This window comes from Oncorhynchus nerka, linkage group LG9a (genome assembly GCF_034236695.1).
Source record: "Oncorhynchus nerka isolate Pitt River linkage group LG9a, Oner_Uvic_2.0, whole genome shotgun sequence".
Lineage (NCBI taxonomy): Eukaryota > Metazoa > Chordata > Actinopteri > Salmoniformes > Salmonidae > Oncorhynchus > Oncorhynchus nerka.
Window position 1 is genome coordinate 13,946,828 of NC_088404.1, and position 119,506 is coordinate 14,066,333.

The 119,506-nt window shown below is 43.9% G+C and overlaps 3 protein-coding genes and 22 non-coding genes across 26 annotated transcripts in view; 2 read left to right on the top strand and 23 right to left on the bottom strand.

Moving 5' to 3' along the window:
• Positions 1-4,220: 4,220 nt before the first annotated feature.
• Positions 4,221-7,364, top strand: LOC115134683 (cytochrome c oxidase subunit 8B, mitochondrial-like). Its single transcript, XM_029668875.2, has 2 exons — positions 4,221-4,636; positions 7,131-7,364. Exons 1-2 carry the CDS (start codon positions 4,526-4,528, stop codon positions 7,224-7,226), a joined length of 207 nt encoding a protein of 68 aa, XP_029524735.1. The 5' UTR covers positions 4,221-4,525; the 3' UTR covers positions 7,227-7,364.
• A 5,328-nt stretch (positions 7,365-12,692) lies between these two features.
• ric8a (RIC8 guanine nucleotide exchange factor A) lies at positions 12,693-31,204 on the bottom strand. 2 transcript variants are annotated; one of them, XM_029667388.2, is made up of 12 exons: positions 30,981-31,204; positions 27,828-27,875; positions 27,003-27,020; positions 23,152-23,439; positions 22,381-22,770; positions 22,094-22,188; positions 21,624-21,774; positions 20,614-20,709; positions 20,363-20,507; positions 19,977-20,121; positions 19,624-19,743; positions 12,693-13,347 (listed from the first exon to the last, which is right to left on the bottom strand). In XM_029667388.2, exons 1-12 carry the CDS (start codon positions 31,062-31,064, stop codon positions 13,113-13,115), a joined length of 1,815 nt encoding a protein of 604 aa, XP_029523248.1. In that variant the 5' UTR covers positions 31,065-31,204; the 3' UTR covers positions 12,693-13,112. The 2 variants fall into 2 exon arrangements, with proteins under 2 accessions (XP_029523248.1, XP_029523249.1); XM_029667389.2 differs by lacking the exon at positions 27,003-27,020.
• A 1,450-nt stretch (positions 31,205-32,654) lies between these two features.
• Positions 32,655-32,726, bottom strand: trnap-agg (transfer RNA proline (anticodon AGG)). The gene has a single exon. It is a non-coding gene; the product is annotated as a tRNA-Pro (tRNA).
• Positions 32,727-35,663: 2,937 nt separating this feature from the next.
• Positions 35,664-35,735, bottom strand: trnap-ugg (transfer RNA proline (anticodon UGG)). Its single transcript has one exon. It is a non-coding gene; the product is annotated as a tRNA-Pro (tRNA).
• A 4,118-nt stretch (positions 35,736-39,853) lies between these two features.
• Positions 39,854-39,925, bottom strand: trnap-agg (transfer RNA proline (anticodon AGG)). The gene has a single exon. It is a non-coding gene; the product is annotated as a tRNA-Pro (tRNA).
• Positions 39,926-43,335: 3,410 nt separating this feature from the next.
• Positions 43,336-43,407, bottom strand: trnap-ugg (transfer RNA proline (anticodon UGG)). The gene has a single exon. It is a non-coding gene; the product is annotated as a tRNA-Pro (tRNA).
• A 7,673-nt stretch (positions 43,408-51,080) lies between these two features.
• On the bottom strand, positions 51,081-51,152 carry trnap-ugg (transfer RNA proline (anticodon UGG)). Its single transcript has one exon. It is a non-coding gene; the product is annotated as a tRNA-Pro (tRNA).
• Positions 51,153-53,584: 2,432 nt separating this feature from the next.
• On the bottom strand, positions 53,585-53,656 carry trnap-agg (transfer RNA proline (anticodon AGG)). The gene has a single exon. It is a non-coding gene; the product is annotated as a tRNA-Pro (tRNA).
• A 2,854-nt stretch (positions 53,657-56,510) lies between these two features.
• Positions 56,511-56,582, bottom strand: trnap-ugg (transfer RNA proline (anticodon UGG)). The gene has a single exon. It is a non-coding gene; the product is annotated as a tRNA-Pro (tRNA).
• A 5,195-nt stretch (positions 56,583-61,777) lies between these two features.
• trnap-ugg (transfer RNA proline (anticodon UGG)) lies at positions 61,778-61,849 on the bottom strand. The gene has a single exon. It is a non-coding gene; the product is annotated as a tRNA-Pro (tRNA).
• Positions 61,850-65,910: 4,061 nt separating this feature from the next.
• trnap-agg (transfer RNA proline (anticodon AGG)) lies at positions 65,911-65,982 on the bottom strand. The gene has a single exon. It is a non-coding gene; the product is annotated as a tRNA-Pro (tRNA).
• Positions 65,983-68,918: 2,936 nt separating this feature from the next.
• trnap-ugg (transfer RNA proline (anticodon UGG)) lies at positions 68,919-68,990 on the bottom strand. Its single transcript has one exon. It is a non-coding gene; the product is annotated as a tRNA-Pro (tRNA).
• A 4,110-nt stretch (positions 68,991-73,100) lies between these two features.
• trnap-agg (transfer RNA proline (anticodon AGG)) lies at positions 73,101-73,172 on the bottom strand. The gene has a single exon. It is a non-coding gene; the product is annotated as a tRNA-Pro (tRNA).
• Positions 73,173-76,583: 3,411 nt separating this feature from the next.
• trnap-ugg (transfer RNA proline (anticodon UGG)) lies at positions 76,584-76,655 on the bottom strand. The gene has a single exon. It is a non-coding gene; the product is annotated as a tRNA-Pro (tRNA).
• A 3,717-nt stretch (positions 76,656-80,372) lies between these two features.
• trnap-ugg (transfer RNA proline (anticodon UGG)) lies at positions 80,373-80,444 on the bottom strand. Its single transcript has one exon. It is a non-coding gene; the product is annotated as a tRNA-Pro (tRNA).
• A 2,663-nt stretch (positions 80,445-83,107) lies between these two features.
• On the bottom strand, positions 83,108-83,179 carry trnap-agg (transfer RNA proline (anticodon AGG)). Its single transcript has one exon. It is a non-coding gene; the product is annotated as a tRNA-Pro (tRNA).
• A 4,795-nt stretch (positions 83,180-87,974) lies between these two features.
• On the bottom strand, positions 87,975-88,046 carry trnap-ugg (transfer RNA proline (anticodon UGG)). Its single transcript has one exon. It is a non-coding gene; the product is annotated as a tRNA-Pro (tRNA).
• Positions 88,047-90,480: 2,434 nt separating this feature from the next.
• trnap-agg (transfer RNA proline (anticodon AGG)) lies at positions 90,481-90,552 on the bottom strand. Its single transcript has one exon. It is a non-coding gene; the product is annotated as a tRNA-Pro (tRNA).
• Positions 90,553-93,544: 2,992 nt separating this feature from the next.
• Positions 93,545-93,616, bottom strand: trnap-ugg (transfer RNA proline (anticodon UGG)). The gene has a single exon. It is a non-coding gene; the product is annotated as a tRNA-Pro (tRNA).
• Positions 93,617-97,763: 4,147 nt separating this feature from the next.
• On the bottom strand, positions 97,764-97,835 carry trnap-agg (transfer RNA proline (anticodon AGG)). Its single transcript has one exon. It is a non-coding gene; the product is annotated as a tRNA-Pro (tRNA).
• A 9,814-nt stretch (positions 97,836-107,649) lies between these two features.
• trnap-ugg (transfer RNA proline (anticodon UGG)) lies at positions 107,650-107,721 on the bottom strand. Its single transcript has one exon. It is a non-coding gene; the product is annotated as a tRNA-Pro (tRNA).
• A 3,721-nt stretch (positions 107,722-111,442) lies between these two features.
• trnap-ugg (transfer RNA proline (anticodon UGG)) lies at positions 111,443-111,514 on the bottom strand. The gene has a single exon. It is a non-coding gene; the product is annotated as a tRNA-Pro (tRNA).
• Positions 111,515-116,567: 5,053 nt separating this feature from the next.
• Positions 116,568-116,639, bottom strand: trnap-ugg (transfer RNA proline (anticodon UGG)). The gene has a single exon. It is a non-coding gene; the product is annotated as a tRNA-Pro (tRNA).
• Positions 116,640-118,262: 1,623 nt separating this feature from the next.
• The window catches only part of LOC135573283 (two pore channel protein 2-like), a 6,816-nt gene continuing 5,572 nt past the window's right edge, over positions 118,263-119,506 (top strand). The window contains exons 1-3 of the mRNA XM_065022131.1: positions 118,263-118,268; positions 118,423-118,509; positions 118,690-118,791. Coding sequence (XP_064878203.1) covers positions 118,263-118,268; positions 118,423-118,509; positions 118,690-118,791 — 195 coding nt within the window. The remainder of the gene's footprint in view (positions 118,269-118,422; positions 118,510-118,689; positions 118,792-119,506) is intronic.
• On the bottom strand, positions 119,070-119,141 carry trnap-agg (transfer RNA proline (anticodon AGG)). Its single transcript has one exon. It is a non-coding gene; the product is annotated as a tRNA-Pro (tRNA).

Sequence of the window (119,506 nt, forward strand, 5' to 3'; positions counted from 1 at the left end):
GCTGTCTCGTCGTTGGCGGTGATCAGGCCAACCACTGTTGTGTCGTCTGTAAACTTAATGATGGTGTTGGAGTTGTGCCTGGCCATGCAGTCGTGGGTGAACAGGGAGTACAGGAGGGGACTGAGCACGCACCCCTGGGGAGCTCCAGTGTCGAGGATCAGCGTGGCAGATGTGTTGCTCCTACCCTCACCACCTGGGGGTGGCCCGTCCGGAAGTACAGGATCCAGTTGCAGAGGGAGGTGTTTAGTCCCAGGTTCCTTAGCTTAGTGATGAGCTTTGAGGGTACTTTGGTGTTGAACGCTGAGCTGTAGTCAATGAATAGCATTCTCACATAGGTGTTCCTTTTGTCCAAGTGGGAAAGGGCTGTGTGGAGTGCAATAGAGATTGCATCATCTGTGGATCTGTTTGGGCGGTTTGCAAATTGGAGTGGGTCTAGGGTTTCTGGGATAATGGTGTTGATGTGCCTTTCAAAGCATTTCATGGCTACGGACGTGAGTGCTACGGGTCTGTAGTCATTTAGGCAGGTTGCCTTTGTGTTCTTGGTCACAGGGACTATGGTGGTCTGCTTGAAACATGTTGGTATTACAGACTCAATCAGGGACATGTTGAAAATGTCAGTGAAGACACCTGCCAGTTGGTCAGCACATGCCCGGTCCTGGTAATCCATCTGGCCCCACAGCCTTGTGTATGTTGACCTGTTTGCAGGTCTTACTCATGTCGGCTATGGATAGCGTGATCACACAGTCGTCAGGAACATCTGATGCTCTCATGCATGCCTCAGTGTTGCTTGCCTCGAAGCGAGCATAGAAGTAATTTAGCTTGTCTGGTAGGCTCGTGTCACTGGGCAGCTTGCGGCTGTGCTTCCCTTTGTAGTCTGTAATAACTTGCAAGCCCTGCCACCTCCATCCGTCCCGTCTCGGAGTGTGCGGAGTGTGCTGTGACTGGTGTGAGTAATGAAGGGCAGGCTGGCGCCCTTGACCGCCAGAGAGGGAGAGCAGCACACTCCGTGGATGGGGGCATGCTCGCCCCTCCGTTTCCTGTAGTCCTCGATCAGCTCCTTGGTCTGACATTGAAGAAGAGGTTGCTGTTCTGGCACCACCCAGCCAGGTCTCTGGCCTCCTCCGTATAGGCTGTCTCATCGTTACCGGTGGTCAGGCCTACCACCGTCGTGTTTTCAGCAAAGTTGACGATAGTTTTGGAGTCGTGCTTGGTCTCCAGGAGGGGGCTAAGCACACACCCCTGTGAGGCCCCGTGTTGAGGGTCAGCGTGGTGGAGGTGAGGTTGCCTACCCTCCCCACCTAGGGTCAGGAAGTCCAGGATCCAGTTGCAGAGAGAGGTGTTTTAGTCCCAGGGTCCTAAGCTTGGTGAACAGCATTCTCACATAGATATTCCTATAGGGCAGTGTAGAGTGCAATTGAGACTGTGTTGTCTAAAGACCACTGAGTAAAAAACAGATCAGAATTAGGCTGCCTGTGTAAACACAGCCATAGACAGACACATCAGCTGTTAAATCCAAGCCTGTGTGTGTGTTTTGTCAGAGTGAAATAAACATGCTTTTTAATTAACTTCACCCTCCGTGTGAGATAAACATGGATGTTTCCTTAGAAAGATTTTCAAAGAAGGATGTTATCCACTTAATATTTGGCATCTCTCCTCCAGTTTTCTGCTCCTAGATGAATGCTTGTTTACATGTACCGAGCACAGCAGCCTAACTCCTGAAGGCCCCGTTCTATTGTGTTTATCAACACACAGCCCAGTGATTTGTGGGCACTGACAGATATTTCTTCCATTTTTATGATAACAAGCCAGCTTTAGATAAGGTCATGGGGATTTCTTATCTTTTGTTAACTACCAAAGCAAATGTGACAACAAGCACAACAGCATCAACTGTTGGATAGGATGGTGAAAGAGAATAATCTTTAAAGCATTAATAAGTATTTTGTATTTTATGTCATCACTGTATGTCTAATAAATCAATATGTGTGTTTATTTAATTAAAATGTTGATTGATTTTAATAATTTATTTCCCTGAGCATCTTTTGGCCATTGACAAGCTCGGTCTGATTGTGTAGGCCTTAGGAAACTAATTTTAAGATATTGGCCGTGTTCGAGAAGATCAAACCCATAAATGTATCATGGATCAATTGTGACTGACTGATCTACAAATAATAATGAGTAGTTATTTATGACACAAGGCTCTTTGTAGATCAGTCAGTCGGCAGTCGCCTGCACTGTTGGCTGCAATGTCGAACAACTCATTTACATATGCAGCCCTGATTGGCTGATAGGATGGTCTAGAGCCTACCCCCTTACCCAGATGAACGGTCATTAGTGTATTTATTATAATCAATTCCGATGGGGACGTCATGATCTGGGCCAAAAACTCCATCCCTGTAAGGGTGGACACTGGTCGCGACGAGAAGCAGGTACAGGGAGTGAACATTTAATGTCAAAGGACATGGAACAGGACAAAACAGCCTCTGGACATGAATACATAACGACATTAATGCAGACACAGGAAACAAACGGAGGAGCAGTTATAGAGGGGGTCCAGGTGAGTCCAATGAGCGCTGCTGCGTGTAATGATGGTGACTGGTGTGAGTAATGAAGGGCAGGCTGGGGCCCTTGACCGCCAGAGAGGGAGAGCAGACGTGACAATTCCATCTGAACAGTCTGAAATTCTAGGCATTTCATTCAAACAGCTCTTACACAAAAAGGGTATAATCGTCATATTCACAAATTCACAGTGTTATTTCAACCTCATAGTGTGGAAATATATATATTTTTAACAGGAAACCCTTAAACTAAGGACAGGTATCACCTGACATTATACGCAGTATAGAATAACTATGTGGCCTTATGTGATTTGTTTTGAAATCAGGACATTGCACAATGCACTGTAACGCTCGTCTGAAGAAGAGGACCAAAGCACAGCATGGTACGTGTTCATGATTATTTATTCAAACTAAACACTGAAACAAAATAACAAAGTGGAACAAAACGAAACAGTCCTGTTTGGTGCAAACACAAAACAGAAAACATAGAAATAAAGAAACTAGACTGCCCACCCTAGTCACACCCTGGCCTAACCAAAATAGAAAATAAAAACCTCTCTATGGCCAGGTCGTGACATGCACATAGACATTTATACATTTAATGTATATTTTATTCATACAGGTAGCCTGGATCCTATTCAGATAAAAGTTATATTGTAGCGGCCTTAATAACACAAGACCTAGTGACTTCATTAAACAGTTTGGACCCCTGGGCTTAGCGGTTAAGGCGTTGGCTTGCCAGTCACTGGTTGGGGATTCCCCCAGAATTTGCAACAATTGATTTAAGGCCTGAGTGGGTGTGGTATATTGGCTAAGAGCTGCTAGACCAGATCCTGGATATAGCTTTGGAATGTTGGCCATATTATAAACTGGGTAGTCTGAGCCCTGAATGCTGATTGGCTGATAGCTGTGGTATGACAAAACAGTTGTTTTTTACTGCGCATATGTCATTGCTAAACAGTTTATAATAGCAATAAGGCACCTCGGGGGGTTGTGATGTATGGACAATATACAGTAGCAAGGCTAAGGGCTGTATCCAGGAACTCCGAGTTGCCTTTGAGATGCCTTATTGCTATTATAAACTGGTTACCAACATTTACGTCATCATAGTACACCAATTATGCATTTTCACCTACAAATACTCATACCTCCAAGACAGTTTACTTAAACCTTTCAATGGATTCTTCCAGGTTAACTCTGAAATCCATCCATCTATCTAACAACAGACACTGTGATAACCTTCACCCTACCCAGTGCTGCACCTCACATAGTTCCATTCTCTATCAGATACAGAGGTACCATACTCTGGAATTCTTATCTTCACATTGCCAAAACATCATCATACCTAAATAACTTCAAGCGAAGACTGGGTGTCAGCTTGATGAACCAAACTACTAAGTAATCTCCTCCATATAGCCCGACTCACACACACACACATCCAAACACACATTTAAACAAAACATATACTGTTTATTTTTTGTGATTGCTGATTGGTTCATTTGTACACCACACACTCATACACATAAACAAATTTACTTTCAAACAGTTTACCTGAATATAGCCTGAACCGTTCACGTTTGTTTCAAAAATACGCACACATTAGTTTCATTTTTATTTAGGGGCGCGTTTAGGCTACAGCTGTTTTTGTTCCTTTGACTCACTCTGCAGTGTAACATGAAGACAGACAGACAACCCACCAACTGGAACAGCTCTTGATATAAACCTCCCCTGTCTGGAGCAGAGCCTCCAACGCAGTTGATTTGACCAATTGAATGCCAGAAGAGTGTTCCAACGGGAGTGAACTTCGATACTCTTTTATTTGCTAAACCCTTTATTACACTTGGCAGATAGACAACAAAAAACAACTGCTACCTCTGAAGGACATTGTTGACTTTTTCCTGGGCACACTAGAGTTAAAGTCTCACCACGATTAGGCTGATTGGATTGAAATCAGCCACTAAAGAGTCAACATGTCTGGGATCAAAAGTTCAGTGAATTTGCTGAGGGTCGCAGTCAGGTCGCAGATCGTCTCCAAAGCCGCCCTGTCACACAAGCCTGCGAAGCACCACATATCCGCGGGCGTAAGTACATGCAGCAGGTTGCTGAGCACTTTCTCTATCCTAGAATGCTCTGCGGGGAGCAGAGCGTAAAAGCTCGTCCTTCACAAATCCATTTGATTTCTGTCTATTTGAAGCATGATTTTGCATTATAAGACTATGTCAAAGTCATATGGGGTTAATGTAAACATGGTGATATTAATAACGAACTATTACAGCTTTATGACTTCTCACACGGTTAGGCTATAGGGTCCATGGCTAGAAAAGATACAGCTTTTGTCAAATTAAGGTCAAACGTTTATTTTTCTTGCATTGTAGCTAACCCTACCCCTCACCCTGTTTCCTAACCTTAGCCTAATTATCCTAACCTGCTACGAAAAGGGAAATCTGACAAAAGCTGTATCCCGTCTAGTGAACACCAGTCTGGTCTATAGGGGAAGTGCGCATAACGCCATTATCACTGTAAATTCCTTCACGTAGGCTCGTCGGTTGCATGCATGGATAATTCAAGTCCTTTATTTTAAAGTGTGTTTGACATTTGTTTTATGTGTTTGGTATCGGATAACTAAGCTACGCACATTTCCTGCCTTGTGGTCTAGTTCATGTGCATGGAGCCTACTTGAAATTGTGCCAAATAATTTGACCTTGTAGGACTTTGCCAAATATAGTCAAACTGTGCCCAGTTTGATTTAAATCTACAGCTGGGACGTTGGGAACGATACTGACAGAAATATCTCACTGTTTAAAGTCCACATTCTCGTCTGGGGTGAATTCAGAACAAGTATGGACACTTTTTACATTTATGTCTTCTGTAACTTCTTCAGACATTTGTCCAACATATTAGCCAAACACATGATGCATTTTTTGCCTAAAGCCTATAGGACTGTCCCACTTTAGCTACTCCATACTGTTCTACTTCCATACTGTCCTACTTTAGCTACTCCATACTGTCCTACTTTAGCTACTCCATACTGTCCTACTTTAGCTACTCCATACTGTCCCACTTTAGCTACTCCATACTGTCCTACTTTAGCTACTCCATACTGTCCCACTTTAGCTACTCCATACTGTCCTACTTTAGCTACTCCATACTGTCCCACTTTAGCTACTCCATACTGTCCTACTTTAGCTAGCCATGGTTGGTAAAGTGGGACAACAACAAAAATGATTGAATTACAATTGAAACATAATATTGAAACATCCCATACGGAAAAGTAATACATGGCAATATATATATACAGTATCAGTCAAAAGAATGAAATAACACATGGAATCATGTAGTAATCTCAAATATATGTTGATATATCTCAAATATATGTTGATTTGTTTAACACTTTTTTGGTTACTGCATGATTCCATATGTGTTATTTAATAGTTTTGATGTCTTCACTATTATTCTACAATGTAGAAAATAGTCCAAATGAAGAAGAACCCTGGAATGAGTAGGTGTGTTTTGACTGGTACTGTGTATGTTATGGGAGCATTATTTCAGTCATGGTAATAAAATAGAACAAATGAAGAAGAACCCTGGAATGAGTAGGTGTGTTTTGACTGGTACTGTGTATGTTCTGGGAGCATTATTTCAGTCATGGTAATAAAATAGAACAAATGAAGAAGAACCCTGGAATGAGTAGGTGTGTTTTGACTGGTACTGTGTATGTTCTGGGAGCATTATTTCAGTCATGGTAATAAAATAGAACAAATGAAGAAGAACCCTGGAATGAGTAGGTGTGTTTTGACTGGTACTGTGTATGTTCTGGGAGCATTATTTCAGTCATGGTAATAAAATAGAACAAATTACACAAAAAAAACATTACCATTAATGCCCTATTTGCAATTTTTATTTATTTTACCTTTATTTAACTAGGCAAGTCAGTTAAGAAAAAATTCTTATTTTCAATGACAGCCTAGGAACAGTGGGTTAACTGCCTGTTCAGGGGCAGAACGACCGAGTTGTACCTCGTCAGCTCGGGGGTTTGAACTTGCAACCTTCCGATTACTAGTCCAACGCTTTAACCACTAGGCTACCCTGCCGCGCAATGATTAATTTGTAAATGAATTAAAGGCATAATTGTCTTTTTTTTACCCCTTATTTTCAGTCAGATTCTCCTGTCCAAGGGCCAGGAGAAACTGTAATCCACGATTTAGAGGTGTTTAAATAGGCACTAATAACATGACGGGGATTTGGCCATGAACATTTAACTTTGACTAATTGCCCCCATCAACCCCATAGTTGTTTTGTTAGCCATCTGACTATAATGTGTAAAAAAAGTCAACTATACCTTTAACATCCCTCAATTGATTCATAAAACAACAACAACAGTGTTATGGTGTATACGTTTTAAATGGGATCCTGTGAGATCTCCAGATGTACATCATTTGTCTACTTACCCAGAGTCAGATGAATTGATGAATAGATTTTTATGTCTCTATTGAAACGTAATATTGAAAGAAAATATTTTCAAGATCAAATAATTATAGGCCTAAACATGATGTAAATGTTTTTGTTTTCATCCAGGAGCAAGCCATTGCATTGACAGTCTTTTTCATCACCATCCTGGGGCCGTCTGGTTATGTCCTGGCCCATCTGGAGGACTACAAGCACCACTCCTAAGTGGACCTGTCCGGACTGACCCCCGATCCACTTCACCGGTGAATTACTCCAGATGGCTTCTCCTGAAGTCTCCTAAACCCTTTATATGACGGATGATTATATTAATGAATGTACCAATAAATTAATGTCCCAATACTACGACTGTCTCATCTTCTGATCTAAACCATCACACACATGCACATGTAAAGCATATACAAAACTATGTTGACACCCCTTCAAATTAATGGATTTGACTATTTCAGCCACACCCGTTGCTGACAAGTGTATAAAATTCTGCACACAGCCATGCAATCTCCATAGACAAACATTGGCAGGAGATTGGCCTTACTGAAGAGATCAGTGACTTTCAACGTGGCACCGTCATAAGATGCCAGCTTTCCAACAAGTCAGTTCATCAAATGTCTGCCCTGCTAGAGCTGCCCTGGTCAACTGTAAGTGTTGTTATTGTGAAGTGGAAACATCTAGGAGAAATAACGGCTCAGACGCGAAGTAGTGGGCCACACAAGATCACAGAACAGCACCGCCGAGTGCTGAAGTGCATAGCGTGTAACGTGTAAAAATAGGCTGTCCTCAGTTGCAACACTCACTACCAAGTTCCAAACTGCCTCTGGAAGCAGCTTCAGCACAACAGCTGCTAGTCGGGTGCTTCATGAAATGGGTTTCCATGGCCGAGCAGCCGCACACAAGCCTATGATCACCATGTGCAATGCCAAGCGTCGGCTGGAGTGGTGTAAAGCTCTCCGCCATTGGAAATGCGTTCTCTGGAGTGATGAATCACGCTTCACCATCTGGCAGTCTTGACGGACGAATCTGGGTTTGTCAAGTGCCAGGAGAATGCTACCTGCCCCAATGCATAGTGCCAAGGTTTGGTGGCGGAGAAACAATGGTCTGGGGCCGTTTTGCATGGTTCGGGCTAGACCCTTTAGTTCCAGTGAAGGGAAATATTAACACCACAGCATAAAATATTCTAAACAATTTTGTGCTTCCAACTTTGTGGCAACAGTTTGGGGAAGGCCCTTTCCTGTTTAAGCATTACAATGCCCCCATGAACAAAACGAGGTCCATACAGAAAGCGTTTGTCGAGATTGGTGTGGAAGAACTCGATTGGCCTGTACAGAGCCCTGACCTCAACCACATCGAACACCTTTGAGATGAATTGGAACGCCGACTGCGAGCCAGGCCTAATTACCCAACATCAGTGCCCTACCTCACTAATGCACTTGTGGCTGGATGGATGCAAGTCTCCACAGCACAGATCCAACATCTAGTGGAAAGCCTTCAATACTTTTGGTCATGTAGTGTATATGTTCTAGTAGATCAGTAGGCAGAAGAGACATTTCTGTTCCTCACAAAAATGGACAACGTATCTATTCTATTATGAATGCTATTATTATATTCTGATAGCTAAAGGTCTCATGGTGCATTTACAATAACCACAACACATTTTTCTTTCATTTAACCTTTATTGCTGAGGAGTATTTCTGTCTCTAATAAAGCCTATGAGAAAAAAATCATTCTGATTGGCTGGGCCTGGCTCCCCAGTGGCTGGGCCTGGCTCCCCAGTGGGTGGGCATGACTGCCAAGTGGATGGGCCTATGCCCTCCAAGGCCCACCCATGGCTGCACCCCTGCCCAGTCATGTCATATCCATAGATTAGTGCCCAATGAATATTTTTCAATTTCCTTAGATGAACTGTAACTCAGTAAACATGTAGAAATTGTTGCATGTTGCGTTTATATTTTTGTTCAGTATAGAGTTGATTTGATTCTAAAAATTGTTTTTGTGACATGTGTTGTATACGTTTAGATTTTGAAAATATGTAAACAACATTGCCTAACTTTTTTTAATGAAAGGTTTTGATATTCCTGAAGTCACTGAAAAGAACTTTGATTCCACCCAAAAAACGCTTTCCAGTACATTGCATCAGCCACCAGAGGGCAGCTTTTACTGTCAACGAGACAGGCTATGTATCCATATCATTTAAGTCATTTAGCAGACGCTCTTATCCAGAGCGACTTACAAATTGGTGCATTCACCTTATGACATCCAGTGGAACAGTAGTGCATCTAAATCTTTTAAGGGGGGGTGAGAGGGATTACTTTATCCTATCCTAGGTATTCCTTAAAGAGGTGGGGTTTCAGGTGTCTCCGGAAGGTGGTGATTGACTCAGCTGTCCTGGCGTCGTGAGGGAGTTTGTTCCACCATTGTGGGGCCAGAGCAGCGAACAGTTTTGACTGGGCTGAGCGGGAACTGTACTTCCTCAGTGGTAGGGAGGCGAGCAGGCCAGAGGTGGATGAACGCAGTGCCCTTGTTTGGGTGTAGGGCCTGATCAGAGCCTGACAGGGCTGCCCCCACCACTCTTCCTGGAGATCTACCGTTCTGTAGGTTTTCAATCCAACCCTAACCTAACCTACATGATTCAGCTAGTTAAAGTCTTGGTGAACAGCTAATAAGAGAAATTAGAGTTGGGACTGAAAACCTACACGACGTAGAACTCCAGGAAGAAGGTTGGGCAGTCCTGACATAGTAGTCTGATTCTCCTCTTCCTCTATTTACATAATGTCAGAAGACACAAGAAGCTCATCTCATCTCTGCAGTATAGCTGTGTTCACCTAAAATGACACCTCTAATTCTGAGCCGGGACGCTAGTGTTTGTTATGCGTTAGTGGCCTGTAAAGCAAACGCTTGATAAGACCTGGGTCGTGTTCATTAGGCACCAAAAGGAAGAAAATGGACTGAAACTGGGAGGGACTACCTGGAGTTGTCCAATAAGAATCCTTCAGTTGTAAGTTCCATGGCAAACATTTTTTACAGTGTTTCCTGTTGGGTGTGCCCTAATGAACACAACCGAGGCCTTGAACCAAGTGCCTTACCTGTTCTCTTCCTGTAGCCATGGAAATCCCCATTTCCCTCTCTATTGTATTAGTGGCCAATTAATAATTATAGGTGGTGGTTAAATCTAATATAGCACACTGTTTACTGCAACAAATCTTTTTTGTAATATAAGATATTAATTAATAATTCATCTTTATTACTGTTTAATTACCATTCTGCCATGGACTTTCTCGGTAGATACCTGATAATTACTGTAAAAGTCAAATAAAATGCCAAGAATATTTATTTCTAAAAGATGCCAATTCAAGAGAATGTTTTTGAAACATTTTTACTGAACCTCACATTAGAGTTGGTATACAATATAAATGAGGGTAAATATATAAGTGGATTATTTTCATCAAACCTTTAAATTGCTCCCAGGCAGACTAAATAACTTTTTTGCCCGCTTTGAGGACAATACAGTGCCACTGACACGGCCTGCAACGAAAACATGCGGTCTCTCCTTCACTGCAGCCGAGGTGAGTAAGACATTTAAACGTGTTAACCCTCGCAAGGCTGCAGGCCCAGACGGCATCCCCAGCCGCGCCCTCAGAGCATGCGCAGACCAGCTGGCCGGTGTGTTTACGGACATATTCAATCAATCCCTATACCAGTCTGCTGTTCCCACATGCTTCAAGAGGGCCACCATTGTTCCTGTTCCCAAGAAAGCTAAGGTAACTGAGCTAAACGACTACTGCCCCGTAGCACTCACTTCCGTCATCATGAAGTGCTTTGAGAGACTAGTCAAGGACCATATCACCTCCACCCTACCTGACACCCTAGACCCACTCCAATTTGCTTACCGCCCAAATAGGTCCACAGACGATGCAATCTCAACACACTGCACACTGCCCTAACCCATCTGGACAAGAGGAATACCTATGTGAGAATGCTGTTCATCGACTACAGCTCGGCATTCAACACCATAGTACCCTCCAAGCTCGTCATCAAGCTCGAGACCCTGGGTCTCGACCCCGCCCTGTGCAACTGGGTACTGGACTTCCTGACGGGCCGCCCCCAGGTGGTGAGGGTAGGCAACAACATCTCCTCCCCGCTGATCCTCAACACGGGGGCCCCACAAGGGTGCGTTCTGAGCCCTCTCCTGTACTCCCTGTTCACCCACGACTGCGTGGCCACGCACGCCTCCAACTCAATCATCAAGTTTGCGGACGACACAACAGTGGTAGGCTTGATTACCAACAACGACGAGACGGCCTACAGGGAGGAGGTGAGGGCCCTCGGAGTGTGGTGTCAGGAAAATAACCTCACACTAAACGTCAACAAAACTAAGGATATGATTGTGGACTTCAGGAAACAGCAGAGGGAACACCCCCCTATCCACATCGATGGAACAGTAGTGGAGAGAGTAGCAAGTTTTAAGTTCCTCGGCATACACATCACAGACAAACTGAATTGGTCCACTCACACAGACAGCGTCGTGAAGAAGGCGCAGCAGCGCCTCTTCAACCTCAGGAGGCTGAAGAAATTCGGCTTGTCACCAAAAGCACTCACAAACTTCTACAGATGCACAATCGAGAGCATCCTGGCGGGCTGTATCACCGCCTGGTACGGCAACTGCTCCGACCTCAACCGTAAGGCTCTCCAGAGGGTAGTGAGGTCTGCACAACGCATCACCGGGGGCAAACTACCTGCCCTCCAGGACACCTACACCACCCGATGTTACAGGAAGGCCATAAAGATCATCAAGGACATCAACCACCCGAGCCACTGCCTGTTCACCCCGCTATCATCCAGAAGGCGAGGTCAGTACAGGTGCATCAAAGCTGGGACCGAGAGACTGAAAAACAGCTTCTATCTCAAGGCCATCAGACTGTTAAACAGCCACCACTAACATTGAGTGGCTGCTGCCAACACACTGACATTGACGCTGACCCAACTCCAGCCACTTTAATAATGGGAATTGATGGGAAATTATGTAAATATATCACTAGCCAGCCACTTTAAACAATGCTACCTTATATAATGTTACTTACCCTACATTATTCATCTCATATGCATACGTATATACTGTACTCTATATCATCGACTGCATCCTTATGTAATACATGTATCACTAGCCACTTTAACTATGCCACTTTGTTTTCTTTGTCTACATACTCATCTCATATGTATATACTGTACTCGATACCATCTACTGTATGCTGCCCTGTACCATCACTCATTCATATATCCTTATGTACATATTCTTTATCCCCTTACACTGTGTATAAGACAGTAGTTTTGGAATTGTTAGTTAGATTACTTGTTGGTTATTACTGCATTGTCGGAACTAGAAGCACAAGCATTTCGCTACACTCGCACTAACATCTGCTAACCATGTGTATGTGACAAATAACATTTGATTTGATTTGAACCACCTAAAATCAACAGATTGTTTTCTCATTCCCATTCTGAACTGAAATGTGCACATAACTGAGATAGCATAGTGGCACACCATATCAAGATCACCCATCCCCCAAAACGTCAGGTATCACATAACATGAAAAACACCTCATAATATAATCAAATATTATACTTCATTTTGAGGCTCTCTGATCACTAGTTTAGAAGAATGCAACTACTGAAACAGTATTAATGGATTCATAATTTAATTCTATAAATAACTTTAATATAATTTGCTCAGTATAAGAACAACGCAAACAAAACCAGGGACAAATAAAGGGAAACTCATCACACAGTTTCATTCTGTCTTTTGAGAACGTAAAGAAGATTAAAGTCTTCAAACAACATTTAATGTGAAAGGAGTCCGATATGTAAAGTATTTCACCTACAAAAGGCAGAAAACATACCTAAACACACTGATGGAAGTTAATCACAACCCAGAACATTACTATATACTTAAGAAAGATAGTTAACATTTCACATGCTACTCAAACACTGTAGCTATTTTAGTACACAGTCATTGTCTTACATCAGATGATGATTCCGCCTGCACTGATAAGCTTCAGAGCCTGTGACAGAGGTTACCCAACAGGTGACAGTCCATTATATTCATTCTACCTCCCCCTCGTCCTCGCTGCCTGAGCCTTGCTGTTGTTGTTGATCTTGTTGTTCTTTTTTATGTTCTTGTTGTTGTTCTTGTTGTTGTGGTTCTAGACGTAGTTGTGTTTGTAGGTGTAGTTGTTGTCCCTGTGGTATCTGGTCTCTCATTCGTCGCAGGTCGCCAGAATTCATCTGTGTCATCGAACCATCAATCCCCAGCATCATTGGCTGGATAATATTGGACCTGAAAGATAGAAAAGTCTCAACTGAAAAGACATGTATGATGATTCATCATTCCAATAGTGCAGTGCTGTGATCATTACTGTGTATTATTGATAATATTACATGTTTACCTTGTATTGAACATCACTATTGTTAGGAAAGGAGGTAGTGGATTAAGCAACAGGTAGACAGTCTATTTCCACATTTCCAAAGTCATTTTCCACATGTCTACAGTCCATTTCCACATGTCAACAGTCCACATGTCAACAGTCCATTTCCACATGTCTACAGTCCATTTCCACATGTCTACAGTCCATTTCCACATGTCTACAGTCCATTTCCACATGTCTACAGTCCATTTCCACATGTCTACAGTCCATTTCCACATGTCAACAGTCCATTTCCACAAATGTGGAAATAGACTGTCTACCTGTTGGTTTGGAGCGAGCCGGTCGCATCCGCGCTTCGGTCTCCTTCGGTCTGCAGGTTGTATAACTTTTTCATTACATTTCATTATAGTACAACGGTCTGATTTGTCTAATCTTAGCAATTTCTTCTTAGCTAGCTACATAGCCGTCGTTGTATCAAAGATAATTGCGTAATTATCGTATTTCGTCGTCCTCCTATCTGCCCAACACGTTCACCGTCTACCGTAGCACTGTAGTAACTATCACACTCAACTGAACGACTTGATTAGTGTAGTGTTAGCTAACTACATAGTTGTCTTTGCTGTCTTCGTATCCAAGATAATTGTGTAGTTTAGAGTGTGGAGTCTTAGAGTGATAATTGCGTTATTATCGTATTTCGTCGTCCTCCTATCTGCCTAGCAGCTAGCCAGCTAGCATACGTTCACCGGCTACCGTAGCACTGTAGTAACTATCACACTCAACTGAACGACTTGATTAGTGTAGTATTAGCTAGCTACATAGTTGTCTTTGCTGTCTTCGTATCCAAGATAATTGTGTAGTTTAGAGTGTGTAGTCTTAGAGTGATTATCTTAATTTACCGAGGTTAGCTAGCCAGCTATTTTGTCGTCCTTAACGTAGGAGACACTCCTAGCTAGCCAACAGCCAGCCAACGTCTACTGAATAGAACTTTCGCATTCCGGTCGCATTCCGCTTCGCTCCACAGGTAGTATCACATTTTCATTTCATTTCATTACAGTCCCAACGGTGTGATTTGTTTGATCGTAGCTAGCTACATAGCTAGCTACATAGCCGTCTTTGTTTCAAAGATAATTGTGTAGTCTAGAGCGATTTTCTAGGTTAGCTAGCCAGCTATTGTCGTTCTCCTAACGCAACGTAACGTAACCAACACTGCTAGCTAGCCAGCTAGCCCCCGAATAGCAGCATTGTAGAAACTTCACACTCAACGGAACGACTTGATTAGGGTAGTGTCAACAACGCAGCTAGCCTACCTCAGCAGTACTGTATCATTTTAATCATTTTAGTCAATTAGATTCTTGCTACGTAAGCTTAACTTTCTGAACATTCGAGACGTGTAGTCCACTTGTCATTCCAATCTCCTCTGCATTAGCGTAGCCTCTTCTCTAGTCTGTCAACTATGTGTCTGTCTATCCCTGTTCTCTCCTCTCTGCACAGACCATACAAACGCTCCACACTGCATGGCCGCGGCCACCCTAATCTGGTGGTCCCAGCGCGCACGACCCACATGGAGTTCCAGGTCTCCGGTAGCCTCTGGAACTGCCGATCTGCGGCCAACAAGGCAGAGTTCATCTCAGCCTATGCCTCCCTCCAGTCCCTCGACTTCTTGGCACTGACGGAAACATGGATCACCACAGACAACACCGCTACTCCTACTGCTCTCTCTTCGTCCGCCCACGTGCTCTCGCACACCCCGAGAGCTTCTGGTCAGCGGGGTGGTGGCACCGGGATCCTCATCTCTCCCAAGTGGTCATTCTCTCTTTCTCCCCTTACCCATCTGTCTATCGCCTCCTTTGAATTCCATGCTGTCACAGTTACCAGCCCTTTCAAGCTTAACATCCTTATCATTTATCGCCCTCCAGGTTCCCTCGGAGAGTTCATCAATGAGCTTGATGCCTTGATAAGCTCCTTTCCTGAGGACGGCTCACCTCTCACAGTTCTGGGCGACTTTAACCTCCCCACGTCTACCTTTGACTCATTCCTCTCTGCCTCCTTCTTTCCACTCCTCTCCTCTTTTGACCTCACCCTCTCACCTTCCCCCTACTCACAAGGCAGGCAATACGCTCGACCTCATCTTTACTAGATGCTGTTCTTCCACTAACCTCATTGCAACTCCCCTCCAAGTCTCCGACCACTACCTTGTATCCTTTTCCCTCTCGCTCTCATCCAACACTTCCCACACTGCCCCTACTCGGATGGTATCGCGCCGTCCCAACCTTCGCTCTCTCTCCCCCGCTACTCTCTCCTCTTCCATCCTATCATCTCTTCCCTCTGCTCAAACCTTCTCCAACCTATCTCCTGATTCTGCCTCCTCAACCCTCCTCTCCTCCCTTTCTGCATCCTTTGACTCTCTATGTCCCCTATCCTCCAGGCCGGCTCGGTCCTCCCCTCCCGCTCCATGGCTCGACGACTCATTGCGAGCTCACAGAACAGGGCTCCGGGCAGCCGAGCGGAAATGGAGGAAAACTCGCCTCCCTGCGGACCTGGCATCCTTTCACTCCCTCCTCTCTACATTTTCCTCCTCTGTCTCTGCTGCTAAAGCCACTTTCTACCACTCTAAATTCCAAGCATCTGCCTCTAACCCTAGGAAGCTCTTTGCCACCTTCTCCTCCCTCTTGAATCCCCCCTCCCTCTCTGCAGATGACTTCGTCAACCATTTTGAAAAGAAGGTCGACGACATCCGATCCTCGTTTGCTAAGTCAAACGACACCGCTGGTTCTGCTCACACTGCCCTACCCTGTGCTCTGACCTCTTTCTCCCCTCTCTCTCCAGATGACATCTCGCGTCTTGTGACGGCCGGCCGCCCAACAACCTGCCCGCTTGACCCTATCCCCTCCTCTCTTCTCCAGACCATCTCCGGTGACCTTCTCCCTTACCTCACCTCGCTCATCAACTCATCCCTGACCGCTGGCTACGTCCCTCCCGTCTTCAAGAGAGCGAGAGTTGCACCCCTTCTGAAAAAACCTACACTCGATCCCTCCGATGTCAACAACTACAGACCAGTATCCCTTCTTTCTTTTCTCTCCAAAACTCTTGAACGTGCCGTCCTTGGCCAGCTCTCCCGCTATCTCTCTCAGAATGACCTTCTTGATCCAAATCAGTCAGGTTTCAAGACTAGTCATTCAACTGAGACTGCTCTTCTCTGTATCACGGAGGCACTCCGCACTGCTAAAGCTAACTCTCTCTCCTCTGCTCTCATCCTTCTAGACCTATCGGCTGCCTTCGATACTGTGAACCATCAGATCCTCCTCTCCACCCTCTCCGAGTTGGGCATCTCCGGCGCGGCCCATGCTTGGATTGCGTCCTACCTGACAGGTCGTTCCTACCAGGTGGTGTGGCGAGAATCTGTCTCCTCACCATGCGCTCTCACCACTGGTGTCCCCCAGGGCTCTGTTCTAGGCCCTCTCCTATTCTCGCTATACACCAAGTCACTTGGCTCTGTCATAACCTCACATGGTCTCTCCTATCATTGCTATGCAGACGACACACAATTAATCTTCTCCTTTCCCCCCTCTGATGACCAGGTGGCGAATCGCATCTCTGCATGTCTGGCAGACATATCAGTGTGGATGACGGATCACCACCTCAAGCTGAACCTCTGCAAGACGGAGCTGCTCTTCCTCCCGGGAAGGACTGCCCGTTCCATGATCTCGCCATCACGGTTGACAACTCCATCGTGTCCTCCTCCCAGAGCGCTAAGAACCTTGGCGTGATCCTGGACAACACCCTGTCGTTCTCAACTAACATCAAGGCGGTGGCCCGTTCCTGTAGGTTCATGCTCTACAACATCCGCAGAGTACGACCCTGCCTCACACAGGAAGCGGCGCAGGTCCTAATCCAGGCACTTGTCATCTCCCGTCTGGATTACTGCAACTCGCTGTTGGCTGGGCTCCCTGCCTGTGCCATTAAACCCTACAACTCATCCAGAACGCCGCAGCCCGTCTGGTGTTCAACCTTCCCAAGTTCTCTCACGTCACCCCGCTCCTCCGCTCTCTCCACTGGCTTCCAGTTGAAGCTCGCATCCGCTACAAGACCATGGTGCTTGCCTACGGAGCTGTGAGGGGAACGGCACCTCAGTACCTCCAGGCTCTGATCAGGCCCTACACCTAAACAAGGGCACTGCGTTCATCCACCTCTGGCCTGCTCGCCTCCCTACCACTGAGGAAGTACAGTTCCCGCTCAGCCCAGTCAAAATTGTTCGCTGCTCTGGCCCCCCAATGGTGGAACAAACTCCCTCACGACGCCAGGACAGCGGAGTCAATCACCACCTTCCGGAGACACCTGAAACCCCACCTCTTTAAGGAATACCTAGGATAGGATAAAGTAATCCTTCTCACCCCCCTTAAAAGACCTAGATGCACTATTGTAAAGTGGCTGTTCCACTGGATGTCATAAGGTGAAAGCACCAATTTGTAAGTCGCTCTGGATAAGAGCGTCTGCTAAATGACTTAAATGTAAATGTAATGTAATGTCTACAGTCCATTTCCACATGTCTACAGTCCATTTCCACATGTCTACAGTCCATTTCCACATGTCTACAGTCCATTTCCACATGTCTACAGTCCATTTCCACATGTCTACAGTCCATTTCCACATGTCTACAGTCCATTTCCACATGTCTACAGTCCATTTCCACATGTCAACAGTCCATTTCCACATGTCTACAGTCCATTTCCACATGTCTATAGTCCATTTCCACATGTCTACAGTCCATTTCCACATGTCTACAGTCCATTTCCACATGTCAACAGTCCATTTCCACATGTCTACAGTCCATTTCCACATGTCTACAGTCCATTTCCACATGTCAACAGTCCATTTCCACATGTCTACAGTCCATTTCCACATGTCTACAGTCCATTTCCACATGTCAACAGTCCATTTCCACATGTCTACAGTCCATTTCCACATGTCTACAGTCCATTTCCACATGTCAACAGTCCATTTCCACATGTCTACAGTCCATTTCCACATGTCTATAGTCCATTTCCACATGTCTACAGTCCATTTCCACATGTCAACAGTCCATTTCCACATGTCTACAGTCCATTTCCACATGTCTATAGTCCATTTCCACATGTCTACAGTCCATTTCCACATGTCAACAGTCCATTTCCACATGTCAACAGTCCATTTCCACATGTCTACAGTCCATTTCCACATGTCTACAGTCCATTTCCACATGTCAACAGTCCATTTCCACATGTCTACAGTCCATTTCCACATGTCTACAGTCCATTTCCACATGTCAACAGTCCATTTCCACATGTCTACAGTCCATTTCCACATGTCTATAGTCCATTTCCACATGTCTACAGTCCATTTCCACATGTCAACAGTCCATTTCCACATGTCTACAGTCCATTTCCACATGTCTATAGTCCATTTCCACATGTCTACAGTCCATTTCCACATGTCAACAGTCCATTTCCACATGTCAACAGTCCATTTCCACATGTCAACAGTCCATTTCCACATGTCTACAGTCCATTTCCACATGTCTACAGTCCATTTCCACATGTCAACAGTCCATTTCCACATGTCTACAGTCCATTTCCACATGTCAACAGTCCATTTCCACATGTCTACAGTCCATTTCCACATGTCTACAGTCCATTTCCACATGTCTACAGTCCATTTCCACATGTCTACAGTCCATTTCCAGATTATAGTCTGCTAACCAGTTTTATGACACTATGTTGCACAATCGTACATGTTAGCTGTTCTTTTAGGGGGTAGATCAACTTTAATATTGCAGATAGATTGTAGCTTCCATCAATGTAATTATCTGCATTATTTCCAATCCCCCATATATATCTAAAAGAAATATCTATATATATATACACTCTGTTAGCTGTTGGTAACAGCTCCTGCCTCAGCACATTAATGATGCATGAACCACAGTGGGAAGGGAAGCGATGAGGACACCTGCTGGGAGCCTGTGGCACTGCTGTAGTGAGCTATCTGTGTCTGTGGCCCAGTTCCAATAAGTGCATCCTTCCTTACGTTGTTCTTTAGAGTAATCCCTGATCTCACACGACTGGGTTGCTGTAGGATATCTAGCGGAGTCCTGGGTTTCACCTATCCAACCATTTTAGCTCAGCGATCAGGCTACTTTGAAAATGCATCTTTACCTGGAGAGCTTATCAAACATGTTGACCAGCTTCATGGCCTCCAGCTCCTTCTGTTCCTCTGTCATTCCCTCCATGGGGTTGGGCTGCTCATCCTCCACTCTGCCTGTCACAGGGTTAATTCTGGCCAGGACAGAGAACACAATGCTACTCATTCTGAATAAAGCCAAGGTGGCCGAAACTAAATATCAATGATTTTTAACTACTCTAAATAGGGCAGGTATGCATTAATTTCAAGCGCGAAACTGTGTCTGTTTCCCCCAAGGACAGAGAACAGAGCAGGGCTCCATTATTAATAAACTTCAATTCAATTCACTGAGATTTGTCCATTATTAATAAAGTTAAATTCAACTCACTGAGATTTGGCCTCACGGTACTCTTCTGTGTCACTGTCCTCATCCTCAGAGTAGACGCCTGGGTTGCCCCCCCCTCGCAGAAGCCCCCGGGCGGCCAGGAGACCCGCTGCATTGCCATAGCCTGTGTACTTAATGAACCTGGACACTGCACAGGATGCAAATAGGGTGGATGGGGGAGAATAATTATATTACAAATCCTATAGTTTCCTTATTATGGTAGTTACCATACTTCCAAATCTGGTTCATCACTCGGCTATTGAGAAAGCCAGACATCAAGGTTCCTACTATGATGGACAACAGTGAACAACACAGCAATAGAGGGTACACACTTCAGGGCTTTATGAATTGTAGAAAATTAGAAAGCAGAGGAAAACACCACCACTCACCACTTTCTTTGCACAGGACGAATAGGAACTCTGCTGCACAGTTCTTGACATCAGTGTCAATGTTGGTCATCAGGCGAACAAGCTTGTTGCGAAGGGCGTTCCCCACTTCTGGTAGATTCTTCACGTCCCGCAGAGGAGGGAGTACCTACACATACACACGCACACACACAAATGAAGAACCAACTCAATGGGACATTCAGTAATTGACATGCAATTGGATGAATGATGAGATGAAACGTCCAATCACCTACCTTCATCCTGAGGAACTTCCTGGTCTCCCTGTGGATGCGGGCGCTCTCAGTCAGCAGGTTAAGAGAGGGGAGCATGGTCTCCTTCAGTTTCTTGCCCTGGAAACCCACACACAACTGTTATTAGACAGATAATACAACAACCTCTTCAGCTAGCAGCTAGACCCACACACATAACTGTTATTAGACAGATAATACAACAACTTCTTCAGCTAGCAGCTAGACCCACACACATAACTGTTATTAGACAGATAATACAACAACCTCTTCAGATAGCAGCTAGACCCACACACATAACTTATTAGACAGATAATACAACAACATCTTCAGCTAGCAGCTAGACCCACACACATAACTTATTAGACAGATAATACAACAACATCTTCAGCTAGCAGCTAGACCCACACCGACCGATATGGTGGGTATTACTTGACAGATATTATCAAAGTCTCTCACAAGATTTGGTTCTGCGTGCCGAGATGAATTATTGCCATGTCTCTTATGGATGAGACTAGACTGTTTCATTACTGAGGCCCCTTCCAGCTGTGTCCTGGTTGTTTACCCATATCCCCAAAGACACTGGTGTGCCTTCCGGAACACCCTTGTGACAACCTCCTTCAAGAACAACATCCCATTTGGAGAGGTAATCATATCCCATCCACACAGCCAGACGCCCTCTGCAGGGACATTATTACATCACCTTTAATACCTGGATGGCACACAGAGCAGCTCCAGGAGCAAAGACTCTACAAGAGATGGCAATAAACTGATACACACTAATGCACGTCCAAACAATGTGTGTATGCAACTGTCTATGCCACCTTTATGAAAACACGTTGTCTATGTAATGCCGGTTAGAGTTTTCCTTCATTCCATTTTAGGGCACCGTAAACTACGCCCACTGACCGTTGAGCTTTCATCCATTAGTTCTGCCATCAGAACAAGATTGAAATCTCCACTGAGCATTTCTAACGGCATCTCAACCGGCTGTTGAGGGTTAAAACCCAGCTCACCCTGTCTAGCCTCTTCTCCATGTACTCCAGGAGCATGTTGACGGCGTCCATGTTGACCCCCATGTATTCTATTGAGCCCTGCTGAACCTTGGGCATCAGCAGCACATCCAGACAGGACAGAGGGAGGTTCCCCAGTAGGTTCAGTGAATGACTGCAGCCCAGGAGAAACACAAAGGGTTATCACAGGAATGCAGCCCAGGAGAAACACAAAGGGTTTTCACAGGACACAGTTTAGCTCAGGTCGAACTCAATTCCCGGAGGGCAAAGTGTCATCAGGGATTCGCTGCTCCTTTACTTGATTGAATAATTAAGGTCAACCCGGTCATCACCTGGCTGTCTAGGCCTTAATTGGACACAAATTGAAAGGAAATAACAAAACCAGCAGAGACATGGGACAGCCCTCCAGGAAGTGAGTTTGACACCCCTGATTTAGGTTCAGAAGCCTTTACTAATATAATAAGACCTGTTACCTGTGAAACTCCTCTGTGTCGTCCTGTGCGTCAGCGCTGCTCATCAGACAGTGTCTAAGGATGGCTCCCAGGTGTCTGAACGCCGCTGCCTCCTCCTATAGGTTCAGCAGAGGAACTGTGATTATCATTATATTGATGTATGTAAACAACACTATGCAAAGTTTACAGTATACAGTAATATGCTATGGTGGACAGAGTTAGAGCCAATTCCATTTCAATTCAGTTTACTTCTTGCATTGATGAAATTGACCCAAACCCTGATGGCGGATCCACTCTTCAGTGCTCACCTCGTCCACCTCCCGGCGGTTGGCATCGTAGGTGATATTGAAGAGGATCTTGAGGATCTCCATGGCTCTCTCGATCTTCTCCCGGCTGAGTGGGGGCAGTTCGGCCGGTTCCTCAGAGTCCGGATCGACCTCCACCCCGGCCCGCCCCACCTCGAAGGTATCAGGCCAACACAGCCCCAATGTAGCATCCAGGTGGTTGGACAGCAGACTGACCCCCCGCAACTCCCTCAACAGCTGGGTTCGCATCGCCACACGCTGGGCGGTGAGAAGGAACATGAGGCGCAGGTCGAAGAACCTTACGTAGTGGTTCCACTGGTCCTCGCCACACTGCTTGAGACGCTCCGCGATGCCAACAATCAGCTGCAAGTCCTGGCCCACCTGCACAGCCACCTTGGTTAAAGAAATATATATATTATTAGGAATGCATCCTAAATCACACTCTATTCATATTACAGTGCACTACTTTTGAATCTGGCCCCATATAAGTTATGTCCCAAATAACCCCCTATTCCCTACATAGTGCACTACTTTTGACCAAAGCCCTTTAGACTCTGGTCAAAGTGCACTTTAAAGGGAACATGATGCCACTTGGAACACAGACTATATCATTATGGTGCAGGAATAAAAAGCTCTGGGGAGTAGTTACATACAGCATTCTCTATATTCGCACCTCTTATTTCTTTATCTAAATATTATTTTTGCCCAGCACCGTCCGGTATTCCCCAGTGTGGTTAAGCCTATATCATCACATCACCCTGTTTTTTAATCCACCTTGTTGTGCAAGCAGATGTTGCAGATGCTCTTCAGCGCCTCTACAATAATCTCCAGGTCCGGGTTCTCAGCGAAAGGGACGAGGACCACGCCGCCCTCGCAGTCCACGTTGCCGTGGGAGATTGCGATGCCAGCGTACCGGCTGAGGGTCTGCATGGCGGTGTGCGTGATGAAGGGTGCCACGTTGTTCTTGTCACGTGACAGGATGCGGATGGTCTCCAGACAGGCAAGCTGGCAGGACGGTTGGAGGTCTCGCTCCAGGAAGCCCAGCACTAGCTCTCCTAACCTCTGAGGACACAGGTGGACCAAAGAGACAGCATCACTAGACCTAACTACTCAGTATGCAAGTATGACGACACTGCCAAACGTTTCTATACCAACGAGGTGCTTGTCTGTGTAACTAAAGTACATGCATGTCAGTACAGTCCCAAACAGACCTTTCCCCATCTCCAGAGGAGAGGATGGGATGGGAAATTGCTTATTTTCATGAGATTCAACATCAATGGGGAATAGGTGTTTAGGAGGTTCTTCCACTAGTTCTGCATAAGGTATAGGTTTTAAGTTCGAGAAAGTCCTCTGTTTGGGCTTAAAACTGTGTAAAAATAGACCAAGTCAGAATCAAAGCCACCAAGCTACCCTGCGATCTGTGAGTAACAACAATCATTTAATCATCAGAGACTCTCTCTTCCTTTCTAGAGATATCGCAGTAACACCCTATAAAAGCCTTTTAATAATACACACACGATGCCTCTGATAAAGAACTGTCTCGTTTGACTGATATGATGACGGGAAACAGTCTAAATCAAATCTCTGCATGTCTGTGGGCCGTGATAGTGACTGGCAGCTGTCTGCACAAAAGCTGCCACACTGGGACGAGCTTGGACATATTATTCACTGGGGTCTCAGATGCTTCCAATATACATAAATAAAGTACAAATGCCAAGTAATCAATAGCCAGTATATTTGAATGCCATCATTGTGAATTTGAATCAATCTAAATCAAATTAAGAGTTGAAAATAGACTACAGTCCAGCCTTTGCTTTGTCATTATGAAGGTAGACTACAGTCCAGCATCGCTTTGTCATTATGAAGGTAGACTACAGTCCAGCATCGCTTTGTCATTATGAAGGTATCCTACAGTCCAGCATTGCTTTGTCATTATGAAGGTAGACTACAGTCCAGCATCGCTTTGTCATTATGAAGGTAGACTACAGTCCAGCCTTTGCTTTGTCATTATGAAGGTAGACTACAGTCCAGCATCGCTTTGTCATTATGAAGGTAGACTACAGTCCAGCATCGCTTTGTCATTATGAAGGTAGACTACAGTCCAGCATCGCTTTGTCATTATGAAGGTATCCTACAGTCCAGTTGTCATTATGAAGGTAGACTACAGTCCAGCATCGCTTTGTCATTATGAAGGTAGACTACAGTCCAGCCTTTGCTTTGTCAGCATCCAGCATCGCTTTGTCATTATGAAGGTAGACTACAGTCCAGCATCGCTTTGTCATTATGAAGGTAGACTACAGTCCAGCATCGCTTTGTCATTATGAAGGTAGACTACAGTCCAGCATCGCTTTGTCATTATGAAGGTAGACTACAGTCCAGCATCGCTTTGTCATTATGAAGGTAGACTACAGTCCAGCATCGCTTTGTCATTATGAAGGTAGACTACAGTCCAGCATCGCTATGTTATCGTCAGAAAGACACAGCATAACCCATCCATAACCAAGTAAAGTTCAGGATCATGAGTCTGTGCACGTCAGATGTTTTCCTGTCCCGATATAACACAGTGCACCCAGTGGGCCCTGAATGTCCTGAGGCAGTAAGTTAAAAGCTTCAGAAACAGAATTATAGCTGCCTAAGTCAGGAGTCTAGGCCATTTAGAATACCTCCCAAATAGTACCCCATTCCCTCTGGTGTGCACTACTTTTGACCAGGGCTCTTGCCGAAAGTAGTGCACTATGTAGGGAAGAGGGTCCCATTTGAACCCAGCAGATGTAGGGCTCACAGCATAATGTCTTTCCCTCCCCTTTGGGAGACAGAGTGAGGACAAGTCAGTTGTTGAATGCTGAGAATGATTGATGGTTGCTGCTCACTCAGCTTGCCTGTGCTCTGCTCTATACTTGGGGAAATAATGATAATGAGAATCGACAATGCCCTCATCAATTAATAGCCTAAATAGCTTGCGTTGTGTGAGGTCTCCAGAGATAGCATGTGGCTACCCGAAATAAATAGCTTTGAGGGATAGGACACAGCAAATGTAGGACATCAGATAAGAATGACATAATAGCTTGTAACTGGATGTAACCAATTAGACTGAAGCAAGTCACAGATACAAGTCACAGATAAAAGTCACAGATTCAAGTCACAGATCCCTATTTCTCCAAAACATAGTACATGAATGCACACTTCCGGTCGGTCAGGACTTCTCCAAGTAGCTCCAAACCGAAATAAATTCACCACGGAATAGTGGCTTTGTCCCAAATGGCCCCCTATTTCCTATATAGTGCACTGCTTTAGACTGGAGCCCAATGGACCCTGATCAAAAGTAGTGCACTACATAGGGAATAGGGGGCCATTTGGGATACAACCCAGTATCTGCTAAGTTCTCTCATAATGCTTTCTTTCAGATAGGGTGCTGTCAACAGTGGACTAACCGCATCCCACATTTAACTTGACCATGGCATTGACAAAACTTGACCATGGCATTGGGAACTTGACCATGGCATTGGGAACTTGACCATGGCATTGAGAATACTTGACCATGGCATTGAGAAAACTTGACCATGGCATTGGGAACTTGACCATGGCATTGACAAAACTTGACCATGGCATTGGGAACTTGACCATGGCATTGGGAACTTGACCATGGCATTGAGAAAACTTGACCATGGCATTGAGAAAACTTGACCATGGCATTGAGAAAACTTGACCATGGCATTGGGAACTTGACCATGGCATTGGGAACTTGACCATGGCATTGGGAACTTGACCATGGCATTGGGAACTTGACCATGGCATTGAGAAAACTTGACCATGGCATTGGGAACTTGACCATGGCATTGGGAACTTGACCATGGCATTGGGAACTTGACCATGGCATTCAGAAAACTCGACCATGGCATTGAGAAAACTTGACCATGGCATTGAGAAAACTTGACCATGGCATTGAGAAAATCTGACCATGGCATTGAGAAAACTTGACCATGGCATTGAGAAAACTTGACCATGGCATTGAGAAAACTTGACCAAATCATCCAGTCCCGGATATAATGGAATGCTGCTGTTGATGATGGCCTATACTCCAGCAGTTGTAAGCCCTAAGTAAGTATTTGGCAATAACATTTGTGGAGAGGGACTATAACGTTACATACAGCTATGGACAGCATCTCCAAGGATCATCAAATGATATGGACTCTCAAATAAGTATGGGCTATATTTCAACACACCACGAGGAGCGATGGGCCTAAGTACCTTTCAACATGTCAGTGATAAGACTGATGAGCCTAATTGTGATGGATATCAGACAACATGCTGTCAATAGTGGCAGAAGTGCAGCAGAACATGGGTGAGTCATCATCAACTAGCTGTGAAAACATCCAGGAAGAGGGTCTGATGCCCCTGTAGATGTAAAGACAATGTCTTGGTCACTTGCTGCAGGTTGTCTCTCATGAAAATAATGGTATGTCTACTTCTACGAACCCAAAGTGTATTTCTTGATATAATGTAACAACAATTAATAATTACTTACATTATGCCAAATGTCTAAATACATCATTAAGAATTGAAATAGTTGTAGAGATAAACTTTGGGTTGAAATATACTGAAACACTATCATTACACATGTATACCTCTTGTAACTTCCCATCCTAGTGTACAGGCACGCAAGAAGAAAGAGATGAAAGATGAAAAAGAGAGTTAGGGTGGAGGGGATTTGGTGAGACTGACCAGCATGGGTTATACTATACTCTATACAGTTTGGTTGATACCAACAATCAACTTTGGTGTTTGGGCTGTATCTCACTGTGATTCTACATAATCCAGATTACAAACAAACAGTATAGTTAAAAAGCTGATAATTCCAATGCCTCAATGACCAACAACCGTACAAGGGAGATAGGGTGCCTTTTCAGATGTAGCCTATTCCCTAGATAGTGCACTACTTTTGACTAGGCCCCATAGGGCTCCGGTCAAAAGAAGTGCACTACATAGGGTTGTCACGCCTTGGTCATTGTATTTTGTGTTTTTTGTTAATTGTTTGGGTAGGCCAGGGTGTGACATGGGTTTATATGTTGTTGTCGTATTGGGGTTTGTATTATTTGGGATCGCGGCTGATTAGGGGTGTGGTATAGGATTGGCTGCCTGAGGCGATTCCCAATCAGTCAGGTGATTCTTGTTGTCTTGGATTGGGAACCGTATTTAGGCAGCCTTAGTTTCGCTTTGTATTTCGTGGGTGATTGTCCCTGTCTTTGTGTATTCACCAGATAGGCTGTAATAGTGTCACGTTCCGTTTGTTGTTTTGTATTGTATAGTTATTTCATGTATCACGTTTTTCTTCATTAAAGTAACATGAGTAACCTACACGCTGCATTTCGGTCCGACTCTCCTTCACCATTAGAAAACCGTTACAAGGGTGCTGTTTCCGACACATCCATAGTAAAAAATAAACTCGGTACCTCTCTCTGCTCCTCTTCATCTGTGGTAAATGTGAAGCACTGGGTCATCTAGGAGGATACAAGAAAGTAAAGAGAAAACATTATAAAACATTTCACACAATTCATTGTGAATTAGCATACAGTACAGTAAAGTAGAGTGCTCGTGTTCCAGTGGTGAGAGCTTTTGCCTATCTCTCTCTCTCTCTCTTCCACTTCAGGGTGGAAGATTATTACAGTTTACCTACAGTACGCCTGTTACCAGACCAACCCTTTGTAAAGTTACAGTACGCCTGTTACCAGACCAACCCTTTGTAAAGTTACAGTACGCCTGTTACCAGACCAGCCCTTTGTAAAGTTACAGTACGCCTGTTACCAGACCAACCCTTTGTTAGACTACAGTACGCCTGTTACCAGACCAACCCTTTGTTAGACTACAGTACGCCTGTTACCAGACCAACCCTTTGTAATGCTACAGTAAGCCTGTTACCAGACCAACCCTTTGTTATGCTACAGTAAGCCTGTTACCAGACCAACCCTTTGTAATGTTACAGTAAGCCTGGTACCAGACCAACCCTTTGTAATGTTACAGTAAGCCTTTTACTAGACCAACCTTTTGTTACACTACAGTACGCCTGTTACCAGACCAACCCTTTGTAATGTTACAGTAAGCCTGTTACCAGACCAACCCTTTGTAATGTTACAGTAAGCCTGTTACCAGACCAACCCTTTGTAATGTTACAGTAAGCCTGTTACCAGACCAACCCTTTGTAATGTTACAGTAAGCCTGGTACCAGACCAACCCTTTGTAATGTTACAGTAAGCCTTTTACTAGACCAACCTTTTGTTACACTACAGTAAGCCTGTTACCAGACCAACCCTTTGTAATGTTACAGTAAGCCTGTTACCAGACCAACCCTTTGTAATGTTACAGTAAGCCTGTTACCAGACCAACCCTTTGTAATGTTACAGTAAGCCTGTTACCAGACCAACCCTTTGTAATGTTACAGTACGCCTGTTACCAGACCAACCCTTTGTAATGTTACAGTAAGCCTGGTACCAGACCAACCCTTTGTAATGTTACAGTAAGCCTGTTACCAGACCAACCCTTTGTAATGTTACAGTAAGCCTGTTACCAGACCAACCCTTTGTAATGTTACAGTAAGCCTGTTACCAGACCAACCCTTTGTTACACTACAGTACGCCTGTTACCAGACCAACCCTTTGTAATGTTACAGTAAGCCTGTTACCAGACCAACCCTTTGTAATGTTACAGTAAGCCTGTTACCAGACCAACCCTTTGTAATGTTACAGTAAGCCTGTTACCAGACCAACCCTTTGTAATGTTACAGTAAGCCTGTTACCAGACCAACCCTTTGTAATGTTACAGTAAGCCTGTTACCAGACCAACCCTTTGTAATGTTACAGTACGCCTGTTACCAGACCAACCCTTTGTAATGTTACAGTAAGCCTGTTACCAGACCAACCCTTTGTAATGTTACAGTAAGCCTGTTACCAGACCAACCCGTTGTTATGCTACAGTAAGCCTTTTACTAGACCAACCTTTTGTTACACTACAGTACGCCTGTTACCAGACCAACCCTTTGTAATGTTACAGTACGCCTGTTACCAGACCAACCCTTTGTAATGTTACAGTAAGCCTGGTACCAGACCAACCCTTTGTAATGTTACAGTAAGCCTGTTACCAGACCAACCCTTTGTAATGTTACAGTAAGCCTGGTACCAGACCAACCCTTTGTAATGTTACAGTAAGCCTGGTACCAGATCTGTTTGTGCTATCTTGCCAACTCCTTGTCACTCATTGGCACACCAAACAATGGTTGCCATGACAATACCATTTGTTAGTTGGAAAGAGAGCAGAAGCTGCCTGGGGGCCAGGCTAAAGCTACAGGATCAGATGAGAACCATTTAGATGGACAGGATTTGAAGGGCCTCAAAGCTTCAGGAATCTATTTGTGTTTCTCAGAAGACTTAATCCTGTTATGCCAATAGATACGAACCCACAGAAGTCTAGGTAGGGCTGACTACTGATGCTCGGTGGGTAGTCTCTGTGAGGTAACTCTGTCTAAGGAAAGACAAATCAAACAAGCATCACTCTAAACTATGACTCAATAACTATTGACTCATTGGGATGAATTTGTAAAGCTGAATTGTTTCTGCATTGCCTTCAATCCAATTTGGCTCAATTATGCCTGTTTCAAAGTCACATGTTAGTAATGGTCACATGGTCTACGTCTCTGCAGAGAAGTGTATGTTGTGAAAGGCACTTTGTGTGTGCAGGAACGGGATACTCATCCACTGCTGAGATATGGCCCTATCATTTTACTGATTCATTTGCAGTCAGACATCATCACATAAGGATGTCAGAATTGGGACTAATGTGTTCGTCCACAGACATATGTAGGCTGAATACCTACTATAAATAATAATACAGTGGACTACGATGGGAATAATACAGTAATATCACACACAAACACACACACACAGTGGGGATTGTTGACTAAAGAGGGTTACAGGGTATGAGGTCGGTTGCCCAGGCAATGGCCTCCACAGAGTAGACTGAGCAGACAGCAGGGTGGTAACATAGAGATCCGATTAAATGATACTTATGGGTGGTAGTCTGAGGGTTAGGAAGGCTGATATATACTCAAAGTGTGTCTGCATATTGCTAGGCTTCCTTTAGCTTTCTCCTGCTATGATATCGTACAGATATCCCACAAATCAATGCCTGTAATGATATCGAGAGATAGAGAAAGAGACTGTAGCCGTCCTATCCATGACAACAGCATGATGTGCACAAAATGCTACAATGACATGTTGATATATTTATGAATAGGCCTACAACAGAAGTATTATGGCTGCTGGTGCTCAACTGACAGTTAGTTGACTGTCACACTGTAGTACCTACCCTATGTAAGTGCGTGTGCGTTTATGCGTCGCTCCCCAAAATAACACTTATTATAAGAGCTCGGGACGTCTACGAGGTTGAACAGTCCGTTCGCATGTTTCTGTTGCAATTGATCATCAAAGTGTCATGACGTTACATTATCGTCAAAAGAGATGTTCAACCTTATTACTGTCAAATTGCATAGGAATTCAACTTAGAAGAAAACATATTTCATACGGTACTTAATAACGATAACGACAACAATTTACCTTTTTATTGTACGTCTGCAGTGCCATCAATGCGGCATCTTGATCACCCGTTTCCATGTTTTCTATTATGGCATTTAAATCCATGTTAATTTTTGTTGTGTTCCCTGTCCACCCGAATGTTTAGCGCCTCGCGGATATCATGTACAGGGCTCTACCGTACTGATAGCTATATGCACATATGACTCTGAGTGATAGTCACTCGGCTCTGATCCTGGAACTCAAAAACCAGCGATGATAAGATTAGCGGAGGATTGCAAATTTACCACACAGCACCCTGGGATTTGTAGTTCCATTTCGGTAATGGAGATATTATTTACACAGAAGATGATCTGGATTCAGAGAAAGTCATATAGAAATACGTATTTACAGCTAAACTGTTGACCAACACACCAGCACTCCTCCCAAACCCTATTTTGCGCTGCTGCTACTCTCTGTTTATCATGTATGCATAGTCACTATAACTATACATTACAATACATACTACCTCAAATGGCCTGACCAAAAAGTGCCCTCCGCACATTGGCTACCGGGCTATCTGCATTGTATTCCGCCACCCACCACCGCCAACCCCTCTTTTACTCTACTGCTACTCTCTGTTCATCATATATGCATAGTCACTTTAACCATATCTACATGTACATACTACCTCAATCAGCCCGACTAACCGGTGCCTGTATGTAGCCTCACTACTTTTACAGCCTCACTACTTTTATAGCCTCACTACTTTTATAGCCTCGCTACTGTTATTTTAATGTTGTTTTTATTTCTTTACTTACCTATTGTTCACATAATACCTTGTTTGCACCATTGGTTAGAGCCTGTAAGTAAGCATTTCACTGTAAGGTACATCTTCTATTCGGCGCAAGTGACAAATACACTTTGATTTGATTTAAGTTATATATGTACATGGCCACATCTCTGAATTGTGAACACTTTTGGTACGTCAAAATATTCTAAAAGTGTAATTTCCTCAGAAAGCGTCTCAGTCATCCAGTGGCTTCATCCCCAGGGAGGCCTTCCAGAGACTGTTTGATGAGCTGGACAAGGATCAAACAGGTATTTATATTTTATCTCTATGAAAATGTTCATTTCTTCAAAAGTATGCAGTTGGCAGACTGTCAGTCTAACTCCAAGCAGACTTTCATCATTTGCCTTTGTGCTTGCATTTGCAACGGAAGCAACAATTTGGACCCAAGCAAATCTGAAAAGTTATTGTGAAAGGAGATTGAACAGCAAATTGAAGTCATTGTTTCCCTCTGTAGCATCCTCCATTGCCTGAGTACTCGTCTAAGTTCCTGCACAAGGTTCAGTTTATCTTCGGTAAGCATTATGTCACTGTGGTGGGGAATGTGGCCCTGGCCAATGTTATCTGCATCTGTGTGAGTTCACTATGTCACAAGTTCAGAATGTTACAATATTTCATGAATTAACTAAGATATTTGTTTTTCTGCTTGATCCTAACAGCTCTTAGTTATGACACTAGCCTGGAATCCTAACTGACAAGCTTTGTTTCACCATAACAATATTGAAACCGAGCTTATGAGTTAAGATTCCAGGCTACTTATTCACAGTAATATTGTTGATAGAGATGCTTTAGTGAATGCACACTTCTATGCTTTGTACACTACTATGAAGGCCTGTTCAAACTGTAAGTTGCTTGACAACTTAAAAGGAGGGCTCGTCCGGGATTTGAACCCGGGACCTCTCGCACCCTAAGCGAGAATCATACCCCTAGACCAACGAGCCTCTCTTAGGTTCAACAACCAAGAGTTTAAATTCAACTGCATGCCACATGCATGAGGAATTCCTCTCAAGTTAATGTTGCATGCTCAGTAAAACTGTTCAGAGCCTGCCACCTAGTGGCTATTCTAGACTTAACACAAACACAGACATGTTGATCAAATGGAAACAGATGGAGGACTCATCATGGACATAACGCATTTTGGAAAGGACATTGCAATTGAGGGCTTCCACCATTTTAAAGTAGTCAACTGGGTGGGTTTTCCTATGAGTTGGGAGGAATCAGTCAATGAAGAAGAAGACAATTACTTTAAAATGGAGATAATATAAGTCCTCCATTTTTCTCTGTTCTTGATCATCATTAGAGTCAATTGGAAAGGCAGTAGATATAGTCCCTGGCCCATTTTGTTCACCTTCTCTGCATTTGATGTCTCTGGTCTAAAAATGAGTATTTCTTCAGAAATTAAGGGGCTGCATTGTATCCCATTTTATTTTTTAGAAAACGTGTAAGGTCAAAGGTCATGCATGGTATATGCATGTATTATGTCTACTGTATGTGCATCTAAGCATCATCAATGTTACTCCAGATTCTCCTGGTGATTGACTGTGAGAAGAATCTCTCTGAACCAGACAACTACTATTTAGAGGCTCAACATTTAAGGCCATTTGAACGTAAAATGTACTACAAGTAGTAGTTACAAGTAGACATTAGTTACTGTGCCTGCAGTGCACTGCCGACATGAATGACTCATGTAAAGCAGGTATGGGTCTTGCACAGTTTATGTCAATAGCTCCGTGCAATTCACAGACTTTATATGTATCTCTGTCACAGGAGGTTGGTGGCACCTTAATTGGGGAGGACCGGTCCGTGGTAATGACTGGAGGGGAATCGGTGGAATGGTATCAAATACATCAAACAGGTGGTTTGATGCCATTCCATTTGCTCCGTTCCAGCCATTATTATGAACCGTCCTCCCCTCAGCAGCCTCCACTGATCTGTTTTTTCAGACAATTAACTGTTTCTTCATCCTTTACTACCTGCTGGAGATGGCGCTGAAGGTGGTAGCATTTGGCTGGACAGGATATATGTCCTATGGGAGTAAAGTGTTTGATGGATCTCTCACAGTTCTTTCACTGGTATGTGCAGTTCAGTATTATATACTGTATGTAAGGATAATGCAGGATCCATTTTGAAGCATGGGCAACTTAGAGAATATTCTAGTTGATGTATCTATATTACCGTCTGTCACACAATTCAAAGTCACTCTTTGACATTACGACACTGTACATTATATTCCATACTGACTGGATATTGTTTTATATCTCTGTTTTACCAAAGTGCCTACAGATATGCATATTTGCTACTTACAGTCTACCATTTTCCTTTTGGTAAGATTTTTCTCCCCACTTTGTTTGTGATCTTTCAATATACTAACTCACTTAGGACAACCCTAAATACATCTATCACATATTATCTCAAAAGGTGGGCTCATCTGGGATTTAAACCCAGGACTACTCACACCCTAAGAGAGAAGCATACCCTTAAACCAACAAGCCTGCTTAGGGAAACCCACCCGATCGTTACACTTCTCCCATCCCCTTCTCCTCATCAGCCTGTGAGTTAACTTCCAGAATCTGTGATGTGGCAGGTTTTGGCTATTAGACTGCCCTCTAATGGTAACTGACACGTTTGGGTGAGTTTTACATACACCGAGTGCACAAAACATTAGGAACACCTACCCCTTCCATGACATAGACTTACCAAGTCTGTCATAGACTGTATGTTGTCTGTGATGTGGACTGTGTCTAGTCTGTAAGTCATTTGACTTCTTAAAAGGAGGTCTCGTCCGGGATTTGTATCACATCCGGCCGTGATTGGGAGTCGCATTGGGCGGTGCACAATTGGCCCAGCGTCGTCCGAGTTTGGCCAGGGTAGGTCGTCATTATAAATAAGATTTTGTTCTGAACTGACTTGCCTAGTTAAATAAAGGTTACATAAAAAATTTAAATAAATAGTCTGTGTGTACAAAACATTATGAACACCTGCTCTTTCCATGACATAGACTGATCAGGTGAATCCAGCTGAAGTCTATCATCCCGTATTGATGTCACCTGTTAAATTCAGTTCAATCAGTGTAGATGAAGGGGAGGAGACAGGTTAAAGGAGGATTTTTAAGCCTTGAGACGTATTCTGTATGTGTGCCATTCAGAGGGTGAATGGACAAGACAAAACATTGAAGTGCCTTTGAGCGGGGTATGATAGTAGGTGCCAGGCGCACCGGTCTGAGTGTGTCAAGAACTGCAATGCTGCTGTTTTGTTCACTCTCAACAGTTTCCCGTGTGTGTCAAGAATGGTCCGCCACCCAAAGGACATCCAACCAACTTGACACAACTGTGACCAACCATGTTAACATGATGGATGGGTACAGCACTCAACTCGACATCAGAAGGTTCCTAGAGAGACCAGCTCTCAGAGAATAGACACAACTGCATTGGAGTCAACATGGGACAACATCCCTGTGGAACACTTTCGACACCCTGTAAAGTCCATGCCCCTGACGAATTGAGGCTTTCCTGATGGCAAAAGAGATTGCAACTCAATATTAGGAAGGTGTTCTTATTGTTTAGTACACTCAGTGTACAGTACATTGTCAGATTTGCAAATGAAACCATTGTTGACATCTTTTTTAAGTGCTGTACGTTATCATTTGCATTATGAGGACTGAGGCCTATTCAGGACTTTAGTGTTACAGCTACAAATAAAACCATATGGAAGTTTCTCCGTGCAATCATAGACGAAATTGGTATCCTGTGAGCCTGCTATTTGTTATAGAAACCTATACATGACTGAATGTCACTGTTTCTGCACAATCATCTCCACTATCCCAAGTAAACAATCATTATCTTGGACTGTACAACGAGCCTGTAGTATTCAGAAAAGAAGGGCTCGTCCGGGATTTGAACCCGGGACCTCTCGCACCCAAAGCGAGAATCATACCCCTAGACCAACGAGCCTTGTTGAAAGAAAGGTAAACACAGACTATAAGTTCTGCTCCCATCTGCCCTGTCACTGATGTCAAGCGTGTGTGAAATCTGAGGCGTGTCCTTAGTGAAACTTTGTTACTTTACTCACCTCTACTGGTGATGATGTATACTGCATCATCACTATAGTAAAGTTCTGACCTGTAGAAAACATTACATTTGTCAGTTATACGAGGCCATAGATCGTATTATGTATGGTATATATTTCCTCTGATGTATAACTCAATAATATATTGTCCAAGGCATATTCAACTCAAATTAGCTGAAATATCCAGTAGAACTATAACCATACCTTAACATATTCCGGAACACTTTACTTGACCCCTTTGTCATAGGTCATAAGGGCTACATAACACTGTCAAAACCAGTACCTAACAGAAGTCATACCAGAGCTGTTAAACTGGTACGATTGTAAAGAAGTGCCGTCTTTGTTTGCAGGTGGATTATTATGTATTTGCTGTGCTTGGGGTCTGGTCGTTCAAAGGCACTATCATAGCACCTGCTAGTAACCTGAGGTATGAAGAAAATATGATATCTCAGAAATCACAGCTTTTAATCGAGCATCAACAATAAACTACCTATTTCCTATAAACAACCTATTTCCTGCCTACATGTATTATCTATTTCGTACAGCACTACCGCTGACCCCAGAATCATGACAATGATTGTAAACAAAACTCTACGATGTGGTTCTTATGAACAGCTTGGTTACTGGTCAAACAACTTTGATGACTTTAGTTCTGTTGTTATGTCTTTGTTTTAGTATGATCAGGGCGTGAGTTGGGTGGGTTGTCTATGTTCCTTTTTCTATGTTTTGGGATTTCTGTGTTTGGCCTGGTATGGTTCTAAATCAGCGGCAGCTGTCATTCGTTGTCCCTGATTGAGGACCATACTTTGGTAGCCTGGTTTCACTTTTGAGTTGTGGGTGATTGTTTCCTGTTGTAATGTTTGTTTCCCATTTCAGGACTGTTTTGGTTTTCGTTTGCATCATTCACTTCGTTATTTTGTATTCTTTAGTGTTCAGTTTAATAAACTAAAATGGACACTTACCACTCTGCACATTTGTCAGATCTCTCCTACTCCTCCTCGTCAGAAGAAGAGGAGAACCGTTACAGAATCCCCCACCACCAAAGGACCAAGCAGCATGTTAACGGGCAGCAGCAGCGATCTCCAGACTCCTGGAAAATGGGAGGAGATCCTGGATGGCAAGGGACACTGGATACAGCTGGGAGAGTATCGCCGCCCCAAGGCATAGCTATAGGCAGCGAAAGACGAGAGGCGGTGGTATGAGGAGGCAGCACGGCAGTGCGGTTGGAAGCCCGAGAGGCAGCCCCAAAAATTTCTTGAGGGTGCACACGGGAGTGTGGCTAAGTCAGGTTGGAGACCTGCGCCAACTCCCCGTGCTTACCATGGAAAGAGGGACCGGGCCGGCACCGTGTTATACCGTGAGGCGCACGGTGTCCCCGGTGCGCAGGCATAGCCCGGTGCAGTACATAGCAGCGCCTCGTATCGGCCGGGCTAGAGTGGGCATCGAGCCAGGTGCATGAAGCCGGCTCAGCGCATCTGGTCTCCAGTGCGTCCCCTCGGGCCGGGAAACATGGCACCAGCCCTACTAATGGTCTCTCCGGTTCGCCAGCACAGCCCAGTGCGGGCTATTCCACCTCACTGCACTGGCCTGGCTACGGGGAGCATCCAGCCAGGTAGGGTTGGGCAGGCTCGGTGCTCGAGACCTCCAGTGCGCCTTCACGGTCCGGTCTATCCGGTGCCACCTCCATGCACCAGCCCTCCGATGGCAGCCCCCCGCACCAGGCTGACTCTCTGTCTCCTCCCTATAGGTGCTCCCGCCTGTCCAGTGCTTCCAGAGTCTTCCTCCTGCAGAGCGCTGCCAGAGCCCATTTGTCCTGAGCTGCCAGAGTCTCCCGTCTGTCCTGAGCTGCCAGAGTCTCCCGTCTGTCCTGAGCTGCCAGAGTCTCCCGTCTGTCCTGAGCTGCCAGAGTCTCCCGTCTGTCCTGAGCTGCCAGAGTCTCCCGTCTGTCCTGAGCTGCCAGAGTCTCCCGTCTGTCCTGAGCTGCCAGAGTCTCCCGTCTGTCCTGAGCTGCCGGAGTCTCCCGTCCGTCCTGAGCTGCCGGAGTCTCCCGTCCGTCCGGTGCTGCCGGAATCTCCCGTCCGTCCGGTGCTGCCGGAATCTCCAGTCCGTCCGGTGCTGCCGGAATCTCCCGTCTATTCGGGACCCGTGGCTTGGGTCCCCAGTCCGAGGTCGGCGGCGAGGGTCACCGCTCTAAAGAGGACACGGAGGTGGTTAAAGAGGTGGAGAAAGACTATGGTGGAGTGGGGTCCACGTCCCGCACCAGAGCCGCCACCGCGGACAAACACCCACCCAGACCCTCCCCTATAGGTTCAGGTTTTGCGGCCAGAGTCCGCACCTTCGGCGGGGGGGTACTGTCACGTTCTGACATTAGTTCTGTTGTTATGTCTTTGTTTTAGTATGGTCAGGCGTGAGTTGGGTGGGTTGTCTATGTTCCTTTTTCTATGTTTTGGGATTTTTGTGTTTGGTCTGGTATGGTTCTCAATCAGAGGCAGCTGTCATTCATTGTCCCTGATTGAGAACCATACTTAGGTAGCCTGGTTTCACTTTTGAGTTGTGGGTGATTGTTTCCTGTTGTAATGTTTCCTTTGGTGGTGGTGGCACTCCTGCCACCATCATTACTCACACCTGCCTTCCCCCCGTCACACTCATCAGTGACTATTGGACTCAGCTGGACTCTATCACCTGTGTCATTACCTTCCCTATATATGTCTGGTTCCCGCTCTGTTCCCTGCTTTGATTGTCATATGTATTTTTTTACCCGCTGTGCCAACGTTGTGCCTCTCTTGTTACCTGTTTGTTCCTGTTTAAATGTTGACTCCCCGTACCTGCTTCTCATCTCAGGCGTTGGTCCTTACAAAGTTATGACAAAATCTAAATGAATAAACATAAGGTGTACAAAACATTAGGAACACATTCCTAATATTGAGTTGCACCTGCTTCTGTCCTCAGAACAGTTCAAGATGTTCAAGCGTTCATAGATGGCCAGCGTGGTCAAATAATCATCACTAGTCAGGGTTCCATAGCTGCCGTGACATTTGGGCGTCAGGGCAGCTTTTGAGCTGCTGCACTGTCAGAGCCAGGAACCTACCTTCTCTGAGGATGTTACCGTGTAAGACAGGACCCCTTTGTGGTGTTTATTTTATGAATATACAACAGGTTATTACAGAGATGCCATCATGAAGGTGAGATGGTTCCCTCCTTACCTGAAACAACATACTGTAATACATAGCGTTAAACAACGTTATGTTTTATGAAGTTATATATGTACATGGCCACATCTCTGAATTGTGAACACTTTTGGTACGTCAAAATATTCTAAAAGTGTAATTTCCTCAGAAAGCATCTCAGTCATCCAGTGGCTTCATCCCCAGGGAGGCCTTCCAGAGACTGTTTAATGAGCTGGACAAGGATCAAACAGGTATTTATATTTTATCTCTATGAAAATGTTCATTTCTTCAAAACTATGCAGTTGGCAGACTGTCAGTCTAACTCCAAGCAGACTTTCATCATTTGCCTTTGTGCTTGCATTTGCAACTGAAGCAAACATTTGGACCCAAGCAAATCTGAAAAGTTATTGTGAAAGGATATTGAACAGCAAATTGAAGTCATTGTTTCCCTCTGTAGCATCCTCCATTGCCTGAGTACTCGTCTAAGTTCCTGCGCAAGGTTCAGTTTATCTTCATTCAGCATTATGTCACTGTGGTGGGGAATGTTTTCTGCATCTGTGTAAGTTCACTATGTCACAAGTTCAGAATGTTACAATATTTCATGAATTAACTAAGATATTTGTTTTTCTGCTTGATCCTAACAGCTCTTAGTTATGATACTAGCCTGGAATCCTAACTGACAAGCTTTGTTTCACCATAACAATATTGAAACAGAGCTTATGAGTTAAGATTCCAGGCTACTTATTCACAGTAATATTGTTGATAGAGATGCTTTAGTGAATGTACACTCTATGAAGGCCTGTTCATACTGTAAGTTGCTTGACAACTTAAAAGTAGGGCTCGTCCGGGATTTGAACCCGGGACCTCTCGCACCCTAAGCGAGAATCATACCCCTAGACCAACGAGCCTCTCTTAGGTTCAACAACCAAGAGTTTAAATTCAACTGCATGCCACGTGCATGAGGAATTCCTCTCAAGTTAATGTTGCATGCTCAGTAAAACTGTTCAGAGACTACCACCTAGTGGCTATTCTAGACTCTACACAAACACAGACATGTTGATCAAATGGAAACAGATGGAGGACTCATCATGGACATAACGCATTTTGGAAAGGACATTGCAATTGAGGGCTTCCAACATTTTAAAGTAGTCAACTGGGTGGGTTTTCCTATGAGTTGGGAGGAATCAGTCAATGAAGAAGAAGACAATTACTTTCAAATGGAGATAATGTAAGTCCTCCATTTTTCTCTGTTCTTAATCATCATTAGAGTCAATTGGAAAGGCAGTAGATATAGTCCCTGGCCCATTTTGTACACCTTCTCTGCATTTGATGTCTCTGGTCTAAAAATGAGTATTTCTTCAGAATTTAAGGGGCTGCATTGTATCCCATTTTATTTTTTGGAAAACGTGTAAGGTCAAAGGTCATGCATAGTATATGCATGTATTACGTCTACTGTATGTGCATCTAAGCATCATCAATGTTACTCCAGATTCTCATGGTGATTGACTGTGAGTAGAATCTCTGAACGAGACAACTACTATTTAGAGGCTCAACATTTAAGGCCATTTGAACGTAAAATGTACTACAAGTAGTAGTTACAAGTAGACATTAGTTACTGTACCTGCAGTGCACTGCCGACATGAATGACTCATGTAAAGCAGGTATGGGTCTTGCACAGTTTATGGCAATAGCTCCGTGCAATTCACAGACTATATATGTATCTCTGTCACAGGAGGTTGGTGGCACCTTAATTGGGGAGGACCGGCCCGTGGTAATGACTGGAGGGGAATCGGTGGAATGGTATCAAATACATCAAGCAGGTGGTTTGATGCCATTCCATTTGCTCCGTTCCAGCCATTATTATGAACCGTCCTCCCCTCAGCAGCCTCCACTGATCTGTTTTTTCAGACAATCAACTGTTTCTTCATCCTTTACTACCTGCTGGAGATGGCGCTGAAGGTGGTAGCATTTGGCTGGACAGGATATATGTCCTATGGGAGTAAAGTGTTTGATGGATCTCTCACAGGTCTTTCACTGGTAGGTGCAGTTCAGTATTATATACTGTATGTAAGGATAATGCAGGATCCATTTTGAAGCATGGGCAACTTAGAGAAGATTCTAGTTTATGTATCTATATTACCGTCTGTCACACAATTCAAAGTCACTCATGGACATTACGACACTGTACATTATATTCCATACTGACTGGATATTGTTTTATATCTCTGTTTTACCAAAGTGCCTACAGATATACATATTTGCTACTTACAGTCTACCATTTTCCTATTGGTAAGATTTTTCTCCCCACTTTGTTTGTGATCTTTCAATATACTAACTCACTTAGGACAACCCTAAATACATCTATCACATATTATCTCAAAAGGGGGGCTCATCTGGGATTTAAACCCAGGACTACTCACACCCTAAGCGAGAAGCATACCCTTAAACCAACAAGCCTGCTTAGGAAACCCACCCGATCGTTACACTTTTCCCATCCCCTTCTCCTCATCAGCCTGTGAGTTAACTTCCAGAATCTGTGATGTGGCAGGTTTTGGCTATTAGACTGCCCTCTAATGGTAACTGACACGTTTAGGTGAGTTTTACATACACCGAGTGCACACATTTTTTTGAACACCTGCTCTTTCCATGACATAGACTGATCAGGTGAATCCAGCTGAAGTCTATCATCCCGTATTGACGTCACCTGTTAAATTCAGTTCAATCAGTGTAGATGAAGGGGAGGAGACAGGTTAAAGAAGGATTTTTAAGTCTTGAGATGTATTCTGTATGTGTGCCATTCAGAGGGTGAATGGACAAGACAAAATATTGAAGTGCCTTTGAATGGGGTATGATAGTAGGTGCCAGGCGCACCGGTCTGAGTGTGTCAAGAACTGCAATGCTGCTGTTTTGTTCACTCTCAACAGTTTCCCGTGTGTGTCAAGAATGGTCCGCCACCCAAAGGACATCCAACCAACTTGACACAACTGTGACCAATCATGGTAACATGATGGATGGGTACAGCACTCAACTCGACATCAGAAGGTTCCTAGAGAGACCAGCTCTCAGAGAAAACACACAACTGCATTGGAGTCAACATGGTGCAGCATCCCTGTGGAACACTTTCGACACTCTGTAAAGTTCATGCCCCTGACGAATTGAGGCTTTCCTGATGGCAAAAGGGAATGCAACTCAAAAAGAGGAAGGTGTTCCTATTGTTTAGTACACTCAGTGTACAGTACATTGTCAGATTTGCAAATGAAACCATTGTCTGTGGTTGACATCTTTCTTAAGTGCTGTAGGTTATCATTTGCGTTATGGGGACTGAGGCCTATCCAGGATTATGGTGTTACAGCTTCAAATAAAACCATATGGAAGTCTCTCCGTGGCTGACAGATAAGAGTATTTATCTAATTAGGCTTGTCAGTTATACGACCAGTCATTCAGCTAGTTCTCATAATACAATCATAGACAACATTGGTATCCTGTGAGCCTGCTATTTGTTATAGAAACCTATACATGACTAAATGTCACTGTTTCTGCTGAATATGCACAGTCATCTCCACTTCCCCAAGAAAACTATCATTATCTTACCCACTGGCTCCATGTCATCTACAAGACCCTGCTAGGTAAAGTCCCCCCTTATCTCAGCTCGCTGGTCACCATAGCATCACCCCGCTGTAGCACTCGCTCCAGCAGGTATATCTCTCTGGTCACCCCCAAAACCAATTCTTTCTTTGGCCACCTCTCCTTCCAGTTCTCTGCTGCCAATGACTGGAACGAACTACACAAATCTCTGAAACTGGAAACACTTATCTCCCTCACCAGCTTTAAGCACCAGCTGTCAGAGCAGCTCACAGATTACTGCACCTGTACATAGCCCACCTATAATTTAGCCCAAACAACTACCTCTTTCCCTGCTGAATTTATTTTATTTTATTTATTTATTTATTTTGCTCCTTTGCACCCCATTATTTTTATTTCTATTTTGCACATTCTTCCACTGCAAATCTACCATTCCAGTGATTAACTTGCTATATTGTATTTACTTTGCCACCATGGCCTTTTTTTTGTCTTCACCTCATTTGCTCACATCGTATATAGACTTGTTTGTACTGTATTATTGACTGTATGTTTGTTTTACTCCACGTGTAACTCTGTGTCGTTGTATGTGTCGAACTGCTTTGCTTTATCTTGGCCAGGTCACAATTGTAAATGAGAACTTGTTCTCAACTTGCCTACCTGGTTAAATAAAGGTGAAATAAAAAAATAAAAAAATAATCTTGGACAGTTCAACAACCCTGTAGTGTTCAGAAAAGAAGGGCTCGTCCGGGATTTGAACCCGGGACCTCTCGCACCCAAAGCGAGAATCATACCCCTAGACCAACGAGCCTTGTTGAAAGAAAGGTAAACAGACTATAAGTTCTGCTCCCATCTGCCCTGTCACTGATGTCAAGCGTGTGTGAAATCTGAGGCGTGTCCTTAGTGAAACTTTGATACTTTACTCACCTCTACTGGTGATGATGTATACTGCATCATCACTATAGTAAAGTTCTGACCTGAAGAAAACATTACATTTGTCAGTTATACGAGGCCATATATCGTATTATATATTGTATATATTTCCTCTGATGTATAACTCAACAATATATTGTCCAAGGCATATTCAACTCAAATTAGGTGAAATATCCAGTAGAACTATAACCATAACTTAACATATTCCGGAACACTTTACTTGACCCCTTTGTCATAGGTCATAAGGGCTACATAACACTGTCAAAACCAGTACCTAACAGAAGTCATACCAGAGCTGTTAAACTGGTAAGATTGTAAAGAAGTGCCGTCTTTGTTTGCAGGTGGATTATTATGTATTTGCTGTGCTTGGGGTCTGGTCGTTCAAAGGCACTATCATAGCACCTGCTAGTAACCTGAGGTATGAGGAAAATATGATATCTCAGAAATCACAGCTTTTAATCGAGCATCAACAATAAACTACCTATTTCCTATAAACAACCTATTTCCTGCTTACATGTATTATGTATTTCGTACAGCACTACCACTGACCCCAGAATCATGACAATGATTGTAAACAAAACTCTACGATGTGGTTCTTATGAACAGCTTGGTTACTGGTCAAAGAGCTTTGATGACTTTGCAGAGAGTATGTCACGTTCTGACATTAGTTCTGTTGTTATGTCTTTGTTTTAGTATGATCAGGGCGTGAGTTGGGTGGGTTGTCTATGTTCCTTTTTCTATGTTTTGGGATTTCTGTGTTTGGTCTGGTATGGTTCTCAATCAGAGGCAGCTGTCATTCATTGTCCCTGATTGAGAACCATACATAGGTAGCCTGGTTTCACTTTTGAGTTGTGGGTGATTGTTTCCTGTTGTAATGTTTCAGGACTGTTTCGGTTTTCGTTTGTATCATTCACTTCGTTATTTTGTATTCTTTAGTGTTCAGTTTAATAAACTAAAATGGACACTTACCACTCTGCACATTGGTCCGATCTCTCCGACTCCGCCTTATCAGAAGAAGAGAAGAACCGTTACAGAGTATCACTCAACTTAAGTTAGTCATGCCTGCTCCCGCTTTTCCCCCTGGCGTTCGAGGGCGCCAAGCTCCCCAGCATTGCGCACTCCTGCCACCATCATTACTAACACCTGCCTTCCCCTCGTCACACTCATCAGTGACTATTGGACTCAGCTGGACTCTATCATCTGTGTCATTACCTTCCCTATATATGTCTGGTTCCCCGCTCTGTTCCCTGCTTTGATTGTCATATGTATTTTTTTACCCGCTGTGCCAACGTTGTGCCTCTCTTGTTACCTGTTTGTTCCTGTTTAAATGTTGACTCCCCGTACCTGCTTCTCATCTCAGGCGTTGGTCCTTACAAAGTTATGACAAAATCTAAATGAATAAACATAAGGTGTACAAAACATTAGGAACACATTCCTAATATTGAGTTGCACCCCCTTTTGTCCTCAGAACAGTTGAAGATGTTCAAGCGTTCATAGATGGCCAGCGTGGTCAAATAATCATCACTAGTCAGGGTTCCATAGCTGCCGTGACATTTGGGCGTCAGGGCAGCTTTTGAGCTGCTGCACTGTCAGAGCCAGGAACCTACCGTCTCTGAGGATGTTACGTGTAAGACAGGACCCCTTTGTGGTGTTTATTTTATTATTATACAACAGGTTATTACAGAGATGCCATCATGAAGGTGAGATGGCTCCCTCCTTACCTGAAACAACATACAGTAATACATAGCGTTAAACAACGTTATGTTTTATGAAGTTATATATGTACATGGCCACATCTCTGAATTGTGAACACTTTTGGTACGTCAAAAGATTCTACAAGTGTAATTTCCTCAGAAAGCGTCTCAGTCATCCAGTGGCTTCATCCCCAGGGAGGCCTTCCAGAGACTGTTTGATGAGCTGGACAAGGATCAAACAGGTATTTATATTTTATCTCTATGAAAATGTTCATTTCTTCAAAAGTATGCAGTTGGCGGACTGTCAGTCTAACTCCAAGCAGACTTTCATCATTTGCCTTTGTGCTTGCATTTGCAACTGAAGCAAACATTTGGACCCAAGCAAATCTGAAAAGTTATTGTGAAAGGATATTGAACAGCAAATTGAAGTCATTGTTTCCCTCTGCAGCATCCTCCATTGCCTGAGTACTCGTCTAAGTTCCTGCACAGGGTTCAGTTTATCTTCATTCAGCATTATGTCACTGTGGTGGGGAATGTGGCCCTGGCCAATGTTATCTGCATCTGTGTGAGTTCACTATGTCACAAGTTCACAATGTCACAATATTTAATGAATTAACATAGATGTTTGTGTTTCTGCTTGATCCTAACAGCTCTTAGTTACTACACTATCCTGGAATCCTAACTGACATGCTTTGTTTCACCATAACAATATTGAAACCGAGCTTATGAGTTAAGATTCCAGGCTCCTTATTCACAGTAATATTGTTGATAGAGATGCTTTAGTGAATGCACACTTCTATGCTTTGTACACTCTATGAAGGCCTGTTCATACTGTAAGTTGCTTGACAACTTAAAAGGAAGGCTCGTCCGGGATTTGAACTCAGGACCTCTCGCACCCTAAGCGAGAATCATATCCCTAGACCAACGAGCCTGTCACCCGGTTAACAACCAAGAGTTTAAATTCTACTGCATGCCACGTGCATGAGGAATTCCTCTCAAGTTGATGCTGTTGCATGCTCAGTAAAACTGCTCAGACAGAGACTACCACCTAGTGGCTATTCTAGACTCTGCACAAACACAGACATGTTGATCAAATGGAAACAGATGGAGGACTCAGCATGGATTTAAAGCATTTTAGAATGGACATTGCAATTGAGGGCATCCACCATTTTTAAAGTAGTCAACTGGGTGGGTTTCCTATGAGTTGGGAGCAATCAGCCAATGAAGAAGAATACGATTGACTACTTTAAAATGGAGATAATATAAGTCCTCTATTTTTCTCTGTTATTGATCATCATTAGAGTCGATTAGAAAGGCAGTAGATATAGTCCCTGGCCCATTTTGTTCACCTTCTCTACATTTGATGTCTCTGGTCTAAAAATGAGTGTGCATGAGTGTGCATTGTATCCCATTTTATTTTTAGAAAATGTGTAAGGTCAAAGGTCATGTACGGTATATGCATGTATTATGTCTACTGTATGTATTATGTCTACTGCATATGCATGTATTAAGTCTACTGTATATGCATGTATTATGTCTCCTGTATATGCATGTATTATGTCTACTGTATATGCATGTATTATGTCTACTGTATATGCATGTATTATGTCTACTGTATATGCATGTATTAAGTCGTCTGTATATGCATCTAAGCTTCATCAATGTTCCTCTAGATTCTCCTGGTGATTGACTGTGAGAAGAATCTCTCTGAACCAGACAACTACTATTTAGAGCACATATGTCAGAGTCAAGGCCCGCGGGCCACATCCGGCCCGCAAGAAGGTTTTTTACGGCCCCTGGGATGATCTTCATTTATTATTAGAACCGGCCCGCAGCAAGCCGGCAGCCCGCAGATCTTTTACACGCACCAATACTACATTTCCCACAATGCAAAGGTGACGCACCGAGCAGTAGGCTGCTTCATTTCAATATTTATTGGCACAGCAGTCGTCAGCATCACAGTAAAATTAACTTTCAGATACCCATCAAAAATGGCAAAACGGAAGGTGGATACTGAGAACCGGGGGTTTCAAACAAGGTGGGAGTCGGAGTATATGTTCACGAAGGTAGCTGGAAAACCTGTGTGTCTTCTGTGTGGAGAAAGTGTGGCGGTACTGAAAGAGTATAATCTGAGACGACATTATGAAACGAAACACGCGGACAAAAACAAGAATATGGACATGGAACAAAGGCTACAAAAGGCAGAGGAATTAAAACGAGGCCTCAAATCTCGACAGGCTCTGTTCAAAAAAGCCAAATCACAAGGCCAGGCTGCTGTCAAGGCCAGTTTTATTTTGGCAGAAGAGATCGCTAAATCAGCCCGGCCATTTACGGAGGGGGATTTCATCAAAAACTGCATGATTAAAGTTTGTGACGAAGTTTGCCCAGAAAAAGGCAACTCTTTTTAAATGTGAGTCTGAGCAGAAACACCATTGCCGAGAGAGTAGACCAGTTGTCCATCAATCTAAAAGAGCAGCTTGTGAAAAAGGGAAAAGATTTTATTGCATATTCCTTGGCTGTGGATGAGAGCACCGACATTTCTGACATTGCCCAGTTGTCAATTTTCATCCGCGGAGTGGACTCCAACCTAAGCGTGACAGAGGAGTTTTTGGCTTTACGTCCTATGCATGGCACAACTACGGGGCATGATTTGTATGAAGAGGTGTCAAGATGTGTAAATGAGATGGAGCTGCCTTGGGAAAAACTCGTGGGTTTGACAACCGACGGAGCACCTGCGATGTGTGGACACAGGAGCGGACTGGTGGCGAAGATACGGGAAAAGATGCAAGAGGAAAACGCGACAGGTGAGCTGACAGCTTATCATTGTATCATACACCAGGAAGCGTTGTGCGGTAAAGCCTTGAAAATGGAGCATGTAATGAGCATCATCACGCGCACAGTTAACTTTATCAGAGCCAAAGGTTTGAATCACTGCCAGTTCAAGGCATTTCTGACGGAGTTAGAAACGGAGCATGGTGATTTGCCTTATCACACAGAGGTGCGATGGCTAAGCCAGGGAAAGGTGCTTCAAAGATGTTTCGAGCTTCGTGAGGAGATTTGTCTGTTCTTGGACAGCAAAGGGAAAGACACAACACAACTCCGAGACGAAATGTTTCTGTGTGAAATGGCTTTTCTGTGTGACATTACGAGTCATCTGAATGCAATAAACTTGCAGCTGCAGGGTCGGGATCGTGTCATCTCTGACATGTACAGTACAGTGAAGGCATTTAAAACCAAACTGACTCTGTGGGAGACGCAGATGCGGAAAGAAAATTTGAGCCACTTTCCCAGCTGCCAGACCATGAAAGAGAAGCTCTCTACCAGTGCGTTCCCGAGCACACAGTTGGCTGATAAAATAGGTATGCTTGCCGCTGACTTTCGACGCCGATTTGCTGACTTTGAAGCACAAAAAAGCAGGTTGGAACTGCTCGGTAACCCATTTGCTGTTGACGTGGAAAGCTCACCACCAAACCTCCAAATGGAGTTGATTGACCTCCAATGCAATGATGCACTGAGGGCAAAATATGCGGCAGTGGGTGCTGCGGAGTTCGCCCGTTTCCTCCCGGCACAATGCCCCAGCTGCGCATCCAGGCTGCTCAAACGTTGTCTATGTTTGGCAGCACATACCTGTGTGAACAACTGTTTTCTTTGATGAACCTGAACAAAACATCACACAGAAGTCGACTTACTGCTGAACACCTCCACTCAATTCTGAGGATTTCTTCAGCTCAGAGCCTTACCCCGAACATTGATGAACTTGTGGAAAAGATGGGACACCACCAAGTATCACCCTCAACCTCAAACAAGTGAACATTACTGTGCAATCACATATTTAGAGTTTTTACTCAGTTCAAGTTTAAAAGTTAAAATTTAATATTTGTTTTCACTGCATGTTACTTCTCCTTAAACAAAGTGTTGTTTTTGATTAATAGATTTTTGCACTTTATTTTTTTGTATTTCAATCCAATTATATTTTAAAAATATTTCAGTTGAGTGGATGATAGAAAATTGCTATTATTGTTTTTTCTTTGAAGTAAATTTAGCCCACTTTTGCTAAAATAGAAAATATAGTCTACTGATGGTGCCTTGAATACCGGTTTCTTTCATTTAATGTTCATGTTATGGGGATATTTATATAAAGGAAATTTGTCTTTTGTGTCTGTTGAAAATTAAAGATTACTGACAGAGCCATAAGAAAATATTGCTTTATTTATCTGATCATATTGTAATATATTTGTTAGGTTTTCAGTAGGTTCAATTAGGTTCACTAGACTATATGCGTCATTTAAAAATTTTTCAATGAACATTCGAACAGTCCGGCCCTCGTCTTGTAGCTGATTTTTTTATTTGGCCCTCCGTCCATTTGACTTTGACACCCCTGATTTAGAGGCTCAACATTTAAGGCCATTTGATCGTAAAATGTACTACAAGTAGTAGTTACAAGTAGACATTAGTTACTGTGCCTGCAATGCACTGCCGACATGAATGACTCATGTATAGCAGGCATGGGTCTTGCACAGTCTATGTCAATAGCTCCATGCAATTCACAGACTTTATATGTATCTCTGTCACAGGAGGTTGGTGGAAACTTTATTGGGGAGGACCGGCCCGTGGTAATGACTGGAGGGGAATCTATATTTCCGTCTGTCACACAGTTCAAAGTCACTCGTTGACAGTACGACACTGTACATTATATTCCATACTGACTGGATATTGTTTTATATCTCTGTTTTACCAAAGTGCCTACAGATATGCATATTTGCTACTTATAGTCTACCATTTTCCTATTGGTAAGATTTTTCTCCCCACTTTGTGATGTTTCAATATACTAACTCACTTAGGACAACCCTAAATGACATCTATCACATATTTTCTCAAAAGGTGGGCTCATCTGGGATTTAAACCCAGGACTACTCACACCCTAAGAGAGAAGCATACCCTTAAACCAACAAGCCTGCTTAGGGAAACCCACCCGATCGTTACACTTCTCCCATCCCCTTCTCCTCATCAGCCTGTGAGTTAACTTCCAGAATCTGTGATGTGGCAGGTTTTGGCTATTAGACTGCCCTCTAATGGTAACTGACACGTTTGAGTGAGTTTTACATACACCGAGTGCACAAAACATCAGGAACACCTGCTCTTTCCATGACATAGACTGATCAGGTGAATCCAGCTGAAGTCTATCATCCCGTATTGACATCACCTGTTAAATTCAGTTCAATCAGTGTAGATGAAGGGGAGGAGACAGGTTAAAGAAGGATTTTTAAGTCTTGAGACGTATTCTGTATGTGTGCCATTCAGAGGGTGAACGGACAAGACAAAATATTGAAGTGCCTTTGAATGGGGTATGATAGTAGGTGCCAGGCGCACCGGTCTGAGTGTGTCAAGAACTGCAATGCTGCTGTTTTGTTCACTCTCAACAGTTTCCCGTGTGTGTCAAGAATGGTCCGCCACCCAAAGGACATCCAACCAACTTGACACAACTGTGACCAACCATGGCAACATGATGGAGGGGAACAGCACTCAACTCGACATCAGTAGGTTCCTAGAGAGACCAGCTCTCAGAAAAAACACACAACTGCATTGGAGTCAACATGGTACAGCATCCCTGTGGAACACTTTCGACACCCTGTATTTATCTAATTAGGCTTGTCAGTTATATGACCAGTCGTTCGGCTAGTTCTCATAATACAAGCATCGACGACATTGGTATCCTGTGAGCCTGCTATTTGTTATAGAAACCTACACATGACTGAATGTCACTGTTTCTGCTGAATATGCACAGTCATCTCCACTTCCCCAAGTAGACAATCATTATCTTGGACTGTACAACGAGCCTGTAGTGTTCAGAAAAGAAGGGCTCGTCCGGGATTTGAACCCGGGACCTCTCGCACCCAAAGCGAGAATCATACCCCTAGACCAACGAGCCTTGTTGAAAGAAAGGTAAACACAGACTATAAGTTCTGCTCCCATCTGCCCTGTCACTGATGTCAAGCGTGTGTGAAATCTGAGGCGTGTCCTTTGTGAAGCTTTGTTACTTTACTCACCTCTACTGGTGATGATGTATACTGCATCATCACTATAGTAAAGTTCTGACCTATAGAAAACATTACATTTGTCAGTTATACGAGGCCATATATCATATTATGTATGGTATATAGTTCCTCTGATGTATAACTCAATAATATATTGTCCAAGGCATATTTAACACAAATGAGATGAAATATCCAGTAGAACTATAACCATACCTTAACATATTCCGGAACACTTTACTTGACCCCTTTGTCATAGGTCATAAGGGCTGTCCCGGCCATTTTATGTGCTGCTTATTGTAGTCTTCAGCGAATGAGTAACAAATAATTGCCCGAGTTTGTTTGGATTTTTTAAAATGTATTTTATTTAACCTTTATTTAACTAGGCAAGTCAGTTAAGAATGCATTTTTATTTACAGTGACGGCTTACCAAAAGGCAAAAGGCCTCCTGTGGGGACGGGGGACTGGGATTTAAAAAATAAATACAATATAAACATAGGATGACACACACATCACAACAAGAGTGACACAACACCACATGTAAAGCACTATCAGAACAACAAAAGGCACAGGAACCCTACATTTAAGTGAGCTGTGTGTAGATTATGAAAATGAACTCGCTGAGAACATTTAAGGATGGAGCAAAATGTAAGCGTTCCTTTCCTTTATTTTCTTAGTCTCCTGTTATTAACTTGTTGAGCAACATTGTGCTGATGATGGAGAGTTTCCCCTGCTACCTAGGGGGTTCATTCTGGAACAGACAATTACAGGGCTCCAAAACAAACACCTTTCTGTTGGGGGACACAGGGACATGGTAAGTTCTTCAAAATCGCTCGCTCTCTCTCTCTCTCTCTCACAAACATACACAGAGTAAGATCATTGAATTAAGCCCATGTTCTCCACATGTTTCCCTTTACACAGATGAGGAGCTGTACATTCAACAGGTTGTGGTCCTCAAAGAAGATGCTGTACATGTAGGAATAACTTGTTATTTTGCACCGTGAGCTGCCTTTGAAATACAGTTTCTGTACATTACTTTGTTTATAGACACTTTTATAGTACATTTGTTTACATTCCTTATGGGCACCGGCGCTGAAGAAGGCTCCAAACATGGAGCTGAGTTGACCGGTGTGCCTGGTCTGGGCCGGCGCAGAAGATATCTCCTCCCATGGAGCGGGACCGAACTCTGTGAATGGACTGAGTTTTTCCTAGCCACCGTGCTTCTACACCTGCATTGCTTGCTGTTTGGGGTTTTAGGCCGAGTTTCTGTACAGCACTTTGTGACATCTGCTGATGTAAGAAGGGCTTTATAAATTAATGTTGGTGATTGATAACCCTTTATTTAGCAGATGTCAATCCAGACATCCATCCTGAGGAGACATTTGGGCGTCAGGGCAGCTTTTGAGCTGCTGCACTGTCAGAGCCAGGAACCTACCTTCTCTGAGGATGTTACCGTGTAAGACAGGACCCCTTTGTGGTGTTTATTTTATTAATATACAACAGGTTATTAACGAGATGCCATCATGAAGGTGAGATGGTTCCCTCCTTACCTGAAACAACATACTGTAATACATAGTGTTAAACAACGTTATGTTTTGTGAAGTTATATATGTACATGGCCACACCTCTGAATTGTGAACACTTTTGGTACGTCAAAAGTTTCTAAAAGTGTAATTTCCTCAGAAAGCATCTCAGTCATCCAGTGGCTTCATCCCCAGGAGGCCTTCCAGAGACTGTTTGATGAGCTGGACAAGGACAGGATCAAACAAGTATTTATATTTTATCTCCACAACAATGTTCATTTCTTCAAAACTATGCAGTTGGCAGACTGTCAGTCTAACTCCAAGCAGCATTTGCAACGGAAGCAAACATTTGGACAGAAGCAAATCTGAAAAGTTATTGTGAAAGGAGATTGAACAGCAAATTGAAGTCATTGTTTCCCTCTGTAGCATCCTCCATTGCCTGAGTACTCGTCTAAGTTCCTGCACAAGGTTCAGTTTATCTTCATTCAGCATTATGTCACTGTGGTGGGGAATGTTATCTGCATCTGTGTCAATTCACTATGTCACAAGTTCACAATGTTACAATATTTCACAAATTAACTAAGATATTTGTGTTTCTGCTTGATCCTAACAGCTCTTAGTTATGATACTAGCCTGGAATCCTAACTGACAAGCTTTGTTTCACCATAACAATATTGAAACCGAGCTTATGAGTTAAGATTCCAGGCTACTTATTCACAGTAATATTGTTGATAGCGATGCTTTAGTGAATGTACACTACTATGAAGGCCTGTTCATCCTGTAAGTTGTTTGACAACTTAAAAGGAGGGCTCGTCCGGGATTTGAACCCGGGACCTCTCGCACCCTAAGCGAGAATCATACCCCTAGACCGACGAGCCTGTCAAACAGTTAACAACCAAGAGTTTAAATTCCACTGCATGCCACGTGCATATGGAATTCCTCTCAAGTTGATGCTGTTGCATGCTCAGTAAAACTGCTCAGAGACGGCCACCTAGTGGCTATTCTAGACTCTGCCCAAACACAGACATGTTGATCAAATGGAAACAGAGGACTCATCATGGATTTAATGCATTTTAGAATGGACATTGCAATTGAGGGCTTCCACCATTTTAAAGTAGTCAACTGGGTGGGTATTCCTATGAGTTGGGAGCAATCAGCCAATGAACAAGAATACAATTGACTACTTTAAAATGGAGATAATATAAGTCCTCTATTTATCTCTGTTATTGATCATCATTAGAGTCGATTAGAAAGGCAGTAGATATAGGCCCTGACACATTTTGTTCACCTTCTCTGCATTTCATGTCTCTGGTCTAAAAATGAGTGTGCATGAGGGTGCATTTTATCCCATTTTATTTTTAGAAAACGTGTAAGGTCAAAGGTCATGCATGGTATATGCATGTATTATGTCTACTGTATGTGCATCTAAGCATCATCAATGTTACTCCAGATTCTCATGGTGATTGACTGTGAGAAGAATCTCTCTGAACCAGACAACTACTATTTAGAGGCTCAACATTTAAGGCCATTTGAACGTAAAATGTACTACAAGTAGTAGTTACAAGTAGACATTAGTTACTGTACCTGCAGTGCACTGCCGACATGAATGACTCATGTATAGCAGGTATGGGTCTTGCACAGTTCATGTCAATAGCTCCATGTAATTCACAGACTATATATGTATCTCTGTCACAGGAGGTTAGTGGCACCTTAATTGGGGAGGACCGGCCTGTGGTAATGACTGGAGGGGAATCGGTGGAATGGTATCAAATACATCAAGCAGGTGGTTTGATGCCATTCCATTTGCTCCGTTCCAGCCATTATTATGAACCGTCCTCCCCTCAGCAGCCTCCACTGATCTGTTTTTTCAGACAATCAACTGTTTCTTCATCCTTTACTACCTGCTGGAGATGGCGCTGAAGGTGGTAGCATTTGGCTGGACAGGATATATGTCCTATGGGAGTAACGTGTTTGATGGATCACTCACAGTTCTTTCACTGGTAGCTGCAGTTCAGTATTATATACTGTATGTAAGGATAATGCAGGATCCATTTTGAAGCATGGGCAATTTAGAGAAGATTCTAGTTGATGTATCTATAGTACCATCTGTCACACAATTCACTTGCTGACATTACGACACTGTACATTATATTCCATACTGATTGGATATTGTTTTATATCTCTACTAACTCACTTAGGACAACCCTAAATACATCTATCACATATTATCTCAAAAGGTGGGCTCATCTGGGATTTAAACCCAGGACTACTCACACCCTAAGAGAGAAGCATACCCTTAAACCAACAAGCCTGCTTAGGGAAACCCACCCGATCGTTACACTTCTCCCATCCCCTTCTCCTCATCAGCCTGTGAGTTAACTTCCAGAATCTGTGATGTGGCAGGTTTTGGCTATTAGACTGCCCTCTAATGGTAACTGACACTTTTGGGTGAGTTGTACGTACACCGAGTGCACAAAACATTAGGAACACCTGCTCGTTCCATGACATAGACTTACCAAGTCTGTCATAGACTGTATGTTGTCTGTCATGTGGACTGTGTGTAGTCTGTAAGTCATTTGACTTTTTAAAAGGAGGTCTCGTCCGGGATTTGTATCACATCCGGCCGTGATTGGGAGTCGCATTGGGCGGTGCACAATTGGCCCAGCGTCGTCCGAGTTTGGCCAGGGTAGGTCGTCATTGTAAATAAGAATTTGTTCTTAACTGACTTGCCTAGTTAAATAGGTTACATGAAAAATAAAAGGTTACATGAAAAATGTAAATAAATAGTAAATAAATAGTCTGTGTGTACAAAACATTATGAACACCTGCTCTTTCCATGACATAGACTGATCAGGTGAATCCAGCTGAAGTCTATCATCCCGTATTGATGTCACCTGTTAAATTCAGTTCAATCAGTGTAGATGAAGGGGAGGAGACAGGTTAAAGGAGGATTTTTAAGCCTTGAGACGTATTCTGTATGTGTGCCATTCAGAGGGTGAATGGACAAGACAAAATATTGAAGTGCCTTTGAGCGGGGTATGATAGTAGGTGGCAGGCGCACCGGTCTGAGTGTGTCAAGAACTGCAATGCTGCTGTTTTGTTCACTCTCAACAGTTTCCCGTGTGTGTCAAGAATGGTCCGCCACCCAAAGGACATCCAACCAACTTGACACAACTGTGACCAACCATGTTAACATGATGGATGGGTACAGCACTCAACTCGACATCAGAAGGTTCCTAGAGAGACCAGCTCTCAGAGAATAGACACAACTGCATTGGAGTCAACATGGGACAACATCCCTGTGGAACACTTTCGACACCCTGTAAAGTCCATGCCCCTGACGAATTGAGGCTTTCCTGATGGCAAAAGAGATTGCAACTCAATATTAGGAAGGTGTTCTTATTGTTTAGTACACTCAGTGTACAGTACATTGTCAGATTTGCAAATGAAACCATTGTCTGTGGTTGACATCTTTTTTAAGTGCTGTACGTTATCATTTGCATTATGAGGACTGAGGCCTATTCAGGACTTTAGTGTTACAGCTACAAATAAAACCATATGGAAGTTTCTCCGTGCAATCATAGACGACATTGGTATCCTGTGAGCCTGCTATTTGTTATAGAAACCTATACATGACTGAATGTCACTGTTTCTGCACAATCATCTCCACTATCCCAAGTAGACAATCATTATCTTGGACTGTACAACGAGCCTGTAGTATTCAGAAAAGAAGGGCTCGTCCGGGATTTGAACCCGGGACCTCTCGCACCCAAAGCGAGAATCATACCGCTAGACCAACGAGCCTTGTTGAAAGAAAGGTAAACAGACTATAAGTTCTGCTCCCATCTGCCCTGTCACTGATGTCAAGCGTGTGTGAAATCTGAGGCGTGTCCTTAGTGAAACTTTGATACTTTACTCACCTCTACTGGTGATGATGTATACTGCATCATCACTATAGTAAAGTTCTGACCTGAAGAAAACATTACATTTGTCAGTTATACGAGGCCATATATCGTATTATATATTGTATATATTTCCTCTGATGTATAACTCAATAATATATTGTCCAAGGCATATTCAACTCAAATTAGGTGAAATATCCAGTAGAACTATAACCATAACTTAACATATTCCGGAACACTTTACTTGACCCCTTTGTCATAGGTCATAAGGGCTACATAACACTGTCAAAACCAGTACCTAACAGAAGTCATACCAGAGCTGTTAAACTGGTACGATTGTAAAGAAGTGCCGTCTTTGTTTGCAGGTGGATTATTATGTATTTGCTGTGCTTGGGGTCTGGTCGTTCAAAGGCACTATCATAGCACCTGCTAGTAACCTGAGGTATGAGGAAAATATGATATCTCAGAAATCACAGCTTTTAATTGAGCATCAACAATAAACTACCTATTTCCTATAAACAACCTATTTCCTGCCTACATGTATTATGTATTTCGTACAGCACTACCGCTGACCCCAGAATCATGACAATGATTGTAAACAAAACTCTACGATGTGGTTCTTATGAACAGCTTGGTTACTGGTCAAAGAGCTTTGATGACTTTGCAGAGAGTATGTCACGTTCTGACATTAGTTCTGTTGTTATGTCTTTGTTTTAGTATGATCAGGGCGTGAGTTGGGTGGGTTGTCTATGTTCCTTTTTCTATGTTTTGGGATTTCTGTGTTTGGTCTGGTATGGTTCTCAATCAGAGGCAGCTGTCATTCATTGTCCCTGATTGAGAACCATACTTAGGTAGCCTGGTTTCACTTTTGAGTTGTGGGTGATTGTTTCCTGTTGTAATGTTTCAGGACTGTTTCGGTTTTCGTTTGTATCATTCACTTCGTTATTTTGTATTCTTTAGTGTTCAGTTTAATAAACTAAAATGGACACTTACCACTCTGCACATTGGTCCGATCTCTCCGACTCCGCCTTATCAGAAGAAGGGAAGAACCGTTACAGAGTATCACTCAACTTTAGTTAGTCATGCCTGCTCCCGCTTTTCCCCCCTGGCGTTCGAGGGCGCCAAGCTCCCCAGCATTGCGCACTCCTGCCACCATCATTACTAACACCTGCCTTCCCCTCGTCACACTCATCAGTGACTATTGGACTCAGCTGGACTCTATCATCTGTGTCATTACCTTCCCTATATATGTCTGGTTCCCCGCTCTGTTCCCTGCTTTGATTGTCATATGTATTTTTTTACCCGCTGTGCCAACGTTGTGCCTCTCTTGTTACCTGTTTGTTCCTGTTTAAATGTTGACTCCCCGTACCTGCTTCTCATCTCAGGCGTTGGTCCTTACAAAGTTATGACAAAATCTAAATGAATAAACATAAGGTGTACAAAACATTAGGAACACATTCCTAATATTGAGTTGCACCCCCTTTTGTCCTCAGAACAGTTCAAGATGTTCAAGCGTTCATAGATGGCCAGCATGGTCAAATAATCATCACTAGTCAGGGTTCCATAGCTGCCGTGACATTTGGGCGTCAGGGCAGCTTTTGAGCTGCTGCACTGTCAGAGCCAGGAACCTACCGTCTCTGAGGATGTTACGTGTAAGACAGGACCCCTTTGTGGTGTTTATTTTATTATTATACAACAGGTTATTACAGAGATGCCATCATGAAGGTGAGATGGCTCCCTCCTTACCTGAAACAACATACAGTAATACATAGCGTTAAACAACGTTATGTTTTATGAAGTTATATATGTACATGGCCACATCTCTGAATTGTGAACACTTTTGGTACGTCAAAAGATTCTACAAGTGTAATTTCCTCAGAAAGCGTCTCAGTCATCCAGTGGCTTCATCCCCAGGGAGGCCTTCCAGAGACTGTTTGATGAGCTGGACAAGGATCAAACAGGTATTTATATTTTATCTCTATGAAAATGTTCATTTCTTCAAAAGTATGCAGTTGGCGGACTGTCAGTCTAACTCCAAGCAGACTTTCATCATTTGCCTTTGTGCTTGCATTTGCAACTGAAGCAAACATTTGGACCCAAGCAAATCTGAAAAGTTATTGTGAAAGGATATTGAACAGCAAATTGAAGTCATTGTTTCCCTCTGCAGCATCCTCCATTGCCTGAGTACTCGTCTAAGTTCCTGCACAAGGTTCAGTTTATCTTCATTCAGCATTATGTCACTGTGGTGGGGAATGTGGCCCTGGCCAATGTTATCTGCATCTGTGTGAGTTCACTATGTCACAAGTTCACAATGTCACAATATTTAATGAATTAACATAGATGTTTGTGTTTCTGCTGGATCCTAACAGCTCTTAGTTACTACACTAGCCTGGAATCCTAACTGACAAGCTTTGTTTCACCATAACAATATTGAAACAGAGCTTATGAGTTAAGATTCCAGGCTACTTATTCACAGTAATATTGTTGATAGAGATGCTTTAGTGAATGCACACTTCTATGCTTTGTACACTCTATGAAGGCCTGTTCATACTGTAAGTTGCTTGACAACTTAAAAGGAAGGCTCGTCCGGGATTTGAACTCAGGACCTCTCGCACCCTAAGCGAGAATCATATCCCTAGACCAACGAGCCTGTCACCCGGTTAACAACCAAGAGTTTAAATTCTACTGCATGCCACGTGCATGAGGAATTCCTCTCAAGTTGATGCTGTTGCATGCTCAGTAAAACTGCTCAGACAGAGACTACCACCTAGTGGCTATTCTAGACTCTGCACAAACACAGACATGTTGATCAAATGGAAACAGATGGAGGACTCAGCATGGATTTAAAGCATTTTAGAATGGACATTGCAATTGAGGGCATCCACCATTTTTAAAGTAGTCAACTGGGTGGGTTTCCTATGAGTTGGGAGCAATCAGCCAATGAAGAAGAATACGATTGACTACTTTAAAATGGAGATAATATAAGTCCTCTATTTTTCTCTGTTATTGATCATCATTAGAGTCGATTAGAAAGGCAGTAGATATAGTCCCTGGCCCATTTTGTTCACCTTCTCTACATTTGATGTCTCTGGTCTAAAAATGAGTGTGCATGAGGGTGCATTGTATCCCATTTTATTTTTAGAAAATGTGTAAGGTCAAAGGTCATGTACGGTATATGCATGTATTATGTCTACTGTATGTATTATGTCTACTGTATATGCATGTATTAAGTCTACTGTATATGCATGTATTATGTCTCCTGTATATGCATGTATTATGTCTACTGTATATGCATGTATTATGTCTACTGTATATGCATGTATTATGTCTACTGTATATGCATGTATTAAGTCGTCTGTATATGCATCTAAGCTTCATCAATGTTCCTCTAGATTCTCCTGGTGATTGACTGTGAGAAGAATCTCTCTAAACCAGACAACTACTATTTAGAGGCTCAACATTTAAGGCCATTTGATCGTAAAATGTACTACAAGTAGTAGTTACAAGTAGACATTAGTTACTGTGCCTGCAATGCACTGCCGACATGAATGACTCATGTATAGCAGGCATGGGTCTTGCACAGTCTATGTCAATAGCTCCATGCAATTCACAGACTTTATATGTATCTCTGTCACAGGAGGTTGGTGGAACCTTTATTGGGGAGGACCGGCCCGTGGTAATGACTGGAGGGGAATCTATATTTCCGTCTGTCACACAGTTCAAAGTCACTCGTTGACAGTACGACACTGTACATTATATTCCATACTGACTGGATATTGTTTTATATCTCTGTTTTACCAAAGTGCCTACAGATATGCATATTTGCTACTTATAGTCTACCATTTTCCTATTGGTAAGATTTTTCTCCCCACTTTGTGATGTTTCAATATACTAACTCACTTAGGACAACCCTAAATGACATCTATCACATATTTTCTCAAAAGCTGGGCTCATCTGGGATTTAAACCCAGGACTACTCACACCCTAAGAGAGAAGCATACCCTTAAACCAACAAGCCTGCTTAGGGAAACCCACCCGATCGTTACACTTCTCCCATCCCCTTCTCCTCATCAGCCTGTGAGTTAACTTCCAGAATCTGTGATGTGGCAGGTTTAGGCTATTAGACTGCCCTCTAATGGTAACTGACACGTTTGGGTGAGTTTTACATACACCGAGTGCACAAAACATTAGGAACACCTGCTCTTTCCATGACATAGACAGATCAGGTGGATCCAGCTGAAGTCTATCACCCCGTATTGACATCACCTGTTAAATTCAGTTCAATCAGTGTAGATGAAGGGGAGGAGACAGGTTAAAGAAGGATTTTTAAGTCTTGAGACGTATTCTGTATGTGTGCCATTCAGAGGGTGAACGGACAAGACAAAATATTGAAGTGCCTTTGAATGGGGTATGATAGTAGGTGCCAGGCGCACCGGTCTGAGTGTGTCAAGAACTGCAATGCTGCTGTTTTGTTCACTCTCAACAGTTTCCCGTGTGTGTCAAGAATGGTCCGCCACCCAAAGGACATCCAACCAACTTGACACAACTGTGACCAACCATGTTAACATGATGGATGGGTACAGCACTCAACTCGACATCAGAAGGTTCCTAGAGAGACCAGCTCTCAGAGAATAGACACAACTGCATTGGAGTCAACATGGGACAACATCCCTGTGGAACACTTTCGACACCCTGTAAAGTCCATGCCCCTGACGAATTGAGGCTTTCCTGATGGCAAAAGAGATTGCAACTCAATATTAGGAAGGTGTTCTTATTGTTTAGTACACTCAGTGTACAGTACATTGTCAGATTTGCAAATGAAACCATTGTTGACATCTTTTTTAAGTGCTGTACGTTATCATTTGCATTATGAGGACTGAGGCCTATTCAGGACTTTAGTGTTACAGCTACAAATAAAACCATATGGAAGTTTCTCCGTGCAATCATAGACGAAATTGGTATCCTGTGAGCCTGCTATTTGTTATAGAAACCTATACATGACTGAATGTCACTGTTTCTGCACAATCATCTCCACTATCCCAAGTAGACAATCATTATCTTGGACTGTACAACGAGCCTGTAGTGTTCAGAAAAGAAGGGCTCGTCCGGGATTTGAACCCGGGACCTCTCGCACCCAAAGCGAGAATCATACCCCTAGACCAACGAGCCTTGTTGAAAGAAAGGTAAACACAGACTATAAGTTCTGCTCCCATCTGCCCTGTCACTGATGTCAAGCGTGTGTGAAATCTGAGGCGTGTCCTGAAACTTTGTTACTTTACTCACCTCTACTGGTGATGATGTATACTGCATCATCACTATAGTAAAGTTCTGACCTGTAGAAAACATTACATTTGTCAGTTATACGAGGCCATAGATCGTATTATGTATGGTATATATTTCCTCTGATGTATAACTCAATAATATATTGTCCAAGGCATATTCAACTCAAATTAGCTGAAATATCCAGTAGAACTATAACCATACCTTAACATATTCCGGAACACTTTACTTGACCCCTTTGTCATAGGTCATAAGGGCTACATAACACTGTCAAAACCAGTACCTAACAGAAGTCATACCAGAGCTGTTAAACTGGTACGATTGTAAAGTAGTGCCGTCTTTGTTTGCAGGTGGATTATTATGTATTTGCTGTGCTTGGGGTCTGGTCGTTCAAAGGCACTATCATAGCACCTGCTAGTAACCTGAGGTATGAAGAAAATATGATATCTCAGAAATCACAGCTTTTAATCGAGCATCAACAATAAACAACCTATTTCCTGCCTACATGTATTATCTATTTCGTACAGCACTACCGCTGACCCCAGAATCATGACAATGATTGTAAACAAAACTCTACGATGTGGTTCTTATGAACAGCTTGGTTACTGGTCAAACAACTTTGATGACTTTAGTTCTGTTGTTATGTCTTTGTTTTAGTATGATCAGGGCGTGAGTTGGGTGGGTTGTCTATGTTCCTTTTTCTATGTTTTGGGATTTCTGTGTTTGGCCTGGTATGGTTCTAAATCAGCGGCAGCTGTCATTCGTTGTCCCTGATTGAGGACCATACTTTGGTAGCCTGGTTTCACTTTTGAGTTGTGGGTGATTGTTTCCTGTTGTAATGTTTGTTTCCCATTTCAGGACTGTTTTGGTTTTCGTTTGCATCATTCACTTCGTTATTTTGTATTCTTTAGTGTTCAGTTTAATAAACTAAAATGGACACTTACCACTCTGCACATTGGTCAGATCTCTCCTACTCCTCCTCGTCAGAAGAAGAGGAGAACCGTTACAGAATCCCCCACCACCAAAGGACCAAGCAGCATGTTAACGGGCAGCAGCAGCGATCTCCAGACTCCTGGAAAATGGGAGGAGATCCTGGATGGCAAGGGACACTGGATACAGCTGGGAGAGTATCGCCGCCCCAAGGCATAGCTATAGGCAGCGAAAGACGAGAGGTGGTGGTATGAGGAGGCAGCACGGCAGTGCGGTTGGAAGCCCGAGAGGCAGCCCCAAAAATTTCTTGAGGGTGCACACGGGGAGTGTGGCTAAGTCAGGTTGGAGACCTGCGCCAACTCCCCGTGCTTACCATGGAAAGAGGGACCGGGCCGGCACCGTGTTATACCGTGAGGCGCACGGTGTCCCCGGTGCGCAGGCATAGCCCGGTGCAGTACATAGCAGCGCCTCGTATCGGCCGGGCTAGAGTGGGCATCGAGCCAGGTGCATGAAGCCGGCTCAGCGCATCTGGTCTCCAGTGCGTCCCCTCGGGCCGGGAAACATGGCACCAGCCCTACTAATGGTCTCTCCGGTTCGCCAGCACAGCCCAGTGCGGGCTATTCCACCTCACTGCACTGGCCTGGCTACGGGGAGCATCCAGCCAGGTAGGGTTGGGCAGGCTCGGTGCTCGAGACCTCCAGTGCGCCTTCACGGTCCGGTCTATCCGGTGCCACCTCCATGCACCAGCCCTCCGATGGCAGCCCCCCGCACCAGGCTGACTCTCTGTCTCCTCCCTATAGGTGCTCCCGCCTGTCCAGTGCTTCCAGAGTCTTCCTCCTGCAGAGCGCTGCCAGAGCCCGTTTGTCCTGAGCTGCCAGAGTCTCCCGTCTGTCCTGAGCTGCCAGAGTCTCCCGTCTGTCCTGAGCTGCCAGAGTCTCCCGTCTGTCCTGAGCTGCCAGAGTCTCCCGTCTGTCCTGAGCTGCCAGAGTCTCCCGTCTGTCCTGAGCTGCCAGAGTCTCCCGTCTGTCCTGAGCTGAAGAGTCTCCCGTCTGTCCTGAGCTGCCGGAGTCTCCCGTCCGTCCGGTGCTGCCGGAATCTCCCGTCCGTCCGGTTTTGCCGGAATCTCCAGTCCGTCCGGTGCTGCCGGAATCTCCCGTCTATTCGGGACCCGTGGCTTGGGTCCCCAGTCCGAGGTCGGCGGCGAGGGTCACCGCTCTAAAGAGGACACGGAGGTGGTTAAAGAGGTGGAGAAAGACTATGGTGGAGTGGGGTCCACGCCCGCACCAGAGCCGCCACCGCGGACAAACACCACCCAGACCCTCCCCTATAGGTTCAGGTTTTGCGGCCAGAGTCCGCACCTTCGGCGGGGGGGTACTGTCACGTTCTGACATTAGTTCTGTTGTTATGTCTTTGTTTTAGTATGGTCAGGCGTGAGTTGGGTGGGTTGTCTATGTTCCTTTTTCTATGTTTTGGGATTTTTGTGTTTGGTCTGGTATGGTTCTCAATCAGAGGCAGCTGTCATTCATTGTCCCTGATTGAGAACCATACTTAGGTAGCCTGGTTTCACTTTTGAGTTGTGGGTGATTGTTTCCTGTTGTAATGTTTCCTTTGGTGGTGGTGGCACTCCTGCCACCATCATTACTCACACCTGCCTTCCCCCCGTCACACTCATCAGTGACTATTGGACTCAGCTGGACTCTATCACCTGTGTCATTACCTTCCCTATATATGTCTGGTTCCCCGCTCTGTTCCCTGCTTTGATTGTCATATGTATTTTTTTACCCGCTGTGCCAACGTTGTGCCTCTCTTGTTACCTGTTTGTTCCTGTTGAAATGTTGACTCCCCGTACCTGCTTCTCATCTCAGGCGTTGGTCCTTACAAAGTTATGACAAAATCTAAATGAATAAACATAAGGTGTACAAAACATTAGGAACACATTCCTAATATTGAGTTGCACCTGCTTCTGTCCTCAGAACAGTTCAAGATGTTCAAGCGTTCATAGATGGCCAGCGTGGTCAAATAATCATCACTAGTCAGGGTTCCATAGCTGCCGTGACATTTGGGCGTCAGGGCAGCTTTTGAGCTGCTGCACTGTCAGAGCCAGGAACCTACCTTCTCTGAGGATGTTACCGTGTAAGACAGGACACCTTTGTGGTGTTTATTTTATTATTATACAACAGGTTATTACAGAGATGCCATCATGAAGGTGAGATGGTTCCCTCCTTACCTGAAACAACATACTGTAATACATAGCGTTAAACAACGTTATGTTTTATGAAGTTATATATGTACATGGCCACATCTCTGAATTGTGAACACTTTTGGTATGTCAAAATATTCTAAAAGTGTAATTTCCTCAGAAAGCGTCTCAGTCATCCAGTGGCTTCATCCCCAGGGAGGCCTTCCAGAGACTGTTTAATGAGCTGGACAAGGATCAAACAGGTATTTATATTTTATCTCTATGAAAATGTTCATTTCTTCAAAAGTATGCAGTTGGCAGACTGTCAGTCTAACTCCAAGCAGACTTTCATCATTTGCCTTTGTGCTTGCATTTGCAACTGAAGCAAACATTTGGACCCAAGCAAATCTGAAAAGTTATTGTGAAAGGATATTGAACAGCAAATTGAAGTCATTGTTTCCCTCTGCAGCATCCTCCATTGCCTGAGTACTCGTCTAAGTTCCTGCGCAAGGTTCAGTTTATCTTCATTTAGCATTATGTCACTGTGGTGGGGAATGTTATCTGCATCTGTGTAAGTTGACTATGTCACAAGTTCAGAATGTTACAATATTTCATGAATTAACTAAGATATTTGTTTTTCTGCTTGATCCTAACAGCTCTTAGTTATGATACTAGCCTGGAATCCTAACTGACATGCTTTGTTTCACCATAACAATATTGAAACAGAGCTTATGAGTTAAGATTCCAGGCTACTTATTCACAGTAATATTGTTGATAGAGATGCTTTGTACACTCTATGAAGGCCTGTTCAAACTGTAAGTTGCTTGACAACTTAAAAGGAGGGCTCGTCCGGGATTTGAACCCGGGACCTCTCGCACCCTAAGCGAGAATCATACCCCTAGACCAACGAGCCTCTCTTAGGTTCAACAACCAAGAGTTTAAATTCAACTGCATGCCACATGCATGAGGAATTCCTCTCAAGTTAATGTTGCATGCTCAGTAAAACTGTTCAGAGCCTGCCACCTAGTGGCTATTCTAGACTTAACACAAACACAGACACGTTGATCAAATGGAAACAGATGGAGGACTCATCATGGACATAACGCATTTTGGAAAGGACATTGCAATTGAGGGCTTCCACCATTTTAAAGTAGTCAACTGGGTGGGTTTTCCTATGAGTTGGGAGGAATCAGTCAATGAAGAAGAAGACAATTACTTTAAAATGGAGTTAATATAAGTCCTCCATTTTTCTCTGTTCTTAATCATCATTAGAGTCAATTGGAAAGGCAGTAGATATAGTCCCTGGCCCATTTTGTTCACCTTCTCTGCATTTGATGTCTCTGGTCTAAAAATGAGTATTTCTTCAGAAATTAAGGGGCTGCATTGTATCCCATTTTATTTTTTAGAAAACGTGTAAGGTCAAAGGTCATGCATGGTATATGCATGTATTATGTCTACTGTATGTGCATCTAAGCATCATCAATGTTACTCCAGATTCTCCTGGTGATTGACTGTGAGTAGAATCTCTGAACGAGACAACTACTATTTAGAGGCTCAACATTTAAGGCCATTTGAACGTAAAATGTACTACAAGTAGTAGTTACAAGTAGACATTAGTTACTGTGCCTGCAGTGCACTGCCGACATGAATGACTCATGTAAAGCAGGTATGGGTCTTGCACAGTTTATGTCAATAGCTCCGTGCAATTCACAGACTTTATATGTATCTCTGTCACAGGAGGTTGGTGGCACCTTAATTGGGGAGGACCGGTCCGTGGTAATGACTGGAGGGGAATCGGTGGAATGGTATCAAATACATCAAACAGGTGGTTTGATGCCATTCCATTTGCTCCGTTCCAGCCATTATTATGAACCGTCCTCCCCTCAGCAGCCTCCACTGATCTGTTTTTTCAGACAATCAACTGTTTCTTCATCCTTTACTACCTGCTGGAGATGGCGCTGAAGGTGGTAGCATTTGGCTGGACAGGATATATGTCCTATGGGAGTAAAGTGTTTGATGGATCTCTCACAGTTCTTTCACTGGTACGTGCAGTTCAGTATCATATACTGTATGTAAGGATAATGCAGGATCCATTTTGAAGCATGGGCAACTTAGAGAATATTCTAGTTGATGTATCTATATTACCGTCTGTCACACAATTCAAAGTCACTCTTTGACATTACGACACTGTACATTATATTCCATACTGACTGGATATTGTTTTATATCTCTGTTTTACCAAAGTGCCTACAGATATGCATATTTGCTAATTACAGTCTACCATTTTCCTTTTGGTAAGATTTTTCTCCCCACTTTGTTTGTGATCTTTCAATATACTAACTCACTTAGGACAACCCTAAATACATCTATCACATATTATCTCAAAAGGTGGGCTCATCTGGGATTTAAACCCAGGACTACTCACACCCTAAGCGAGAAGCATACCCTTAAACCAACAAGCCTGCTTAGGGAAACCCACCCGATCGTTACACTTCTCCCATCCCCTTCTCCTCATCAGCCTGTGAGTTAACTTCCAGAATCTGTGATGTGGCAGGTTTTGGCTATTAGACTGCCCTCTAATGGTAACTGACACGTTTGGGTGAGTTTTACATACAGAGTGCACAAAACATTAGGAACACCTACCCCTTCCATGACATAGACTTACCAAGTCTGTCATAGACTGTATGTTGTCTGTGATGTGGACTGTGTCTAGTCTGTAAGTCATTTGACTTCTTAAAAGGAGGTCTCGTCCGGGATTTGTATCACATCCGGCCGTGATTGGGAGTCGCATTGGGCGGTGCACAATTGGCCCAGCGTCGTCCGAGTTTGGCCAGGGTAGGTCGTCATTATAAATAAGAGATTTTGTTCTGAACTGACTTGCCTAGTTAAATAAAGGTTACATCCAAAAAATTTAAATAAATAGTCTGTGTGTACAAAACATTATGAACACCTGCTCTTTCCATGACATAGACTGATCAGGTGAATCCAGCTGAAGTCTATCATCCCGTATTGATGTCACCTGTTAAATTCAGTTCAATCAGTGTAGATGAAGGGGAGGAGACAGGTTAAAGGAGGATTTTTAAGCCTTGAGACGTATTCTGTATGTGTGCCATTCAGAGGGTGAATGGACAAGACAAAACATTGAAGTGCCTTTGAGCGGGGTATGATAGTAGGTGCCAGGCGCACCGGTCTGAGTGTGTCAAGAACTGCAATGCTGCTGTTTTGTTCACTCTCAACAGTTTCCCGTGTGTGTCAAGAATGGTCCACCACCCAAAGGACATCCAACCAACTTGACACAACTGTGACCAACCATGTTAACATGATGGATGGGTACAGCACTCAACTCGACATCAGAAGGTTCCTAGAGAGACCAGCTCTCAGAGAATAGACACAACTGCATTGGAGTCAACATGGGACAACATCCCTGTGGAACACTTTCGACACCCTGTAAAGTCCATGCCCCTGACGAATTGAGGCTTTCCTGATGGCAAAAGAGATTGCAACTCAATATTAGGAAGGTGTTCTTATTGTTTAGTACACTCAGTGTACAGTACATTGTCAGATTTGCAAATGAAACCATTGTTGACATCTTTTTAAGTGCTGTACGTTATCATTTGCATTATGAGGACTGAGGCCTATTCAGGACTTTAGTGTTACAGCTACAAATAAAACCATATGGAAGTTTCTCCGTGCAATCATAGACGAAATTGGTATCCTGTGAGCCTGCTATTTGTTATAGAAACCTATACATGACTGAATGTCACTGTTTCTGCACAATCATCTCCACTATCCCAAGTAGACAATCATTATCTTGGACTGTACAACGAGCCTGTAGTGTTCAGAAAAGAAGGGCTCGTCCGGGATTTGAACCCGGGACCTCTCGCACCCAAAGCGAGAATCATACCCCTAGACCAACGAACCTTGTTGAAAGAAAGGTAAACACAGACTATAAGTTCTGCTCCCATCTGCCCTGTCACTGATGTCAAGCGTGTGTGAAATCTGAGGCGTGTCCTTAGTGAAACTTTGTTACTTTACTCACCTCTACTGGTGATGATGTATACTGCATCATCACTATAGTAAAGTTCTGACCTGTAGAAAACATTACATTTGTCAGTTATACGAGGCCATAGATCGTATTATGTATGGTATATATTTCCTCTGATGTATAACTCAATAATATATTGTCCAAGGCATATTCAACTCAAATTAGCTGAAATATCCAGTAGAACTATAACCATACCTTAACATATTCCGGAACACTTTACTTGACCCCTTTGTCATAGGTCATAAGGGCTACATAACACTGTCAAAACCAGTACCTAACAGAAGTCATACCAGAGCTGTTAAACTGGTACGATTGTAAAGTAGTGCCGTCTTTGTTTGCAGGTGGATTATTATGTATTTGCTGTGCTTGGGGTCTGGTCATTCAAAGGCACTATCATAGCACCTGCTAGTAACCTGAGGTATGAAGAAAATATGATATCTCAGAAATCACAGCTTTTAATCGAGCATCAACAATAAACTACCTATTTCCTATAAACAACCTATTTCCTGCCTACATGTATTATCTATTTCGTACAGCACTACCGCTGACCCCAGAATCATGACAATGATTGTAAACAAAACTCTACGATGTGGTTCTTATGAACAGCTTGGTTACTGGTCAAACAACTTTGATGACTTTAGTTCTGTTGTTATGTCTTTGTTTTAGTATGATCAGGGCGTGAGTTGGGTGGGTTGTCTATGTTCCTTTTTCTATGTTTTGGGATTTCTGTGTTTGGCCTGGTATGGTTCTAAATCAGCGGCAGCTGTCATTCGTTGTCCCTGACTGAGGACCATACTTTGGTAGCCTGGTTTCACTTTTTGAGTTGTGGGTGATTGTTTCCTGTTGTAATGTTTGTTTCCCATTTCAGGACTGTTTTGGTTTTCGTTTGCATCATTCACTTCGTTATTTTGTATTCTTTAGTGTTCAGTTTAATAAACTAAAATGGACACTTACCACTCTGCACATTGGTCAGATCTCTCCTACTCCTCCTCGTCAGAAGAAGAGGAGAACCGTTACAGAATCCCCCACCACCAAAGGACCAAGCAGCATGTTAACGGGCAGCAGCAGCGATCTCCAGACTCCTGGAAAATGGGAGGAGATCCTGGATGGCAAGGGACACTGGATACAGCTGGGAGAGTATCGCCGCCCCAAGGCATAGCTATAGGCAGCGAAAGACGAGAGGCGGTGGTATGAGGAGGCAGCACGGCAGTGCGGTTGGAAGCCCGAGAGGCAGCCCCAAAAATTTCTTGAGGGTGCACACGGGGAGTGTGGCTAAGTCAGGTTGGAGACCTGCGCCAACTCCCCGTGCTTACCATGGAAAGAGGGACCGGGCCGGCACCGTGTTATACCGTGAGGCGCACGGTGTCCCCGGTGCGCAGGCATAGCCCGGTGCAGTACATAGCAGCGCCTCGTATCGGCCGGGCTAGAGTGGGCATCGAGCCAGGTGCATGAAGCCGGCTCAGCGCATCTGGTCTCCAGTGCGTCCCCTCGGGCCGGGAAACATGGCACCAGCCCTACTAATGGTCTCTCCGGTTCGCCAGCACAGCCCAGTGCGGGCTATTCCACCTCACTGCACTGGCCTGGCTACGGGGAGCATCCAGCCAGGTAGGGTTGGGCAGGCTCGGTGCTCGAGACCTCCAGTGCGCCTTCACGGTCCGGTCTATCCGGTGCCACCTCCATGCACCAGCCCTCCGATGGCAGCCCCCCGCACCAGGCTGACTCTCTGTCTCCTCCCTATAGGTGCTCCCGCCTGTCCAGTGCTTCCAGAGTCTTCCTCCTGCAGAGCGCTGCCAGAGCCCGTTTGTCCTGAGCTGCCAGAGTCTCCCGTCTGTCCTGAGCTGCCAGAGTCTCCCGTCTGTCCTGAGCTGCCAGAGTCTCCCGTCTGTCCTGAGCTGCCAGAGTCTCCCGTCTGTCCTGAGCTGCCAGAGTCTCCCGTCTGTCCTGAGCTGCCAGAGTCTCCCGTCTGTCCTGAGCTGCCAGAGTCTCCCGTCTGTCCTGAGCTGCCGGAGTCTCCCGTCCGTCCGGTGCTGCCGGAATCTCCCGTCCGTCCGGTTTTGCCGGAATCTCCAGTCCGTCCGGTGCTGCCGGAATCTCCCGTCTATTCGGGACCCGTGGCTTGGGTCCCCAGTCCGAGGTCGGCGGCGAGGGTCACCGCTCTAAAGAGGACACGGAGGTGGTTAAAGAGGTGGAGAAAGACTATGGTGGAGTGGGGTCCACGTCCCGCACCAGAGCCGCCACCGCGGACAAACACCCACCCAGACCCTCCCCTATAGGTTCAGGTTTTGCGGCCAGAGTCCGCACCTTCGGCGGGGGGGGGGGTACTGTCACGTTCTGACATTAGTTCTGTTGTTATGTCTTTGTTTTAGTATGGTCAGGCGTGAGTTGGGTGGGTTGTCTATGTTCCTTTTTCTATGTTTTGGGATTTTTGTGTTTGGTCTGGTATGGTTCTCAATCAGAGGCAGCTGTCATTCATTGTCCCTGATTGAGAACCATACTTAGGTAGCCTGGTTTCACTTTTGAGTTGTGGGTGATTGTTTCCTGTTGTAATGTTTCCTTTGGTGGTGGTGGCACTCCTGCCACCATCATTACTCACACCTGCCATCCCCCCGTCACACTCATCAGTGACTATTGGACTCAGCTGGACTCTATCACCTGTGTCATTACCTTCCCTATATATGTCTGGTTCCCCGCTCTGTTCCCTGCTTTGATTGTCATATGTATTTTTTTACCCGCTGTGCCAACGTTGTGCCTCTCTTGTTACCTGTTTGTTCCTGTTGAAATGTTGACTCCCCGTACCTGCTTCTCATCTCAGGCGTTGGTCCTTACAAAGTTATGACAAAATCGAAATGAATAAACATAAGGTGTACAAAACATTAGGAACACATTCCTAATATTGAGTTGCACCTGCTTCTGTCCTCAGAACAGTTCAAGATGTTCAAGCGTTCATAGATGGCCAGCGTGGTCAAATAATCATCACTAGTCAGGGTTCCATAGCTGCCGTGACATTTGGGCGTCAGGGCAGCTTTTGAGCTGCTGCACTGTCAGAGCCAGGAACCTACCGTCTCTGAGGATGTTGTAAGACAGGACCCCTTTGTGGTGTTTATTTTATGAATATACAACAGGTTATTACAGAGATGCCATCATGAAGGTGAGATGGCTCCCTCCTTACCTGAAACAACATACAGTAATACATAGCGTTAAACAACGTTATGTTTTATGAAGTTATATATGTACATGGCCACATCTCTGAATTGTGAACACTTTTGGTACGTCAAAATATTCTAAAAGTGTAATTTTCTCAGAAAGCGTCTCAGTCATCCAGTGGCTTCATCCCCAGGGAGGCCTTCCAGAGACTGTTTAATGAGCTGGACAAGGATCAAACAGGTATTTATATTTTATCTCTATGAAAATGTTCATTTCTTCAAAAGTATGCAGTTGGCAGACTGTCAGTCTAACTCCAAGCAGACTTTCATCATTTGCCTTTGTGCTTGCATTTGCAACTGAAGCAAACATTTGGACCCAAGCAAATCTGAAAAGTTATTGTGAAAGGATATTGAACAGCAAATTGAAGTCATTGTTTCCCTCTGCAGCATCCTCCATTGCCTGAGTACTCGTCTAAGTTCCTGCGCAAGGTTCAGTTTATCTTCATTTAGCATTATGTCACTGTGGTGGGGAATGTTATCTGCATCTGTGTAAGTTCACTATGTCACAAGTTCACAATGTCACAATATTTCATGAATTAACTAAGATATTTGTTTTTCTGCTTGATCCTAACAGCTCTTAGTTATGACACTAGCCTGGAATCCTAACTGACATGCTTTGTTTCACCATAACAATATTGAAACAGAGCTTATGAGTTAAGATTCCAGGCTACTTATTCACAGTAATATTGTTGATAGAGATGCTTTAGTGAATGTACACTACTATGCTTTGTACACTCTATGAAGGCCTGTTCATACTGTAAGTTGCTTGACAACTTAAAAGTAGGGCTCGTCCGGGATTTGAACCCGGGACCTCTCGCACCCTAAGCGAGAATCATACCCCTAGACCAACGAGCCTCTCTTAGGTTCAACAACCAAGAGTTTAAATTCAACTGCATGCCACGTGCATGAGGAATTCCTCTCAAGTTAATGTTGCATGCTCAGTAAAACTGTTCAGAGACTACCACCTAGTGGCTATTCTAGACTCTGCACAAACACAGACATGTTGATCAAATGGAAACAGATGGAGGACTCATCATGGACATAACGCATTTTGGAAAGGACATTGCAATTGAGGGCTTCCAACATTTTAAAGTAGTCAACTGGGTGGGTTTTCCTATGAGTTGGGAGGAATCAGTCAATGAAGAAGAAGACAATTACTTTAAAATGGAGATAATATAAGTCCTCCATTTTTCTCTGTTCTTGATCATCATTAGAGTCAATTGGAAAGGCAGTAGATATAGTCCCTGGCCCATTTTGTACACCTTCTCTGCATTTGATGTCTCTGGTCTAAAAATGAGTATTTCTTCAGAATTTAAGGGGCTGCATTGTATCCCATTTTATTTTTTTGAAAACGTGTAAGGTCAAAGGTCATGCATAGTATATGCATGTATTACGTCTACTGTATGTGCATCTAAGCATCATCAATGTTACTCCAGATTCTCATGGTGATTGACTGTGAGTAGAATCTCTGAACGAGACAACTACTATTTAGAGGCTCAACATTTAAGGCCATTTGAACGTAAAATGTACTACAAGTAGTAGTTACAAGTGGACATTAGTTACTGTGTCTGCAGTGCACTGCCGACATGAATGACTCATGTAAAGCAGGTATGGGTCTTGCACAGTTTATGGCAATAGCTCCGTGCAATTCACAGACTATATATGTATCTCTGTCACAGGAGGTTGGTGGCACCTTAATTGGGGAGGACCGGCCCGTGGTAATGACTGGAGGGGAATCGGTGGAATGGTATCAAATACATCAAGCAGGTGGTTTGATGCCATTCCATTTGCTCCGTTCCAGCCATTATTATGAACCGTCCTCCCCTCAGCAGCCTCCACTGATCTGTTTTTTCAGACAATCAACTGTTTCTTCATCCTTTACTACCTGCTGGAGATGGCGCTGAAGGTGGTAGCATTTGGCTGGACAGGATATATGTCCTATGGGAGTAAAGTGTTTGATGGATCTCTCACAGGTCTTTCACTGCTAGGTGCAGTTCAGTATTATATACTGTATGTAAGGATAATGCAGGATCCATTTTGAAGCATGGGCAACTTAGAGAAGATTCTAGTTTATGTATCTATATTACCGTCTGTCACACAATTCAAAGTCACTCATGGACATTACGACACTGTACATTATATTCCATACTGACTGGATATTGTTTTATATCTCTGTTTTACCAAAGTGCCTACAGATATACATATTTGCTACTTACAGTCTACCATTTTCCTATTGGTAAGATTTTTCTCCCCACTTTGTTTGTGATCTTTCAATATACTAACTCACTTAGGACAACCCTAAATACATCTATCACATATTATCTCAAAAGGGGGGCTCATCTGGGATTTAAACCCAGGACTACTCACACCCTAAGAGAGAAGCATACCCTTAAACCAACAAGCCTGCTTAGGGAAACCCACCCGATCGTTACACTTCTCCCATCCCCTTCTCCTCATCAGCCTGTGAGTTAACTTCCAGAACCTGTGATGTGGCAGGTTTTGGCTATTAGACTGCCCTCTAATGGTAACTGACACGTTTAGGTGAGTTTTACATACACCGAGTGCACACATTTTTTTGAACACCTGCTCTTGCCATGACATAGACTGATCAGGTGAATCCAGCTGAAGTCTATCATCCCGTATTGACGTCACCTGTTAAATTCAGTTCAATCAGTGTAGATGAAGGGGAGGAGACAGGTTAAAGAAGGATTTTTAAGTCTTGAGACGTATTCTGTATGTGTGCCATTCAGAGGGTGAATGGACAAGACAAAATATTGAAGTGCCTTTGAATGGGGTATGATAGTAGGTGCCAGGCGCACCGGTCTGAGTGTGTCAAGAACTGCAATGCTGCTGTTTTGTTCACTCTCAACAGTTTCCCGTATGTGTCAAGAATGGTCCGCCACCCAAAGGACATCCAACCAACTTGACACAACTGTGACCAATCATGGTAACATGATGGATGGGTACAGCACTCAACTCGACATCAGAAGGTTCCTAGAGAGACCAGCTCTCAGAGAAAACACACAACTGCATTGGAGTCAACATGGTGCAGCATCCCTGTGGAACACTTTCGACACTCTGTAAAGTTCATGCCCCTGACGAATTGAGGCTTTCCTGATGGCAAAAGGGAATGCAACTCAAAAAGAGGAAGGTGTTCCTATTGTTTAGTACACTCAGTGTACAGTACATTGTCAGATTTGCAAATGAAACCATTGTCTGTGGTTGACATCTTTCTTAAGTGCTGTAGGTTATCATTTGCGTTATGGGGACTGAGGCCTATCCAGGATTATGGTGTTACAGCTTCAAATAAAACCATATGGAAGTCTCTCCGTGGCTAACAGATAAGAGTATTTATCTAATTAGGCTTGTCAGTTATACGACCAGTCATTCAGTTAGTTCTCATAATACAATCATAGACGACATTGGTATCCTGTGAGCCTGCTATTTGTTATAGAAACCTATACATGACTGAATGTCACTGTTTCTGCTGAATATGCACAGTCATCTCCACTTCCCCAAGAAAACTATCATTATCTTACCCACTGGCTCCATGTCATCTACAAGACCCTGCTAGGTAAAGTCCCCCCTTATCTCAACTCGCTGGTCACCATAGCATCACCCCGCTGTAGCACGCGCTCCAGCAGGTATATCTCTCTGGTCACCCCCAAAACCAATTCTTTCTTTGGCCACCTCTCCTTCCAGTTCTCTGCTGCCAATGACTGGAACGAACTACACAAATCTCTGAAACTGGAAACACTTATCTCCCTCACCAGCTTTAAGCACCAGCTGTCAGAGCAGCACACAGATTACTGCACCTGTACATAGCCCACCTATAATTTAGCCCAAACAACTACCTCTTTCCCTACTGAATTTATTTTATTTTATTTATTTATTTATTTTGCTCCTTTGCACCCCATTATTTTTATTTCTATTTTGCACATTCTTCCACTGCAAATCTACCATTCCAGTGATTAACTTGCTATATTGTATTTACTTTGCCACCATGGCCTTTTTTTTGTCTTCACCTCATTTGCTCACATCGTATATAGACTTGTTTGTACTGTATTATTGACTGTATGTTTGTTTTACTCCATGTGTAACTCTGTGTCGTTGTATGTGTCGAACTGCTTTGCTTTATCTTGGCCAGGTCACAATTGTAAATGAGAACTTGTTCTCAACTTGCCTACCTGGTTAAATAAAGGTGAAATAAAAAAATAAAAAAATAATATTGGACAGTTCAACAACCCTGTAGTGTTCAGAAAAGAAGGGCTCGTCCGGGATTTGGACCCGGGACCTCTCGCACCCAAAGCGAGAATCATACCCCTAGACCAACGAGCCTTGTTGAAAGAAAGGTAAACAGACTATAAGTTCTGCTCCCATCTGCCCTGTCACTGATGTCAAGCGTGTGTGAAATCTGAGGCGTGTCCTTAGTGAAACTTTGATACTTTACTCACCTCTACTGGTGATGATGTATACTGCATCATCACTATAGTAAAGTTCTGACCTGAAGAAAACATTACATTTGTCAGTTATACGAGGCCATATATCGTATTATATATTGTATATATTTCCTCTGATGTATAACTCAATAATATATTGTCCAAGGCATATTCAACTCAAATTAGCTGAAATATCCAGTAGAACTATAACCATACCTTAACATATTCCGGAACACTTTACTTGACCCCTTTGTCATAGGTCATAAGGGCTACATAACACTGTCAAAACCAGTACCTAACAGAAGTCATACCAGAGCTGTTAAACTGGTACGATTGTAAAGAAGTGCCGTCTTTGTTTGCAGGTGGATTATTATGTATTTGCTGTGCTTGGGGTCTGGTCATTCAAAGGCACTATCATAGCACCTGCTAGTAACCTGAGGTATGAAGAAAATATGATATCTCAGAAATCACAGCTTTTAATCAAGCATCAACAATAAACTACCTATTTCCTATAAACAACCTATTTCCTGCCTACATGTATTATCTATTTCGTACAGCACTACCGCTGACCCCAGAATCATGACAATGATTGTAAACAAAACTCTACGATGTGGTTCTTATGAACAGCTTGGTTTCTGGTCAAACAGCTTTGATGACTTTGCAGAGAGTATGTCACGTTCTGACATTAGTTCTGTTGTTATGTCTTTGTTTTAGTATGATCAGGGCGGGAGTTGAGTGGGTTGTCTATGTTCCTTTTTCTATGTTTTGGGATTTCTGTGTTTGGCCTGGTATGGTTCTCAATCAGAGGCAGCTGTCATTCATTGTCCCTGATTGAGAACCATACTTTGGTAGCCTGGTTTCACTTTTGAGATGTGGGTGATTGTTTCCTGTTGTAATGTTTGTTTCCCATTTCAGGACTGTTTTGGTTTTCGTTTGCATCATTCACTTCGTTATTTTGTATTCTTTAGTGTTCAGTTTAATAAACTAAAATGGACACTTACCACTCTGCACATTGGTCAGATCTCTCCTACTCTGCCTCATCAGAAGAAGATGAGAACCGTTACAGAATCCCCCACCAACAAAGGACCAAGCAGCATGTTAACGGGCAGCAGCAGCGATCTCCAGACTCCTGGAAAATGGGAGGAGATCCTGGATGGCAAGGGACACTGGATACAGCCGGGAGAGTATCGTCGCCCAAGGCATAGCTGGAGACAGCGAAAGACGAGAGGCGGTGGTATGAGGAGGCAGCACGGCAGTGCGGTTGGAAGCCCGAGAGGCAGCCCCAAAAATGTATTGAGGGGGCACACGGGGAGTGTGGCTAAGTCAGGTAGGAGACCTGCGCCAACTCCCCGTGCTTACCATGGAAAGAGGGACCGGGCAGGCACCGTGTTATGCCAGAGCCGTCCGTCAGCCAGGAGCTGCTAAAATGTACTACAAGTAGTAGTTACAAGTAGACATTAGTTACTGTACCTGCAGTGCACTGCCGACATGAATGACTCATGTATCGCAGGTATGGGTCTTGCACAGTTTATGTCAATAGCTCCATGTAATTCACAGACTTTATATGAATCTCTGTCACAGGAGGATGGTGGCACCTTAATTGGGGAGGACCGGCCCGTGGTAATGACTGGAGGGGAATCGGTGGAATGGTATCAAATACATCAAACAGGTGGTTTGATGCCATTCCATTTGCTCCGTTCCAACCATTATTATGAACCGTCCTCCCCTCAGCAGCCTCCACTGATCTGTTTTTTCAGAATATTCCACTGTTTCTTCATGCTTTACTACCTGCTGGAGATGGCGCTGAAGGTGGTAGCATTTGGCTGGACAGGATATATGTCCTATGGGAGTAACGTGTTTGATGGATCACTCACAGTTCTTTCACTGGTAGCTGCAGTTCAGTATTATATACTGTATGTAAGGATAATGCAGGATCCATTTTGAAGCATGGGCAATTTAGAGAAGATTCTAGTTGATGTATCTATAGTACCATCTGTCACACAATTCACTTGCTGACATTACGACACTGTACATTATATTCCATACTGATTGGATATTGTTTTATATCTCTACTAACTCACTTAGGACAACCCTAAATACATCTATCACATATTATCTCAAAAGGTGGGCTCATCTGGGATTTAAACCCAGGACTACTCACACCCTAAGAGAGAAGCATACCCTTAAACCAACAAGCCTGCTTAGGGAAACCCACCCGATCGTTACACTTCTCCCATCCCCTTCTCCTCATCAGCCTGTGAGTTAACTTCCAGAATCTGTGATGTGGCAGGTTTTGGCTATTAGACTGCCCTCTAATGGTAACTGACACTTTTGGGTGAGTTGTACGTACACCGAGTGCACAAAACATTAGGAACACCTGCTCGTTCCATGACATAGACTTACCAAGTCTGTCATAGACTGTATGTTGTCTGTCATGTGGACTGTGTGTAGTCTGTAAGTCATTTGACTTCTTAAAAGGAGGTCTCGTCCGGGATTTGTATCACATCCGGCCGTGATTGGGAGTCGCATTGGGCGGTGCACAATTGGCCCAGCGTCGTCCGAGTTTGGCCAGGGTAGGTCGTCATTGTAAATAAGAATTTGTTCTTAACTGACTTGCCTAGTTAAATAGGTTACATGAAACATAAAAGGTTACATGAAAATGTAAATAAATAGTAAATAAATAGTCTGTGTGTACAAAACATTATGAACACCTGCTCTTTCCATGACATAGACTGATCAGGTGAATCCAGCTGAAGTCTATCATCCCGTATTGATGTCACCTGTTAAATTCAGTTCAATCAGTGTAGATGAAGGGGAGGAGACAGGTTAAAGGAGGATTTTAAGCCTTGAGACGTATTCTGTATGTGTGCCATTCAGAGGGTGAATGGACAAGACAAAATATTGAAGTGCCTTTGAGCGGGGTATGATAGTAGGTGGCAGGCGCACCGGTCTGAGTGTGTCAAGAACTGCAATGCTGCTGTTTTGTTCACTCTCAACAGTTTCCGTGTGTGTCAAGAATGGTCCGCCACCCAAAGGACATCCAACCAACTTGACACAACTGTGACCAACCATGTTAACATGATGGATGGGTACAGCACTCAACTCGACATCAGAAGGTTCCTAGAGAGACCAGCTCTCAGAGAATAGACACAACTGCATTGGAGTCAACATGGGACAACATCCCTGTGGAACACTTTCGACACCCTGTAAAGTCCATGCCCCTGACGAATTGAGGCTTTCCTGATGGCAAAAGAGATTGCAACTCAATATTAGGAAGGTGTTCTTATTGTTTAGTACACTCAGTGTACAGTACATTGTCAGATTTGCAAATGAAACCATTGTCTGTGGTTGACATCTTTTTTAAGTGCTGTACGTTATCATTTGCATTATGAGGACTGAGGCCTATTCAGGACTTTAGTGTTACAGCTACAAATAAAACCATATGGAAGTTTCTCCGTGCAATCATAGACGACATTGGTATCCTGTGAGCCTGCTATTTGTTATAGAAACCTATACATGACTGAATGTCACTGTTTCTGCACAATCATCTCCACTATCCCAAGTAGACAATCATTATCTTGGACTGTACAACGAGCCTGTAGTGTTCAGAAAAGAAGGGCTCGTCCGGGATTTGAACCCGGGACCTCTCGCACCCAAAGCGAGAATCATACCCCTAGACCAACGAGCCTTGTTGAAAGAAAGGTAAACACAGACTATAAGTTCTGCTCCCATCTGCCCTGTCACTGATGTCAAGCGTGTGTGAAATCTGAGGCGTGTCCTTAGTGAAACTTTGATACTTTACTCACCTCTACTGGTGATGATGTATACTGCATCATCACTATAGTAAAGTTCTGACCTGAAGAAAACATTACATTTGTCAGTTATACGAGGCCATATATCGTATTATATATTGTATATATTTCCTCTGATGTATAACTCAATAATATATTGTCCAAGGCATATTCAACTCAAATTAGCTGAAATATCCAGTAGAACTATAACCATACTTAACATATTCGAACACTTTACTTGACCCCTTTGTCATAGGTCATAAGGGCTACATAACACTGTCAAAACCAGTACCTAACAGAAGTCATACCAGAGCTGTTAAACTGGTAAGATTGTAAAGAAGTGCCGTCTTTGTTTGCAGGTGGATTATTATGTATTTGCTGTGCTTGGGGTCTGGTCGTTCAAAGGCACTATCATAGCACCTGCTAGTAACCTGAGGTATGAGGAAAATATGATATCTCAGAAATCACAGCTTTTAATTGAGCATCAACAATAAACTACCTATTTCCTATAAACAACCTATTTCCTGCCTACATGTATTATGTATTTCGTACAGCATTACCGCTGACCCCAGAATCATGACAATGATTGTAAACAAAACTCTACGATGTGGTTCTTATGAACAGCTTGGTTACTGGTCAAAGAGCTTTGATGACTTTGCAGAGAGTATGTCACGTTCTGACATTAGTTCTGTTGTTATGTCTTTGTTTTAGTATGATCAGGGCGTGAGTTGGGTGGGTTGTCTATGTTCCTTTTTCTACGTTTTGGGATTTCTGTGTTTGGTCTGGTATGGTTCTCAATCAGAGGCAGCTGTCATTCATTGTCCCTGATTGAGAACCATACTTAGGTAGCCTGGTTTCACTTTTGAGTTGTGGGTGATTGTTTCCTGTTGTAATGTTTCAGGACTGTTTTCGTTTGTATCATTCACTTCGTTATTTTGTATTCTTTAGTGTTCAGTTTAATAAACTAAAATGGACACTTACCACTCTGCACATTGGTCCGATCTCTCCGACTCCGCCTTATCAGAAGAAGAGAAGAACCGTTACAGAGTATCACTCAACTTAAGTTAGTCATGCCTGCTCCCGCTTTTCCCCCCTGGCGTTCGAGGGCGCCAAGCTCCCCAGCATTGCGCACTCCTGCCACCATCATTACTAACACCTGCCTTCCCCTCGTCACACTCATCAGTGACTATTGGACTCAGCTGGACTCTATCATCTGTGTCATTACCTTCCCTATATATGTCTGGTTCCCCGCTCTGTTCCCTGCTTTGATTGTCATATGTATTTTTTTACCCGCTGTGCCAACGTTGTGCCTCTCTTGTTACCTGTTTGTTCCTGTTTAAATGTTGACTCCCCGTACCTGCTTCTCATCTCAGGCGTTGGTCCTTACAAAGTTATGACAAAATCTAAATGAATAAACATAAGGTGTACAAAACATTAGGAACACATTCCTAATATTGAGTTGCACCCCCTTTTGTTCTCAGAACAGTTCAAGATGTTCAAGCGTTCATAGATGGCCAGCGTGGTCAAATAATCATCACTAGTCAGGGTTCCATAGCTGCCGTGATATTTGGGCGTCAGGGCAGCTTTTGAGCTGCTGCACTGTCAGAGCCAGGAACCTACCTTCTCTGAGGATGTTACGTGTAAGACAGGACCCCTTTGTGGTGTTTATTTTATTATTATACAACAGGTTATTACAGAGATGTCATCATGAAGGTGAGATGGCTCCCTCCTTACCTGAAACAACATACAGTAATACATAGCGTTAAACAACGTTATGTTTTATGAAGTTATATATGTACATGGCCACATCTCTGAATTGTGAACACTTTTGGTACGTCAAAAGATTCTACAAGTGTAATTTCCTCAGAAAGCGTCTCAGTCATCCAGTGGCTTCATCCCCAGGGAGGCCTTCCAGAGACTGTTTGATGAGCTGGACAAGGATCAAACAGGTATTTATATTTTATCTCTATGAAAAAATTTCTTCAAAAGTATGCAGTTGGCGGACTGTCAGTCTAACTCCAAGCAGACTTTCATCATTTGCCTTTGTGCTTGCATTTGCAACTGAAGCAAACATTTGGACCCAAGCAAATCTGAAAAGTTATTGTGAAAGGATATTGAACAGCAAATTGAAGTCATTGTTTCCCTCTGCAGCATCCTCCATTGCCTGAGTACTCGTCTAAGTTCCTGCACAAGGTTCAGTTTATCTTCATTCAGCATTATGTCACTGTGGTGGGGAATGTGGCCCTGGCCAATGTTATCTGCATCTGTGTGAGTTCACTATGTCACAAGTTCACAATGTCACAATATTTAATGAATTAACATAGATGTTTGTGTTTCTGCTTGATCCTAACAGCTCTTAGTTACTACACTAGCCTGGAATCCTAACTGACATGCTTTGTTTCACCATAACAATATTGAAACCGAGCTTATGAGTTAAGATTCCAGGCTACTTATTCACAGTAATATTGTTGATAGAGATGCTTTAGTGAATGCACACTTCTATGCTTTGTACACTCTGTTGGCCTGTTCATACTGTAAGTTGCTTGACAACTTAAAAGTTAGGCTCGTCCGAGATTTGAACTCAGGACCTCTCGCACCCTAAGCGAGAATCATATCCCTAGACCAACGAGCCTGTCACCCGGTTAACAACAAAGAGTTTAAATTCTACTGCATGCCACGTGCATGAGGAATTCCTCTCAAGTTGATGCTGTTGCATGCTCAGTAAAACTGCTCAGACAGAGACTACCACCTAGTGGCTATTCTAGACTCTGCACAAACACAGACATGTTGATCAAATGGAAACAGATGGAGGACTCAGCATGGATTTAAAGCATTTTAGAATGGACATTGTGTAAGGGTTTTCCTCCTCGGTGTCTGAAGAGGAGGTGTAGCAAGGATCGGACCAAGATGCGGCGTGGTAAGTGTCCATGGTTGTTTATTTAAAAACATGAACTGAACACTCAATGAATACAAAACAATAAACGTGAACAAAACCGAAACAGTACCGTGTGGCGAACAAACACAGACACGGAAACAATCACCCACAAACACACAGTGAAACCCAGGCTACCTAAGTATGATTCTCAATCAGAGACAACTAATGACACCTGCCTCTGATTGAGAACCATAATAGGCCGAAACATAGAAAATCCCAAAACCTAGAAAAACAAACATAGACAACCCACCCAACTCACGCCCTGACCATACTAAATAAATACAAAACAAAGGAAATTAAGGTCAGAACGTGACAGTACCCCCCCCCAAAGGTGCGGACTCCGGCCGCAAAACCTTGACCTATAGGGGAGGGTCTGGTTGGGCGTCTGTCCGCGGTGGCGGTTCTGGCGCGGGACGCGGACCCCACTTCAACATTGTCTTAGTCCGCCTTATTGTCCGCCTCCGTGGCTTTCTCACCATGGCCACCCCTCTCAATGACCCCACTGGACAGAGGGGCAGCTCGGGACAGAGGGGCAGGGGCTCTGGCGCCTCTGGGCTGAGGGGCTCTGGCGCCTCTGGGCTGAGGGGCTCCGGCAGCGGCGCCGGACAGGCGGGAGGCTCCGGCAGCGGCGCCGGACAGGCGGGAGACTGCGGCAGCGGCGCCGGACAGGCGGGAGACTGCGGCAGCGGCGCCGGACAGGCGGGAGACTGCGGCAGCGGCGCCGGACAGGCGGGACGCTCCGGCAGCGGCGCCGGACAGGCGGGACGCTCCGGCAGCGGCGCCGGACAGGCGGGAGGCTCCGGCAGCGGCGCCGGACAGGCGGGAGGCTCCGGCAGCGGCGCCGGACAGGCCTCCGGCAGCGGCGCCGGACAGGCGGGAGGCTCCGGCAGCGGCGCCGGACAGGCGGGACGCTCCCGCAGCGGCGCCGGACAGGCGGGAGGCTCCGGCAGCGGCGCCGGACAGGCGGGAGGCTCCGGCAGCGGCGCCGGACAGGCGGGACGCTCCGGCAGCGGCGCCGGACAGGCGGGAGGCTCCGGCAGCGGCGCCGGACAGGCGGGACGCTCCGGCAGCGGCGCCGGACAGGCGGGACCACCTGCAGGGAGGAGACAGAGAGACAGCCTGGTGCGTGGGGCTGCCACAGGAACCACCAGGCTGGGGAGACCTTCAGGAGGCTTGGTGTTAGGAGGAGCCTGAAAGACTGGGCTGTGGAGGAGCACTGGAGCTCTGGTGCGCAACCTTGGCACCACTTCCCCAGGCTGGACAACTACCCTAGCCCGGACCCTCCAGAGTGCAGGCACAGGTTGAACCGGGCTGTGGGTAAGCACGGGAGATCTAGTGCTTACTACACGCACCTCTCCCCTTGGCTCCACTCCCACATTTGCCCGGCACGAGCGGAGCGCAGGCAGAGGACGCACTGCACCCTCCCAGCGCCCCGGAGACACAGCACGCAGAGCCGGCGCAGGATAACCTGGACCAAAACTGCGTACCGGCGACCAGACCCGCTGAGCAGGCACCATACGCCCTGGCTCAATGCCCACACTCGCATTGCACTCTCGGGGGGCTGCCCTATAGCGCACCGGGCTATGGGCACGCACTGGCGACACCGTGCGCTTAACCGCATAACACGGTGCCTGACCAGTAATGCGCTGCTTATCATAAGCACGAGGAGTGAGCTCAGGTCTGCTACCTGGCTTAGTACCACACCTCGTGTGCCTCCCCCCAAAAATAATTTGGGGCTGCCTCTCGTACCTGTCGCACTGCCGTGCTGGCTCCTCACATCGCTGGCTCCTCTCTCCGGCTGCCTCCGCTCTCCTAGCTGCCTCCACCTGTTCCCATGGAAGGCGATCCTTTCCCGCCAGGATCTCCTCCCAGGTGTAGCAACCCTTGCCGTCCAATACATCCTCCCATGTCCATTCCTCCTGTGATGCTGGCCGCTGTGGTTGCTGCTGCTGCTGCTGTCGTCGCTGCTGTTTTTTACCACGCCGCTCGGTCCTTGGTGGGTGGGTGATTCTGTAAGGGTTTTCCTCCTCGGTGTCTGAAGAGGAGGTGTAGCAAGGATCGGACCAAGATGCGGCGTGGTAAGTGTCCATGGTTGTTTATTTAAAAACATGAACTGAACACTCAATGAATACAAAACAATAAACGTGAACAAAACCGAAACAGTACCGTGTGGCGAACAAACACAGACACGGAAACAATCACCCACAAACACACAGTGAAACCCAGGCTACCTAAGTATGATTCTCAATCAGAGACAACTAATGACACCTGCCTCTGATTGAGAACCATACTAGGCCGAAACATAGAAAATCCCAAAACCTAGAAAAACAAACATAGACAACCCACCCAACTCACGCCCTGACCATACTAAATAAATACAAAACAAAGGAAATTAAGGTCAGAACGTGACACATTGCAATTGAGGGCATCCACCATTTTTAAAGTAGTCAACTGGGTGGGTTTCCTATGAGTTGGGAGCAATCAGCCAATGAAGAAGAATACGATTGACTACTTTAAAATGGAGATAATATAAGTCCTCTATTTTTCTCTGTTATTGATCATCATTAGAGTCGATTAGAAAGGCAGTAGATATAGTCCCTGGCCCATTTTGTTCACCTTCTCTACATTTGATGTCTCTGGTCTAAAAATGAGTGTGCATGAGGGTGCATTGTATCCCATTTTATTTTTAGAAAATGTGTAAGGTCAAAGGTCATGTACGGTATATGCATGTATTATGTCTACTGTATGTATTATGTCTACTGTATATGCATGTATTAAGTCTACTGTATATGCATGTATTATGTCTCCTGTATATGCATGTATTATGTCTCCTGTATATGCATGTATTATGTCTACTGTATATGCATGTATTATGTCTACTGTATATGCATGTATTATGTCTACTGTATATGCATGTATTAAGTCGTCTGTATATGCATCTAAGCTTCATCAATGTTCCTCTAGATTCTCCTGGTGATTGACTGTGAGAAGAATCTCTCTGAACCAGACAACTACTATTTAGAGGCTCAACATTTAAGGCCATTTGATCGTAAAATGTACTACAAGTAGTAGTTACAAGTAGACATTAGTTACTGTGCCTGCAATGCACTGCCGACATGAATGACTCATGTATAGCAGGCATGGGTCTTGCACAGTCTATGTCAATAGCTCCATGCAATTCACAGACTTTATATGTATCTCTGTCACAGGAGGTTGGTGGAACCTTTATTGGGGAGGACCGGCCCTTGGTAATGACTGGAGGGGAATCTATATTTCCGTCTGTCACACAGTTCAAAGTCACTCGTTGACAGTACGACACTGTACATTATATTCCATACTGACTGGATATTGTTTTATATCTCTGTTTTACCAAAGGGCCTACAGATATGCATATTTGCTACTTATAGTCTACCATTTTCCTATTGGTAAGATTTTTCTCCCCACTTTGTGATGTTTCAATATACTAACTCACTTAGGACAACCCTAAATGACATCTATCACATATTTTCTCAAAAGGTGGGCTCATCTGGGATTTAAACCCAGGACTACTCACACCCTAAGAGAGAAGCATACCCTTAAACCAACAAGCCTGCTTAGGGAAACCCACCCGATCGTTACACTTCTCCCATCCCCTTCTCCTCATCAGCCTGTGAGTTAACTTCCAGAATCTGTGATGTGGCAGGTTTTGGCTATTAGACTGCCCTCTAATGGTAACTGACACGTTTGGGTGAGTTTTACATACACCGAGTGCACAAAACATTAGGAACACCTGCTCTTTCCATGACATAGACTGATCAGGTGAATCCAGCTGAAGTCTATCATCCCGTATTGACATCACCTGTTAAATTCAGTTCAATCAGTGTAGATGAAGGGGAGGAGACAGGTTAAAGAAGGATTTTTAAGTCTTGAGACGTATTCTGTATGTGTGCCATTCAGAGGGTGAACGGACAAGACAAAATATTGAAGTGCCTTTGAATGGGGTATGATAGTAGGTGCCAGGCGCACCGGTCTGAGTGTGTCAAGAACTGCAATGCTGCTGTTTTGTTCACTCTCAACAGTTTCCCGTGTGTGTCAAGAATGGTCCGCCACCCAAAGGACATCCAACCAACTTGACACAACTGTGACCAACCATGGCAACATGATGGAGGGGAACAGCACTCAACTCGACATCAGAAGGTTCCTAGAGAGACCAGCTCTCAGAAAAAACACACAACTGCATTGGAGTCAACATGGTACAGCATCCCTGTGGAACACTTTCGACACCCTGTATTTATCTAATTAGGCTTGTCAGTTATATGACCAGTCGTTCGGCTAGTTCTCATAATACAAGCATCAACGACATTGGTATCCTGTGAGCCTGCTATTTGTTATAGAAACCTACACATGACTGAATGTCACTGTTTCTGCTGAATATGCACAGTCATCTCCACTTCCCCAAGTAGACAATCATTATCTTGGACTGTACAACGAGCCTGTAGTGTTCAGAAAAGAAGGGCTCGTCCGGGATTTGAACCCGGGACCTCTCGCACCCAAAGCGAGAATCATACCCCTAGACCAACGAGCCTTGTTGAAAGAAAGGTAAACACAGACTATAAGTTCTGCTCCCATCTGCCCTGTCACTGATGTCAAGCGTGTGTGAAATCTGAGGCGTGTCCTTTGTGAAACTTTGTTACTTTACTCACCTCTACTGGTGATGATGTATACTGCATCATCACTATAGTAAAGTTCTGACCTATAGAAAACATTACATTTGTCAGTTATACGAGGCCATATATCATATTATGTATGGTATATAGTTCCTCTGATGTATAACTCAATAATATATTGTCCAAGGCATATTTAACACAAATGAGCTGAAATATCCAGTAGAACTATAACCATACCTTAACATATTCCGGAACACTTTACTTGACCCCTTTGTCATAGGTCATAAGGGCTGTCCCGGCCATTTTATGTGCTGCTTGTTGTAGTCTTCAGCGAATGAGTAACAAATAATTGCCCGAGTTTGTTTGGATTTTTTAAAATGTATTTTATTTAACCTTTATTTAACTAGGCAAGTCAGTTAAGAATGCATTTTTATTTACAGTGACGGCTTACCAAAAGGCAAAAGGCCTCCTGTGGGGACGGGGGACTGGGATTTAAAAAATAAATACAATATAAACATAGGATGACACACACATCACAACAAGAGTGACACAACACCACATGTAAAGCACTATCAGAACAACAAAAGGCACAGGAACCCTACATTTAAGTGAGCTGTGTGTAGATTATGAAAATGAACTCGCTGAGAACATTTAAGGATGGAGCAAAATGTAAGCGTTCCTTTCCTTTATTTTCTTAGTCTCCTGTTATTAACTTGTTGAGCAACATTGTGCTGATGATGGAGAGTTTCCCCCTGCTACCTAGGGGGGGTTCATTCTGGAACAGACAATTACAGGGCTCCAAAACAAACACCTTTCTGTTGGGGGACACAGGGACATGGTAAGTTCTTCAAAATCGCTCGCTCTCTCTCTCTCTCTCTCACAAACATACACAGAGTAAGATCATTGAATTAAGCCCATGTTCTCCACATGTTTCCCTTTACACAGATGAGGAGCTGTACATTCAACAGGTTGTGGTCCTCAAAGAAGATGCTGTACATGTAGGAATAACTTGTTATTTTGCACCGTGAGCTGCCTTTGAAATACAGTTTCTGTACATTACTTTGTTTATAGACACTTTTATAGTACATTTGTTTACATTCCTTATGGGCACCGGCGCTGAAGAAGGCTCCAAACATGGAGCTGAGTTGACCGGTGTGCCTGGTCTGGGCCGGCGCAGAAGATATCTCCTCCCATGGAGCGGGACCGAACTCTGTGAATGGACTGAGTTTTTCCTAGCCACCGTGCTTCTACACCTGCATTGCTTGCTGTTTGGGGTTTTAGGCCGAGTTTCTGTACAGCACTTTGTGACATCTGCTGATGTAAGAAGGGCTTTATAAATTAATGTTGGTGATTGATAACCCTTTATTTAGCAGATGTCAATCCAGACATCCATCCTGAGGAGACATTTGGGCGTCAGGGCAGCTTTTGAGCTGCTGCACTGTCAGAGCCAGGAACCTACCTTCTCTGAGGATGTTACCGTGTAAGACAGGACCCCTTTGTGGTGTTTATTTTATTAATATACAACAGGTTATTAACGAGATGCCATTATAGGTGAGATGGTTCCCTCCTTACCTGAAACAACATACTGTAATACATAGTGTTAAACAACGTTATGTTTTGTGAAGTTATATATGTACATGGCCACACCTCTGAATTGTGAACACTTTTGGTACGTCAAAAGTTTCTAAAAGTGTAATTTCCTCAGAAAGCGTCTCAGTCATCCAGTGGCTTCATCCCCAGGGAGGCCTTCCAGAGACTGTTTGATGAGCTGGACAAGGACAGGATCAAACAAGTATTTATATTTTATCTCCACAACAATGTTCATTTCTTCAAAACTATGCAGTTGGCAGACTGTCAGTCTAACTCCAAGCAGCATTTGCAACGGAAGCAAACATTTGGACAGAAGCAAATCTGAAAAGTTATTGTGAAAGGAGATTGAACAGCAAATTGAAGTCATTGTTTCCCTCTGTAGCATCCTCCATTGCCTGAGTACTCGTCTAAGTTCCTGCACAAGGTTCAGTTTATCTTCATTCAGCATTATGTCACTGTGGTGGGGAATGTTATCTGCATCTGTGTCAATTCACTATGTCACAAGTTCACAATGTTACAATATTTCACAAATTAACTAAGATATTTGTGTTTCTGCTTGATCCTAACAGCTCTTAGTTATGATACTAGCCTGGAATCCTAACTGACAAGCTTTGTTTCACCATAACAATATTGAAACAGAGCTTATGAGTTAAGATTCCAGGCTACTTATTCACAGTAATATTGTTGATAGCGATGCTTTAGTGAATGTACACTACTATGAAGGCCTGTTCATCCTGTAAGTTGTTTGACAACTTAAAAGGAGGGCTCGTCCGGGATTTGAACCCGGGACCTCTCGCACCCTAAGCGAGAATCATACCCCTAGACCAACGAGCCTGTCAAACAGTTAACAACCAAGAGTTTAAATTCCACTGCATGCCACGTGCATATGGAATTCCTCTCAAGTTGATGCTGTTGCATGCTCAGTAAAACTGCTCAGAGACGGCCACCTAGTGGCTATTCTAGACTCTGCCCAAACACAGACATGTTGATCAAATGGAAACAGAGGACTCATCATGGATTTAAAGCATTTTAGAATGGACATTGCAATTGAGGGCTTCCACCATTTTAAAGTAGTCAACTGGGTGGGTATTCCTATGAGTTGGGAGCAATCAGACAATGAACAAGAATACAATTGACTACTTTAAAATGGAGATAATATAAGTCCTCTATTTATCTCTGTTATTGATCATCATTAGAGTCGATTAGAAAGGCAGTAGATATAGGCCCTGACGCATTTTGTTCACCTTCTCTGCATTTGATGTCTCTGGTCTAAAAATGAGTGTGCATGAGGGTGCATTTTATCCCATTTTATTTTTAGAAAACGTGTAAGGTCAAAGGTCATGCATGGTATATGCATGTATTATGTCTACTGTATGTGCATCTAAGCATCATCAATGTTACTCCAGATTCTCATGGTGATTGACTGTGAGAAGAATCTCTCTGAACCAGACAACTACTATTTAGAGGCTCAACATTTAAGGCCATTTGAACGTAAAATGTACTACAAGTAGTAGTTACAAGTAGACATTAGTTACTGTACCTGCAGTGCACTGCCGACATGAATGACTCATGTATAGCAGGTATGGGTCTTGCACAGTTCATGTCAATAGCTCCATGTAATTCACAGACTATATATGTATCTCTGTCACAGGAGGTTGGTGGCACCTTAATTGGGGAGGACCGGCCTGTGGTAATGACTGGAGGGGAATCGGTGGAATGGTATCAAATACATCAAGCAGGTGGTTTGATGCCATTCCATTTGCTCCGTTCCAGCCATTATTATGAACCGTCCTCCCCTCAGCAGCCTCCACTGATCTGTTTTTTCAGACAATCAACTGTTTCTTCATCCTTTACTACCTGCTGGAGATGGCGCTGAAGGTGGTAGCATTTGGCTGGACAGGATATATGTCCTATGGGAGTAACGTGTTTGATGGATCTCTCACAGTTCTTTCATGGCTAGGTGCAGTTCAGTATTATATACTGTATGTAAGGATAATGCAGGATCCATTTTGAAGCATGGGCAACTTAGAGAAGATTCTAGTTGATGTATCTATATTACCGTCTGTCACACAATTCAAAGTCACTCATGGACATTACGACACTGTACATTATATTCCATACTGACTGGATATTGTTTTATATCTCTGTTTTACCAAAGTGCCTACAGATATGCATATTTGCTACTTACAGTCTACCATTTTCCTATTGGTAAGATTTTTCTCCCCACTTTGTTTGTGATCTTTCAATATACTAACTCACTTAGGACAACCCTAAATACATCTATCACATATTATCTCAAAAGGTGGGCTCATCTGGGATTTAAACCCAGGACTACTCACACCCTAAGCGAGAAGCATACCCTTAAACCAACAAGCCTGCTTAGGGAAACCCACCCGATCGTTACACTTCTCCCATCCCCTTCTCCTCATCAGCCTGTGAGTTAACTTCCAGAATCTGTGATGTGGCAGGTTTTGGCTATTAGACTGCCCTCTAATGGTAACTGACACGTTTGGGTGAGTTTTACATACACAGAGTGCACAAAACATTTTTTTGAACACCTACCCCTTTCCATGACATAGACTACCAAGTCTGTCATAGACTGTATGTTGTCTGTGATGTGGACTGTAAATAGTCTGTCAAGTCATTTGATGAAAAGGAGGTAAAGTCCGGGATTTTATCATTGGCCGTGATTGGGAGTCAGAGGGTGAATGGACAAGACATTGGGCGTTGTGCACAATTGGCCCAGGCGCACCGGTCGTGTCAAGAACTGCCGAGTTTGGCCAGGGTCAAGAATGGTCATTATAAATAAGATTTTGTTCTGAACTGACTTGCCTAGTTAAATAAAGGTTACATAAAACATTTAAATAAATAGTCTGTGTGTACAAAACATTATGAACACCTGCTCTTTCCATGACATAGACTGATGGCAGGTGAATCCAGCTGAAGTCTATCATCCCTATTGATGTCACCTGTTAAATTCAGTTCAATCAGTGTAGATGAAGGGGAGGAGACAGGTTAAAGGAGGATCTTTTTAAGCCTTGAGTTATCGTATTCTTATGGGGTGTGCCATTCAGAGGGTGAATGGACAAGACAAAACATTGAAGTGCCTTTGAGCAGATAAGGGTATGATAGTAGGTGCCAGGCGCACCGGTCATTCAGTATGTCAAGAACTGCAATGCTGCTGTTTTGTTTCACTCTCAACAGACTTTCCGTGTTGTCAAGAATGGTCCGCCACCCAAAGGACATCCAACCAACTTGACACAACTGTGACCAACCATGTTAACATGATGGATGGGTACAGCACTCAACTCGACATCAGAAGGTTCCTAGAGAGACCAGCTCTCAGAGAATAGACACAACTGCATTGGAGTCAACATGGGACAACATCCCTGTGGAACACAAATCTCGACACCCTGAAAGTCCATCCCCTGACGAATTGAGGCTTTCCTGATGGCAAAAGAGATTGCAACTCAATATTAGGAAGGTGTTCTTATTGTTTATTTTATTTCAGTTTACAGTACATTGTCAGATTTGCAAATTTTGAAACCATTGTTGACATCTTTTTTAAGTGCTACCATTATCATTTTGCATTATGAGGACTGAGGCCTATTCAGGACTTTAGTGTTACAGCTACATTTAAAACCATATGGAAGTTTCTTGTACAATCATTATTGACTGTATGTTTGGTATCCTGTGAGCCTGCTATTTGTTATAGAAACCTTTATCATGACTGAATGTCACTGTTTCTGCACAATCATCTCCACTATCCCAAGTAGACAATCATTATCTTGGACTGTACAACGAGCCTGTAGTGTTCAGAAAAGAAGGGCTCGTCCGGGATTTGAACCCGGGACCTCTCGCACCCAAAGCGAGAATCATACCCCTAGACCAACGAGCCTTGTTGAAAGAAAGGTAAACACAGACTATAAGTTCTGCTCCCATCTGCCCTGTCACTGATGTCAAGCGTGTGTGAAATCTGAGGCGTGTCCTTAGTGAAACTTTGATACTTTACTCACCTCTACTGGTGATGATGTATACTGCATCATCACTATAGTAAAGTTCTGACCTGTAGAAAACATTACATTTGTCAGTTATACGAGGCCATAGATCGTATTATGTATGGTATATATTTCCTCTGATGTATAACTCAATAATATATTGTCCAAGGCATATTCAACTCAAATTAGCTGAAATATCCAGTAGAACTATAACCATACCTTAACATATTCCGGAACACTTTACTTGACCCCTTTGTCATAGGTCATAAGGGCTACATAACACTGTCAAAACCAGTACCTAACAGAAGTCATACCAGAGCTGTTAAACTGGTACGATTGTAAAGAAGTGCCGTCTTTGTTTGCAGGTGGATTATTATGTATTTGCTGTGCTTGGGGTCTGGTCATTCAAAGGCACTATCATAGCACCTGCTAGTAACCTGAGGTATGAAGAAAATATGATATCTCAGAAATAACAGCTTTTAATCGAGCATCAACAATAAACTAACCTATAAACAACCTATTTCCTGCCTACATGTATTATCTATTTCGTACAGCACTACCGCTGACCCCAGAATCATGACAATGATTGTAAACAAAACTCTACGATGTGGTTCTTATGAACAGCTTGGTTACTGGTCAAACAACTTTGATGACTTTAGTTCTGTTGTTATGTCTTTGTTTTAGTATGATCAGGGCGTGAGTTGGGTGGGTTGTCTATGTTCCTTTTTCTATGTTTTGGGATTTCTGTGTTTGGCCTGGTATGGTTCTAAATCAGCGGCAGCTGTCATTCGTTGTCCCTGATTGAGAACCATACTTTGGTAGCCTGGTTTCACTTTTGAGTTGTGGGTGATTGTTTCCTGTTGTAATGTTTGTTTCCCATTTCAGGACTGTTTTGGTTTTCGTTTGCATCATTCACTTCGTTATTTTGTATTCTTTAGGGTTCAGTTTAATAAACTAAAATGGACACTTACCACTCTGCACATTGGTCAGATCTCTCCTACTCCTCCTCGTCAGAAGAAGAGGAGAACCGTTACAGAATCCCCCACCACCAAAGGACCAAGCAGCATGTTAACGGGCAGCAGCAGCGATCTCCAGACTCCTGGAAAATGGGAGGAGATCCTGGATGGCAAGGGACACTGGATACAGCCGGGAGAGTATCGCCGCCCCAAGGCATAGCTATAGGCAGCGAAAGACGAGAGGCGGTGGTATGAGGAGGCAGCACGGCAGTGCGGTTGGAAGCCCGAGAGGCAGCCCCAAAAATTTCTTGAGGGTGCACACGGGGAGTGTGGCTAAGTCAGGTAGGAGACCTGCGCCAACTCCCCGTGCTTACCATGGAAAGAGGGACCGGGCAGGCACCGTGTTATGCCGTGAGGCGCACGGTGTCCCCGGTGCGCAGGCATAGCCCGGTGCAGTACATAGCAGCGCCTCGTATCGGCCGGGCTAGAGTGGGCATCGAGCCAGGTGCATGAAGCCGGCTCAGCGCATCTGGTCTCCAGTGCGTCCCCTCGGGCCGGGAAACATGGCACCAGCCCTACTAATGGTCTCCCCGGTTCGCCAGCACAGCCCAGTGCGGGCTATTCCACCTCGCTGCACTGGCCTGGCTACGGGGAGCATCCAGCCAGGTACGGTTGGGCAGGCTCGGTGCTCGAGACCTCCAGTGCGCCTTCACGGTCCGGTCTATCCGGTGCCACCTCCATGCACCAGCCCTCCGATGGCAGCCCCCCGCACCAGGCTGACTCTCTGTCTCCTCCCTATAGGTGCTCCCGCCTGTCCAGTGCTTCCAGAGTCTTCCTCCTGCAGAGCGCTGCCAGAGCCCGTTTGTCCTGAGCTGCCAGAGTCTCCCGTCTGTCCTGAGCTGCCAGAGTCACCCGTCTGTCCTGAGCTGCCAGAGTCTCCCCTGTCCTGAGCTGCCAGAGTCTGAGCTGTCCTGAGCTGAGTCTCCCGTCTGTCCTGAGCTGCCAGAGTCTCCCGTCTGTCCTGAGCTGCCAGAGTCTCCCGTCTGTCCTGAGCTGCCAGAGTCTCCCGTCTGTCCTGAGCTGCCAGAGTCTCCCCTGTCCTGAGCTGCCAGAGTGCTGTCCTGAGCTGCCAGATCTCCTGAGCTCCGTCTCCGTCTGTTTGCCGGAATCTCCAGTCCGTCCGGTGCTGCCGGAATCTCTCCCGTCCGGTTCGGGACCCGTCGGGACCCGGGCTTGGGTCCCCAGTCCGAGGTCGGCGGCGAGGGTCACCGCTCTAAAGAGGACACGGAGGTGGTTAAAGAGGTGGAGAAAGACTATGGTGGAGTGGGGTCCACGTCCCGCACCAGAGCCGCCACCGCGGACAAACACCCACCCAGACCCTCCCCTACAGGTTCAGGTTTTGCGGCCAGAGTCCGCACCTTCGGCGGGGGGGGGGGTACTGTCACGTTCTGACATTAGTTCTGTTGTTATGTCTTTGTTTTAGTATGGTCAGGCGTGAGTTGGGTGGGTTGTCTATGTTCCTTTTTCTATGTTTTGGGATTTTTGTGTTTGGTCTGGTATGGTTCTCAATCAGAGGCAGCTGTCATTCATTGTCCCTGATTGAGAACCATACTTAGGTAGCCTGGTTTCACTTTTGAGTTGTGGGTGATTGTTTCCTGTTGTAATGTTTCCTTTGGTGGTGGTGGCACTCCTGCCACCATCATTACTCACACCTGCCTTCCCCCCGTCACACTCATCAGTGACTATTGGACTCAGCTGGACTCTATCACCTGTGTCATTACCTTCCCTATATATGTCTGGTTCCCCGCTCTGTTCCCTGCTTTGATTGTCATATGTATTTTTTTACCCGCTGTGCCAACGTTGTGCCTCTCTTGTTACCTGTTTGTTCCTGTTGAAATGTTGACTCCCCGTACCTGCTTCTCATCTCAGGCGTTGGTCCTTACAAAGTTATGACAAAATCTAAATGAATAAACATAAGGTGTACAAAACATTAGGAACACATTCCTAATATTGAGTTGCACCTGCTTCTGTCCTCAGAACAGTTCAAGATGTTCAAGCGTTCATAGATGGCCAGCATGGTCAAATAATCATCACTAGTCAGGGTTCCATAGCTGCCGTGACATTTGGGCGTCAGGGCAGCTTTTGAGCTGCTGCACTGTCAGAGCCAGGAACCTACCTTCTCTGAGGATGTTACCGTGTAAGACAGGACCCCTTTGTGGTGTTTATTTTATGAATATACAACAGGTTATTACAGAGATGCCATCATGAAGGTGAGATGGTTCCCTCCTTACCTGAAACAACATACTGTAATACATAGCGTTAAACAACGTTATGTTTTATGAAGTTATATATGTACATGGCCACATCTCTGAATTGTGAACACTTTTGGTACGTCAAAATATTCTAAAAGTGTAATTTCCTCAGAAAGCGTCTCAGTCATCCAGTGGCTTCATCCCCAGGGAGGCCTTCCAGAGACTGTTTAATGAGCTGGACAAGGATCAAACAGGTATTTATATTTTATCTCTATGAAAATGTTCATTTCTTCAAAAGTATGCAGTTGGCAGACTGTCAGTCTAACTCCAAGCAGACTTTCATCATTTGCCTTTGTGCTTGCATTTGCAACTGAAGCAAACATTTGGACCCAAGCAAATCTGAAAAGTTATTGTGAAAGGATATTGAACAGCAAATTGAAGTCATTGTTTCCCTCTGCAGCATCCTCCATTGCCTGAGTACTCGTCTAAGTTCCTGCGCAAGGTTCAGTTTATCTTCATTTAGCATTATGTCACTGTGGTGGGGAATGTTATCTGCATCTGTGTAAGTTGACTATGTCACAAGTTCAGAATGTTACAATATTTCATGAATTAACTAAGATATTTGTTTTTCTGCTTGATCCTAACAGCTCTTAGTTATGATACTAGCCTGGAATCCTAACTGACAAGCTTTGTTTCACCATAACAATATTGAAACAGAGCTTATGAGTTAAGATTCCAGGCTACTTATTCACAGTAATATTGTTGATAGAGATGCTTTAGTGAATGTACACTACATGAAGGCCTGTTCATACTGTAAGTTGCTTGACAACTTAAAAGTAGGGCTCGTCCGGGATTTGAACCCGGGACCTCTCGCACCCTAAGCGAGAATCATACCCCTAGACCAACGAGCCTCTCTTAGATTCAACAACCAAGAGTTTAAATTAAACTGCATGCCACGTGCATGAGGAATTCCTCTCAAGTTAATGTTGCATGCTCAGTAAAACTGTTCAGAGACTACCACCTAGTGGCTATTCTAGACTCTACACAAACACAGACATGTTGATCAAATGGAAACAGATGGAGGACTCAGCATGGACATAACGCATTTTGGAAAGGACATTGCAATTGAGGGCTTCCAACATTTTAAAGTAGTCAACTGGGTGGGTTTTCCTATGAGTTGGGAGGAATCAGTCAATGAAGAAGAAGACAATTACTTTAAAATGGAGATAATATAAGTCCTCCATTTTTCTCTGTTCTTGATCATCATTAGAGTCTATTGGAAAGGCAGTAGATATAGTCCCTGGCCCATTTTGTACACCTTCTCTGCATTTGATGTCTCTGGTCTAAAAATGAGTATTTCTTCAGAATTTAAGGGGCTGCATTGTATCCCATTTTATTTTTTTGAAAACGTGTAAGGTCAAAGGTCATGCATAGTATATGCATGTATTACGTCTACTGTATGTGCATCTAAGCATCATCAAATAAACAGTTTGAAAAACTGATGAGCCTTACAAAACTTGAAAACTTGTCCTGGTCATCCAGTTGGTTTAAAGCCATGTTTTGCTTCCTCAGGTTTTCGATGACGCTCTTCATCTGTGAGTTCTTGTTGAAAGAAGGGTAAACAGACTATAAGTTCTGCTCCCATCTGCCCTGTCACTGATGTCAAGCGTGTGTGAAATCTGAGGCGTGTCCTTAGTGAAACTTTGATACTTTACTCACCTCTACTGGTGATGATGTATACTGCATCATCACTATAGTAAAGTTCTGACCTGAAGAAAACATTACATTTGTCAGTTATACGAGGCCATATATCGTATTATATATTGTATATATTTCCTCTGATGTATAACTCAATAATATATTGTCCAAGGCATATTCAACTCAAATTAGCTGAAATATCCAGTAGAACTATAACCATACCTTAACATATTCCGGAACACTTTACTTGACCCCTTTGTCATAGGTCATAAGGGCTACATAACACTGTCAAAACCAGTACCTAACAGAAGTCATACCAGAGCTGTTAAACTGGTAAGATTGTAAAGAAGTGCCGTCTTTGTTTGCAGGTGGATTATTATGTATTTGCTGTGCTTGGGGTCTGGTCGTTCAAAGGCACTATCATAGCACCTGCTAGTAACCTGAGGTATGAGGAAAATATGATATCTCAGAAATCACAGCTTTTAATTGAGCATCAACAATAAACTACCTATTTCCTATAAACAACCTATTTCCTGCCTACATGTATTATGTATTTCGTACAGCATTACCGCTGACCCCAGAATCATGACAATGATTGTAAACAAAACTCTACGATGTGGTTCTTATGAACAGCTTGGTTACTGGTCAAAGAGCTTTGATGACTTTGCAGAGAGTATGTCACGTTCTGACATTAGTTCTGTTGTTATGTCTTTGTTTTAGTATGATCAGGGCGTGAGTTGGGTGGGTTGTCTATGTTCCTTTTTCTATGTTTTGGGATTTCTGTGTTTGGTCTGGTATGGTTCTCAATCAGAGGCAGCTGTCATTCATTGTCCCTGATTGAGTACCATACTTAGGTAGCCTGGTTTCACTTTTGAGTTGTGGGTGATTGTTTCCTGTTGTAATGTTTCAGGACTGTTTCGGTTTTCGTTTGTATCATTCACTTCGTTATTTTGTATTCTTTAGTGTTCAGTTTAATAAACTAAAATGGACACTTACCACTCTGCACATTGGTCCGATCTCTCCGACTCCGCCTTATCAGAAGAAGAGAAGAACCGTTACAGAGTATCACTCAACTTAAGTTAGTCATGCCTGCTCCCGCTTTTCCCCCCTGGCGTTCGAGGGCGCCAAGCTCCGCAGCATTGCGCACTCCTGCCACCATCATTACTAACACCTGCCTTCCCCTCGTCACACTCATCAGTGACTATTGGACTCAGCTGGACTCTATCATCTGTGTCATTACCTTCCCTATATATGTCTGGTTCCCGCTCTGTTCCCTGCTTTGATTGTCATATGTATTTTTTACCCGCTGTGCCAACGTTGTGCCTCTCTTGTTACCTGTTTGTTCCTGTTTAAATGTTGACTCCCGTACCTGCTTCTCATCTCAGGCGTTGGTCCTTACAAAGTTATGACAAAATCTAAATGAATAAACATAAGGTGTACAAAACATTAGGAACACATTCCTAATATTGAGTTGCACCCCCTTTTGTTCTCAGAACAGTTCAAGATGTTCAAGCGTTCATAGATGGCCAGCGTGGTCAAATAATCATCACTAGTCAGGGTTCCATAGCTGCCGTGACATTTGGGCGTCAGGGCAGCTTTTGAGCTGCTGCACTGTCAGAGCCAGGAACCTACCGTCTCTGAGGATGTTACGTGTAAGACAGGACACCTTTGTGGTGTTTATTTTATTATTATACAACAGGTTATTACAGAGATGCCATCATGAAGGTGAGATGGCTCCCTCCTTACCTGAAACAACATACAGTAATACATAGCGTTAAACAACGTTATGTTTTATGAAGTTATATATGTACATGGCCACATCTCTGAATTGTGAACACTTTTGGTACGTCAAAAGATTCTACAAGTGTAATTTCCTCAGAAAGCGTCTCAGTCATCCAGTGGCTTCATCCCCAGGGAGGCCTTCCAGAGACTGTTTGATGAGCTGGACAAGGATCAAACAGGTATTTATATTTTATCTCTATGAAAAAATTTCTTCAAAAGTATGCAGTTGGCGGACTGTCAGTCTAACTCCAAGCAGACTTTCATCATTTGCCTTTGTGCTTGCATTTGCAACTGAAGCAAACATTTGGACCCAAGCAAATCTGAAAAGTTATTGTGAAAGGATATTGAACAGCAAATTGAAGTCATTGTTTCCCTCTGCAGCATCCTCCATTGCCTGAGTACTCGTCCAAGTTCCTGCACAAGGTTCAGTTTATCTTCATTCAGCATTATGTCACTGTGGTGGGGAATGTGGCCCTGGCCAATGTTATCTGCATCTGTGTGAGTTCACTATGTCACAAGTTCACAATGTCACAATATTTAATGAATTAACATAGATGTTTGTGTTTCTGCTTGATCCTAACAGCTCTTAGTTACTACACTAGCCTGGAATCCTAACTGACATGCTTTGTTTCACCATAACAATATTGAAACCGAGCTTATGAGTTAAGATTCCAGGCTACTTATTCACAGTAATATTGTTGATAGAGATGCTTTAGTGAATGCACACTTCTATGCTTTGTACACTCTGTTGGCCTGTTCATACTGTAAGTTGCTTGACAACTTAAAAGTTAGGCTCGTCCGGGATTTGAACTCAGGACCTCTCGCACCCTAAGCGAGAATCATATCCCTAGACCAACGAGCCTGTCACCCGGTTAACAACAAAGAGTTTAAATTCTACTGCATGCCACGTGCATGAGGAATTCCTCTCAAGTTGATGCTGTTGCATGCTCAGTAAAACTGCTCAGACAGAGACTACCACCTAGTGGCTATTCTAGACTCTGCACAAACACAGACATGTTGATCAAATGGAAACAGATGGAGGACTCAGCATGGATTTAAAGCATTTTAGAATGGACATTGTGTAAGGGTTTTCCTCCTCGGTGTCTGAAGAGGAGGTGTAGCAAGGATCGGACCAAGATGCGGCGTGGTAAGTGTCCATGGTTGTTTATTTAAAAACATGAACTGAACACTCAATGAATACAAAACAATAAACGTGAACAAAACCGAAACAGTACCGTGTGGCGAACAAACACAGACACGGAAACAATCACCCACAAACACACAGTGAAACCCAGGCTACCTAAGTATGATTCTCAATCAGAGACAACTAATGACACCTGCCTCTGATTGAGAACCATACTAGGCCGAAACATAGAAAATCCCAAAACCTAGAAAAACAAACATAGACAACCCACCCAACTCACGCCCTGACCATACTAAATAAATACAAAACAAAGGAAATTAAGGTCAGAACGTGACACATTGCAATTGAGGGCATCCACCATTTTTAAAGTAGTCAACTGGGTGGGTTTCCTATGAGTTGGGAGCAATCAGCCAATGAAGAAGAATACGATTGACTACTTTAAAATGGAGATAATATAAGTCCTCTATTTTTCTCTGTTATTGATCATCATTAGAGTCGATTAGAAAGGCAGTAGATATAGTCCCTGGCCCATTTTGTTCACCTTCTCTACATTTGATGTCTCTGGTCTAAAAATGAGTGTGCATGAGGGTGCATTGTATCCCATTTTATTTTTAGAAAATGTGTAAGGTCAAAGGTCATGTACGGTATATGCATGTATTATGTCTACTGTATGTATTATGTCTACTGTATATGCATGTATTAAGTCTACTGTATATGCATGTATTATGTCTCTGTATATGCATGTATTATATGTATATGCATGTATTATGTCTACTGTATATGCATGTATTATGTCTACTGTATATGCATGTATTATGTCTACTGTATATGCATGTATTAAGTCGTCTGTATATGCATCTAAGCTTCATCAATGTTCCTCTAGATTCTCCTGGTGATTGACTGTGAGAAGAATCTCTCTGAACCAGACAACTACTATTTAGAGGCTCAACATTTAAGGCCATTTGATCGTAAAATGTACTACAAGTAGTAGTTACAAGTAGACATTAGTTACTGTGCCTGCAATGCACTGCCGACATGAATGACTCATGTATAGCAGGCATGGGTCTTGCACAGTCTATGTCAATAGCTCCATGCAATTCACAGACTTTATATGTATCTCTGTCACAGGAGGTTGGTGGAACCTTTATTGGGGAGGACCGGCCCTTGGTAATGACTGGAGGGGAATCTATATTTCCGTCTGTCACACAGTTCAAAGTCACTCGTTGACAGTACGACACTGTACATTATATTCCATACTGACTGGATATTGTTTTATATCTCTGTTTTACCAAAGGGCCTACAGATATGCATATTTGCTACTTATAGTCTACCATTTTCCTATTGGTAAGATTTTTCTCCCCACTTTGTGATGTTTCAATATACTAACTCACTTAGGACAACCCTAAATGACATCTATCACATATTTTCTCAAAAGGTGGGCTCATCTGGGATTTAAACCCAGGACTACTCACACCCTAAGAGAGAAGCATACCCTTAAACCAACAAGCCTGCTTAGGGAAACCCACCCGATCGTTACACTTCTCCCATCCCCTTCTCCTCATCAGCCTGTGAGTTAACTTCCAGAATCTGTGATGTGGCAGGTTTTGGCTATTAGACTGCCCTCTAATGGTAACTGACACGTTTGGGTGAGTTTTACATACACCGAGTGCACAAAACATTAGGAACACCTGCTCTTTCCATGACATAGACTGATCAGGTGAATCCAGCTGAAGTCTATCATCCCGTATTGACATCACCTGTTAAATTCAGTTCAATCAGTGTAGATGAAGGGGAGGAGACAGGTTAAAGAAGGATTTTTAAGTCTTGAGACGTATTCTGTATGTGTGCCATTCAGAGGGTGAACGGACAAGACAAAATATTGAAGTGCCTTTGAATGGTATCTAATTGAGCAGCTGCTGAAAAATGAGCTCCTGTATATATTGAGATTTAAATGTTTTTTTAGAGTGAAGTACATCGAAAAAATCAAGAGAAAACTGCAAGACTCAATAGAAGACAAAACAAGGAACAAACCAAAAAGACAGGCTTTTGAAGAAGTAACTATTTTTCATAAAATTGTACAGTTATCTTAGCTAGCTGAATTGCTAGCTGAATTGTTTACTTGTTGCTAAGCAGTTGCTAGGGACTCTCCTGGAAGAAGCTAGCTAGCTTACAAAGAATAACAACAAAAAATATCTAGTTAACAGAAGAAAGGAAGACAAAATAAGGACAGAAGAAAAAGGAAAAGAAAAAGGACAACAAAGTGAAACCTCTAAAGAAACAAGAGACCATAATACAAGAAACAGCACTATAGAGAGATAGAACAACAACAACGCAGCCACTGCCAGCTAGCCTACTTCAGCAGTACTGTATCATTTGAATTATTTTAGTCAATAAGATTCCTGCTACGTAAGCTTAACTTTCTGAACATTCGAGACGTGTAGTCCATTTGTCATTCCAATCTCCTTTGCATTAGCGTAGCCTCTTCTGTAGCCTGTCAACTATGTGTCTGTCTATCCCTGTTCTCTCCTCTCTGCACAGACCATACAAACGCTCCACACCGCGTGGCCGCGGCCACTCTAATCTGGTGGTCCCAGCGCACGACCCACGTGGAGTTCCAGGTCTCCGGTAGCCTCTGGAACTGCCGATCTGCGGCCAACAAGGCAGAGTTCATCTCAGCCTATGCCTCCCTCCAGTCCCTCGACTTCTTGGCACTGACGGAAACATGGATCACCACAGATAACACTGCTACTCCTACTGCTCTCTCTTCGTCCGCCCACGTGTTCTCGCACACCCCGAGAGCTTCTGGTCAGCGGGGTGGTGGCACCGGGATCCTCATCTCTCCCAAGTGGTCATTCTCTCTTTCTCCCCTTACCCATCTGTCTATCGCCTCCTTTGAATTCCATGCTGTCACAGTTACCAGCCCTTTCAAGCTTAACATCCTTATCATTTATCGCCCTCCAGGTTCCCCCGGAGAGTTCATTAATGAGCTTGATGCCTTGATAAGCTCCTTTCCTGAGGATGGCTCACCTCTCACAGTTCTGGGCAACTTTAACCTCCCCACGTCTACCTTTGACTCATTCCTCTCTGCCTCCTTCTTTCCACTCCTCTCCTCTTTTGACCTCACCCTCTCACCTTCCCCCTCTACTCACAAGGCAGGCAATACGCTCGACCTCATCTTTACTAGATGCTGTTCTTCCACTAACCTCACTGCAACTCCCCTCCAAGTCTCCGACCACTACCTTGTATCCTTTTCCCTCTTGCTCTCATCCAACACTTCCCACACTGCCCCTACTCGGATGGTATCGCGCCGTCCCAATCTTCGCTCTCTCTCCCCCGCTACTCTCTCCTCTTCCATCCTATCATCTCTTCCCTCTGCTCAAACCTTCCCCAACCTATCTCCTGATTCTGCCTCCTCAACCCTCCTCTCCTCCCTTTCTGCATCCCTTGATTCTCTATGTCCCCTATCCTCCAGGCCGGCTCGGTCCTCCCCTCCCGCTCCGTGGCTCGACGACTCATTGCGAGCTCACAGAACAGGGCTCCGGGCAGCCGAGCGGAAATGGAGGAAAACTCGCCTCCCTGCGGACCTGGCATCCTTTCACTCCCTCCTCTCTACATTTTCCTCTTCTGTCTCTGCTGCTAAAGCCACTTTCTACCACTCTAAAGTCCAAGCATCTGCCTCTAACCCTAGGAAGCTCTTTGCCACCTTCTCCTCCCTCCTGAATCCTCCTCCCCCTCCTCCTCCCTCTCTGCAGATGACTTCGTCAACCATTTTGAAAAGAAGGTCGACGACATCCGATCCTCGTTTGCTAAGTCAAACGACACCGCTGGTTCTGCTCACACTGCCCTACCCTGTGCTCTGACCTCTTTCTCCCCTCTCTCTCCAGATGAAATCTCGCGTCTTGTGACGGCCGGCCGCCCAACAACCTGCCCGCTTGACCCTATTCCCTCCTCTCTTCTCCAGACCATTTCCGGAGACCTTCTCCCTTACCTCACCTCGCTCATCAACTCATCCCTGACCGCTGGCTACGTCCCTTCTGTCTTCAAGAGAGCGAGAGTTGCACCCCTTCTGAAAAAACCTACACTCGATCCCTCCGATGTCAACAACTACAGACCAGTATCCCTTCTTTCTTTTCTCTCCAAAACTCTTGAACGTGCCGTCCTTGGCCAGCTCTCCCGCTATCTCTCTCAGAATGACCTTCTTGATCCAAATCAGTCAGGTTTCAAGACTAGTCATTCAACTGAGACTGCTCTTCTCTGTATCACGGAGGCCCTCCGCACTGCTAAAGCTAACTCTCTCTCCTCTGCTCTCATCCTTCTAGACCTATCGGCTGCCTTCGATACTGTGAACCATCAGATCCTCCTCTCCACCCTCTCCGAGTTGGGCATGTCCGGCGCGGCCCACGCTTGGATTGTGTCCTACCTGACAGGTCGCTCCTACCAGGTGGCGTGGCGAGAATCTGTCTCCTCACCACGCGCTCTCACCACTGGCGTCCCCCAGGGCTCTGTTCTAGGCCCTCTCCTATTCTCGCTATACACCAAGTCACTTGGCTCTGTCATAACCTCACATGGTCTCTCCTATCATTGCTATGCAGACGACACACAATTAATCTTCTCCTTTCCCCTTCTGATGACCAGGTGGCGAATCGCATCTCTGCATGTCTGGCAGACATATCAGTGTGGATGACGGATCACCACCTCAAGCTGAACCTCGGCAAGACGGAGCTGCTCTTCCTCCCGGGAAGGACTGCCCGTTCCATGATCTCGCCATCACGGTTGACAACTCCATTGTGTCCTCCTCCCAGAGCGCTAAGAACCTTGGCGTGATCCTGGACAACACCCTGTCGTTCTCAACTAACATCAAGGCGGTGGCCCGTTCTTGTAGGTTCATGCTCTACAACATCCGCAGAGTACGACCCTGCCTCACACAGGAAGCAGCGCAGGTCCTAATCCAGGCACTTGTCATCTCCCGTCTGGATTACTGCAACTCACTGTTGGCTGGGCTCCCTGCCTGTGCCATTAAACCCCTACAACTCATCCAGAACGCCGCAGCCCGTCTGGTGTTCAACCTTCCCAAGTTCTCTCACGTCACCCCGCTCCTCCGCTCTCTCCACTGGCTTCCAGTTGAAGCTCGCATCCGCTACAAGACCATGGTGCTTGCCTACGGAGCTGTGAGGGGAACGGCACCTCAGTACCTCCAGGCTCTGATCAGGCCCTACACCCAAACAAGGGCACTGCGTTCATCCACCTCTGGCCTGCTCGCCTCCCTACCACCGAGGAAGTACAGTTCCCGCGCAGCCCAGTCAAAACTGTTCGCTGCTCTGGCCCCCCAATGGTGGAACAAACTCCCTCACGACGCCAGGACAGCGGAGTCAATCACCACCTTCCGGAGACACCTGAAACCCCACCTCTTTCAGGAATACCTAGGATAGGATAAAGTAATCCTTCTCACCCCCCCCTTAAAAGATTTAGATGCACTATTGTAAAGTGGCTGTTCCACTGGATGTCTTAAGGTGAACGCACCAATTTGTAAGTCGCTCTGGATAAGAGCGTCTGCTAAATGACTTAAATGTAAATGTAAATGTAAATGGGGTATGATAGTAGGTGCCAGGCGCACCGGTCTGAGTGTGTCAAGAACTGCAATGCTGCTGTTTTGTTCACTCTCAACAGTTTCCCGTGTGTGTCAAGAATGGTCCGCCACCCAAAGGACATCCAACCAACTTGACACAACTGTGACCAACCATGGCAACATGATGGAGGGGAACAGCACTCAACTCGACATCAGAAGGTTCCTAGAGAGACCAGCTCTCAGAAAAAACACACAACTGCATTGGAGTCAACATGGTACAGCATCCCTGTGGAACACTTTCGACACCCTGTATTTATCTAATTAGGCTTGTCAGTTATATGACCAGTCGTTCGGCTAGTTCTCATAATACAAGCATCAACGACATTGGTATCCTGTGAGCCTGCTATTTGTTATAGAAACCTACACATGACTGAATGTCACTGTTTCTGCTGAATATGCACAGTCATCTCCACTTCCCCAAGTAGACAATCATTATCTTGGACTGTACAACGAGCCTGTAGTGTTCAGAAAAGAAGGGCTCGTCCGGGATTTGAACCCGGGACCTCTCGCACCCAAAGCGAGAATCATACCCCTAGACCAACGAGCCTTGTTGAAAGAAAGGTAAACAGACTATTAGTTCTGCTCCCATCTGCCCTGTCACTGATGTCAAGCGTGTGTGAAATCTGAGGCGTGTCCTTAGTGAAACTTTGATACTTTACTCACCTCTACTGGTGATGATGTATACTGCATCATCACTATAGTAAAGTTCTGACCTGAAGAAAACATTACATTTGTCAGTTATACGAGGCCATATATCGTATTATATATTGTATATATTTCCTCTGATGTATAACTCAATAATATATTGTCCAAGGCATATTCAACTCAAATTAGCTGAAATATCCAGTAGAACTATAACCATACCTTAACATATTCCGGAACACTTTACTTGACCCCTTTGTCATAGGTCATAAGGGCTACATAACACTGTCAAAACCAGTACCTAACAGAAGTCATACCAGAGCTGTTAAACTGGTACGATTGTAAAGAAGTGCCGTCTTTGTTTGCAGGTGGATTATTATGTATTTGCTGTGCTTGGGGTCTGGTCATTCAAAGGCACTATCATAGCACCTGCTAGTAACCTGAGGTATGAAGAAAATATGATATCTCAGAAATCACAGCTTTTAATCAAGCATCAACAATAAACTACCTATTTCCTATAAACAACCTATTTCCTGCCTACATGTATTATCTATTTAGTACAGCACTACCGCTGACCCCAGAATCATGACAATGATTGTAAACAAAACTCTACGATGTGGTTCTTATGAACAGCTTGGTTTCTGGTCAAACAGCTTTGATGACTTTGCAGAGAGTATGTCACGTTCTGACATTAGTTCTGTTGTTATGTCTTTGTTTTAGTATGATCAGGGCGGGAATTGAGTGGGTTGTCTATGTTCCTTTTTCTATGTTTTGGGATTTCTGTGTTTGGCCTGGTATGGTTCTCAATCAGAGGCAGCTGTCATTCATTGTCCCTGATTGAGAACCATACTTTGGTAGCCTGGTTTCACTTTTGAGATGTGGGTGATTGTTTCCTGTTGTAATGTTTGTTTCCCATTTCAGGACTGTTTTGGTTTTCGTTTGCATCATTCACTTCGTTATTTTGTATTCTTTAGTGTTCAGTTTAATAAACTAAAATGGACACTTACCACTCTGCACATTGGTCAGATCTCTCCTACTCTGCCTCATCAGAAGAAGATGAGAACCGTTACAGAATCCCCCACCAACAAAGGACCAAGCAGCATGTTAACGGGCAGCAGCAGCGATCTCCAGACTCCTGGAAAATGGGAGGAGATCCTGGATGGCAAGGGACACTGGATACAGCCAGGAGAGTATCGTCGCCCCAAGGCATAGCTGGAGACAGCGAAAGACGAGAGGCGGTGGTATGAGGAGGCAGCACGGCAGTGCGGTTGGAAGCCCGAGAGGCAGCCCCAAAAATGTATTGAGGGGGCACACGGGGAGTGTGGCTAAGTCAGGTAGGAGACCTGCGCCAACTCCCCGTGCTTACCATGGAAAGAGGGACCGGGCAGGCACCGTGTTATGCCAGAGCCGTCCGTCAGCCAGGAGCTGCTAAAATGTACTACAAGTAGTAGTTACAAGTAGACATTAGTTACTGTACCTGCAGTGCACTGCCGACATGAATGACTCATGTATCGCAGGTATGGGTCTTGCACAGTTTATGTCAATAGCTCCATGTAATTCACAGACTTTATATGAATCTCTGTCACAGGAGGATGGTGGCACCTTAATTGGGGAGGACCGGCCCGTGGTAATGACTGGAGGGGAATCGGTGGAATGGTATCAAATACATCAAACAGGTGGTTTGATGCCATTCCATTTGCTCCGTTCCAACCATTATTATGAACCGTCCTCCCCTCAGCAGCCTCCACTGATCTGTTTTTTCAGAATATTCCACTGTTTCTTCATGCTTTACTACCTGCTGGAGATGGCGCTGAAGGTGGTAGCATTTGGCTGGACAGGATATATGTCCTATGGGAGTAACGTGTTTGATGGATCACTCACAGTTCTTTCACTGGTAGCTGCAGTTCAGTATTATATACTGTATGTAAGGATAATGCAGGATCCATTTTGAAGCATGGGCAATTTAGAGAAGATTCTAGTTGATGTATCTATAGTACCATCTGTCACACAATTCACTTGCTGACATTACGACACTGTACATTATATTCCATACTGATTGGATATTGTTTTATATCTCTACTAACTCACTTAGGACAACCCTAAATACATCTATCACATATTATCTCAAAAGGTGGGCTCATCTGGGATTTAAACCCAGGACTACTCACACCCTAAGAGAGAAGCATACCCTTAAACCAACAAGCCTGCTTAGGGAAACCCACCCGATCGTTACACTTCTCCCATCCCCTTCTCCTCATCAGCCTGTGAGTTAACTTCCAGAATCTGTGATGTGGCAGGTTTTGGCTATTAGACTGCCCTCTAATGGTAACTGACACTTTTGGGTGAGTTGTACGTACACCGAGTGCACAAAACATTAGGAACACCTGCTCGTTCCATGACATAGACTTACCAAGTCTGTCATAGACTGTATGTTGTCTGTCATGTGGACTGTGTGTAGTCTGTAAGTCATTTGACTTCTTAAAAGGAGGTCTCGTCCGGGATTTGTATCACATCCGGCCGTGATTGGGAGTCGCATTGGGCGGTGCACAATTGGCCCAGCGTCGTCCGAGTTTGGCCAGGGTAGGTCGTCATTGTAAATAAGAATTTGTTCTTAACTGACTTGCCTAGTTAAATAGGTTACATGAAAAATAAAAGGTTACATGAAAAATGTAAATAAATAGTAAATAAATAGTCTGTGTGTACAAAACATTATGAACACCTGCTCTTTCCATGACATAGACTGATCAGGTGAATCCAGCTGAAGTCTATCATCCCGTATTGATGTCACCTGTTAAATTCAGTTCAATCAGTGTAGATGAAGGGGAGGAGACAGGTTAAAGGAGGATTTTTAAGCCTTGAGACGTATTCTGTATGTGTGCCATTCAGAGGGTGAATGGACAAGACAAAATATTGAAGTGCCTTTGAGCGGGGTATGATAGTAGGTGGCAGGCGCACCGGTCTGAGTGTGTCAAGAACTGCAATGCTGCTGTTTTGTTCACTCTCAACAGTTTCCCGTGTGTGTCAAGAATGGTCCGCCACCCAAAGGACATCCAACCAACTTGACACAACTGTGACCAACCATGTTAACATGATGGATGGGTACAGCACTCAACTCGACATCAGAAGGTTCCTAGAGAGACCAGCTCTCAGAGAATAGACACAACTGCATTGGAGTCAACATGGGACAACATCCCTGTGGAACACTTTCGACACCCTGTAAAGTCCATGCCCCTGACGAATTGAGGCTTTCCTGATGGCAAAAGAGATTGCAACTCAATTTTAGGAAGGTGTTCTTATTGTTTAGTACATTCAGTGTACAGTACATTGTCAGATTTGCAAATGAAACCATTGTCTGTGGTTGACATCTTTTTTAAGTGCTGTACGTTATCATTTGCATTATGAGGACTGAGGCCTATTCAGGACTTTAGTGTTACAGCTACAAATAAAACCATATGGAAGTTTCTCCGTGCAATCATAGACGACATTGGTATCCTGTGAGCCTGCTATTTGTTATAGAAACCTATACATGACTGAATGTCACTGTTTCTGCACAATCATCTCCACTATCCCAAGTAGACAATCATTATCTTGGACTGTACAACGAGCCTGTAGTATTCAGAAAAGAAGGGCTCGTCCGGGATTTGAACCCGGGACCTCTCGCACCCAAAGCGAGAATCATACCCCTAGACCAACGAGCCTTGTTGAAAGAAAGGTAAACAGACTATAAGTTCTGCTCCCATCTGCCCTGTCACTGATGTCAAGCGTGTGTGAAATCTGAGGCGTGTCCTTAGTGAAACTTTGATACTTTACTCACCTCTACTGGTGATGATGTATACTGCATCATCACTATAGTAAAGTTCTGACCTGAAGAAAACATTACATTTGTCAGTTATACGAGGCCATATATCGTATTATATATTGTATATATTTCCTCTGATGTATAACTCAATAATATATTGTCCAAGGCATATTCAACTCAAATTAGGTGAAATATCCAGTAGAACTATAACCATAACTTAACATATTCCGGAACACTTTACTTGACCCCTTTGTCATAGGTCATAAGGGCTACATAACACTGTCAAAACCAGTACCTAACAGAAGTCATACCAGAGCTGTTAAACTGGTACGATTGTAAAGAAGTGCCGTCTTTGTTTGCAGGTGGATTATTATGTATTTGCTGTGCTTGGGGTCTGGTCGTTCAAAGGCACTATCATAGCACCTGCTAGTAACCTGAGGTATGAGGAAAATATGATATCTCAGAAATCACAGCTTTTAATTGAGCATCAACAATAAACTACCTATTTCCTATAAACAACCTATTTCCTGCCTACATGTATTATGTATTTCGTACAGCACTACCGCTGACCCCAGAATCATGACAATGATTGTAAACAAAACTCTACGATGTGGTTCTTATGAACAGCTTGGTTACTGGTCAAAGAGCTTTGATGACTTTGCAGAGAGTATGTCACGTTCTGACATTAGTTCTGTTGTTATGTCTTTGTTTTAGTATGATCAGGGCGTGAGTTGGGTGGGTTGTCTATGTTCCTTTTTCTATGTTTTGGGATTTCTGTGTTTGGTCTGGTATGGTTCTCAATCAGAGGCAGCTGTCATTCATTGTCCCTGATTGAGAACCATACTTAGGTAGCCTGGTTTCACTTTTGAGTTGTGGGTGATTGTTTCCTGTTGTAATGTTTCAGGACTGTTTCGGTTTTCGTTTGTATCATTCACTTCGTTATTTTGTATTCTTTAGTGTTCAGTTTAATAAACTAAAATGGACACTTACCACTCTGCACATTGGTCCGATCTCTCCGACTCCGCCTTATCAGAAGAAGGGAAGAACCGTTACAGAGTATCACTCAACTTAAGTTAGTCATGCCTGCTCCCGCTTTTCCCCCCTGGCGTTCGAGGGCGCCAAGCTCCCCAGCATTGCGCACTCCTGCCACCATCATTACTAACACCTGCCTTCCCCTCGTCACACTCATCAGTGATTAAGTCGCTCTGGATAAGAGCGTCTGCTAAATGACTTAAATGTAAATGTAAATGTGACTATTGGACTCAGCTGGACTCTATCATCTGTGTCATTACCTTCCCTATATATGTCTGGTTCCCCGCTCTGTTCCCTGCTTTGATTGTCATATGTATTTTTTTTTACCCGCTGTGCCAACGTTGTGCCTCTCTTGTTACCTGTTTGTTCCTGTTTAAATGTTGACTCCCCGTACCTGCTTCTCATCTCAGGCGTTGGTCCTTACAAAGTTATGACAAAATCTAAATGAATAAACATAAGGTGTACAAAACATTAGGAACACATTCCTAATATTGAGTTGCACCCCCTTTTGTCCTCAGAACAGTTGAAGATGTTCAAGCGTTCATAGATGGCCAGCATGGTCAAATAATCATCACTAGTCAGGGTTCCATAGCTGCTGTGACATTTGGGCGTCAGGGCAGCTTTTGAGCTGCTGCACTGTCAGAGCCAGGAACCTACCGTCTCTGAGGATGTTACGTGTAAGACAGGACCCCTTTGTGGTGTTTATTTTATTATTATACAACAGGTTATTACAGAGATGCCATCATGAAGGTGAGATGGCTCCCTCCTTACCTGAAACAACATACAGTAATACATAGCGTTAAACAACGTTATGTTTTATGAAGTTATATATGTACATGGCCACATCTCTGAATTGTGAACACTTTTGGTACGTCAAAAGATTCTACAAGTGTAATTTCCTCAGAAAGCGTCTCAGTCATCCAGTGGCTTCATCCCCAGGAGGCCTTCCAGAGACTGTTTGATGAGCTGGACAAGGATCAAACAGGTATTTATATTTTATCTCTATGAAAATGTTCATTTCTTCAAAAGTATGCAGTTGGCGGACTGTCAGTCTAACTCCAAGCAGACTTTCATCATTTGCCTTTGTGCTTGCATTTGCAACTGAAGCAAACATTTGGACCCAAGCAAATCTGAAAAGTTATTGTGAAAGGATATTGAACAGCAAATTGAAGTCATTGTTTCCCTCTGCAGCATCCTCCATTGCCTGAGTACTCGTCTAAGTTCCTGCACAAGGTTCAGTTTATCTTCATTCAGCATTATGTCACTGTGGTGGGGAATGTGGCCCTGGCCAATGTTATCTGCATCTGTGTGAGTTCACTATGTCACAAGTTCACAATGTCACAATATTTAATGAATTAACATAGATGTTTGTGTTTCTGCTGGATCCTAACAGCTCTTAGTTACTACACTAGCCTGGAATCCTAACTGACAAGCTTTGTTTCACCATAACAATATTGAAACAGAGCTTATGAGTTAAGATTCCAGGCTACTTATTCACAGTAATATTGTTGATAGAGATGCTTTAGTGAATGCACACTTCTATGCTTTGTACACTCTATGAAGGCCTGTTCATACTGTAAGTTGCTTGACAACTTAAAAGGAAGGCTCGTCCGGGATTTGAACTCAGGACCTCTCGCACCCTAAGCGAGAATCATATCCCTAGACCAACGAGCCTGTCACCCGGTTAACAACCAAGAGTTTAAATTCTACTGCATGCCACGTGCATGAGGAATTCCTCTCAAGTTGATGCTGTTGCATGCTCAGTAAAACTGCTCAGACAGAGACTACCACCTAGTGGCTATTCTAGACTCTGCACAAACACAGACATGTTGATCAAATGGAAACAGATGGAGGACTCAGCATGGATTTAAAGCATTTTAGAATGGACATTGCAATTGAGGGCATCCACCATTTTTAAAGTAGTCAACTGGGTGTGTTTCCTATGAGTTGGGAGCAATCAGCCAATGAAGAAGAATACGATTGACTACTTTAAAATGGAGATAATATAAGTCCTCTATTTTTCTCTGTTATTGATCATCATTAGAGTCGATTAGAAAGGCAGTAGATATAGTCCCTGGCCCATTTTGTTCACCTTCTCTACATTTGATGTCTCTGGTCTAAAAATGAGTGTGCATGAGGGTGCATTGTATCCCATTTTATTTTTAGAAAATGTGTAAGGTCAAAGGTCATGTACGGTATATGCATGTATTATGTCTACTGTATGTATTATGTCTACTGTATATGCATGTATTAAGTCTACTGTATATGCATGTATTATGTCTCCTGTATATGCATGTATTATGTCTACTGTATATGCATGTATTATGTCTACTGTATATGCATGTATTAAGTCGTCTGTATATGCATCTAAGCTTCATCAATGTTCCTCTAGATTCTCCTGGTGATTGACTGTGAGAAGAATCTCTCTGAACCAGACAACTACTATTTAGAGGCTCAACATTTAAGGCCATTTGATCGTAAAATGTACTACAAGTAGTAGTTACAAGTAGACATTAGTTACTGTGCCTGCAATGCACTGCCGACATGAATGACTCATGTATAGCAGGCATGGGTCTTGCACAGTCTATGTCAATAGCTCCATGCAATTCACAGACTTTATATGTATCTCTGTCACAGGAGGTTGGTGGAACCTTTATTGGGGAGGACCGGCCCGTGGTAATGACTGGAGGGGAATCTATATTTCCGTCTGTCACACAGTTCAAAGTCACTCATTGACAGTACGACACTGTACATTATATTCCATACTGACTGGATATTGTTTTATATCTCTGTTTTACCAAAGTGCCTACAGATATGCATATTTGCTACTTATAGTCTACCATTTTCCTATTGGTAAGATTTTTCTCCCCACTTTGTGATGTTTCAATATACTAACTCACTTAGGACAACCCTAAATGACATCTATCACATATTTTCTCAAAAGCTGGGCTCATCTGGGATTTAAACCCAGGACTACTCACACCCTAAGAGAGAAGCATACCCTTAAACCAACAAGCCTGCTTAGGGAAACCCACCCGATCGTTACACTTCTCCCATCCCCTTCTCCTCATCAGCCTGTGAGTTAACTTCCAGAATCTGTGATGTGGCAGGTTTAGGCTATTAGACTGCCCTCTAATGGTAACTGACACGTTTGGGTGAGTTTTACATACACCGAGTGCACAAAACATTAGGAACACCTGCTCTTTCCATGACATAGACAGATCAGGTGAATCCAGCTGAAGTCTATCACCCCGTATTGACATCACCTGTTAAATTCAGTTCAATCAGTGTAGATGAAGGGGAGGAGACAGGTTAAAGAAGGATTTTTAAGTCTTGAGACGTATTCTGTATGTGTGCCATTCAGAGGGTGAACGGACAAGACAAAATATTGAAGTGCCTTTGAATGGGGTATGATAGTAGGTGCCAGGCGCACCGGTCTGAGTGTGTCAAGAACTGCAATGCTGCTGTTTTGTTCACTCTCAACAGTTTCCCGTGTGTGTCAAGAATGGTCCGCCACCCAAAGGACATCCAACCAACTTGACACAACTGTGACCAACCATGGCAACATGATGGAGGGGAACAGCACTCAACTCGACATCAGAAGGTTCCTAGAGAGACCAGCTCTCAGAAAAAACACACAACTGCATTGGAGTCAACATGGTACAGCATCCCTGTGGAACACTTTCGACACCCTGTATTTATCTAATTAGGCTTGTCAGTTATATGACCAGTCGTTCGGCTAGTTCTCATAATACAAGCATCAACGACATTGGTATCCTGTGAGCCTGCTATTTGTTATAGAAACCTACACATGACTGAATGTCACTGTTTCTGCTGAATATGCACAGTCATCTCCACTTCCCCAAGTAGACAATCATTATCTTGGACTGTACAACGAGCCTGTAGTGTTCAGAAAAGAAGGGCTCGTCCGGGATTTGAACCCGGGACCTCTCGCACCCAAAGCGAGAATCATACCCCTAGACCAACGAGCCTTGTTGAAAGAAAGGTAAACACAGACTATAAGTTCTGCTCCCATCTGCCCTGTCACTGATGTCAAGCGTGTGTGAAATCTGAGGCGTGTCCTTTGTGAAACTTTGTTACTTTACTCACCTCTACTGGTGATGATGTATACTGCATCATCACTATAGTAAAGTTCTGACCTATAGAAAACATTACATTTGTCAGTTATACGAGGCCATATATCATATTATGTATGGTATATAGTTCCTCTGATGTATAACTCAATAATATATTGTCCAAGGCATATTTAACACAAATGAGCTGAAATATCCAGTAGAACTATAACCATACCTTAACATATTCGAACACTTTACTTGACCCCTTTGTCATAGGTCATAAGGGCTGTCCCGGCCATTTTATGTGCTGCTTGTTGTAGTCTTCAGCGAATGAGTAACAAATAATTGCCCGAGTTTGTTTGGATTTTTTAAAATGTATTTTATTTAACCTTTATTTAACTAGGCAAGTCAGTTAAGAATGCATTTTTATTTACAGTGACGGCTTACCAAAAGGCAAAAGGCCTCCTGTGGGGACGGGGACTGGGATTTAAAAATAAATACAATATAAACATAGGATGACACACACATCACAACAAGAGTGACACAACACCACATGTAAAGCACTATCAGAACAACAAAAGGCACAGGAACCCTACATTTAAGTGAGCTGTGTGTAGATTATGAAAATGAACTCGCTGAGAACATTTAAGGATGGAGCAAAATGTAAGCGTTCCTTTCCTTTATTTTCTTAGTCTCCTGTTATTAACTTGTTGAGCAACATTGTGCTGATGATGGAGAGTTTCCCCCTGCTACCTAGGGGGTTCATTCTGGAACAGACAATTACAGGGCTCCAAAACAAACACCTTTCTGTTGGGGGACACAGGGACATGGTAAGTTCTTCAAAATCGCTCGCTCTCTCTCTCTCTCTCTCACAAACATACACAGAGTAAGATCATTGAATTAAGCCCATGTTCTCCACATGTTTCCCTTTACACAGATGAGGAGCTGTACATTCAACAGGTTGTGGTCCTCAAAGAAGATGCTGTACATGTAGGAATAACTTGTTATTTTGCACCGTGAGCTGCCTTTGAAATACAGTTTCTGTACATTACTTTGTTTATAGACACTTTTATAGTACATTTGTTTACATTCCTTATGGGCACCGGCGCTGAAGAAGGCTCCAAACATGGAGCTGAGTTGACCGGTGTGCCTGGTCTGGGCCGGCGCAGAAGATATCTCCTCCCATGGAGCGGGACCGAACTCTGTGAATGGACTGAGTTTTTCCTAGCCACCGTGCTTCTACACCTGCATTGCTTGCTGTTTGGGGTTTTAGGCCGAGTTTCTGTACAGCACTTTGTGACATCTGCTGATGTAAGAAGGGCTTTATAAATTAATGTTGGTGATTGATAACCCTTTATTTAGCAGATGTCAATCCAGACATCCATCCTGAGGAGACATTTGGGCGTCAGGGCAGCTTTTGAGCTGCTGCACTGTCAGAGCCAGGAACCTACCTTCTCTGAGGATGTTACCGTGTAAGACAGGACCCCTTTGTGGTGTTTATTTTATTAATATACAACAGGTTATTAACGAGATGCCATCATGAAGGTGAGATGGTTCCCTCCTTACCTGAAACAACATACTGTAATACATAGTGTTAAACAACGTTATGTTTTGTGAAGTTATATATGTACATGGCCACACCTCTGAATTGTGAACACTTTTGGTACGTCAAAAGTTTCTAAAAGTGTAATTTCCTCAGAAAGCGTCTCAGTCATCCAGTGGCTTCATCCCCAGGGAGGCCTTCCAGAGACTGTTTGATGAGCTGGACAAGGACAGGATCAAACAAGTATTTATATTTTATCTCCACAACAATGTTCATTTCTTCAAAACTATGCAGTTGGCAGACTGTCAGTCTAACTCCAAGCAGCATTTGCAACGGAAGCAAACATTTGGACAGAAGCAAATCTGAAAAGTTATTGTGAAAGGAGATTGAACAGCAAATTGAAGTCATTGTTTCCCTCTGTAGCATCCTCCATTGCCTGAGTACTCGTCTAAGTTCCTGCGCAAGGTTCAGTTTATCTTCATTCAGCATTATGTCACTGTGGTGGGGAATGTTATCTGCATCTGTGTAAGTTCACTATGTCACAAGTTCAGAATGTTACAATATTTCATGAATTAACTAAGATATTTGTTTTTCTGCTTGATCCTAACAGCTCTTAGTTATGATACTAGCCTGGAATCCTAACTGACATGCTTTGTTTCACCATAACAATATTGAAACAGAGCTTATGAGTTAAGATTCCAGGCTACTTATTCACAGTAATATTGTTGATAGCGATGCTTTAGTGAATGTACACTACTATGAAGGCCTGTTCTTCCTGTAAGTTGTTTGACAACTTAAAAGGAGGGCTCGTCCGGGATTTGAACCCGGGACCTCTCGCACCCTAAGCGAGAATCATACCCCTAGACCAACGAGCCTGTCAAACAGTTAACAACCAAGAGTTTAAATTCCACTGCATGCCACGTGCATATGGAATTCCTCTCAAGTTGATGCTGTTGCATGCTCAGTAAAACTGCTCAGAGACGGCCACCTAGTGGCTATTCTAGACTCTGCCCAAACACAGACATGTTGATCAAATGGAAACAGAGGACTCATCATGGATTTAAAGCATTTTAGAATGGACATTGCAATTGAGGGCTTCCACCATTTTAAAGTAGTCAACTGGGTGGGTATTCCTATGAGTTGGGAGCAATCAGCCAATGAACAAGAATACAATTGACTACTTTAAAATGGAGATAATATAAGTCCTCTATTTATCTCTGTTATTGATCATCATTAGAGT

Coding starts and splice junctions, on each gene's coding strand:
- LOC115134683 (XM_029668875.2), top strand. CDS start 4,526: ATGTCTGGGATCAAAAGTTCAGTGAATTTGCTGAGGGTCGCAGTCAGG. Junction 4,637..7,130: donor AGCACCACATATCCGCGGGC/GTAAGTACATGC, acceptor GTTTTCATCCAG/GAGCAAGCCATTGCATTGAC.
- ric8a (XM_029667388.2), bottom strand. CDS start 31,064: ATGGATTTAAATGCCATAATAGAAAACATGGAAACGGGTGATCAAGAT. Junction 21,775..22,093: donor GACACAGAGGAGTTTCACAG/GTAACAGGTCTT, acceptor CCTGGGCTGCAG/TCATTCACTGAACCTACTGG. Junction 20,122..20,362: donor CGTCCTGTGCAAAGAAAGTG/GTGAGTGGTGGT, acceptor CATCCTGTGCAG/TGTCCAGGTTCATTAAGTAC.